At 34.8% G+C, this 127109-nt stretch overlaps 8 protein-coding genes and 3 long non-coding RNA genes across 16 annotated transcripts in view; 7 read left to right on the top strand and 4 right to left on the bottom strand.

The window, feature by feature from the left end:
* Nucleotides 1–5914: 5914 nt before the first annotated feature.
* On the bottom strand, nt 5915–15584 carry LOC123682310 (ankyrin repeat family A protein 2-like). Its single transcript, XM_045620868.1, has 3 exons — nt 14838–15584; nt 6170–6317; nt 5915–6116 (listed from the first exon to the last, which is right to left on the bottom strand). The coding sequence occupies exons 1-3, from the start codon at nt 15387–15389 to the stop codon at nt 6070–6072; spliced, it is 747 nt and encodes a 248-aa protein (XP_045476824.1). The 5' UTR covers nt 15390–15584; the 3' UTR covers nt 5915–6069.
* A 1766-nt stretch (nt 15585–17350) lies between these two features.
* LOC123682431 (mitoguardin) lies at nt 17351–23718 on the top strand. Its single transcript, XM_045621035.1, has 5 exons — nt 17351–18124; nt 18654–18893; nt 19366–19635; nt 19953–20139; nt 23239–23718. Exons 1-5 carry the CDS (start codon nt 17620–17622, stop codon nt 23576–23578), a joined length of 1542 nt encoding a protein of 513 aa, XP_045476991.1. The 5' UTR covers nt 17351–17619; the 3' UTR covers nt 23579–23718.
* A 1161-nt stretch (nt 23719–24879) lies between these two features.
* On the top strand, nt 24880–26539 carry LOC123681784. Its single transcript, XR_006747718.1, has 5 exons — nt 24880–25260; nt 25365–25555; nt 25663–25874; nt 25982–26199; nt 26249–26539. It is a non-coding gene; the product is annotated as an uncharacterized LOC123681784 (long non-coding RNA).
* A 3133-nt stretch (nt 26540–29672) lies between these two features.
* LOC123681782 (evolutionarily conserved signaling intermediate in Toll pathway, mitochondrial) lies at nt 29673–36999 on the top strand. The gene is made up of 2 exons (XM_045620071.1): nt 29673–29780; nt 35688–36999. The coding sequence occupies exon 2, from the start codon at nt 35692–35694 to the stop codon at nt 36883–36885; it is 1194 nt and encodes a 397-aa protein (XP_045476027.1). The 5' UTR covers nt 29673–29780; nt 35688–35691; the 3' UTR covers nt 36886–36999.
* On the top strand, nt 33131–34564 carry LOC123683093 (tigger transposable element-derived protein 4-like). The gene has a single exon (XM_045621995.1). It carries the CDS (start codon nt 33131–33133, stop codon nt 34562–34564), a length of 1434 nt encoding a protein of 477 aa, XP_045477951.1.
* Nucleotides 37000–39336: 2337 nt separating the features above from the next.
* Nucleotides 39337–45052, bottom strand: LOC123681783 (probable dimethyladenosine transferase). The gene is made up of 5 exons (XM_045620073.1): nt 44857–45052; nt 44280–44770; nt 42286–42507; nt 39496–39602; nt 39337–39442 (listed from the first exon to the last, which is right to left on the bottom strand). The coding sequence occupies exons 1-5, from the start codon at nt 44912–44914 to the stop codon at nt 39400–39402; spliced, it is 921 nt and encodes a 306-aa protein (XP_045476029.1). The 5' UTR covers nt 44915–45052; the 3' UTR covers nt 39337–39399.
* Nucleotides 45053–47189: 2137 nt separating this feature from the next.
* Nucleotides 47190–47915, top strand: LOC123682665. The gene is made up of 2 exons (XR_006747844.1): nt 47190–47520; nt 47885–47915. It is a non-coding gene; the product is annotated as an uncharacterized LOC123682665 (long non-coding RNA).
* Nucleotides 47916–48205: 290 nt separating this feature from the next.
* On the bottom strand, nt 48206–49865 carry LOC123682664. Of its 2 annotated transcripts, none has more exons than XM_045621412.1 (3): nt 49126–49865; nt 48937–49076; nt 48206–48883 (listed from the first exon to the last, which is right to left on the bottom strand). In XM_045621412.1, exons 1-3 carry the CDS (start codon nt 49269–49271, stop codon nt 48816–48818), a joined length of 354 nt encoding a protein of 117 aa, XP_045477368.1. In that variant the 5' UTR covers nt 49272–49865; the 3' UTR covers nt 48206–48815. The 2 variants fall into 2 exon arrangements, with proteins under 2 accessions (XP_045477368.1, XP_045477369.1); XM_045621413.1 differs by having other exon boundaries at nt 48937–49070.
* A 1821-nt stretch (nt 49866–51686) lies between these two features.
* Nucleotides 51687–68702, top strand: LOC123681648 (arrestin domain-containing protein 4-like). Its single transcript, XM_045619872.1, has 2 exons — nt 51687–52508; nt 64261–68702. The coding sequence occupies exons 1-2, from the start codon at nt 51786–51788 to the stop codon at nt 64594–64596; spliced, it is 1059 nt and encodes a 352-aa protein (XP_045475828.1). The 5' UTR covers nt 51687–51785; the 3' UTR covers nt 64597–68702.
* A 5899-nt stretch (nt 68703–74601) lies between these two features.
* Nucleotides 74602–127109, bottom strand: part of LOC123681983 (androglobin-like) — an 81386-nt gene continuing 28878 nt past the window's right edge. For 2 of the 5 annotated variants that reach the window (XM_045620359.1, XM_045620360.1), the window contains 8 exons: nt 108454–108663; nt 96245–97706; nt 89974–90619; nt 83331–83545; nt 76417–76611; nt 76102–76365; nt 74891–75048; nt 74602–74839 (listed from right to left, as the gene is read on the bottom strand). In XM_045620359.1, coding sequence (XP_045476315.1) covers nt 74703–74839; nt 74891–75048; nt 76102–76365; nt 76417–76611; nt 83331–83545; nt 89974–90619; nt 96245–97706; nt 108454–108663 — 3287 coding nt within the window. In that variant the 3' untranslated portion in view covers nt 74602–74702. Of the gene's footprint in view, nt 74840–74890; nt 75049–76101; nt 76366–76415; nt 76612–83330; nt 83546–89973; nt 90620–96244; nt 97707–108453; nt 108664–127109 lie in introns of those variants that run through there. The other 3 variants (XM_045620362.1, XR_006747747.1, XM_045620361.1) reach the window with 3 other exon arrangements.
* LOC123681985 lies at nt 125683–127041 on the top strand. Its single transcript, XR_006747748.1, has 3 exons — nt 125683–125744; nt 125799–125888; nt 125939–127041. It is a non-coding gene; the product is annotated as an uncharacterized LOC123681985 (long non-coding RNA).

The raw sequence follows: 127109 nt of genomic DNA, 5'->3' as shown, positions 1-127109 counted from the left end.
AAAAAACTTGAAATTCATTCAACTGTCTATCATCTACTAAATTTATTACTCTGATATTGAAAAGGAATTGTTTTGCTCTAAGTCCGGTTTCGCGACCGACGTTCTAATTCTCAACCTTTCTCAATAAGAGACCCTAAGCGATACTCTAACTCTTTCGACCTCCACAAAAAAAATCCTAACATCATACTTCTCCAAGACCGCCCTAACTACTCCTCATGATACCATGTCAATTAGATCATTGGTTAGAACATTTTTCATCTTTTTTCAATAAGAGTCCTTACCTCTACTTCAAACTAAATTTTTCTGTCGATCTCAGCAAGAAACATACTTCAACTCCGCCTAAGACCTTTTTGCTGCGTCATCTGGGAAAGACCCTGACGGTTTTTTCGCATGTATCGAACTCAGATAAGTCAAGATTATTATTATTTTTCTTATCCGTAAAAAATATATCGATTTCACCAACGCCGTGAGACGGTTACTAAGAAAAGCATTGATTGGAAAATAAAACATCCTTATGCTAAGATAAGATCAGTCTAAACAAGTCGCGATCACTCTTTTGAATCTAACGTATATTCTCTCTGCATAATAATTTCTAATAATTTCGATAATTTTCAAATATCCGCTTTACTACAATTATAGAACTTGCTCTGTTGGCATTACATGAAAGAAAAGAATGTAAGACCTGTATATCATCAGCATATCGAAATACTTTACCGCACTGTATACCACACGTGATGTAAAATGTATATATACAGAAAAGCAGAGGGCCCAGTACTGAACCCTGCGGTACACCACCTCCCACAACTCCAATATCCGAATCACCCTCTTCCGTTTCCACATATTGTGGAATTAGATATTTATAATACAAGTGCAGAAGTTATTGATATTCTTCCAAGAGTTTAAAATGAACGAGTGGTAGAATGAGCCTTCTGTACGAGTTTTAAACATTATTTTCCCGAAATCACTGCTTTTTTATTGAAATTAACGGAAATTTCCATAAATATCTATTAGTGATTTTTGCATTGGAAAATGTTGGTTGGCAAAAGAGTTTTTTGTATCACAAATTTGACAGATAATAGATAAATCCGTTCCAGTCTATTTTGTTCCACAAGAAGTGCCGGAATGAACTGATTTGCCACATAATTAGAGAAAAGTATATCCAGAATTTTATTTGAATATCGGAGATTCAATTCGTGAAATCAAATTAGTGTAACTTTGATAATGAAAACACCTGTCACATGTAAAGTAATTAGATGTTTAAATTTCTATGCTCATAGAGTATTATTGCTAGTCCGTCTGGAAACAGATCGAATGAAATTGACCCTACGTATAACATAAATTCATAAAATCTGGAATAACTCTTGAATTATTAAATTTTGGAGCATAATCATGTTTGGACACTACCCTTATTTTTTACCGTAGAATCCAACGAAATCACACAAAAATAGGGTTCTAATTTGAAAATCGAAAGTTATGATCAAATTTTGTTCACAATTTTTGGCACAATATTTGAAACACCCTGTGAGGATATTTCTCAAGTTCAAGATATGCACGATATTCAAACATCATTCTAGTTTGAGAAAGTGAATTGAGTATACGCATAGGATATTCACAGTAAAAATAATTCACGTAATAGTGACTATGGAAATTCTCTTTTTTAAGGTTTTTCCTTAATATTTTGAAAAATTTGGGAACTAGAGTAATAATTTTAAAGAAGAGTAATTGAAAATAGAAATCTTGATAATATCTAAGACATAAAATGAAAACAAAATTTTTTTTTGGAAAATTTTTTTTTAATTCTTGTATAACCGGAAGTGCCGGAACTTTTTAGCTGAATAGAGCATCATGAACAATGTCATATTCCGAATTTTTAGATTTCAAATTGGCCCCGTTCTCCAGAAACGTCTAATAGGCCGTCGAACTTGAAACACCCTGTATACTACAGTGACGACAACTGCGGCCATCCGCCATTAAAGGTCGAAGGAAAAAAATTGGTTCGGTGCTTCAAGTTTTAGATTATCGACTGCGCCTGCGCAAAGGTTGGTCGACCGCTCGTTTCTCTTGATGATATTTTCACATTTTGGGGGGTCTAAAGCCCCTAAACCAGTCACAATAGAATGCTTCAAAGTAGGGCTGGGACTTTTTCGCCTTTTTGTATTCGAATATTCATCCATAAATTTATTCGATTATTCGAATAATTCATTCAAACAAATATTCATGCTTGATTATTCTTGAGTAGTCATGAATATTCAACTATTCGTTGATTATTTAATGATTATTCAGTGATTATTCAATGATTATTCAGTGAGTATTCAATGATCATTCAGTGATTATTCAATGAATATTCAGTCAATACTCAATGATTAAACTCATGTCTTAATGAACCAATAAAATCTGAGCGTTTTGATGAGTGACTATACCCTTTGCGACGTGGTATAATCGTTTTGGTGTTTTGCCTCTCGCCATATACGCTCTATTAGTGTGACGTTACACACCGCCATTTTTGGTTCTCCTGTCAGTGTTCGGAATCCAAACAAATAAATTGTCATTCAAATTAGTATGGTCTCGTTGAAAGAATTGGCTTATTTTCATAAATAAGAGTATTTGAGGAACGATTTCAGTATTAATTGATAGACAGAAGGAACGAGGTTAATACAGTAACTTTGAATCCTGTATCATTCCCCAGATTTTGTAAAAAGCCGTGTTTATTAGTTGAACTTCAAGTTCGAACTTACGGCATTAATTTCGTTCCTTCTGTCTATCAATTAATAGTATAATCGTTCGTTAAATAATCTCATTTATCAAAATAAGCCAATTTCTTCAACGACAACGTACTAATTTGAATGACAATTTGTTTGTTTGGATTCCGAACACTGACAGAAGAACTAAAATGGCAGTGTGTGACGTCATCGCTAATAGGGCGTATTGCGATCATTTCCACAGTAACGTAATTGGACGTTCGCCAAAAAAATAAAAGTAAAGCTCAGTGAAATGTCATTGAATTTTGCAAAAGGCATGTTAGAATCTTATATTCCATTTCTATATTTTTTCATTGATGAAATCCAAATTTTATTGATTTTTCTTTGGCTGAATACCTTTTTCTACTACTATTAAATGAATAATTTTAATTCAATTGTATCTATGAATTTCAATATTATGTAATTTCCAGTAATTTTAATATTAATAAAACGATTTGTCCGTAGTGAATCACAAAACCTTGTTTTAATCATTCCTGAATAGTGAGTCAAGTGATCATTCAAACTTTCATTCGTAACTTCATAAATATCCAACTACTCACTGAATAGAAAACTATTCACTGTATAATCAGTGAATACTCAACTATTCACTGATTATTCATGAATAGAAAAGTAGTCATTGATTATTCAACTACTCAGTGAATACTCGACTATTCACTGATTATTCATGAATAGAAAAGTAGTCATTGATTATTCAACTATTCAGTGAATACTCGACTATTCACTGATTATTCATGAATAGAAAAGTAGTCATTGATTATTCAACTATTCAGTGAATATTCATGATTATTCGAATAATGCAAAATGCAATTATTCGAATAATTATTCAATGATTATTCGAATATTCAAATCATTCATTCATGATTCCTAGCCCTACTTCAAAGCATGTGAAACAGCCCACCACTCGAATGTAAATAGTGAAAATCAGAGGTCTCTGGTAAAAGTTCCACCTTTAATGGCGGACAGGGCTCCAACCAATCAAAACGTTGACGAGCCCTGTCGTCACTGTAGGTTTTGAACCCCCTAAACCAGTCACAATCACTTATAAGTTAAACAAGATTGCTTCAAGCATGTGAAACAGCCCGGCACTCGAATGTAAATAGTGAAAATCAGATGTGTGGTGAAAGTTCGACCTTTAATGGCGGACAGGGCTTCAACCAATCAAAACGCTGTCGAATCGTGTCGTCACTGTAGTATATACAGTCACTGTAGATTTTGTTGATGTTGAGCGCCATCTAGTTGTACTCATATTGTACTTATGTTTTTCAAGTTTTACTCGAAAAAAATTGGTCCGTGAATTGCAGCCCTTTGCAAAAATCGGTGTTATTTTGAAGAACTAAAATATTTTAAATAGAGTGGTCAAATTATATATTTCGACATTTCTTCTGCTCTGTAATATGAATTTATCAACCATTTACGCCAGTGGCGTGTTGTCATATTCAAGTACAATGCTACAAGTTATCATAAAATCACTAATCACGTCCAGTAGTCATGAAATGGTACCTCTGAGTTATTTCAGGATTTATGAATGGAATAAACTCCATTTTCCGCAATATCATTATTGCTATTGAATATATTTGAAGAATATTCAATTGATATTGTTTTGTTATTGATTGAGTGAGAATGTGAAGTTTCCAATTTACATTAATTTCCTAATGTTGTAATAATAATAATAAGTTCCAATGAAATTTTTCAAAAGCTAATATAAGCTTATGACAATTGGTTTAGATCATTTGTACCCAACCTTTTACGATCCAACAACTCCTTTTAATAAATTTTTGAATGATATATTTGAGTTATGTATTTCATTATTCGAGTGTAATGGCCAGTTGCACCATTTGCCTAAACATTGATTACAAATTTAAACATTGATTACTTTGTGATTTCTTAAGAGAAATTAGAAAATAATCAATGTTTAAATTTTAATCGATGTGTAGGCAAATGGTGCAACTGGCAATAATAATTTTTCCTGGCAGAAATATGAGCCCATTTTTACATGAATATGTAAAGAAAAGTACAATAAATAAATAAAAAATTATATTATATTATAGTATCTTCCAGAATTAGAACTAAACAATTCGATTCATGATTTTCAATATTTTTGATGTTGTTTTTTTTAATATTTTTTGATTATTTCTTTGATAACAATTGGTTGCAGCAAATGTAAATTGGTTAGTCCGAGATTACTTTCAACAATTGAACTTTATGTAAGCTCAATTGAATCAATCGGAAATGCAAAGATACTTAAAAATTCTCTGTGAAATAGCGGTAAACAAAAAAACGATTCAAGATATTATATGAAATGAGTATATAGCAATCTGTAATATTCAGTCAATTTGCCAATGGAATTCCAGATACATATAGATATGATTTCTTTCACGTAATAGAATACCTGATGATGGTATATTTCCACTGGAGTTTACACCATCAGTTTTAAATGAGGTGGCCTTCAGAGATTCCAATCTTTGTTGTTATTCTGAGCCACCAAAGAAATTTAATGGTTTTATGATTTTGTTATGCTTGCGTACGTTCTTCTAGAATTAGGTAGAAACTCAATGAACAATGAATTATCATTCAACAGAACAGTCCACAAATAGTCTAGATATCCCAACGGTCTCGTTTCCTTCGTTCCTCTGTCGCTGGTACTCAACTCAGTCGCAATCGCCTACGATTTCGTTACCTGTAACCACAGTTACAAAATCGCGGTATGTTGGAGCGGTATTGTTCTGGAGCGGTCGCAAATGTAACGCGACTGGTGAGTAACCGGTATTACCATCTCTAGATTTTACTGTCTTCCAAGTCGAAGGAACCATCGTACCGGTCTAAATTCAGAAGTTTAAACTTCTAAAAACAATATGTATGAATTTCAATTTTCTTAAAATACTTTTGAAAAAAGAATTTCCACCACTTCATCGTCTGCTGTTTGGTTTTTGAATAGCTATAAAAGTGTATTTTGACATATTAAATCGGCAGTTTCCCTAAAATACATTTTTAGTTCATAAAATTTTCACATCTGTCGCTCCTGATGGTAGCTGAGGCCACCACAACCGCGCTTAGCTAGTCATAGTCGGTAGGTACAACACTCACTGAGGAAATTTTAGGCTTTCCTAAAATATGTGTGGGCTGCCATCCACTGGCTCTTAGACTATAAGATCAAGTATTATTAATTGTAGTTGTTGAATTGTTATTCTATTAATTCAATAAAATGAGTGAACAATAAATACTATTATATCAAAATTTGTTTGTTATTTTTGACAATGTGAATTAGATCACTATTATTATTCAAAAACAAAGGTTATAGAGCAAGAGGTCTTCAAAGATCGAACTTTGGAAGAATATGTTTCTGGATGACAGACTGGGCTGAAAAGAAGAAATAATTTAATTAAATTTAAAATTCCTCTCAAATGACTTACCTAAATTACAATTATTTTTGAGGGCTATAGTAAATGCTGTCTCATCGTTTATATTGCTCATACTTAAATCAGCACCGCCTACCAAGAGTTCATTACAAGAATGTGGGTGATTTCCTTTAGCTGCATAAAGAAGGGCTGTATTTAACATCTGAAAAAATAAAATATAATTATACTACAACCTCTGATATACTTTTAACTGTATTATGGGAATATTTTCAACAAAAGTATCACATTATTTATGAAGCACTGAATTGTTATGATCGTGAAAACACTATCAATTTCAGACTGCGATATATTATTTCCTTTTTTAATGTAAAAGAACTTGATACGACATGGGATTCAAATCTGGGGTCATTTATTCCAAATAATTCATGAACCTACACTGTACAGTGCATCCCATTTTGGGCGAGACAGCCAGGTTTCTCACTTGTTATTTGAGATAGAGCTTTGCGGTTTTCACGTTCCTGTCCTACTTTTTCGTGAAACTCAAGTTGGTCTAATCAGATTTTGCATAACTCTTTCCGTTCAAGAGATACAGGGTGATTTTGGAAATTGATACTTTTCGGACCCCTCCTTTATCTCCGAAGTTATTAGAAATAATGCTGAGGTAAAAACTATGTCTGAATCAGAATTCTGCGTAGAATCCAGTGGCGTACTTAAATTTTTTTTTCGGGGTATGGTTTTTAAGATTCAACACAAACCTATATTTTTTTAAATGGAACACCATGTATATCATTACTTCTATGAATTCGTTATTTTTTTCACTTCAAAATGATGTATGATACTATGTAGGTAGGATGTTCAAAAATGTTAAAAAAAAAACTAAAACATCGAATAATGATGATTTTTTGTTAATGGGCCATGAATTTCCTATGTTTCAATAAGAGAATTATTACTTTTGATTTTTAAAAGTAGTAGGTCATTGATGATACAAACATCTTCTTCTTCTTCATCGTAAGTTAGGACTAATCCTGTGTTTTCATCAATGGTTTTCTAGCTGCTGCTGGGATGACGAAGACCAGCTTTCATACCACCTTGTAGGTGGTCGTCCTGGTGGTCGGGATGTATTTGGTTTTTCCTCCTTTGCGATTTTTGCCAAGCGGTCATCCGACATTCTGTCGACATGGTCTCTCCATGCTCTTCGCCGTTTTCTTGCCCATCTCACCACATCCTGGATGTCACATATATCTCGAATTTCTTCGTTTCTTTTGCGGTCAAGTAATGTGTATCCCGCTATAGATCTCAGCGCTCGCATCTCAGTTGTTCTTAGAAGACGCTTAGTTACGGTGTTCTCTGCTCTGGTCTCTATCGCGTATGTCATCACCGGTCTCACACAGGTCTTGTATATTCTGACTTTGCTCCTGGTGCTCATATATTTATTCCGCCAGAATACATCTCGCAAGTACCCCGATATTAATGATGCCTTCGTTGTTTGAGCTTTCACTTCGTTCTTCAAATTCCTATTACTTGTAATATTCGCGCCTAGATATTTGAACGACATCACTTGTTCTACACTATGATCGTATATCGCGAGTTTACATCTTCTTGGTTCTTTAGATACTGTAAAAGATTTTGTTTTCTCCACAGATATCTGCATGTTGAAAGCTTCGGCTATTTGTTGGAACTTATACAGGAGCCTTTGTAAGTTATCTTCATCTTCTGATATGATCACTGCGTCATCGGCATAACATACGATTTTTATTTCTTTGTTTCCCATTCGGTATCCCCTTCCAGCCTTTTTCACTTCGTTTATTATCTCATCCATTATGATGCTGAACAAGATTGGGCTGAGGCTGTCTCCCTGTCTGATACCGGCTGTCACAGGAATTCTATTGCTCAATTTATTTTCAATTCTCACATATGTATGATTATCGGTGTTCAGGTTCTCGATGACTTCTATTATGTTAGGGTGAATCTTTCTTTTCTTCAGTACCTTTTTTACATCTCGTAATCTTACCCTATCAAATGCCTGGGTGAGATCAATGAAGCACATAAAGGCTGTCTTATTGAACTCTATAGCCTTTTCCGTAATTTGGCGAATCACAAATATAGCATCTATAGCAGACCTGTTTGCTCTGAACCCCTGCTGCTCCTCAGAAATACCAGACGACATCACCTCTTGAGCTAGAATTTTAGTGAAGAGTTTTTGCACTGCACTCATCAAGCTGATACCTCGATAATTTTGTGGATCACAATGATACAAACATCCTTGTTGTTATTATGGCTACTCTGCATTTGGGAGCATAATAATGATTAACCTCGAATCAAACAACAGGTGTTTCGCGAGCTCCCGATAAATTTCAATATTCTTGGTTTCATAATTGAAATTCAATTCAAAACTTTATATCTACTCATTATAGAAAAACCCGTGGTACCAAAAGTGTTAAAATTCTTCCATTTACACACTTGAAAAACTGTAAAAATTTAACTTTTCCGTTCGCAAATTTGTGGATAGACGGAAAAGAAGTTTGTTATCATCGACATCATCAACATCTGCAAAGGCTGATAACGTGGTTCATCTGCTCGTCATATCAACATATTCCAGTGGCGGCGTACAAAACGTGACACTAATAAATAGTTGAGAGAAAAATTATTCCAACTAGAAGGATCTGAGTTCTAAGCTAAGTGGAGATTGAGGGAAGGCCTACCAATATGTCATTCGCGTGTCATCGTAAACAAGACGTGCCAGTGCTTGTTTGCATTAACTGCTGCTCGGTTTTTCATCCAAGCTGTTTTAAACGTGACTGTAAATATGTCAACAAACAACAAGTTGACAGTTACAAAGTGATATGCTGTGAGGCAGATTCAGAGGCTGAGAAAACGAATTTAACTGTCATCCGAAACAAACAAAGGGAAGAAAACAACTGCCTCAGGGAGACCAACGATAGTTTGAAATGTGAACTTGAAAACGTCAACTTGGAGAATGAAAATTTGAAAGGGGAACTGGACCAATTGAAAGAAATAAACCGGGACCTGAGCAAGAGTAGTGGAATTCTCCAAGAGTTGGTCGAGAGGACAGTAGATGAAGAATATAATGAGTTACTAAATGAAAACCGGAGTCTGAAAGAACAGAAAAGTAATCTGAAACAGGAAATTGTAGATTTGACCACACAACTTAGTAAAAGTGGAAAACACTTGGAAAAGTATCGGGCACAACTTGCTGAGATGGAGGAGTCACTTACTAAAGCATTGCTTGTTAGTGAAGAAGACAATTTAAAGTTGTTGCAACAATCAGAGGCTATGAACGTTCTGAAGAACAGGGTAGATGAAGAGAGAGAGAGGAATTTACAACTATCAGATGATGTCAACAAACAGGATGTTTACTTGAGAACATTGAAGGTCAAACATGAGGAGGAAAAGCAGGACCTGATATGTAGGGTAGATTCTATGCAGGACATTATAGATGAGACGAAACAGGAAAATAACGAAATACAAAGACTGTTTAATCAAAAACTAACTGAAAGTTTAAGACGGAATGTTGAACTGATGAAGGAAATAGGCAACTTAAAAGAGACACTGGACAGCTCAGATAGAAACTCATCATCCGAAAACTCCAATAAAATAAAGGATGTGAGTAGGCTTCAGACCGAATTGACAGAAGCAAACGCAAGGATAACTAATGTGCAGGATGTGGTTGTTAATCTGCAAGAACAAAACGACAAATTAATTTCTGAAAATAAGGAAATGGACAGAATAAATAAGGAAATGCTGACCACAATTGAGGTACTAACTATTGAGAGTTCACTATATAAGAGTGAACTGGATAAAATGACAGCCCAGGTTGGCACTAGTAATGAAAGCATCTAGACTACTTCCCAATGTACGATTGGGAAAAAGGAAATGACTTCAAGACATGAACAACTAGGAGAAAATATAGAAGAGAAACTATATCGGAGAATATACTATCGGCTCAAAATGGACCTACTGGAGGAATTGAGTCAACAAAGGCCTATCTCGGGAACTGATAATGATAACAAAGAGCAATTCCTTGGAGACACGGCCAGAAATTCACGAATGAAACCTGATCTGGAAAACACAAAAGATACAAGAACACAGAAGACGTACTTACAAGCAGCAGCGGGAAGTAAAGAAATGACAAAACGTGATAAAATGCGACAGAAAACTATTGTCGATAACCAACAACAAATGCTCAATGACATGAAGAAAGTTCAGAATATTAGCAAAGATGAGAGGGGTAGGTCAAATTTCCATCATGGAAACACACCAAAACAAAGACAGGAAAGTGTTGGACAAAAAACCAAAGACAACACAGGAAATGAAAATGATACTATAACTATAAATGTCAATAAAAAGGAAATAAGAAAGAACCGGTTAGAACCATCTAATCAACTCAACAACTCTAAAAGAGGGGAATTTAAATCGCCTAAGGAATCAAGCTCACGAATAAGAGATCAGAATGATATAAATGTCAGTACACTCAAACAGAATAAGAAGACATCATCAATTTATGGTTCCATGACAGAATCAAGCAGACTTAAGGCCTATATGCCATTATCACACATTCACATATCTAAAGTCAGACTAGAAAACGATGCACAGGACATCATTGAATATGTGAAGAATAAAATTCCAAACACTGATGTTGAGTGTGAGGAGGTAAAAGTGAAATCAGGAATGTATAAAAGTTTCAAACTATCCTTACCAGCAAATTGTAGCTCAAAACTATTACAGAGCTCGTTCTGGCCAGAGTCTGTGGCTGTGAGAAAATTTAGAAACTTTGAAAAAAATTTTCAAATGAAACAGAACGCAGTACAAAAAACATAGAAACCCTGACAATTGCTAACAAGTCATCAGCAAAGAACATAATGAATGCTGACTTGAAATATGGAATTTTGAGTATATTACATCAGAATATTCAATCTTTAAGAAATAAAATATCAGACCTGGAGGTCTTTATACACAACCTCAAGCAATTACCACAAGTAATATGCCTCACGGAGCATTGGTTCCCAGGGGATACCATCCTCTCAGCAAACCTCCCTAACTACAGAGTTGCCTCATACTCTTCAAGACAAACACCATATGGGGGATCCTGCATCTATGTCTCTGCAGAGACAGACTTCATTGACATGGACGAGCTAAAGAAATTCACTGCGGAGGGCCACTGTGAGCTATGTGCAAGCATCAGTAAGAAACTAAAGATAATAGTCATTTCAGTATATAGACCCCCATCTGGAGACTTACATAAATTTCTTGAACTCTTAGCATTGACTCTGGACCACATACGAAAATATAAAAATTTCAAAACAGTATTAAGTGGCGATTTTAATATCGATTTAGCTACACCCTCCAAAAATAGAAAAATTTTTCAAGATCTTTTACTAACCTATAACCTTGAACCACAAATACATGAGTTCACGCACTACATTGGGGATCATCACAGTCTAATTGACAATATCTTTGTGGACGGTAACCAATTGTGTAAAGGCGAGGTAGTGAAAAGCTATTTCTCCCATCATGAAGCCCAGATAATTACATTAAAAGGCTTTGTGCAGGTGCAATGCAGCTCAACAACACCACCAAAACGGTTTTTCTCAGAGTCTAAGATAGAAGATCTAAAGAACGACCTGAAGAATATTGATTGGGCCCACCTTTTAAGATTCCCAAACCCAAATGATGCGTATGAAGCGTTCTCCAAAACTGTCCAGGGCCTCATTGAAAGAATATTCACCATCAAAACTACACAATCAAAAAAACGCAAACCTTGGATAACAACTGGAATAAAAACTTCTTCAAAAAGGAAAATCCTTCTCTACCACCTAAAAATAAGAATGAAATTTCTCCAGAATATTATACAAAGTACTCAAAAATACTGAAAGAAGTAGTTAGAAAAGCCAAAAAACTATCGAACGAAGAATATATTAAAAAGTCTAAGGATAAGACAAGGGCTACCTGGACGTTGATAAGGGAGCTTACAACTCAGTCACAGAAAAAGGACTCCATCATTACCGATCTAGACGGTCAAAATCATCCAAAGGAAACTCTGGATCAGGTTAATGAGTTCTTTGTTAACCAGGGATCGAATCAGACAACAACCGGGAACATACAAACTCTCGTGAGCACACCAGCAGATAAAAATATCGTTAACAGCATAGTCCTCCAATCCACAGATCCGACAGAAATAAAAAACATTATCCTGAAGTTGAAGAATACCAACTCAACCGGACATGATGGAATACCGGTGAGGATACTGAAACATGTGGCTGATGAGATATCGGGACCACTATCCTCCATCATAAACTTCACCTTTGAAACAGGTGTATTCCCAGATCAACTCAAGAAAGCTCAAATAAGACCGGTGCATAAAAAAGGAAAAAGGGACGATATGAACAACTACAGACCAATTGCGATACTACCTAACATCAGCAAAATCTTTGAGAGAGCACTCTACAATCGCATAATAAATTTCCTTGAGTACTTTAACCTAATATATCAACATCAATATGGCTTCCGAAAAGGAAAAACAACGGTGCAAGCACTCTACCGAGTAATCTCCAAGATAATAGATTCGCTAAATAAAGGAAAATATACCCTGCTTTTGTGTGCTGACCTTACGAAGGCTTTTGATAATGTGAACCATGCTATTCTTTTGGAGAAGCTGAATGGACTGGGAATCCGGGGACTCCCGCTCAACTTAATAGAGTCCTACCTGTCAAATAGGAAACAAACTGTTGTAGAGTTTGACAAAACCACAGGAAAACTGGTCGAATCTGAGGAATTACATATTAAGAAGGGAGTGCCACAGGGGACAATTCTTGGGCCGCTTTTGTACATTGTATACACAAATGATCTTGCTCAAGTAGTGCACCAACTAACACTCTTCGCGGATGATACATCCTTGGTGCTATCGGAGGATCCCAGTGACATACCAGTCAAAATATTCGACGCATTAGATAATATAAATAACTGGTTCAGCAGAAATAACCTAATGCTAAACCCTGAGAAGACTCAATTAATAAAATTTGAATTTACTACAGAATTTCACCAGCGATCCTATGATGGTGCCGATGGATCACTGACCACCACAAACTCCGTACGTTTCCTGGGTGTTGAAGTAGACTACCGTCTAGATTGGACATCTCATATAGACAGCCTGTGTAAGAATCTGGCTAGGTTTGGATACGCACTGGGAAATCTATCTCGTCTGGTGAGCCCAGAAACAGCAATGACAGCATACCATGCATATGTACATAGCAGGATCAGATATGGGATTGTGATCTGGGGCAACTCAAGCGAAATCGACAGAATTCTGTTGCTGCAGAAGAGATGTCTAAGAAGTACCCTGAGTCTCGATAGGCTCGAGAGCTGCCGAAAACACTTTGTGGATCATGGTATTTTGACAGTGGTCTCATTATATATATATGAAGGAGCCCTTTTTGTTGCCAACAATCCTCCATTCTTTCGTGAAATGGAAAAAAAGCACAAATACGCCACTAGAGCCAAAGAACATCTGAACGTGCCCTCATTGAGATTCTCATACCTTCAGAGAAACTCTTTACATACCCTCGTGAAGATTTATAATAAAATACCTGATGAGATCAAACAGCTGCCTCAGAAAAGGATGGAGAGAGTACTTTTCAACTACATGAAGGACAGACCATACTATTCATTAAATGAATTTTTAAACACTTGATTTTTGAATGTTTTTAACATAGATTGTTTAGGGACACTTGTTTGTGATTGTACATGTGTATACCCTTTGTTTATATTTTACATTTTTTATATTGACTAGCTCTACACCCTAACAGGGTAATTTGTATTGGAGTATTTAAATAAATGATGATGATGATTGTTTTATCAAGTAGGCATTAGAGGGAAAAAATCAATCTGATCTAGCTGTCATCGCTATGAATTATTGTTATTATTATTGATTCTTCTTTTATTTGAGAAATCCATTTGTCCATTACCAAAAAATTATCATTATTTGATGTTTTAGTGTTTTTTGTACATTTTTGAACATCCTACCTACATAGTATCATACATCATTTTGAAGGGAAAAAAATAACGAATTCAACGAAATAATGATATACATGGTGTTCCATTGAAAAAAATTTTGGTTTGTGTTGAATCTTCAAAACCATACCCCGAAAAAAAAAATTGAGTACGCCACTGGATTCTACGCAGAATTATGATTCAGACGTAGTTTTTACCTCAGCATTATTTCTAATATCTTCGGAGATAAAGGAGGGGTCCGAAAAGTATCAATTTCCAAAATCACCCTGTATCTCTTGAACGGAAACAGTTATATGCAAAATCTGATTAGACCAACTTGAGTTTCACGAAAAAGTAGGACAGGAACGTGAAAACCGCAAGGCTCTATCTTAAATAACAAGTGAGAAACCTGGCTGTCTCACCCAAAATGGGATGCACTGTACAATCTAGGACTTTGCAGTAAAAAGCAATGTATTAAGTATAAGTAGCAGTATAAGAGCGTTTACTTGCAGTGCAACTTTTTTTTTGATAGTCAATAGTCTATTCCTTCCGATTCTCTCTACACATGTCACATTTTTATTAATTTTATCAAATTCTGAATAATTCCAATCATTCAATATGATTGAAACATACACTAAATATTAAATATCTGAGTTTTCATAGAAATTGAGGGATTAATGGGCAGTATTAGGAATTAGAATTTGTATGCACATACATGATCAACATGATTCACGTGGACGCCATAACTGATCAAAAGTCTTATTACTTCATGATGTCCTCCATTAGCTGCCATATGTAATGCAGTCTCCTCATTAGGCCCTAATTTATTAATATCTGCTCCATTCTGCAGAAGTAACTGTACTGCATTATACTGTCCAAATGAAGATGCCCAGTGCAAAGGAGTATAACCATCTTTATCTAAAACATTCAAATCTCTCTCATTACTCACATCTTCTTCAGTTATTTCTCCACATCCTGCTAAAGTGTGTATATTTATGTCAGTTGGTAAAATAGATGGAGTTTCTGCTTGTGTATTTCCTCTTTGTAAGTTAGTTAAAGGTGTGCAAGTTGCCGACTGACGATAAGGTTGAAAGGCACTTTTTCTATTTCCATTCTGTAAAAAATTGCATGTTGCTAAAGGAAATAAGGGTACTTGTTTGTTACTCATTTCCTGCATTTGAGGAATAACCGTGAGTGATTCTGTAGTATTGACTAGATCTCCTAATTCATTTTGAGCCGTTTTTACATCTTCTATCCTTTTGGTCATACTTAATGATGAATTGAAGACTAGTACTTTTTATTATAATCACATACTACCCTCGTATTAAAATTCGGGAGATACCTGAAGTAAACTCGAATCGTTGCAATTTAATTTCATTAATATATTTTCAAATTTTCGTATTTTTTTTCCAATTCACAACATTCAAAAATTAAAGCAAGGTTAACCATAGATAAACCTTTAATGAACACAAAAGATATTGCTATGATAGAATATAGAATAATTTTATATTCTATGGTTACAAATCAGTGATAAAATAAATAAGTGCGATTGTAGCGCCTTTATGGGTAGTATATGGAACTATCGATGTTGATTCGACGCATTTGGCGCCTCAAAGGTATGAAGAGACCGACGCGGGACTACGGGAGCGGGAAAGAAACTTTTGCGGGATTAAAATCAACGGAGTTGAACAGTAAAACTTCTTCTTCCGAAAAACTGCTCAACGCCGTTGATTTCCATCCCGCAAAAGTTTCTCTCCCAGTCCCGCGTCGGTCTTTTCATACCTTAAATCATAATATTGATAATTTCAATTTCACAATTTGAATGAAACCTGCACTGAAAATAGTGAAAAAAACTGTAATATCAATTACAGTTTGTTCAATATTTCATTGAGGTTTTGTATCCAAATTAATTGTTTACCGCAGTAATAATATTCAACGAACATTGAAATACTTTTTATTGCACATAATTATACAAAGTGATATTTGTGAACAGAAATTAATGAAATGATTGAATCATAATATTAGATATATCGTATTGTATGACTTAACTATTGAAAAAGGAAACATTTCATTTGAAGATTGACAATAAAATAATAATTTCTCTGATTACTGACAACAAACCAGGAAATTGAAAGGTTGATTGAGAATTGGAATCTTTAATTATTTGGCATCATAAGCTGTTCAAAACCTGGAACAAAGTAAAAAATTAATGGTGGTCCTGAAGAGATTTTTATTGAAAGTCTGTAAGCTGATAACAATAGAATAATTTAAAGTGAAAATATAGCTCTGTTTGTTTCACACTTTTTTCTATTTTTCTTTTTGCCCTGAGGAATGAAGAAGCTCCAACAGGCATTCCTAGCAGCCCATGTTTCTTTAACTTTGAATTTCTGAACTGAGAAGATATAAATGGAATCCCATTATTGCTAATTGACTGTTTCAGTTGTGAGATTATTTTACAATGACTTGTCTTCAGAGCTAATTTTATGTTTAGCCTTTTCAATGGTTTTTTCAATCTAGACAACTGCTCTCTTTGACATTACAAATATCATAAAAAAAATTCTCTCTATATGTTAAACTCTTTCGCTTGATATTAATTTGATTTAAAATGCCTGATCTTTTCTTCACGAAAGGGAAAACAGTACTCGGTTGGTTATTTCTGATATCTTAACTCGAATCTGTTAAACTAGTACCCGACACATTCAAATTTGGAAAATCTAATTTTCTCTATGAACCCTAGATGTTTTCAAACCACCAATTTCGAAATCAATTTAATTAATTAAATTATTAACGTATTAGTTCCTGTTTCAATGCAAATCGATATTAATAATAAAGTATTCAAGTTGCGCTTTTCATTTTCCTACACCTTGTGCCGCACCTCAATGAATCATTTTTTGCTTTTTGCATGAACGTAGAAAAAATGTTGTATGCAACTCGTGCAAAAATTGTTTATTAAACATTCACTTTTTGCACTTGTTGCATAAATAACTATTTACTCTCTCCTAATTGGTTCTCTGATTGATTATGCATGTGGATTTGCCGAACTAGACGATGCGAAAGGTTGAGCACCGGTGTATCCGGTTAACATTTACCGAACGCAGAATATTGGAGACAGTGCGAACACTGCGAACAGCGTGGAATAAATCGAGCTCAGTAAATATTCAAAGTTTTGTAATATTTTGTGATAAAAAGAAAAATCAGATAGTGCTTTGGTCCTATTCATAATTTCTATGTTATCATGACATAACCTCAATAAAGTGTTATTTTCCTAACCCGATATTTACCCGAATGTAACTTCATTATATTTTAAATGGATAAAAAATTTTCATTACAATTTCCTTCACGGATTTCTTATCACATTTGTGTCATTTTAATTTAGCATCAATATATTCAAAATGTTTTGTTGACCAGCCCTATTCCCAAAGAAAAACACACCAGCCTTTGAAAAATTATCATATACTGTAATTTTTAAGTGTTGTGTAAGGTGAAAAAAGTTCATAATGAATTCATGGATAAAAATCACAACTGATCACATTTATCATGTGGCAAAATACATACCTGTGCGAAATATAACATTGTCAACAAAGCAAAAAGTCGTAGTGATTTCATTAACAGCTAGTGTGGCAGTTGTTGGAATGTTGGCTAGATATTTAAGGAGACCAATAGTAACCATTAACCGTAAAACTACAAAATATAACACACTTGGAAAACGTTCTAGAATGTCAGGACTGAGAAGTCCAAATGGTGATGGAGCTAGTTTTGCCAGTAGTGGACGTCGAAGTGCAGTTTTGAGTAATTCATATGTTAAACAAGGTTCAGTTATAGCTTGTGATAAAACCTCTATAGCCTCAGGAAGTAATATAAATGGAAGTGTAACGTTACAAGAAGGTGTTAATACAGCATTGACTCCACAACAGTTGGGTGTTATGGGCATGGAAGCTTTAGAAACATGTATTACTTATTGGGAAGATGCTTTATCTGCATATAGATCAAAAGATGCTTCTGGTACGTAAACAAAATTTCAGCACATCTACAAAGTTGTTATTTGTTTTTTTATTTCTTTGATATTCTAATTGAATATGTGATAATATGATCAGTATGAAATTTCGTGTAAATGTTTCGTGAAATTGTTATATACATCGGCATGTAAAAATTCCAAACGGTGAGAGTTGATCAACTTGAAATTTCATACTAAGCTTGAATTGAAATATCTAAATGGAACATTTCATTTCGGTTGAAGTGCTATATTTAACGTCATATTCACAGACCCTTTAATCAGAATTTGTTCATTACTTTACTTACTTACTTTACTGCTGCATTCTAGAACTGAACACATCCTAAAAATTTCGAGTTTCTAGATTTTTCGTTCGAGACTTATCGGATAGAGAACTTACTTATCGTTTGAAACCATTTCCGGCTTAAAACTCGAAAATAAATAGTGATGAAATGCCATATCTCTCTGTTCGGGGAACTTGCACGCAGAAACATCTATTAAACTAACCTGAAATAAAAAAAAAATTGTTAAATTTTTCAGGTCCACTCACTGTATTAGGCCCTGAAGAAGCTAGTTTTTGTAGAGATTTGCATCAACTCTTGGAATCAGCAATTGATTTACAAAATACATCAGAAATGCTCTTTTTAGATGAAAGATCAGTTCTTTTCAGAGGAGAATCTACACCTGTACCAGGGCAAGAGGCTGATATTTCTGGTGGTGAAAGTTTTGCATCTGCTCAAGATATGGTTGCAGATCTGAGAGAATTTGAAGATTTTTCAGGTAAGGTTTATCTTAAAGATGAAATTTGACAGAGGCGGATTAGTCCCCTTGAATATCACAGTGGCAACCATTGTTGGGGCCCCTGATTTATCAATAAATGCCTAGTCCTGTTTGCCAGAGCCTTTATCTATGTTGTTGCAGCGGTCGGAAGTGAAAAACGCCCAAATAATACCTTAAATATACTTCTACATATTAATTCCAAAAGAATAATGCTCTAACAAATTGTAACTGTGAACAAATGAAAATATCCAAATGGCAGAAATTGACATTGGCTTAGTTGGTTGGGTTATGAGATTTTGATGAGCTCTAAAAAGAGCGAAACAGGTCTATCACTACTCATCTCTGATGACAGCATGTTTTCTTGTTGGTTAATGCTTGACCAAAATTTCTGCCAGTCCGATATTCTGAATGTCTTAGTCGCTGTATTGTATTTAAACTTGATCTGCATATTTCCAACTAAATTTTGTTTCAGAGTTCTTTCCTGATTTAGAAGCATTTCCTTTGTATCAACAAGCTTTAAAACAATTAGAAAATAGTGAGATACCATGTAGGTCTTTAAGGACAGAACTAGTCAAGTGTGGGAGTGATGTGGAATACTTAGCGAAACTTCACTGTTTGCGGCTAGCTTTTCAACATATTTTGCATGATCAGAGAAATTATGTATGGTTTGTGGATGCTGGAAGACAAATATTAGTTGACATGCTGCTTTATGGAGACAAAGATCCCAAAGAGTTTTTAATAGGTATGATGAAATTTTCATTTGAATATTATGTACAATGACCAAATATATTTCTATACAGCTCTTGATGTACTGCATCAGAAAGCATCTAATGAGATTATATGATATACCTATGTTTACAAAACTAAACTCTAAAAATTCGGTTTTTCGGTTTCCCTGCATTCTGTAGCTATAATTTCGATTGATTTAGAACTTTGATTGTTAATACTGAGAGACCATGATTTCATCTGAAATATTTTCAAATGGTGATCAGGCTTATATAAAATTTCGAATTGGGGTCCTTCTGCTTATTACGATATTCAAATCTTTTACTTTTTCAGGTTATGAAGATTTGCTGAAATATATTCAAGATCATAGGAACTGGAATCAAGTAGAGGACGAATTGAGAAATAAAGGTGTGAAAGCTTTAACCTTTTATGATATTGTTTTAGACTATATTTTAATGGACGCCTTCGAGGATTTGGATAGTCCACCTTCATCTGTTACTGCTGTGGTTCATAATCGATGGTAGGTAATATTCAAAACCATATGCGTTAATACCGTCAAGTAAGAAACTTGCTGATAAATTTTTGACAGGATTAGGTATAAAATAAAATATACATTTAGTTAAGAAAGTGTCGGGTACTCAACATTTAATAAGGGGCTGTTCAAGTATTACGTAAGAAGATTTATTACAATTATTTACCTCTCATCCTCCTTGTCATCAAAAGTAAGCAAAGCCTTTACACCCCCTGCTCACGTAGTAATAAATAATAACTCTCAAGAAATCAATGGGTATCATCCTCAACAATTACATCAAATCAGAACAATTCAAAATTACTCACCAAATGCGAGTTTGAGTTAAATTTTTAACAATTTTAGAACAATAAATACGCATAAATTCATAAATAATTCGTCATCAACAATAAAAATTAAAAATTCAGGAATCAGGGAGTTACGTCAAATGTTTATGTTCAACCTAAGATACATAGAAAACCTGGTGTGGCTACTTATACCTGTAAAACTTTAAAGACAAAACGGGAGATTTTGCGCATACAGCTTTCATATTTGACATTTCTTCCGATTCTCGACTCTCGTGACCTCTGAGTATAGACTAATAGTATTTTATCTACTTCTATTGAAATATATGTTCATTATTCAACTGCTTTTGAGCAACTAATAGTATCTATTAACAAATAACGTGAGTTATGATAACTCACTGCTATAACTCACTATAATGTATCAGAAAAGTAGATTCTGTGCTTCTATTTTCTATTCGGTTGGCCGAAATGCTACATTCCATTATTGTTATTGAGGAGAGGAATGTCACTTTGATAAGTTTGCCGTTTATAGGTAACTTTAAGGGTTTGTCAATAGATTTCTTTCTCTATTCTTGTATTTTAGTATTTATTTTTATAGTCGTAGATAAAGTATAGTATTCAACTTGCGGTAATGGTCATAACTCACTTGATGAATTACAACTTCATGACTGCAAACTTCATCTGCGTGAGTTATGACTAAGATGTGTAAAAACATGGTGTATGCACTCATCAATTTTTAAATGCAATGACATTCGACTAAATTGAGAATATTAGTTTTATTTCGTGGCGGCGCCGCAATGTCATACTTGTCATGTCGACCTTTTTTTCCATTTATTTTTTTATTTGAATTTGATTGATGTATAAAGTATCAAATCAACAGATGAACTCCAAGAATCTGTTTTCTGTGTATAATAAACGTTTTTAATATGTATTTCCTTAGCTTCTCGTTATAATAAAAATGTGCAGAATGTCATTGTGGCGAAAGAAAATATAAAATCCACTAATGACAGCAAAAATACTATAGAAAACAAAGGTAAGTGAATTTCAATGAGCTAGTTGTTTTTATATTGTATCTTGTATAATTTAATGTGCATCGTGTCCAAGAAAATGTGCAAGGAATGATCATCTTACTAATATTTGTATTTACTAGAAATTTCAAGAAGAAAACAGTGAAAAGTCATCTTCATCTGGTACATCTGCAGTGAAATATTCACTACTATTTACTAGAATAAATTCAAATATTTGAAAATACATAACAAGAATTTGTCCTAATTTGTTAACAGCGCTACCTACAGCTGAATTAATGAAGCTTAACTAATATTCTCAAAATTGGCAAAACAAAATCTAATCAGTGCATTCACCAGGTTTTTAGACATCAGTTATGACCTACATTTACTGCGTTCGGCAAATCCACACCGGTGCAGAGCGTGCGGTGTAAGGTGCGAACGCTTGATATATCACGTGACAACGGAACAAGAGGTGCTTGCGTGTTTTGCCGAACGATGGCGGAGTTGATATCGAAGAATTTTTGAATGTCGAACTTTCACCACACATCTGATTTTCACTATTTACATTCGAGTGCTGGGCTGTTTCACATTCTTGTTTAACTTGTTAGGGATTGTGACTGGTTTAGGGGGTTCAAACAATCCAAAATGTGAAGATGTTATCAAAAGAAACGAGCTGTCGACCAATCTTCGCGCATGCGCAGTCGATCATCTTAATCTTGAAACACCGGTTAACGTTTGAATCTATCATTTCCCGCCGACATTCAATGGCGGATGGACGAAGTTGTCGTCACTGTAGTATATACAGTCACTGTACCTAAGAACTAACACTAACTCTAGAAATTTGACCAACTTTTAACTAGGAACTAAGGGCTCAGGTTAAATATAAAAGTGCGCGTGCACCGCATAGAATTTCAATTTTAATGAGTACCAGTTTCTATCATTTTATGTTCCGTTAGGCTGGTTTTAGAGTCACGCTGACCATCAGCGCTGAAGCCTACGCGCGTAGCAACTCGTTTCAGAGTCACGGTGAACGTCGTGAGGTACAGTCATGCCCAACCACAACTTCAATCACACGACCAGTATCAATATCGCGATTCATTGTTGCGTTGACTGTCCCCGTCAGCGCGTGCGTTTTACGTAACACAGTAACGATAACTGAGCTCGGTAGCGCGTCGGCGCGGCGTGGTCAGCGGCGCCGACGCGTTGCGCGTACGCGCTCGATGCCTCAGCGCTGAGCCGTCGGCGTTATTCTGAAACGCTTCATAAGTAATCATACATATTGGCCTGTCAGCGCCGACGGTCAGCGTGACTCTAAAACCAGCCTTTTTCGTGTTTATCGATGAAAATTATTAGGTGTATCTGAAAAAATTTAATTTCATTTTTTCACAATCAATATCAATGTCAAACATCAAAGAACAAATAGAAAGTAGTTCGAGCACGTGCGCATGCCTTAACTAAGAACTAACAAGAGAGTGCATAAACTACTGAAAACTGAATTCTTAGGTTTAGTTCTTAGGAACGGTGCATAAACCCACCATTACCGAACGCAGAACAGTGGAGACGGTGCGAACGCTGTGATTTGCCGAACGCTTAGGGAGCTTACGGTGGGAATGATGCGAACGGTGTGGCATAAAACGAACGCAGGAATTGAATATCGCTGACAAAATAATCTATTGTACTTAAATACCAAGAATATTTTTGAATTCATAAATCGGTATCTGGAATTCCCTCTCACTAAAATCTTTGTTTTGAAATTACAGCTTTTTATTGACAATTGATCACATAATGAATTATTTCAGGTTATCTAACAGTTTCAAAGAAACTGCATTGACAACAGCTGTTTGGTCTGTATTGAAAGCAAAGAGGCGAATGCTCAAATACCCTACTGGGTTTATGGCACACTTTTATACAATTTCTGAACAACTAAGTCCCTTACTGGCGTGGGGTTTCCTGGGACCTGATGAATTACTCAAGGATACTTGCCTCTATTTTAAACAACAAGTAATGGAATTCCTCATAGATATTTTCAATTTTCAAAAATGTAAATATATTACTGTTGAGAGTCTAGCAGATGATGTGATTCAGAATATCAAGATTAGGGTAAATAATATTTGCGAAAGATTGAGTGTTCAATTGTGAGCTTTCTATCAGTATGTGTATTTTGTGATCTTTTTCATAATTAATAATATTAATGCGTAATTTTAATATTCTACATCATAAAAAACAATGAAGTACCTGTTTTTATTTTTATTCCGTTATTAAACGAATAGAAGTGATAATGTTTTTTACTTTTTATTCAAAGTTGACCATGTTTCACTGAGCAAATTAATTCCTTGATTCAAATGATTTATAACCTAACTTATCTATTCCAATTATATTTCAAAAGACTAATAAATCTATTTAGATTTAAGGTTTAACGACTCTTTTTATTGGGACAATTTAAGTGAAACCCTTTATTATTTGCCAAGCTTTCGAATTTATTTCAATTCTTCCTCGGGACTTTGAAAGTGAGGTTATATGAGGAATTTCGATCAGCTCTAAACATCGTCTTGAATTTTAAACCAAATTTTGTATATGGGACGTAACGATTTTTATCTTCAACGAACTACTCAAAAACATACATAATAAATGAATTGTTAGTTAAATGACCGAAATTTATAACTGTGTCAAGTTGTTGGATAGTTAAATCCATATTTTATATATACATATATTTGTTTGGGGTTGGCAGCACTGGCGAGGCGATTGGATGTCAGCAGCGAGAGATCCTGGGGTGGTCTGCGCGGTGGAGGCTGCGCAGAAACCGATTGTATTCAAAGCACTGAAAGTACGTTGAAAGATCACTTGTCGAGAATACGCTCTATTAGTGATGATGTCACAAACCTCCATTTTAGTTCTCCTGTCAGTGTTCGGAATCCAAATAAACAAATTGTCATTCAAATTAATACGTTGTCGTTGAAGAAATTGGCTTATTTTGATAAATAAGGTTATTTGAGAAACAATTTTACTATTATTTGATAGACAGAAGGCACGAGATTAATGCCAGTAAGTTCGAACTTGAAGTTCAACTAATAAACATGGCTTTTTACAAAATCTGGGGAATTATACAGGATTTAAACTTACTGGTATTAACCTGGTTCCTTCTATCTATCAATTAATACTGAAATCGTTCCTCAAATACTCTTATTTATGAAAATAAGCCAATTCCTTCAACGACACCGTACTAATTTGAATGACAATTTATTTGTTTGGATTCCGAACACTGACAGGAGAACCAAAAATGGCGGTCACACTAATAAAACGTATACGGTAAGAGATGAGCGATACCGTGATTTCTAGATCACGTTGTGAAACGTTCCTGTTCCTTTATGATATCAGTGAAATTAAAGCGTGACGTGATCACTGTTTAGGAATCGGGGTTCGTGCTGCACCTTAGAATATAGATAGGAGGAACGGAAAATAAACATTCGATCCCGATCCCGAATACAAGAGAGATGAAAGCTTAGACGCGCCAATCACAATTGAGCTAGCCGAATTGAAAACGTTGCCAGCTCTATTTTCAGTACGAAGGAATGAACGAAGGAGAAGATCAAAATTTTTCCGACAATTCGGATAAATTGTGGATGTGGCAACGTGCATTCGGGAATTTTGTCATTTTGTTCTGGCTTTAGACCACCTCAATTGGCTAAATCTTCATTATTCCTTGTTTTAATTATTTTGTATTTTCATTTATAACCATTTGAAGTGATATTAGATATTTGTAGCAAGTGTTTTTTGTGTAGTTTCACTTATTATATTGTGGAAGGTGAGATTAGTCTTCACAGGTGAGTTCCATCCATAGGCGTGCAGAATCCTGATATTTTTCCTTAAAGTTATAATCAAAAACAATCCAAAACTAATTTATACGACTAATAAATGTTTTTTCAAGACTTCCATCGAATCAATTTGAACGAGAAAAATGGTTGCAGAGAATATCTTGGAACCGAACGATGTTGGAAAAAAAATTTTTCTTTGCTCAAATCACTTTCCTGAAGATTGCTTCCGACTAATGAACCTAAAAAAGAAGTTTATTCCAGGAAGTTTGCCTTCTCCTTCTGAAATCAAATTGGAAATACCTCTGTAAGTTGTAACGAGAACTTATTTTCATAATTTGTCGTATTTATTATAATTCCATGCAATGAAAATCTTCCTCAGAATATCATCATATAACATAAAAACATTTGTAGGATCTACGCAGAAGGGAATGGAAGTATTGAATCACAGGACTTCACAGAATCTGATTCTAAAACACAATCACCACCAAAAAAAGATTGATATTTGAGACTTCAGCTACTTTTAACTCTCTTTCAAAATGTGCATCTTCTAGCTCTAGTGGCACTAAGAACCTAAGGCTTATCCAAGGAGGTTTGCCTTCTGAAATCAAATTGGAAATACCTCTGTAAGTTGTAACGAAAACTTTTTTTCATAATTTATCATATTTATTATAATTCCTTGCAATGAAAATCTTCCTCAGAATATAACTATATAACATAAAGCAATTTGCAGGACTTACTCAGAAGGGAATGGAAGTATTGAACAACAGAACTCTACGGAATCTCTATATGATTCTAAAATACATTCTCCATCAAAAAAACGATTGAGATTTGACACTCCAACTACCAATGATTCAGAAGAAACACTGACTTAACCTCTCCTTCAAAATGTGCATCATTTAGCTCTAGTGCCACTTGTTTCTCTGGGAAACGAAGAATATCCAAAATGAAGTAAGATATATCAAAAAAGAAAACTCCATTTTAAATTCTACTTTACTAGGTCGAGACGGTTTTTCGAAATAAATCAAAATATGTTACGCCACTGCTATAGACGCCGGTCAGACAAGGAGCTACGAATGTTGGCATCAAAACAAATCCTTCAGTTACAAGGCGATTTCCATTCCCCTTGTTAATGTTCTAAGTGCTGCACGGACCCTAACCGAATCCGATACCTAAACAGTGATCACGTCACGCTTTTATTTCACTGATATCATAAAGGAAAAGGAACGTTCACGTTTCACAACTCTAAGCACGGACCGTGCTTGTTATTATTATTTGTATGAATCACCCAAACCTTAGCTCTTTTGTCTTTCTGTTAATTCTTTAGAGGTAACAGATTTGTGGAATATGAATATGAATAATTTTGGACATCGAAAAATAAATAATACCCACACATACAATAATTCACATGTGAATATATATTGATAATATTAAGTGGCTGATACTGCATCAAATGAAATAAGAGAAAAACAGAAAAAGTAACAATCAGAAATATATACAAAAATATAGTAAAACCAGTTATTGAATAATTAAATTTCCTAAATATATTTGATATTTTCTATTAATTTCCGAGCTAATCAAAGAATTGTGAAATCTCTAAATGAAAAGGTATGATTTTTAGGACATCGAATAATAAATAATAAGCCATATGCATATATTCAGACGTTTATTTATTTATTTAATAATAATGATGAGTAATCAACCTCCAAACAAAATACACTCATTTTATAATTGTATATATCAAAATAGTTAAGGGGCTAATACTGTAACAAAAAAATAAGAGAAAAATTAAAAATTTTACAACAAAAAACTCAGAAATGGGTAGTTAAAACAGTCCCTAAATAATCGAATTTCCTAACTATATTTGATAAATTTTTCCAGAGAAAAAAAAACAATTATTCCTATTCATTCTCCACTAACGACATATTACAATTGAGGAAGAGAATCATTTGAGTTTTTTTATTAGTTAGCCTGCTTCGACGCGTTCTGTTAATATTTGTCCGGCTTTCGAAAACAATTGTTCGCACGGAACTTATGTGGCTAGAGTGCATCAGTAAGTGCCGACAAAGGTTCCGAAGCAATAAAAACATCAGGCTGGCTTCATAATTTACGATTGCACGGACGTTGATATGCCCTGAAAATATCTGTGAAATGTTCAAACAGTGATCCCGTCACGCTCTGTATTCGTTTTTCGGAACCGTGACTACCTGTGACAGTCTGATATCAGTGATTAAATCACAGTTCGTGAAATATCGCTCATCTCTTTATACGGTCCCAGGCTCCCAGTTGGTACCAGATCGATGACTCAAAGTCACTTGACAACAACACAACCGGTTTCTGCGCAGCCTCGTAGCAGACCCCCAGTTACTACCCGATCCAGCGTTGCCAACCGTACGGTAATTACCGTATTTGTACGGTAAATTGATGCCAAATACGGTATACGGTCCGAATGGGCTACCGTACGCCGAAATACGGTAATTTCGTAATTTCAATTGCGATTTTTTTTTTTTGAGCTCATTGTAATAGTGGCTTTTGAAATTGTAATGTATCGATAAAAAGAAGTTTTATTTCTGTGTAATAGCACAACATTCTATGTTCTTGTAAAATAACAACCTGTAAAAATCATCTGTTAACCTCTCTCTTCATTCTTAAGTCTTCGAAATATCTCAAGATTGATATGTGAATCAAAACGATACCTTTCCAAAGATGCTCATATTATTTTTGCTAATGAGTTGAAAGCAAACTTTGTTAATAAATTCAACAGAAGATATGATGATGACTTGAAAGAAATGTGCTTGTTAAGCTTGTTAAGTGAATACAAAAAATCAAAAACTAAGAAATCTATGCAATGAATTGACCATATTCACCGTCGCCATATTGTTATGCGACAATACCAACTACCCAGTGTTCCCAACGAAGAAATATTGAGTTCACATTTAAGATTACTTATATATTACTTATTTTCATGTATATATTCTTCTGTACATTTTATTATGTTTATTCAATTGAATTAAAAATTCCACTAATTTGACAAAGCATTTTTTCTTTCTCTCCCTAATCTTTGATTTAGGGCTTAGTTAAATTTTGACAAGTTTAAATTACAATTTGTAGGTTAGGTATGGCCATAGAATAGAAAGAATTGTTTATCTCTTTCTCTATGTACTTTTGTGGTTCTGTGTACGGTAAAAGTGTCCCAAATACGGTAATTTCTCGTCCCTGATACGGTAATCTCAAGATTTTGGGTTGGCAACGCTGACCCGATCATTAAAAGATGACTCAGTCACTTGATAACAACACAACCGGTTTCTGCGCATCAATTCAAATAATTCTAATATTTGCAAAATTTTCAGTTGAAACCTGACTGTGATCTAATGATACAAAATCAAGAAGAGAATGAACTTCATGCTCAGGTAAAGTATTGAGATATTGTAGTTGAATCAAATGATGATATTTAAATTTTAGGAAACGATTCACAGGTCTGCCGAATCGCTTTAGCAGAAGTGAAGTACTAGGATGTTTCCATACAGATCAGAACATTATCAATAAGGACAATTTGTGATAATATTAAAACATCAAAAACTTATTAAGGTTGAATTCTTTTGAAATGTTGAAAACAATTGAAATGTTAGTTTAAGAATCAAAATAGAGTGATGATTCGCTCACTATTTATGAGAAACGGAAAACAGATTTCTCTTCAAAAGGTTGACCAAAATATATTCATAGTCAGAGCAAGGGTCCATATTGAATGTGTGAACCAGGGAATAAAAATTTTCATTTTTAAAAATAAAAAAGTGAAAATAAAATAACTGTTATTCAACTTCATGAAATAAATACATTATTCAATCATTCAGAAGTACAAATATGATGCAACATATTATCGATATATGTTCTTTCAAAGAAAATAACATATGTTTGTTTTCTTGATCAAAGGGCACCTTGATTTCTAAAAATGAATTATTGTTGAAAAAACAATGAAATGGCAAACATTTAAATTTGGAATTGCCATTCCCAGCTGTATCTGGGCAAAGTATTATTGTTTTCCTTTCAATTCATAATCATCATTCTTCTTAATTCAATATTTACAATTCACCACGTTAGAGGCTTGTTCTGCTAAAATATAGAGATATTTTTTAACCTACTATTACATTCCTATATTGTTTCTAGTTACTTCTAAATAGCGGATATATTCGGTTAAACTGAGAAAAAAACTAATTTCATTCTTCGTATTTTTTTCCTGAAAAAATAAATATCACAATAAATAACCACGAAATCCTTTCGTTTATATATACAATATATGTACAATGTATGTATACAACGATCCTACCTACACTTGAAAACGAATGCTGGAGCGGACGCAGTCTACCCTTGAATCGAGAATATATCATATGCATAGACCTTATATCATATATATGTGATATTAGGTCTATGATCATATGTCATTTTTGCTCTATGCTATATGTTTTAAAGAAATAGGTTAAGTTTATAATGACAATTAACAGGCCCTAATATGATAACAAAAATTCTTGCGAATGGTAAGTTCAAATTTTACCTAATACTTGATGTTTTGAGTGTAAAGTGTTTCTAAATAGGTGTGTTATGGGTTAAGCTTAACGATATATACCGAAAGCTCCCGTCTGAAATTTTGGTGTATTATATCTGTACTTTCAATAAAGACCATGGTTATTCTGAAACTCAACATAAAGAACACATAGAAGATTTAAAAAGGAATTCGGACGCTGAAGAAAAGACTGGTAACGAAAATGTTGGCATGTGTAGTAATGATACCATTCAGTTACCTGAAGAACCAACCACCTGCTGTATGTCTGGTTGTGCGAATTGTGTTTGGCTTGAATATGCAGATAAAATGAGTGAATACTTCAAAGATAGTGGAGAAAGTGCCATTAAGGAAATAAATGAAAAAGTTAATGATCCTAATATAAAAGCATTTTTGATTCAGGAGTTGAAAACAAGGAAATTCTAACAGAAAAAATATAATAGTATATCTATATTTCATACTCCTTCAAATTAAATGTTACCATATCATAATCCATAAAATATTATAATTATAATATTAGGTATAGAATGGATTAAAGTTGTTGATTTGAAAGTTGCTATTTCAATTTAAGTTGGATGAATATAACAGAAATTTAATATACGAAATCATACTTTATAGATATATGCAACTTAGAGAATTCACAAATTTGGTTCCAGTGAAGGACTTACTTGAATCATTTCAGACAAACTCAATTTTTGTCCGTGAAGCGGTTCCAAATATTCATTATTGTAATAAATCAACTAAAACTAACATTTTATCTGATAAGACTTTCATGGCCTCTTTATTATATAATCTGGTACCTTGTAGTGTAATAATTTTTCATTGCACAATGAAGGAATGAGGTTTTTTATTTTAAAACCTGTTGATCGTCATATATGTGATAATTCTCGGGTAGAATGTCGACTTGAAATTTTCAGGGTTCAAGTACACCCCGAGGCAAAAGCAGTGGTCAAGCAAAAAATGGTATATTTATGATTTTCATTATGGATATGAATTGTAATTTATTATTTGAATCCAGCATATAGACTTGATTTTTTTCTTTTCTTGAACATTTTTGAGCCATTCAGAGGGTTGTTAAAGGGGCCATTTCTAGATAAAAATTCATAGCTTTTTGTTTACCACGAAACTGAATCAAATGACATGGTCCATATAGCTTGTCAGGCCTCAGGCAGAGGGGTAAATGCGATTATGGGGGTATTTTCTAGTAAAAAATCCATAACTTTTTTGAATGAAGGAGTACTGTTTTCTGCTTTTAGTATGTGGTCAATAGAGAAAAACCGAACCGAATGACATACTCGATATAGTTTGTCAGTCCTCAAGGAGGGGGTAAATGCGTAATTTTTAGTAACAAATCCATAACTTTTTGAATGAAAGAGTACCGTTTTCTGCTTTTAGTATGTGGTCCATAGAGGAGAACTGAAATAAATGACATATTCAATATAGATTGTCAGCCATCGGGGAGGGGGGTAAATGCGATTTTGGGGTAATTTTTAGTAAAAAATCTATACCTTTTTTGAATAAAGGAGTTTTCTGCTTTTAGTAAGTGGTAAACGGAGGAAAACAATCAAATGACATACTCCATATAGTTTGTCAGCCATCGTGGAGGGGGGTAAATGCGATTTGGGGGTATTATCTAGTGAAAAATTCATATCTTTGAATGAAGGATTACCGATTAGTTGAAAAAACTCAATAGGAGAAAATGACATACTCCATATAGTTTGTCAGCTATCGTAGAGGGGTTTAATTCGATTTTGAGGGTATTTTCTAGTAAAAAATACATGACGTTTTTGGAATGAAGGGGTACCCTTTTCTGCATGTGGTAAACGGAGGAAAACCGAATCCAATGACATACCCCATATAGTGTGTCAGCCCTCGCGGAGGGGGTAAATGCGATTTTGGAGGTATAATCTAGTAAAAAATTCATAACTTCTCTGAATGAAGGGTTACCGATTAGTTGATAAAACTCAATCGCAGAAAATAATATATTCTTTTATATTGCAGAAATGGCATTTACCCCCTCCGCGAGGGATGACACACTATATGGGGTATGTCATTGGATTCGGTTTTCCTCCGTTTACCACATACTGAAAGCAGAAAAGGGTACTTCTTCTTTCCAAAAAAGTCATGTAATTTTTACTAGAAAATACCCCCAAAATCGCATTACCCCCCCTCTACGATGGCTGACAAACTATATGGAGTATATCATTTTCTCCAATTGAGTTTTTTCAACTAATCGGTAATCCTTCATTCGAAGAATTTATGAATTTTTCACTAGATAATACTATCAAAAATCGCATTTACCTCCCTCCACGATGGCTGACAAACTATATGGAGTGTCATTTGATTCAGTTTTCCTCCGTTTACCACTTACTAAAAGCAGAAAACTCCTTTATTCAAAAAAGGTATAGATCCCCGATGGCTGACAATCTATATTGAGTATGTCATTTGTTTCAGTACTCCTCTATGGACCACATACTAAAAGCAGAAATCGGTACTCCTTCATTCAAAAAGTTATGGATTTTTTTACTAGAAAATACCCCAAAAATCGCATTTACCCCCCTCCCCGAAGACCGACAAACTATGTCATTTGATTCAGGTTTCCTCCGTTTACTACATACTGAAAGCAAAAGGCGGAACTCCTTTATTCAAAAAAGCTATGAATTTTTATCTAGAAACGGCCCCTTCAACACCCTACGCAATGGCTCAAAAATGTTCAAGAAAAGAAAATAAATTTCAAAAGTCTGTATTGCTCGATTTTTACTAGATAATACTCCCAAAAATCGCATTTACCTCCCTCCACGATGGCTGACAAACTATATGGAGTGTCATTTGATTCAGTTTTCCTCCGTTTACCACTTACTAAAAGCAGAAAACTCCTTTATTCAAAAAAGGTATAGATTTTTCACTAAAAATTACCCCAAAATCGCATTTACCCCCCTCCCCGATGGCTGACAATCTATATTGAATATGTCATTTATTTCAGTTCTCCTCTATGGACCACATACAGTAGAATCCGTTTATTATGACGCCGGCTATAGTGACCAACCGCTTAATATGACGCAATTGCAGTGTTAAGTTTAGTTTTCATATAAAACTCCTTGTAACATTGTTCGGATATAATGACTTCGCCTATAATGACATGTCGGTTTTTATGACCTAATTCGAAGAATTTTTTTCGGTTATAGTGACGGCTCGATCGTTTTCGCTAACCAATCCATCCCTTTCCATAGGACGTTGAATACGTGATATAGGTACGCGTACCGACATGTTCGTTTTTAATTTTCAGTCTAGTCGATACCGTTGAGAGGTAGCGTTGATAGTGCCGAAATGACATCGCAACGTCGTAAAGCATTCAGTATTGAGGAGAAAGGTGCAATTTTAGCCAGACTAGAAAATGGAGAATCCAATTCAGCTCTCGCAAAAGAATTTGGTGTCGGTCATTCGACAATTTCAATGATTTTGAAAAACAAGGACCGAATCAAGGAATCATTCAATTCAAATGTTTTAAAACCAAAAAAGCTTCGGAAATCACAATATGATAACATTGATCAAGCGTTATTGCAATGGTTCAAAATCACAAGAAATAAAGGAATACCTATCAGCGGCCCTATGCTACAAGAAAAGGCCAATGTTTTCGCCTCTGGTTTTGGCAACCCAAACTTTAATTGCTCTGCTAGCTGGATAAGTCGATTCAAAGTAAGACATAACATTGTGTCGGGCAAAATTGTCGGTGAATCCTCGTCCGTTGATCAGAGTTCCACATATAATTGGCTGACGATTGTATGGCCAAATCTGCGAAGACAGTTCTCTAATGAAGAGATTTTTAATGCAGATGAAACAGGCTTTTTCTATAAATTATTGCCAGACAGAACTTTAAAATTTAAAGGAGAAAATTGTTGTGGAGGAAAGTTATCCAAAGAGAGATTAACCGTCATGGTAGCAGCAAATCTCAGCGGCACAGTGAAAAAAAAATTATTTGTTATTGGCCGATCTCAAAAACCAAGATGTTTCAGTAGTGTTAAGTCGCTTCCAGTTGATTATGCAAACAACCGTAAAGCGTGGATGACGTCTGAACTTTTCGAGAGATGGCTTCGAGATTGGGATCGCAACCTAGTGAAGAAGAAGAAAAAGATTCTATTGCTGGTTGATAATTGCCCGGCGCATCCTAATGTTACAGATTTGAAATCTATAACACTTGCTTTCCTACCACCCAACACAACATCAGTCTTGCAGCCAATGGATCAAGGAATAATAAGGTCTCTTAAATGCAATTTCAGAAAAAATCTTGTGCTTAAAATGATTAATGGCCTTGATTGTAATCAAAACAGTCCTATGAAAATAACAATTCTTGATGCAATTGTTATGATTAATGATGCCTGGAATAAGATCTCACAAAGTACGATTTACAACTGTTTCAAACATGCAGGACTCATTGAAACCTATGACGATTTACCAGTCCGAGAAATAGAAGAAAACGAATTTGATGATGAAGATGATTTACCCTTATCTTTGTGGGTACGAAATCTAAATTCAGATTTGTTACCAACACCGGAAGTATGGAAGGATTATGTTGACATTGACAGCAGCCTTATGACATACGAAGAACCCACAGATGAAAATATTGTCAAAAATATAACAGAAAATGAGCAGTATGAAAGTGATGGAGAAGAAGAAATCGAAGAAGATCGAACGCCTACAGCAGAAGAAGCTCTGAAAGCTGCAGACTTACTATCGAAATTTGTTCAGTCAGATGGAAAGTGATAATTTGAACTGGACCATGTCTACCTTGCATAATGGTATTAGGAGCTTCTATTATAATTGCAAGAAAAAACAGATGCAAACTAAAATTACAGATTTCTTTAGTAAAAAATAAAAAAAAATTACATATTGTACATATTTAGTATTTTTGTAATAGACGATGTTTTTTTATTATTTTTTTTTATTAAAAGAATCGTACAATTAAGGGCCTTTTTTTCAAACCCCCTAGAAAAAATACCATCTATTTTTCCGAAATTCTTCTTTATATGACGTCCGGTTAATATGACGTCTTTTTAATTTCCCTTCAATGTCATTATAAACGGATTTTACTGTACTAAAAGCAGAAAACGGTACTCTTTCATTCAAAAAGTTATGGATTTTTTTACTAGAAAATACCCCAAAAATCGCATTTACCCCCCTCCCCGAAGACCGACAAACTATGTCATTTGATTCAGGTTTCCTCCGTTTACTACATACTGAAAGCAAAAGGCGGAACTCCTTTATTCAAAAAAGCTATGAATTTTTATCTAGAAACGGCCCCTTCAACACCCTACGCAATGGCTCAAAAATGTTCAAGAAAAGAAAATAAATTTCAAAAGTCTGTATTGCTTGATTTAAATAATAAATTACAATCCATATCCATATTGAAAATCATAAATATACCATTTTTTGCTAGGACCCTACTTTTGCCTCGGAGTGTAGTTGCGAATAACTTTACTCCGGTTAATACTATGGTATTTGTACCAATTGGGATCTCTTCTATCTCCTTTTATTTGAAAATCGACACTAAGTCGGCTTGTTTCCATTCTTTGGTGGTTTTTGCCATGTCACAGCATCTATTCATTAAGGTCGTCAGTCTTTCGATTATTTCTACACCTGCATATTTGCCAACTCTATTGATATATTACCAGGGCCAGTTGATCTTCTATTTTTCATTCTCTTCAATTGTTGTTTAACCTCTTCCATAATTAATGTTATATGGTTATCCTGCTCATCCCTATATATTTCTTCTGCTTCATTCCCCGTGTGGTTTCTGTTCTTTTGAAATTTGCAGAGTTTTTTTACTCTGTTTTTCGACAGAATCTTGCTCTTTGCTCTTAGCTTGATTCTTATATTTCTGTTCCAGCAAAATGGCTATGAGAAGATTATTTTTGAGGAATTCCAAAATATTCGTGACAAATTTTGGAAATAACATCAATATAACGAAAAGTGCACTGAGAATAACATCAATAGAAAAACACAAATACATTCATACCACAACGGTTAGTTTTCAGAATGAAGAGTCGAGAGCAGTGGTCCAGGCAAACTATTTTGAGAGAATAGAAAATAAAAACAAGAACACCTATTTAGATATGGTAAAAATATTCATCAATAGAGACCAGATATATCGGCGAGGTCATGTAGAGTTTGTTCACTCTGCATTGAAGCACATGGAGGAATTTGGTGTACATAAGGATTTAGAAGTGTATCGCGCTCTGATAGACGTCTTACCTAAAGGAAAATTTATTTCAACTAGTATGATACAAGCAGAATTTATGCATTATCCCAAACAGCAGAAATGCATTTTGGATCTTCTTCAGCAAATGGAGGACAATGGGGTCATTCCAGACAGGGAAATGCAAGATCTACTTATCAATATTTTTGGCAAAAGAGCATTTCCCTTAAGAAAGTACTGGAGAATGATGTATTGGATGCCAAAGTTCAAGCATGCTAATCCCTTTCCGATTCCTGAAGATTTAACGAACGACGTGTTGGAACTTGCCAGGATGGCAATAGCTAGAATAAGCGGTGTAGATCCTACAGCCACAATTACAGAATACCATTCTAAGGATATAGAAGAATCCATAGATGATACTTGGATTGTGAGCGCACAGAGTCCCACTCAACAGTCACTACTATGGAGACACAATCCAAAAGAACCTGTGTATGTAGAGGGAGCATACAAAGTGTGGTTGAGAGAAAAGCAAGTAAACTATTTCATTCTTAGGGCAAACGCTACACCTCCACCAGCCGACATCGACTCCTATGATGAAGATGATGTGACAAATATAAAAATTAATTTATTTAACCTTAAACCGCCCATACAGAAACATATAGTCGACAGAAAGACTGTACATGAACAAGACGATGGTACCATTTTCGCCATATGCGCCACTGGGACATCAAGTAAAGATTCATTGTTATCTTGGATAAGACATCTTGAGAAAAATGGGAATGAAGTCTTGAGCAAAATACCAGTTGTTTTCACCCTCAGATCTGCACCAAGTGAACTAATGACGCAATCACAAGAAGGTAAAGATGGGACAATTGAAGTTTCACATTGAAACTTGTTCTGATATTGCTGACATTAACTATGGCTGAAATATTTTAGTGTAGAATAAAATAATTCAAATTGTTGATTTTGACAAGCTGAACATTAAACACTTTGAATCTGAAAAGTACTTAGTTTTTACTAGCAAGCACATTTATCAAAATACTGCAAAGTTTGACGGAATTCGAATGAAAATTTCAAAAATTTATAATTATATCAGCTATAAGTGATACTACCTTGTGTTAAAAAATATTGTACGAGTTGGATAACTTTCTGAAAAATGATATTTTATACTTGAAAATTAAAGGTAAGTATACTGAAGCTAGGAGATACACCAACCTTTTTTTGTACCAAAATAAATGCAAATATAATAACTCTCACAGTTTCCGAGAAAATATCTGGAACTGGACCACGTAAATCTAAACTGCTCGATATTTTTAAGGTTATCACAAATTCACTTTTTTTTTTCTGGGATATTTGTGTTTTCAAAATGGATCACTTTTTGAGGGATATTGATGTTGTACTACATAAGTCTGGGTATGTAGATAAGATGAATGATCATAATTTGGAATTTAGGTTCAAGGTGGATCATAATTACATCAGAAATATAAAAAAAACTTTGATGAATTAGTACTACTCTCAAAAACGTATTCTGAAGAGTTTTAAATGATAGTTTTTACTGAAACTTCTACTGTCTTAGACAGAAATTACTTTGATACTTCAATAAATCCAGTATGAGATATGAGAAATTCCTATCTACACCTGTTATTAGGGAAATTATTATCACTGTATCTTATCGCTCTTAGCTTATGTATAAGGTAGAAAAATATATGTTTATTTAGATTCAAATGAACATGTGTAATGGATAACTGTTTTTCAGTAGTTTCAGAAGATTTTTTGTTTATTTTCTTTTTTTGCTACTTACTGATGATTTATTTATTAAAAATGGCTACTGTAAAATTTCAGGAGTAATAGAATAAATCATGTACAGGCCACGCCTCCGTGATAAATGTTTATACCTGTAGCTAGACAGAAATAAACTATATTATGAATTCGGCTAAAAGAAAATTCATCGCGTTTTCATTGACTATCAGTGGTCAACCAAGTTTTTCGAAAGTGACTATTCACTCCTTCAAATGCGTTAATATCTGCGATTGTAGTTGTCCTACCATTTCTATGGAAAACTCTATTAAATATTTGGGAGTCATTGTTGATCGTTTTTTACGATGGGACATGCAGGTGGTATTTTTGACTAAACGATTAAAGCAATTTTATTATGTATTTTACAATTTGAGAAACATCATGTCTGATAAATTGCTTTATCGTGTCTATGATGCTGTGGTTGGATCGGTGCTAAGATATGGTATTACACCGTGGGGTGGTATGTTTCGTACTCATTTAAAACACTTGGAAATTGTCCAACATACTATATTGAAGATCATTCATAAAGTTGGAAGACTGTTCAATACTGATAGATTATACGAGACGAAACAACTTAATATCAACAAATATTTATTCATGAAACTTTAATAAACCAATTGAAAAAAAAAACAAAGTATCGTTGAACATGGTCAAAATACAAGAACTGTACAAAATAAAAATGTAATAGTCCCAAGATTTCATAGAACACATTTACAGCACAGTTTATCTTATTATGGACCAAAACTATATTGCCTCCTTCCAGTTGAGATGAAATTTAATATTAATGTAAAGAACAAAAAAGATAAAAGAAAACTTACATTGTGGAAAACTCTGGTATATTTTACTCTGTATTCGAGAATATGTGTTAGTTTATATTGGCAGCCTCTAGAGAGCTTATTTTCTTATTTATAAATTATAGGACAGTTATTTTGGATTTGGTTGATTTTTAATGTAGCGAATATTTTTGTATTCATCTTTGTTGGTCGGAGTGTATGAAATACAAGCTTTGCTTAGGTCATACATTTCTGATCATACTTATGTATTTTAGAATGTTGTATGCTATATGTTGTGATGAATAAATTTGAATTTTATTATCATATGTACTTAACGCCGGACCAAATCATTAATAAAGGGTCATTACCTGAGAGTTATGAAGCGTTTAAGACATGCTATATGTAGCAAACCACCGAATTTTGCATCATGATAATGAACTTCACAATAAAGCGCGAATGGTGCTAGATAATTTGATAAAACATGGCGTCCACACACCCTCAAACAAGCACTGTATGCGCCAGTTTGAGCAGCATGTGACTTTTTTGTTCTCCTGGCTTAGGTTGTCCCTTCTTGTATGGTAATTTGAGTCTTTGGAAGCCATTGGTTGAAATACAAGGAAGGAACTAAAGGCCATTCCATCGGATGATTATTAGAATAATATAAATGATGGATCAAGCATTGGCATCAACCATAGAATAATCTATGTTTATTACTTGGAGGCATCAAAGTATCTTTTAAAATGGAAGTTATTTTGGAGGAAAATAAATTCTATGAATACAATTTTATTTTATTTACAATTTCCCCATTTTTTTTATCATAATGTACATAGTATTTATGCAAAATAAATATCATTCTTGTTGAATGCCAGCAACAACCTGAAAAACACTGAAATAAGTTTTTTTATTCACATTAGGGTAGAAAAACTTACGACATGAAATCGTCTTTGTCCATAGAAGCAGCCCTCCATTTATCTGCATTTGAACTCTCCAATATTTCTTCAATTTTATTTTTAATGTTGAAATCTTCTGGGATATCCTACAACAAATATTATTTTTGTAGCAAGTATTAATTGAGTATTTAGTAAAAGTATGTAAAAAAAAAACCGAATCCGAATACATTAGGGAGTATCAAAGACCACAGAAAAAATGACAGCAAGGACGAAATGTTGAATGAATCGTAGACTTCCGTAGGGAAACATTGCCTTGAGCGGAAGTATGGTTTAAGTGATTCGAGGAATTGATTGATTTGATTTTTTTGTTTTGGTCAAGAATGGATTTGCTGGCATAAAATTTGTATCAAAGGTTTTTTCAAAATCCGAGTCAGCTACTTCAGTGGAACATTGTTGTCGATCCGCCTGTTTGTGAAGGTCGTCATTTTTGGAAAAAGGAGAAGTATAATATTTTCTTTATATCTAAATATGATGCAGCTATTGCTAATATCTTTTATTATTCACTGGTATGACAACCACTTTTTTCCATAGCACCCAAAAATCTTTAGTACCAATGATGTTATTCATAAGCCTGCAAAAGGCTTATCGAGCAGATTTGAGATGTAGACGCCAAGTATGAAATAATTCAAGTTCCCTGTAGATTTGGAACTGAAACTGAGAGCTGAAATAATCACACTCTTCTCTACAGGATTCTTAGATCAGAAACAACAGGCTACTAACTGAATTAGAAAAACATCAAAATGATCGCCGGTAATTCCAATCAAATATATTATAGGCTATAACTATTGTCTGTTTCACCTATACATCTTCAATTGAGCTGAGTGAGTTATGGATTATTAATAGGGGATAAGTTTTACTAGAAAATTGCAAAATTTTGAATGGATTTTCCAATATAATTTGTCCAGTTGTTAAAGCCCGATTAGCAAAGGCGGATTCATCTACTTTCTAGTTTCTTTTGTACAGGGTGGGCAAATAAGCGAGGTAAGCGGCTATATCTCAGGATCCACTCATCGTAGAGACTTGCTGTAAAAATTTTTACCACTAAAGAAAACCACCAGAAAACACACTGGAAATTGTTTTGAAGTTCATACCTCTACCGCTAGGTGGCGTAATAGCTATCGTCGAGTAGAAAAATGAATTTTACTCGGAAATGTTTCATATAAAGTTGAAGAAAAAATATCATCACTGTAATCCTTTGAAAATTCTCTATCTTTTTGAATTATTACTTTCGAATTTACGACATCAAATAAGGGTAGGGGAAAGGGAGAAATCTAACTGATTGAAATGCCTGTAACTTCAGTTTGGCTCAACATTTTTGAGCAAATTAGATCTTGTTGATTGAGGACAAAATATACTTATGATAAATTTGTTTTTGCTGCTTTCGATGGGGGCGTTAAGTCAGAAATTCATTGTTTTGTTCATTTTACTCCGAAGTTTCAAATGTAATGATAGGATTTTCTTAACAAAAACAGAAGTTACATCAAATTTGCACGAAAAAACCTGAAGGTCGCAAAGCGATAGTCCTCATAGTTCTCAAAATATTAAGAAAAAACCGAAAAAAAGAGAGAAATTCCATAGTCACTATTATGTGAATTATTTTTACTGTGAATATCCTATGCGTATACTTGATTTACTGTCTCAAACTAGAATGATGTAGGAATATCGTGCATATCTTGAACTAGAGAAATATCATCACAGGGTATATCAAATATTGTGAACAGAATTTGATCATAACTTTCGATTTTCAAATTAGAACCCTATTTTTCAATGATTGCGTTGGATTCTACGGAGAAAAATACGGGTAAAATAGGCCCTATTCTTCAGAAACGTCGAACTTGAAACAAACTGTATATGATATATATATAATGATAATTTATAATTTATGTTGACTTTGGCACAAAAGCACAGAACATTATACTGTAATACTGAAATTCTTGATTTCTTTATGATTACCATCGAAATTATGCAATGTTTCCAAACATATCTTTCGCTTAACTAAACACTGGTAATTAGCAAACGGTGCAATCGGTGGAAATTATAAACATCGGTTAGTGCTAAACATCGATTACGTAAACAGTGTTTATATTTTTAATGGTGCAACTGTACCTTGAATACCTGATTTTAATTCACTGGAATTTTATGGAAAGTATTATCTATATATTGTTTAACTTCATTTGTTATCCTAAAAGCTTATTCTGTAGTATTCACGTACATGTTTGAAATTGAACAATTTATCACAGGAATTTGGACAGAATAAATGAATAATCAACTATGATTTTGCCAATGTTTGGAACGTCTTGTTCCTTTTTCAGGGCTCATCATACAATTGATAAAACATATATTTAAAATAGTTAGGCAAAGTGAAGAATAAACGGTTTCGACGTATGTCAGTCAATAGATCTATTGACTGACATACACTTTGGCTAACTATTTTAAATATATGTTTCATTAATAGTATGATTAGCCTTGAAAAAGGAACAAGACGTTCAGAAACATTTATAATTCACCTAATCTGTTTACTAATTGAATTCCAAGTGACATATTCAATGCTTCATTATAGGCATGAATGAGGCTCCATCAATAATAAACGGAGTCTATTAAATATAAATAGAAAAGAAAAAGTATTGATTTTTGATAAAAACTAAACTGGTTTGGTCTGTATTCTAATATTTCAGAATTTTTGTTTTGACAATTGCACCTTGATTTTATTACAAATCTTGTTGATATCAACTTTCTAATCAAGATTTTATGAAATTTTTCGAAAATTACCTTATTATGTAAACTGCAATGAGTTCTATAATTCTTTTCAAGAGTTGTGAGTACAGATGTTTGTCGAAATGCACTTCCCAAAGTTTTATTCTTCCTTGTGAATGCTATTCTTGTCAGGCCATCCCATTCGATATATGATATAGGTGGAGGTGGATTTCTTGGTTCCAATCGAACCACTGCTGAATCTACTTTAGGAGGAGGTCGAAAATTATTCTTTCCAACCTGAAATAAAATGATAAGTTGCTCATTTTTATTTCTTTTAATAAATTTTTTCTACCAATTTTATAGCAAATGGGATTAGTGCTGGAAATGATAAGCAGGTGAAAGCAAATGTGCATGTATGCACATTTGCATGTAACAATTGTCACTTGACAATTAACTACTTCTAGTTTAGGGCCATATTTCAATAAATGTATTTATGCAGCCAAATCAATTAACAAATAGAAGTTGTTCAACCTTCAACTTGAAAGCTTTATAAAGTACCATTTGAAAGATATGAAACTTACTGAGTACATGCATTATGTACTTCTAAGGCCGCTCTTCTATGGAGTAGCTGGTTTCTGATGAAACTGAAATAATAACATAGTAACAAACCAGCTGGAGACTCATTTCTCATACACGTAGCGACGCAAATGTTATAAGTAAAATATCAGTACTCAAAGGTTTATTAAAGGTGAAGTGTGTGTTGTGATAAATTATGGACGATTTGCATGAGATGGCTATTTTGTATTAAATCAGAGATATAGACGTAGAAGTGAGCGATTCTGGGTTCATCCCTACTTAGAGCGAAATTTAGATTATTTGTAGCCGCCTCAGAATTGCAACTACATTATGCAAATTTTCATATGTTCTACAAAAAGATAAAAGGAACCTACATACTCCTTTTGAATAGAATAGAATAGTTAAAAGGAAGACAAATATGAAAGAATGCGTTAGTCCTGAAGAAAGGATGATTAATCCTTCATATTCATTTGTTTTCCTATTTTATTCCATGCCACTTCTGTTATATCTTTCCTGAAGTATTGCGAATATTTATTATTATACGAACAAGGATATTTTTCCACTCTCTGGACAAATTTCATGTTTAAACTTCGTGTTCATTCATATTTATGTGTGAAATATACAAACAATATATCACTCGTGACTGACTGTGCGAGTCTCTTGCCGAATTATCACTTGCAAGTACGGTCCTAATCCATGACTGGTACGATATACAATGTGAATCAAAGCGCAAGGACGCATAAGAAACTGGCAAGTAACAAAAGTATTATTACAACAGTGCTCCATGGACGAGCGGCCTTATTGTTATTTAGCTTGTTTTAATGACTACATTTTGGCTTCTTATCACTTGCTATTTATTATTTGATGTTGTGTAAATGCACTTAGAAGTAAAAGAGAAACATTCAGGTTTTATATTAGTGGGAGGTGAAATGTTCAATACGAGCTAAAGGAATTATTTAATTAGGATAAATATATCAATTAATCTCAAATATTTCAAAAAGTAATATGAAGCGATTCTAAATTAACCCGAAACATTTAAATGGATATAATTGCTTTCTTGTTTGCATAGCATACAATTATCTTAAACCTTAGGCATAATGTGCTAAAATCTCAGCGGATTCTATTGATATTTAGGAATTCTATTCCTCTTGTGTTTCTACTCCTTCAATTTTCCTGAATTATATCACATACCTATGACGAATATTAAAAAAACCGCTGTTTTGTCACTGAATAGAAAGGCATTCAACTTGAAGTGGAAAAGCATCTGAGTGATTAATTACCTGAAAGACGCTTGTTTTGTTGTACTGAACATTCACATAAAACTATTGGCATTTAATTAGAAACACCTATATGGGTTATGAATACAACCTTATTTCAACCAGAAAATTAAGTAGAAGCATAAAGCAAATTTTAAATATGGAAAGATAGAAGAAGACAATCTCATTCAAATAATTAGAACACTAAAAACTGTTAGCGTACAATAATATACTCACATTCAAAATCATATCCACTCTAGCCAATAACTGTGTATTCACTGATAACCTACTGTACATTTTATCATTTTTTTTAGCCACTAATCTTTGTGCAAATTCTTTTTGAAACATAAGAATTGCACATCGATAAAATGGTCGATGCAGTAATAATTTGAAAACAAGAGGTGAGGATATCTGATAGGGAATATTGGCCACGCACAAATTGAAAAATGGTAAATCTGCTTTCAAAACATCTCCAACTAAAATTTCAAGTTTTGGTTTCAAAGGAGTACCTTGCACACGTTTTTGCAGTTCTGCAACTAATCTTGTGTCAATTTCACAGGCAATAACTTTCTTTGCCGATTCCAACAAAGCCACCGTCATATTTCCTGTACCAGGACCTATTTCCAGTACTGTATCTGTTGATCTGACTGCTGCTTTCTCCACCATCGATTTGATAACCATGGGATTTTTCAATATGTGCTGACCGAAATCCTTATTGAAAAGTATACCTAAAATATATTTATTAATTGAATATTCATATTTCACATATTCACTGAACATGATAAAGAGATCAATATAAAATTTAACGACATACCTTGTTTTGCAATAGTCTCATGGACCCTTGTTTTCTTTTCAGCTTTTATCTTCGGCATTGTGATTATTTAATGTGAAATATTGTTTTGTTTTTATTTAAAAAACTTGTTTAGTAAAGTGGTTAAGTCCCCTTCTTAATAATAATAGGTTATGTTTCTATCACCGAATATTAATAATTCCAAGAGCATAGAGATAAAAAAAAATGTTCTTATTGGCCTCTATAGGCGAATCAACATAAGCGCTACGCCACCTGGTGACAATCAGAGTAACTAGAAATGTTGACATGGTTTGCTATGGTTCTTATCTGAGAGGTAGTCAGTCCTTTTCATTCCTCTGAGGTTCTTGTATTCTGCTGTGTTTTTGTGTGATATTCTACAAATATTTATATTTTTCTTAAATTATTTTAACAGTTATGAGTCGTTCGAATCGCTATTGTTCAGTTCCTCAGTGTCCTTCCTGGAAAAAAAAGTACAAATATCAAGTTCCATGCTTTCCCTCAAACTGGTAATAAATATCGTGTTTGGGTGGAAGGGAAATTGGGGAGTAAAGTGCTGATGGATCGACAAAAAGCTTGGCAACTGAAACTAAAAATCAATAAACCAGTGACAAGAAATATGAAGTCCCTGCATTTTATCGATGATGATTATTTTTATCGAGGTGAGCACTGACAGCACATGAAATTTTAGATTATATTTATGGGGATAATAACAATAATAATAATAATCGTTTACAAATTCCAGTTCTACACAGAAAAAATGTTTGAAAAAGACTGCTGTGCCTTCCAGAAATCTTCCTGTTGGATCAACTACCACAAAGGAAGAACTTGAATATTCTAGTAGTAGATCTGAAAGATTGAAACAAAGAAATATCATCAAAGAAAAACTTGTTGCTGAAGAATGCTCTTGTGAAGAACTCGAACCTGCTCTACAATCTACTTCCCAAGATGAAATCGAAACTGCACAAGGTCTATTACAGCATCTTCATGGTCAGCCTGATTATAATGGGCCTAAAACTTTCAAGGATTTCGAAGTGCAAGTGAATACCCCTAAAGTATCTTCTTTGTGTGACCTGATAACAACAGATAGTGCTCTAAACAGTTTTACTGGTCTCAATAATATGAAACTATTAGGTACAATAGTAGAAGCAGTACAATCTATTTACAGTGATCAAAGATCACATCGTTTAACAATCAAGCAGCGTATTGTTTTAGTTTTAACAAAATTGAAATGTGATCTTTCATATGTGACATTATCTGTTTTATTTGGCATTTCACAAGAATTGTGCCGAAGATACATTGTCTTCAAATCTAAGGTACCTTTACACAATATTGAAAAAATTCCTCAGAAATATTTGGACATGTACTCTGAAATTCTATATATTTTTTTTTCAGGGCACACTGATGATACTTCTCTATCACATTTTAATTATTTTAAAGTAGTCGTATAATATGCCGAATATATTTTCGAAATAAATACATTTCATAAGTGAAATATTTTCAATTGAATTCTCATTATTTTTGATGATTCATTAGTCAAGCAATAATTTAATTCGATAAATAGGTATCGATATGAGTTGTTTTAAGTAACCTAGTTATATAAATTTATTTTTAGAAACATATTATGTAAATTGAGTTATCTCTTAATAAATAAATAAAAATAGATATGAGACTTTCTGTAGTATTCCCAAAAATATTCAATACATTAGCATTTGTAATATTTTGTTGGGACTGTATAATTGAAGGGTAATGTGAAATGATCAATTCGGATAAGTTAAAAAACCTTTCAACTAAAGTTTATTACTCATGCAAATAACATGTAACATTTTTATTATGTGACCAGCATTTAAAACTTCTTCACCTTCATAAACATTTCTTGAAGTGTTTGTACCTTTAAGATACCCCAAGTATTCTACTAAACTCAGTCTTGCCGTTTGGACCTAAAAAAGGTACTATTAGAATCCTGTAGTATAATAATGTTGATTGAACCGTTCACATATTATATGCACACGGTTGTTATTCGTCATTTTTCGAAGTCTTCCATCCTTGCATAACTTTCAATATCAATAGACTGAACTGAAACAAATGATGATACCTACCGCCTTTACCTAAAATGAAAATATTATACACACAGTAATACACTTGTTAACTATAGAAGTCTGAAAAGTTTTTATATTTATTGAAAAATCAAATTTAAATGGAGCAAATACACACACAACTAATACAACAAAACACTCCAATGTCAACATTTATTGTTCTACGTCTGCTCACCTTGGCGCTGCATTCTTATTTTCAGATGCCTATACAATAGTAGAAGAAGTACAATCTGTTTACAGTAAGCGCGTTCGGCAATAGCATCCGAGAGCGGACGGATATTTTATCCACGTGACCACAGATATGTCGGATTTTACAGATTTATCTGTAATAAACGAACGGTACAGAGCTTCCTGAGCTTCAGCTGTTATGTCAGTTCTTTGATATACGCATGTGGCGCCCTTCGTGGCTAAATGAAATGAAATCATTAGTAAAACATAATCAATATTCATAATATACACTTTTACTGTCTTGCCTGCTGAAGAGGCGTTAGAAATTTATGCTTTTTTTAACTATACTAAGAAGTTTTGAGTTGATGTTGTTTTCAATATTGAAAAATAGGGAAAAATTCTGAAGGTATGGACTTTAATATTATCAATTATTTACTGCAAGAAATTCACAAATTCATTGCTATGTAGTTGGTTGCCACAATTCATATTACAATAAGAAAAAGTAGCTCGAAAAAGAAGGAAAGATATGGTGATATGGATTATTAGTGTGAGAAGAGTTTGATAAGAATATTTTAGAAATGATAGCAAATGTCTCTCATCTAAAACTTATTGTAGTGCTGATCATATTTTGAGAGAAATGGCAACCTGAAGTATTCCATAAAATATGAATATGAATTATTCAGGAATTTGGACCAAATTCCTGAATAAATTCGTTTTATTATTAGTTTAAATTATGTTACGTTTATCTAATTTCATTCTACTTATTTCAGAAGTATAAAAAAACGGATACCTAATTCCTCTTAAAAAATTAAAAGATATAAAAAGAAAAATGGTCTGATCTAGTAGAAAGTATATTTCCAAGGAGGAATCACTTCTAAAATCTCCATTCGTTTTATGAAGACAAAAATGTTTCAATGGAAGTTTAAGAAGGAAAACAGGAATTTTCATGTCAAATTCATCCAAGTGATTTGGAAGATGATATCTTTTTATTTTCATCAGTAATTTAATGGACTATGGTGCCAAGGGAATGTATGATGGGATAACTTATACTGCCATAGGATAAATAAATGATATGTAAAATCAATGCAGTATTTGATAATAATAATAATTTATTTGCACACAAGAAATTCATAAAAACATACGCCATCAAAAGTTTACATGGCTTGTCAATCAAAAAATCTTAAACTATAAATGAGTAGTATTGAAAGTCATTGTAATGAAAACATGAATATGTTTGTAGTTACAAATTATCAAATAATATTTACAAAAATGATTCCTAAATAAATCACTCAACCTGTATATTTTATGATCCAATAGCAAATCCTTTACTCTCTTACTAATAACAACTGGACTCAAATTTTTCAATAGTCTGGAAGTTATAACATGTATAACTTCAGACATGTATGATTCGGAACTTTTCTTATTCTGGATGGTCTTATTACAGCATAATTAAGGCTAGGAAAAATATCTTTCTAATTAAAAAATTTAAACTTTCATGCTACATAATGTGTAAAGCATATTTTTAAAATAAATCATTTGAAGTTTTAAGAATTATTTTTTTGTGAATTCTTCATCAAATGGCTCACTATCAGTTTTGGATATCTTATCACCAGATGAGAACACTATAGAGTCGCAATTTTTCAAATTCATAATTGCCATACTTAATCAGACTCTAGCATAATGTTTATTTATTCTTTCAAATTAGCTGGCTTTTCCTCTTCTCAAATATTGGCAATGGTGCTCAGTATTTTCAGCAGAAATAATTCGACCTGAAATTATAAACAATTATAAAAATAATCTCTTTAACTTACTAGAAACTTACCAATGAATAGACATTTGATTTCCAATAATTTCACTGACTCCCCATTCTTGAAAATAACACCATTCAGAAAAGCAACAAGCCTCGGGTCCAACTGACAAACTTCAAGTCCTTTTCCTGAATATGGTATTTTTTCTCTGAAACTTTCGTATGATAATAAACTATTAGCTGACACAAATATAGATATAGTACCTTGAATACACTGATCTGGCTTTATATTCCCAATTGATTCCATGCTGGGTATATTTATTGCTGAACAGGACATTTATAAATACTTCTGGGACACTGATGTCCCAGTCGATACCCTTGAACGAGTTAATTTCTTCTGCTTCATCCATTACATAATTTCGATATAATAAGGTGGAAAATTCACTGAAGTCTGTCTCATTTATTTAGAAGTAATGAAACCAGTCCACTTCATATATTGTAAACATAGTCAGCTTTTTTAAAAGCTTGGCCTTTTTCTTCATATCCCTAGCTTGAATGTCCATCGCTCTTCTGAATAAACTGAACATGCACAACGCTTTATACAATAACACGAAAAAATTATCTGTCCCCAAAGTCTTACTAATGATATTGTCCAAAGTCACCACCAGATATCTCATTCCAAAAATATACACACTGCCTATTCATTTGTTATCTGCATTCCATAACCATAATTTTATTTAAAATCCAATTATAGAATTATAACAAGTTAGGTATTGAAATTTTTCAATACAAACTACGACGAAATGTTAATTTTTATAAATAAACAAACATCAAAGACAGATAAAATCCAATAATCCATAGACAAAGGTAAACTCTGTGGATAAAATCCCTTTGCTAGCTCGAAAACGTCCGACGAAAAAGATCGACATCCGATTGCTCAGATATATTTGCCGAACGCTCCAGATGTGTATTCCCCTCAATCTGGATGTAATAAACGAACGGTTCCGACAAGTCCGAACGGTCCGAGGTAATAACCGAACGTGCTTAGTGATCAAAGATCACATCCATCAATAATCAGCGTATTGTTTTAGTACTAACCAAATTGAAATGTGATCTTACATATGTGAAATTATTTATTTTTTGGCATTTCACAAAAATTGTGATGAAGATACATTTATGAAATACTATCCATTTTAAGTAGAGTTCTAAGTTATGTTATAACATTTCCAGATTTTCCTGAAATACAGAAAAACATGCCAAAATGTTTTCAAAATATTAGAATTATCCTAAATTGCAAGGAATTTTTTTTTAAGAAACCAAGATGTCTTTGCTGCAGAATTAGATCTTACTCTCAGTATAAATCGAATAACACAAATAAATTTATGATGGCTGTTTCCCCTGGAGGTTTAATTACTTTTATTAGTAAACCATATGGCGGAAGAGCATTTGATAAAACTATTTTTCAACAAATGTGACCTGATTTTGAAGTTAGGAAGTTCACAGGATGCTATTATGGTTGACAAAGGCTTTTTAATAGTAATATCTGTCATCAGTTTAAAATAGAGTTGATCAGGTCACCCTTAAAAAAAAAAAAAACAGTTGAGTACCGAGGAAGCATTGTTAAGTGCTAAAATAGCAGCTGCTCGAGTACATATTGAAAGAGTCAATCAGCGTATTAAGATATTCGAAATTTTAGGATGTAAATTGCAGTGGTCTCTTGTGAAGAAAGTTAAGGATATATTTACAATTGCTTGTGCTATAACCAATTCAATATTTGCAGAACATAGATTTCTAAGGAATTAGATTATTTAAAAATAATGAAATACAGCATTTCCTAATTAGTATGCAGCAAATGTTCATGAATTGATTTTTCAAAAAATTATTTATAATAGACAATCAAAAAATCATACTGAATTTTTTATTTTGAAGTCTTCAAAACTTAGGTACCTTTACCTAATATGTGAATTCCTTAGAAATATTTGGACATGTACTATGAAATTCAATATATATTTTTTTCAGGGCATACTGATGATACTTCTTTATCACATTGTAGTGACTCGGTTTGCTCAAAGATGGCGCCATGGTTGTAATGCGCCACACAACATCGGCCTCGGCGTATTTAAAGGGGTCGACGCGAAACAACCGATTCACTTCTCACCCTATAGTGTAGGAAGATGTGTCTTAGGCAGAGATCGCTGGATAGCCTAACTGAAGAGTTCACCAGCGATCTCGCGACGAAACACAATACCCCCGGGAGAGGGCGCACTTAAAACTTGGCTCGAGAAAGACTCGCTAAAACATTTTATAAATTTATTCAATTGAAATTTCATTAGTCCATAATTGGATAAATAGGTTTCAATATGATTAGTTTTAAGTAGCATAGTTATATAAATTTATTTTCAGAAACATCTTATGTAAATTGAGTTATCTCTTAATGAATAATTGAAAAATGGACATGTGTCTTTCTGTAGTATTCCTAAAAATATTCAATACATTAGCATTTGTAATACTTTTTTGGGATGAATAATTGAAGGGTAACGCGGAATGATCAATTCGGACAATGTCAATATTTATAGTTCTACGTTTGCCCACCTTGGCGCTGCATTCTTATTTTCAGATGCCTATTGAACACAAATAAGTTTTGTATTCAGGACAATACAAATGAAAATTGGAGGCGTCTCAATAAGAAATAAATTTATTTTTATAGAGAATACTAAGCGTTTCAAATAACTAGTTATGAGGATAATTCATAGACCATACCCAATTGGTCGGTTTTCTATGGGTCTATTGCATAGACCTAATATTAATATTAGGTCTATGGTCTATGGGGTCATGGGATAATTAACCTATTTAGGGCGTAAACGAGGAAAATCAATAGACGACGTTTAAGTTGAAAAGAAAATTTAACTCTCAATCGAAGTATTATGAAGGTGAAAGTGATAGTGGATAACGCACCACCTCTATACCCTGGTACCCTGTTACGAGGAAGATTTACATGCACTGTAGATTCAAGTACTCAAATAAGAGCAATAAAAATAAGATGTTACGGAAAAGAATATACAGAGTGGAGAGGTTCAGGAAAAAACGCACCTACATTCGTTGGTACTCATTATTTCTTTCAAATGGAAACCAAATTGTTCGAACCAGAGGATGGTGTTATTAATCCTGGATTTTACACTTATCCTTTTACATTTTTATTACCTCCTAGTTTACCCTCTACGTTTGAATTTCCGTATGGTTATATTAGATACAGTATAAAAGGATTTGTTGACATACCTTTAGCTTTTGATCCAAAAGACAGAGTGGATCTTGCAGTGATTTCTGTACTAGATATAAATACATTACCTGAAAGTCTTCGTCTACCTTGTCAAGCCAAAGATGAGAGTATGATGGGCTGCTGCTGGGTGTATAATACGGAGCCAGTAACTATGGAAGCTCAAATAAATAAAAGAGTTTTTGTAATTGGGGAAACCATTAGGATAAACATGGAAATTAATAATACTAGTAACGATAATGTCGAGCAGTTGGTTGTTAAACTTGTTAGATGTTTTGTTGCACATTCAGAGAATCCTAGGCATGATATGAGATATATAAATGAGGATTTAACAAGCAAAACAATCACTGGTGTAGGGGCACATGGTCAGCAGGTGAGATATCCGAAAAACCCTTTTGCATAAGTTTCAAAATCATGATTTGTTTCAAAGATTTTAAATGTAATTTTTTCATTAAGATTAATCGTAATGGTAACTTTTTCATATTATTTTAAAGAAATAATTCAATCAATAAATGTTTTGCAATGTTGGATTTGAAGTTGCACCCAATGCAATACATATCACATTATTGAAATCTGAAAAGTAAATCTTTTTTTACTAGATGATATATACATAAATTAATTTGCACTTATGTTCAAGTGCAAAGTCAATTGAAATTGATTCCTCGCTTATCACTATGTGAAACATAATTTCAATATTGATATTTGAAAAGAAATTAGACACTTGCCTATACGTTTCACAATTTTTAATAAATATATTTTTATTAAAAATTGATAAACGTATAGTCAAGCTTCTTATTTTTCTTTTATTAATAGTAAAGACAAGTCGCCTCAAAAGAATAGCTGATTTTCATCAACCTTTAATGAATGTTGCATTTGCATTTTTCAAATAAATTTATTTAAAATCTATTCTTGTGATTAAAATCAATGACACTCATAAAAGGAACGAATAACACTTACGTATTACATATTTCGGTTAATTAAATCGGTACTTTCACTCAACTAATTTATTTCAGATACACAACCATATACAACTATTCACAGATACTACTACATTAATTTATTTCCACAACTTATATCTACTTGAGTGTACGGCACTGACCGCCGCTTACGGCTTACGTCGACACTGCCCTCCTCTGCGGCTTCCATTGGTTATATACTGCTGACATCTCTGTCTAGAATAAACTTGATCTTTCTATCGAGCTTTCGGTGCGTCCGGTACCTTCTAGAAAGAGGCAGTGGCGTAGGGCTTGCGAATTCGTTCACTGCCCCCTTCTTAGGCTGTTTAGTCTCTGAACATATCCGGCCCAGTGTCTAAATCTACAGGATTCTCCGTTTCTGCAATTTCCTTGTTCACAGAAATAGCACCCAACGGTCTTCTCTTGAACTTTGATCCTCTCCTCAAAGTCGCAATGCGAACCCAGTTTCTCGTTCTTGAGAGCGTCCTCTCTCATTATCAACCAATTCATGAATGGACGCCTCCTACCGGCGTGAACTTGGCAGCCACTTTTCAGCAGCCGAATTCATTCCAGCAGCCAAACGACCAGTGGCGTCGGTTGAATTTAAAACTAACGAATCGATCTGTTTTTGGGGTGCAACGCAAGAATTTGCTTTTTGAGTTCACTTGAACGACTTCAGTCAAGTTTTTATGACATTTCAATGCACAAAATAATATTATAGATGAACTTGAATTATGCTGATCAATGAAACGACAAGGTATATACAAGTATTTTCACGAATGAAACCTTGAAAAATGTTAAGCCAAGTTGATATTTGGAATACTTACTCTTCAATAGAAACAGAAAAACATATCCGAAGCACATTGATTTGCAGGCCGTCTAAGGGGTAGTTTACACTTGTGAATTTTTCGAAATTTTTAAGAATGACCCTGTCAAAAATGTTTAGCCAAGTTGATATTTGTATTATTACTCTCAAATAGCTAGAGAATAACATATCCGAAGCACATTGATTTGCAGGCGGTCTAAGGGGTTGTTTGCACTTGTTAATTTTTCGAAATTTCCACGAAGGACCGTGTGAAAAATGTTTAGCCAAGTTGATATTTGGCATAATTGATCTTCAATAGCTACAGAATAACATATCCGAAGGACATTTATTTGCAGGCCGTCTAAGGGGTAGTTTGCACTTGTGAATTTTTCGAAATTTTTAAGAATAACCCTGTAAAAAATGTTCAGCCAAGTTGATATTTGTTATTATCAATTGCAAATCAATGTGCTTCGAATATGTTATTCTGTAGTTATCGAAGATCAATTATACCAAATGTCAACTCGGCTAAACATTTTTTACAGGGTCATTCGAGGGAATTTCGGAAATTTCACAAGTGCAAACTAGCCCTTAGACGATCTGCAAATCAATGTGCTTCGGATATGTTATTCTCTACCTATTTAAGAGTAATGATACCGAATATAAACTTGGCTTAACATTTTTGACAGGGTCATTCTGTAAAATTTCGAAAAATTCACAAGTGTAAACTACCCCTTAGACGGCCTGCAAATCACTGTGCTTCGGATATGTTTTTCTGTTTCTATTGAAGAGTAAATATTCCAAATATCAACTTGGCTAAACATTTTTCAAGGTTTCATTCGTGAAAATACTTGTATATACCTCGTCGTTTCATTGATCAGCATAATTCAAGTTCATCTATAATATTATTTTGTGCATGCATTGAAATGTCATAAAAACTTGACTGAAGTCGTTCAAGTGAACTCAAAAAGCAAATTCTTGCGTTGCACCCCAAAAACAGATCGATTCGTTAGTTTTAAATTCTACCGACGCCACTGGTCATTTGGCTGCTGGAATGAATTCGGCTGCTGAAAAGTGGCTGCCAAGTCCACGCCGGTATGCCTCCTTCTCGAACAACTGAGCGTTCAGGTTCTGGTCATAGATATCCTTTCGATTCTCCCAAGTCCCTAATCCAAGCTTCAGGATTTCGATCTTCTCGGCAATGTCTCGGAATGGTTTCAATTGCTGTAAGTAATATTTCCTCCTCTCTGCGCCCACAACAAGATATTTGTAAGCTTCCGCCGTATCTTCCCTCTTGCTGTCAATGTGCTCATTGGTATCTAGGAATTCCTCGACACGTTTCTTGGCCTCTTGCTCTATTAAGTCCACCTTGTCCTTGACCACTTTCAACTCGCCTTCGAAAGCCTGAGGTATTCTGAGCAAATCTTGGTTACTTTCCGAGTCTTGACTATTGGTTTCGTAGCACAAGTCAACCTCTTTCTCGATTATCCAAGAGATTATTTCTTCAGCTCTTCTATCTTACCAAGAGTTCATTCGGAACGTTAACCAGCTCAAAAAGATCCTTCCATTGGGTCTGGACCTCAATCATCTTCTCCTGGATATTGGCGCTATATCTGCATTCAGCTTCGAACAGAGCATTTTCGCTAGCTAAACATGATTGGAGCCTTGCCTCGCTATTCATTATACTAGCGTAAAAAGTGTCGAAGGCATGAATTAGGAGTTCCACATGCTCGACATCAACTCTATGCTTTTCAATTTTGGACTTGGTCATTCTTGGAGCTTGGTGCACTCCTGGAGGAACACGAAATACTGGAAAGCTTTAGAGAGGGAAATTTCTTGATGTTATTTGCATCGTAGTGCTCTATTTTCACAAGATTGCTTCACCTCTGAGATAATTTATCGATCGTTTCCTGGTAAGTTTTAACTTCAGCAGTTATTATTTCCAGCTCTCCCTGCAACATCTGAACGGAAATCTCATCTCTACCAACCTCACTTGTTGCCAGAGCCGACAACTTGTCATAAATCCTAGCCTCATCTTCGCAACTCTCCTCGTAAAACTTTTCCGATTCAAGGGCATCTTGCAACTTCAACATCTTCAGACTGGCCATATCCCTCACCATCACAAATCGATTCTACAATTCCTTCTCTTTCTCACGGATCTCATCATGTTGACCGCCCTATCCATCAAACTTTTTACGATGTGTTCCCTCGTGTTCAGTTCGACCTCCAGCGCCCGATACCTTTTCTGTAAGCTCTGAACCGCGGCAAGATTGATACCTAGGTCCAAAGACGCTGCCAGCGATTTCCTGTCGTTCAACGACTGTACCTCCCCATCTATCTCGTTGATGCTCTCGTAGTTCTCTAGGTGCTGTTAGTACCAATTTTTCAAAGCTGGGTGGCATCTTAAGATGTTGTTGTCTGAAGCCAAGTCGTTTCCGAAATCGTTACTAACTTGAATCTCGACTTCACCTAGCCAAACATCGAACTCTTCGACGGACCTGCTGAAAAGCAGTGCTTGATATGCCTCGGTCGGCTTTTCCCGTTTGATCTGCTTGAGTTCCAATAGTCTCTTCCAATCCTCTTTGATTTCTTCCAGCCTTATGACCATCTCATCTTCGGCATAGTGATTCGAATGTAGCAACTTTCGTCCCTCGTTTATTACGCTTTGCACTCTTCCATCGCTGTCCATAACCTCTGCCTCGAATGTAGAATGCTTCTGGATTTCACTTTTCAGGTCATGAGATTCTCTATAGCTCTCATCTGCCGCTATCTGAAGCTTTTGGTTCAACCAGATATCCACGCTGCAAACATTCTTTAGGAATTTCTGAAGGGCCCTGTATCTTTCAGTTTGTCTCCTGGCTTTCGTCATTTGCGAACGTTCTATTTTCCTATCTGGTAAAGCTTCCATTCTTTTTTAAGCTTTTTGATTATTCTGGTTCCTCTTTTGATCTTCCAATTTCTTCGATACGGCCTCATTCCAAGTATTCTCTAACCTTTTCGTGTTATCCACCATTTTTATACTGTTATCCTCCATGTCATTTTGTAAGAATTTAATGTTATCCTTCATTTCCATAATGTTTTCCTTCAGTTGCTCAAAAGCATTTTAAAAGAATTCCAAGCTTATCTGATTCATTTTCCTAGGCTGCGATCTCGTAACGCATTCAATATGTGGCCACAAAAAAAAATGTTCAAAATACTGTCCACATAACTTTCCACAAGAATATCCATAAAAATTTCCACGATAATGTCCATAAAACTATCTACAGAAATGTCCACGATTTAATTAACTCTCTGTTCGAAAACACGCGAATCTCACAACTGACGCCAATTGTTACGTTTTTCGGTTAATTAAATCGGTACTTTTTACTAAACTAATTCATTTATTATTTATTCATTTATTTCAGATATACTACCATATACAACTATTTACAGATACTGCTACATTAATTTATTTCCACATCTTATATCTACTTGAGTGTACGGCACTGACCGCCGCTTACGTCGACACTGCCCTCCTCTGCGGCTTCCATTGGTTATATACCGCTGACATCTGTGTCTAGAATAGACTTGATCTTTCTATCTAGCTCTCGGTTACTTCTAGAAAGAGGCAGTGGCGTAGGGCTTGCCACTTCGTTACAGTATTGTCCAGCTATATTAAGTTATAGGTTACATCTACTCGGTACAGTTCTTAAAGAAAATCTCTAATCTATTTAAAAAAAAATAATAAAGCTAAAAACGAAAATAGTCAAATTCTTAGAAGCTAAACGAGAGAAATTTTTTGGATTTTGAAAGTTTTGGGGCAAGATGTGTGGCTCATCATCACTATGAATATCCAACAATATCATAGAAGTAACTGCTGAAATATATAAGTACAGAAAAAATAATGGAAATAATATTTTCATTGGATCAAAACTGTAAGGTATATGACGATATTGGTGTCAGACCATGTTATAACCTCTTCCACAGCAGCGCTTGAAGTTATATGTCTCCCTTATTCTTACATGTGAGGAAATGTAGCTTGTTGGAAGCAATACGAATATCCCACAATGGGAATCTCCGTCCGGGAAGCTGGATTGGACATATGGGGATATTGAATCAATTATATTCAATCCTCTTGGCAAAAACCTTGGATTTGATGCCAACTATATTCGATTTCCAAGTGCCCTTTGAAATGGTCATTGAGTACTTCTAGATCCCTGGGAAGGGAGCCCTTTATCTTGCAAACTGAGACACTAGCTGCCTATACTTACACCCAAGAGTGTCTCAAAAGAAACCTCAAAAGTTCTCATCACTACGGACAGCCAGGCCACGCTGAGATCCCTGGAATCGTATAGCCAAGGGTCTCTACTGACATGGGAGTACCATAATATCATAAAGTTGTTGTCTCGTTCTTTTTTCCTTAGAAAAAAAAATTTTGGGCTCGCTGAAGCATGCACCCAAATTATGGTGTTCTTTGTTTATATATTTGTAATTTACTTTTCTCTTCTTTCTCTTGCACCTGGATTTTACCCTACTCCCTCCCTAGGAAATAAGAAAAAGGTTTTATAAGGGGAAATACAAATGAAACATATACTTTGGAGTAATGTTAGTTAACAGATAGCAAAAAGAGGAAAAAAAAAACAATTTTACCCCTGATTTATTCAGAAATTCAATCAACAATTCAATTACTTCTCTTTCAAAAAAATTACCTCATATTAATTTATAGGTAGGGGATAATTTAGTTTTTTTGTCTAGAATATAAAATTTACAGTTATGCCTGTTTTGTTTACAGTCTAGTAGAATATGGGATAGAGATCCCCTTTCGCCACAGTTACAATTAGTACAAGTAGTTGTGACCACTATTAAATATCCATATGAATATACATGGATTAGTATCTCTAGATGGACAAATACATGAATAGATACAATAATCAAAGTTCAGTACAGGTACATCGGAATATTCAGGAACACAAAGTTGAAAATATCATACATACACATTTACTGAGTAGAGATCCTCAGCATCAAAGAATTCTCGGATATTGTAGGCATTAAGTGCAAGAAGAATTTTTTTAATAATTTCTATTTCAAATTTTGCTGGTGGAAGATCTTTCATTTGCTTGGGAGGTTTATTGAAAAGTTTGATAGAGATGTTGATAAAGCTTTTGTGAGTTAAGGTGAGTCTATGTTGTGGGATTATTAGATCATTTCTGTTTCTTGTGTCATATAAGTGAAGAGTATTTTGTTTAGAGAAGTTTTGCTCATTAGTTTTGATATAATATAGACAGTGATATATAAACAACGATGGGAGAGTTAGAATGTTTAAATTTTTGAAAATATGTCTGCATGTTTCAGTATAGGGAGTTAGTGTTATTGCTCTGATGGCTCTTTTCTGCATGCGAAATATTTTTATCCAGTCTGTAGCATTACTCCACAGAAGTATTCCATATGATATTTGGCTTTGAAACTGTCCCATATAGGCTACCCTACAGATTTCCATGGTAGCTGTTTGTGATAGTTTTCTCAATAGGACTTCAAGTTCACTTGTGAGAGCTTGGATATGATGTTTCAATGACAGTTTTGTGTCAAGATGGAGTCCTAAGAATTTCATGTTTTCGATTTCTCCATTAATTTCTCCGAGAGAGAAATTTAGAGGTACTGTTTCGTTTAAATTAAGACTCAACTGGTTTGAGGTGAACCAAGGCTTTATCTGTTCAATTTCTGTTTATTATTTCCGTGTGCGCCTGATAAATAGTGGTGTCGTCAGCATATAAGATGGACTTTGCATTATTCACATTGTCTGAGAAGTCATTCACTCACAGGATGAACAATAATGGTCCTATGATTGAGCCTTGGGGGGCCCCTGTTGATATATTTTGAACTGTGGATCTGACATTATTATATTATACAAGCACCGTTCTGTTTGTTAGGTAGGCCTCAGTGAAATCAAAAGATTTTCCCCTAATGTCATATACAGTCGCCGCCAAATATGTTGGCAAGAACTTGGTTGCGCACAAAACTGAAGGAGGAGCTAATGACTGACTAAGGGTACCTAATAAACCGAAGCGTTCCATTCAGTAGCGTATATATAAAGCATAACGAATTCAATGTCATACTATCGTACTACCTGTATATCTTATTCTGTCAAATAAAAGTACCTGTTATAAATGTAAACTTTTTCTATATTATTCTTATAATAAATGGTTCTACTCTCAATGTCAAATATTATCCTCTGATATTTTTTTTCGTTATCTCGAATAATTCATTGCCGATTCGATTTATTTACCACGCCACTGAGTTAAGCAGTCTCGAAATCAGCAACACCCCAGAACCAATGCCGTAATAGTGCGAAGGAGATAGCATTATCTCTCTCTGCGCCTTAGCTTTGCCATCTTATTTGGCGGCGACTGTAGTTCTAGTTTCCCTAGGAGGATGTTGTGATTGACACAGTCAAAGGCCTTCGAGAGGCTATTTCGCCCCTCTCAAAGGCCTCAACTATCGCAGTGACAAGTTGAGCAATCGCCTGAACAGCAGACATTTTTTTTTCTGAATCCAAATTGCGAAGATGAAAATAGGTTATTTTTATCCATGTATGATGGAAGTCTATTATTGTAAGCTATTTCTATTGGTTTAGACAAAATTGGTACTATTGAAATTGCCTATGGCTGTCTGGGCTATTCTTATCTCCCTTTTTTTGAAAACAGGTATAACCTTTGATTGTTTTAGTTTTTCTGGGAAGTCACCAAGTTCGAAAAATTTATTTATTATAATAACAAGAGGATCTATAATGCCTTCGCCAATGGTTTTCATGAGTTTGTTACTCATGTCATGTCTAGTGCCTTGCTATTAGAGAGATCTCCGAGGATGTCTTTAACTTCTTGTGGAGTGGTAGGGGAAGAAATATTGATTCCCTGCATCTGAACTTCTGTGGTACTAATTCAATGGGATTTATGTTTTTTGGTGGTAACAAGTCGAGAAGAACTGTGGAGATATTCACAAAAAAATTATTAAATTCATCAGGATATATTTTGGAGTCAGTCTTAGTCTTGTTCTTCACATTTCTAGGTTCGTTAATCACTTGCCAGATTGCTTTAGAGTTGTTTGAGGCTTCAACTACCCTTTTTGATATGAATTTTCTTTTTTGTTCTTGAATTTAGTTCCTATAGACTTTTCGTGTTTTCTTTTTCCTCCTCTATGTTTGCCACATTGCCATTTTTGGCTTAATCATTCAGAGAAGCTAGATTCTCTCTGAGTGATCTCAGTGTCTCCCGACGGTGATCTATATATGCAGAGCACTACGATGTTGATTGTTTTCACTTCAATAGCTGATATCTCACAGTGAACGTCCATTGAGAGACAGTCAATGTTCTGAAGTTTTTTTGTTTTATTTTGGGATTTCTCATAAATCATCACACCTTCGTGATTACTTCTTATTCTGCAGTAGCTGTTCGCAAGGGAGAAGTTTTCTATTTGGTAGTATTCAATGATACCCCGATGAAGCCAATGTTCACATACACAAATTATATCTAGATTTTCATTTTCGATGAAGAGTTCAAATTCCTCTAGTTTATTCTGTAGACTTCTTATATTTATGAAAAGAGTGTTTAGTTCATTGTTTGTTGCTCTGTTGTGTGTTACATTCCTCAAAAATCCTCGCCGTTATAAGACTGCTGTTTTCTGAAGTCGTATCTTTTGACTCCAACACCTCGGGACCAGAAGTTGGGATTATACATCTGCCTTCTTTTTTGGAGAAAGGTGCTACTACTCTGAAACATTTGTTTTTTCTGCATTTGTTGGGAGTTCATGAATTGTTAATTCCACATTCTCAAAATGTTGTTTATTATTTATGTAGGCCCTTATTTTTTCCTGAGTGACGTGTCTCATGCATCTGTATAGCTATAACCATAGTTTCTTTTCTACACCTGAGAAACCCTCATCTTCTTCTTGTGCTTCATTAGTACCCAACATTTTTGGTGATACTCTCTTCTTTCTCCTGTTCATGGAAGTTTTCTGTATCTCCTTGTGTTCCAGAGATCGGATGCTCAGTTTCAGGTTTCTTTGGTTTTGTTGAATTTTGTTGCGGTTTGTGTCGGTGTCGGTATATCTTGTCGATATGTTGCAACACTCAATCTATTAGCAGAAGGATCAGCACTATTTTATTTAGTTTTCTGGCTGTATAGGGGCTTTCTATGTTCACTGACTGGTCCGCCGTTCTGTTGTTCTTGATAGAGAACGTTTAGTTTATAGGTTAGGTCTGCGATCTTTTCCACAAGTAGAGCGTTGTTTTCTCGTAGAATGACATTTTTTCTCATGATTGCCAGTACAGGCCTCGTAGTAGCACGTTTTCTCGTTTAGTAGCTGTTAATTGGAAACTTTTGTCGTCATTTGTGTTCTTAACCTCACAACTCTTTATTCTCGTTTCATCCACAGATGTAAACTTCACTCTTTCTGACCAACTTTTGTGAAAAGCTGCACAACAGTTTACACAGATAATTGTTGAACTCTGTTTTGTTTTGCAACACGTGTAGTTAGCTTTATTATTTAATGAGTTTGCAGGAGCAATTTTTGGATCGCCCGCGGCGCCTGCCATCTTTGATCTTCTGTCTGTATATCATCAGTTAGAGAGTATATGCTTATACCTACTGAATGGGTGGAGTTTTCTATTTTAATGCAGATGTCTGTAAAGATCTTATGATAACTCTCAAATTTCTCATCGCAAAAATAATTGAATTTCAAATTGACACATATGTCCTCTTTTTATGATGGGGGAAAGAGGGTGTTACATGGGAAAGCATGTTGGTCATATTCTAAGGAACAAAATGGTATTGATGTTCCAGAATGAATTTTCGAACTATGCGACAGAATATTTTCATAGGCTTTCAAATATATTGGTTTCTGATCATGACGGAAAAGCGTTTGTTTGGTATGTAGTTTATTGACACTTTGGATTATGGAACTGAAATTTATTGGTAATATATTTGAATGCTAGGATGATGAATCTTCTCTTTTCTAGAGGGAGCTCTCCGCATTCGGATAAAATTACATTAATGGGTGTAGATTTCATATATCCTATCATAACACGAAGAGCCTGATATTGTGTACAGTCCAATTTTTTACAGATTTTGTTTGGGGCATTTTCCCAAAATAATTGGGCCATACTCCAAATGAGGTCTTATTCAAGCTGATTAAAGTAATAATTGGTTTTTTTGGTTGAGATACCCACCTAAGGGGTCACGACCAAAAAACTTTCATGCAATAATAATATTATATACACTGGGGAAATAAATGAAAGGATGAAAATAAAATTTGAAATAAAAAATTTCGATAAAAATGGTCCAATCGGAATATTCATCTTCGAATCATATGGAAAACCTAGGCGTCAAATCTGCAAAGTACATGTTATGCTTTATTATATCCCTTGTCGTTCAACACTTCTATTTTTTTCCGTTTTCTTGTGTACCTATTTAAGTCATAGCTGCAATTTATCTCACTACAAGGTCACAAGGATAATTGTATACATTACGGTCTAGTGCCGCCTCCAGGACCGGCATACCGGACCATAAAACACCATCTGGTATCAATTTTGCTCATTCTCAACATCAAGTGAGAGGTAGTTTTTCTATATAATTTAACATGTAATTCTGTAAATAATGCTATTTTCTCATTTCTTGTTTTAAGAATCAGGGTGAAACTAGAAACAATAGTTTGGCTGTTTTTGCGCATTTGGTTTTGTCGCTAATGAAATTAGTGATGAGCTTTTCTTTTAAATACATTTTAAAAACAGATACTGGTAAAGAAATGCAAATATGTGTTGTGTACAGATTTCACAACCTTCTCAAACTCGAGTTAATAATAATATAGATAACTTCTTGATTAAAATAGGGATAATCTAGGGGATAATAGGAAAATAAGGAATTCTAGTGGTAAATAATCCCGAACATACTCTTTCATTTTGAATGCAGCATGCAATTTTTATCTAATTTTTTGATTCTTCAGGAAATCCTAGGCTAGCCAGATTTGAAAATAATACAATAATTCAATAATAATTAGGTTTTGCATTCAGAATAAGAGAGTTGGTGTCTATTTCTCATAGACATATCTGTGTGAAGAGTATTTATTGAAAAAATGCGTGACAAATAACAAAAATCCACGTGTCCTAACGTTTTTATGACACGCCGTAATCAATTTTTTACCTAATTTATTCCATTTCACCACATTTCACCGAGGATTAACCAATTGATCCAAAGCAATGGTTTTCAATTACAATTTTATAAGATGAGAATATTATATTCTATGACTGTTTTTGAGATACTTTCCATTTTGTCTGAGTCCTTCTTTTCATTAATCATAATTAATGCTGGGAATTCAATCACATAAATAAATTATTTCAGACATATGATGTGAATCTTCAGATACCTCATGATCTAGCTGTTCCTAACATGGTAGAATGTCAACTTATAGAATCAATTTATCGTTTAGAAGTTACTGCCAGCACTTCAGGGTTGAATAGAGATTTGAATTTTGTGATCGCAGAAATAAAGGTAGGACATATAGAAGGACCTCTTGAGTCTGTTGCTTCATCCAGTTCTTATCCAAATCAATCTTCATACACTTCTACATACATCCCACAAACGTCAGGATACCCTTATCCTCCAAACGAAAAGAGTAAGAATGCTATAGGTTTTGAGGCAAGAGATCCTAGTGCACCCCCAGCCTACAATGAATGAATGAAACTGAAATGATGTATGAAATTTGCACAAAAATGATCTTTGCTCCTTACACTAGACCATAACTGTCCAAAATCGAAAATCCAAAATTTTCATCAAAATCATTTAGTGCCAAGAGATCAATTGCAATTTCTGAACAAAAATATTTTGCAACTTTATACGCCTTAGCAATACATAGTAGAACCAGTTGAGAAATGATTGTTGATCTATCTCACTATTCAAAAATTTGAAAAAAAGATTGTGTTTTGTGAAGTACTTCATCGACGACAAAATATACATACCTATATAAAAATACATTTAATTTCACAAAAATTAAGAACCGAAAATAAGCTAATTTTGATATATTTGTTAGCAAAATTGCTTAGACACATTGAATAATAAAATACAATTTTTTTATGTTAATGCCTCTTGTATTAGTAGAATTGGTATTAACAGAAATTGATGTGGCAGATATATCGTGTTTATAAAAATTCGTTTTTCACATCAGTACTTAAATGGACAATAATTGATTGTGTCTCTACGCTCCTCCAAACAATTTTTTTGATGAGTAAAACATTCTTATTGCTTTTGATACTATTGTTGTATGGTCTGATGTGGTCAGCAAAGATATCCGTTGCATTATATATATTGCATGACTGTAATGGAATTCCAGTAACTTCTTTCATGTGTTTGCTAATATATTCTTCGCTATTCTTGTAGAAATGGGTATCTAGTATTTAGTTATTATTTTTTATTTGATGGTTACCAACTAGTTAAGTTGTAGAACGAGTTGATAATTTCAAATGTTGTTCCAGCATCTATTTAGATGTCGAAGTCAAATTCCTTTTATTGTATATTCTAAATTCAACAGTAGTCAGTTAGGTCTGGGATTTTGGTAGATCTCATAGAGGCATAGAAAAGTCAGGTTAAAAAATACATGATATTCATAATATTCTTATCTTTTGATTTTATATGGATTTATTAAATACAAAATTAATTTCATAACGCTAGAATTTTAGCTTTCTTAAATATAGATAACTAATCTACTTACTATGGTTGCAGTACTGAATGGAATGCAAATTATTTGCAAAATATTTTTGCATCTTGAAGATATTGGAATATTATAATAATTACTGACAGTTATTGTTATGAATTGTATTGATATGTGTGGATGAATATATTAGTACACATATGTAGGGCCGTCGCCAGTCATTTTGGCCCTCCAGCAAAATAAAATTTCGCCGCCCTGTTTTTCCGCATTCGAATATTCGATTTCATTAATATTGGCGCTAGGAAGTTTATTTTATTTCACTACAAAGTGTAATATTTTCACTAAGAAAAATTTTTGGTGCCAAAAAGTTTGTCATGTTTTATTAAGCGACTTTGCGCCTCTACAAGTTGCCGCCCCGGCAAAATGTCTGGTATGCCGGTCCTGGCGGCGGATCTACATATATGTTCTTTTGTACATTGTAGAATTAGGTTTTTGTTACCCTATGCAGCCAGAACAGACCTTGATTAATGTTTGTTTATTGTTTTCATGTGGGAATTGAAATATTTGTTTTTTTTTTAATTTTTAATGACCATTTGCTTCACTTTCAAACTGGGCAGAATTTTTTTTTTGTCAACCAATATTTAGTATACAAGGCGATTTATCAGCTCACCGACCAATTCTGCCATATGGAAGGTCATGTAATTCTAACAAAAAAAAAAAAAGATTATGGCATCATATTTCTGCTTTCAATTAAAGGAAATAAATGACTTCAAAAGTATAATTCATGTCTATTGATATGATTTATTAATAACAAAAGAATATGCTTCGAAACAAGCGTAAATACACTTGATAGTTTATTGTCAGTAGGTATTCTAATTATTGTCGTGTTCTGTTACACTAAAATTGCAGTATGAATTTAAGACTTGGTATAGTGTATCCAAAGTCACTTGGACGAAGCCAGAACATTTCAATTCTGCTAGGGTTGTTCAAGTTTCCAGAAATTCTTTTGTGTCAGTGAATTTATTTATTAATTATATCAAGTATACATATGTACGCTTGGTTCTAAGCATCCATTTTTGTTATTAATAAATCATATCAATATCAATGAATGAAACTTTTGAGGCCATTTATTTTCTTGAATAATTAAAATCGTACATATGCTCCCATAATGTTATTCTGTTAAAATTACAGGATATTTCATACGGTGAAGTTTGTCGGTGAGCTAATGAATCACCCTGTATATTGTTTCTATATTTTTTTTTCAGAAAGTATTAGATACATCTATATTTTGACTTTGATCCCAGTAACTAAACCATTATTTTATTTAGACTACACACTACTCTTTAAACTTTTCTCTATCCAACAGAAATATCGGATTCAAGGATAATTCAAGTAAGGCAACAACAAATAACATGAGTTATTTGAGTTGTTCTATGTGTTGCCATTGAATGTTGAATTATTCAGTATTGCCGCATGCGATGTTTGTCCTTCAACTACGTGTACTTTATGCATGTAAGAATGTGTAGCATACTTCTCTAACCCATTCCATTCAGATAACTTCTCTTCCTAAACTATAAAGGCAGTTGCTTTTTTGTGCTTGAACAGAAAAAAAGCAATTTTGGCGGATAAATACGTGTATTATTGTAGATTGATGATCATTTTATTCATTGTTGATAATACTACTGACGCCTTAGACATGAGAGCTATTGGATATTGGTGGTATTAACTACCCTTCTATGACGGTCAGCATGCCAAATAGTAATTATTTTTTTGGAGACTGTAAGATAAATGTCGAATTTTGTTTAAAAAATATCTTAATAATTTGAGACAGTCATTTACTGGTTTAAAGTGTCTGCTATTGATAGTTTGGAATATTCTGTTAAACATTTTCAGAGGTTAGCGTCTATTATTCAGCTGTGTTTGAAGGGCTAAGCAACAAAGCTTAACCAGAATACCAGAATAGGTGTTCCTAACTTATTATATGTCTTTAATCATCCTAAAAGTACTTACCTGTTTGTGCTAGCAGGAAATCTTCTTTCTAATATCTAAATACAAAAATCTGGGCGTATCTTCTAATAACCAGAATTTTTACTTGAAATGCTATATGTTTTAAGGCGATAGCTGAGAAATTATTTTGTTGGTTGTGTCCTTATAATCCCCAAAGGTACTTTTCGAGAGGTTAGTGTACCAAACTACTTCCCAATTTGCACTTAGTCAAATTTATGATCTGAAGATAATACTGTTCAATGTTTTCACGACTTTTGCTAGCTTACTCACTTTGTGATTTTATTATATTGTTGTTACATTCGTTTATACACTGTTTTACTTCTGATAGATTTTATACAATTTCTTTTGTTGAAAAAGTTAAAGTTGTAAAAGACTCCTGGCATCTTCTTTTGAATACCCGAACTACCTGAATTTCAGCTATAAGCTCTCAAAGCTCTGTGGGATTGTTCAGAAATTCTTATGTCCATGGTATTTTAAACATCAGTATACTCATACTGGTAATAGGCGATCATAGTTTTTCATTCATGTTGAAACGGTGGAGGAAACCCCTTTTTTTATCAGATTATTCAATTGTAGGAATCCTTTGAAATGGTTAATAACATTTATTTACAAATAAGATTTGAAGTTTCAACTTCCTTATGACTGTATTTAACTGACCATCATCTGTAGTTCTCTGAAACGTACTAGAAACTAAAGGCTATATAAATATAAACCGATTGTAAAATGGTTTTTGTGACGTTGTTTATCTATTATTACTCGCTTTTGCTCCCTTTTGGCTTAGTTACTTTGTTTAATTTTCATAACTTCGGAAATCCTAACTACTGATTAATCCTTATTAAAAAACTGGACCGATGTTGTTGGTTAAAACAGAATTAAAAAAAAAAAAACGGTTCGAAAGTTTTTATTATGTAGCAATATAAAAAAAATGTCCTATAATGTAATAAAGTCCAGTACAAATTTCCATTGTGTTGTTCGCAAGGGCAGTGGATAATCGATTTATTAACTGTTTTTTTATTACGATGGCAATTTGCTCTGCCTCCAAAACGCGACAGCTGGGCCCCCTGCACCCTCTATGGGGACTCGTCTGTCCTCAACATCATGCATTACAAGCTAGTCCGCGCTTACAAGGTACTGCGACAAAAATATGAGGCAACCAATGGTGCATTCCTAAATTGATTCTTTTCTTATGAATTCCTTCATTTGAATTTGTATATATGGTCTTTAGTTGTGTCTAACTTCTATCGTTTTAAATCAATATTTTTCACACAATTTTGTTAAAAATATAAGGTTATTGCTCTCGAGTCGGGGGCTCGTAAAATTTTTCCTTACCACCCTTTAGTTCAGAAAAACTGGAGATAAATAATCTACCTCCAATCTCTGTCCGTACTAAAAAAACCAGTTCAGAAAAATCCAGTGTCGAGTTATAATCTATGACCAAGAAACTTCTGAAGATACCTACGGCAGTTGTAGGCAAAACATTATCTGATAAACCTATACGACCACGGCTAGAAAGCCCGGACTTATCTAACTGTATCGATTTATTATTCTAATGTCAGTAAATTCTCTTATTTTGTTCAATCTAGTCTATAATATGGATCAAGAGGAATATTCTATGAAATACGGGTTTTTCATTAATCCATACTAACATTTATTTAGTGCCTCATTGAAATTGCGCATCCATTCACGATTTTTTAGAGGGTTACTATTTATTTCGATTTGAAAATTGGTTGGAACATTTATTTCATATGGGCATTTTATTTTTCATTGTTACTTGTTTAGTGAAAATAGAAGTAAATATTTATATTGTAGCTGACTTGAAACAATGAGAAGCTGAATTGAGTAATTTTAAAACTGCATTTTTGGAAAGATTACAAGTTTTAAATAATTTTCTATTCTGTGATAGATTCTGCCAATATAACTCATAAATAGCTCCTGAAATTGAAATGCCTTATCAATAAGTATTTTTATATCATGGATTATATTGTAATATTCATTCGATATCTATATATTCTTCGATATCGATAATAATTATATATTGTGTTATTGTATGTGTCATTTTTCATAAATAATAAAATACATTTATTATTGAAGTTAATTATTTTTATTTAAGCCCATTCTGTTTTTAATTAGAGGATTAGTAAAAGTTATAACTTTATACTATTTTCGAGTTTTTAATGAATTGTGATAAATCAGAAATTCACAAATCAGAAAGTTAGAATGAAAAACATTGTACTCAGAAGAGCTGGCGCGACATGTGTAATCCGATCTTATCTTGGAAACAGGATACTCATTATCGGTTATTTTTCTCATTTATAACTTCTAGACGTCTCGCCACTATGTTGGTAAAATTCGATACAAATTTCAGAGTAGTGATGAAATAAAATGAATTAGTACCGTTAATTTTGACTTATCTGAGTCAGTAAGCAAATTGTACAGTTTTCTGCTCCCAGTTGAGACAGCAAAAATCCGGCTGAACGATGTTGAAAGCGGAAACTCTGAAAATGAAGAGTGATAAAAAGTAACGAATGATCAAACTGGAGTGGTATTCTGGTCAATTTTTGGGCGGACTTGAGATAAGCTGAAGTTACGTGTTTGAAAGGAACGAAAAAGAAGTGTGAACTATCGCTTAGGGTCTCATATTAAGCAGGTTTAAACTTGTACGTCGGGCGAAACCGGATTTAACTCGACTTAAACCGAAACAATTTTTTGAGTATTGGAGTAGATTAAGGTAGGTATATATAATAATAAAAATAATGATAATAATAATAATATGGTCTTTATTATACGGTTTCCATTAGATCACAAGAGGGCGAAGTCGAGCAGAGTTTTTCAACGTAATCCCACCGATGTTCTGATCACAATTACATAAAATTCACAAGTTGAGCAAGCAAAAAAAAAGAAAAAGTAACATACCAAAGACAACTTCAATTTAGAACCTTTGAAGAAAAAAACAAAATTTACAATTCATGATTAACTGCGACACGTGCACGTATCCCCGGAGGCATGTGTTGAGTCTTACAGTTAGTGCAGCACCAAAAACATGAGTGGATTATTCCAGTGCGAAAGCCATGAATAAGTTGTTTTTCTACCGATTTGAACGATGCAAATAGCAATTGATTTCTATTTGAAAAATATACATATTCGAATATTTATCTCAACACATTCCCCCGGGGATATGTGCCGCACACAACTAATGTTTTATTAGTTTGATGCGGCACATACCTCCTGGGGCATATTAAACGTATCGATTCTTGTTCATACTGAGAAGTTCGTTGGGATTTATTTTCGTTCGGATTGTCCAGGGCAACCTGGATAATTGTTTTAATAGAGCACATTCATAAGAAGTGCCTAGAAGTTGAACTAATACCAAATAAAAAAGTGAACTGAATTTCCATCTAGTCCTGCGCGGCACCAGGACACCGGAGGCAAGTGCAGCTAAGTCCTTAGGTATTTGATCACCCCTTCGTTAGATGGATCTCGAAGAAAATTTCTCTATTTCAGTATCGTAATTAGTTAATTACAATGCTAAAAACAGTGCTGTAATGAACTCATTACAGTATTGTTTTCGCTTATATTTTTCGTTTTGTGGTTGTCAACATAGACTACCTATCAAATATAATATAATTTGGATATAGTGAAATGATTTTCAACATTATTTTCAATTTCTCCTGATTTTGTTGGTGGTAAATCGATTTCGTCAGGCATAATTCACGAATTTAATGCGTAATTATAAATTATTTCAAAATTCGAAACGTACGATTAAAATTTATATTTTGGTATCTGTCTATTTTCGTAACAGTCACACCAACTGCCAAGATAAAATACAAATGTCACTAGGATCTATTATCTCAAATTTTCGTTGAATCTACAATATTTCATAAAACTCGACTGAAATAGAGAAAATATCGTCTAATACTCGTTGCAGAAGGCAATTCCAACACTGATGCGTTCGAATTTCGCATTCGTGTCTGAATTTTGTCCCATTCTGCAACTTGTTTTAGAATATGCTATTACATACGTATCCCCGGGGGCATGTGCCGCACATAGATTGAAATGGGCTATAGTAATAATAATTTATTTCCACTGACTGAAATAGTACAGTATGGGAAAATGTCATAATATTAAAAACATACTTATATACAACATTAACACAGTAACATCAAACATCAGCATACATTATAAATTCAATTTCACGGGAAAATTGCAATCAAAATACTCATGCAGAGAATGAAATATATTCTACCGCTGCAGTTTTTTTACAGATTTTTTAAACAATGTTAATCCTTCAATATTCCGGCACTAGGTAAGTGATTGAATATTTTAGAGCTTCTTATTTGAAAGCTTTTTTGCACCTGGGTCAGGCGCATGAAAGGAATATTCACTTTTTTGTCGACCATACCCCTAGTATTATAGATAGGTATTATTTACCCCTTTTGGGAATCAAAAATAAGAATTTTTTCAATATAAACCACAAATTTTCCCTAAAATATTCACGGCAGTCCGTCTAGTGAAGCAAGCCATACATAGATCGAACTATGCGTTTCTGCATCCTGAAAACCATGTCCACATCCGTGCTATTACCCAACATAGAATTTCAGCAATCGAGGAGTTATAGTACATTTTGAGCACATTTAGATCGCATGTATGCGTATCGGAAAATTCCTCGAGGCAAGCTTTCCACACAGGGTCGCCACATGTTGCTTCCAGCAAATTGTCTGTCAAAAATGACGCCCAAAAATCTTAACTTCATTGGACAGCTGCATGCTCGCACCATTAGACCAGATTAGAGGGGTCTAATTATGTAGCGTTCCATTGGGAGAGAAGATTATTGCTGCAGTCTTGCTCTCTTTAAGTACAATTCCATTTACAGAGCAATATGCCCTCATTCTTGCGAGACAACTCCGCACTTTACAACCAGCTCTCCAACGCTCCCACCCGTCAGAAGAACCGATGTATCGTCAAGGTACTGTGTGACAAACCCATATTCTCCCATATAGTCAACCATGTCATCCGCATCCAGATCAAACAATGCAAGAGTACCACCCTGAGCCACACCAGACCAGACAACAGCATCCTCAAGTCGGACAAAACAATCACACCATTTTCGCTAAGTCTTACCATCTGAGACCTATCCGTGAGATATGACCGGACCCACTCCAATACCACACCCCAAAGTCCCATGCGCTCCAGCTTGGGTAATAGCATCGATAAATCCAATGTATCAAAAGCACAAATCAGACAAAAAAACCACCATACAACATTCTTTCTTCTCGAAGCTATCCGGAAAACGACTGTATATCGACAACATGGAATCCTGCGTACTCCTACCCTTCCGAAATCCGTACTGTCTATCGGACAGCAATCTGAACCGATCAGTGAACTGAAAAAATCGCACCAAAAATAATTTCTAAGTGCTTTCGAAAAAATCGACAGTAGTGCAATTATAGTGCTTAACTGCAATCTATAGTTCTTAACGGATTTATGGTCACCCTTTTTGTGAGCAGGTGGAAAAATAGCAGTCCTGGGTACCGAGGGAAAGTATCCGCAGTCGAATGAAAGGTTGGAAAGGTACGTCAATGGCAGCAGAATAAAATCAATGACATGGCGAATGATACCGCATGGAATTTCGTCTACGCCACAAGATGATTTATTCGATATGGATACTAAAGTATCTCGCATTTACGCCAACGAAACGGGGCACAGGAACATTGAATCCTGATTCACCTTTAAAGGGATCTTCGGCAGTGTGTGAACACCTTTGGAAAAGCGTATCAAATCTGCCACAGAATCCACAAAAAAGTAGTTTGCTTTATTGCAATTATCACGTATTGAAATTCCGGATGAGTCGAATATAACATGAGGTGCGTTTCGATTTCCTACAGAAGACGTATTCGTTTTTATGTGGAAATGTCATCACTCGCTAAGATAATCACTCCACCACCAGCCATGGAACTCCGGTAGTAGGAATTAACCACCTATAGCCATTCAACTTGATAGCAGCTAACTCAACATCCTTTAACCACGTCTTCGTCAAAGGACCTCCGGATAACCAAGAGTATGAAGAAAAACTTCAAGTTGCTCAAGTTTTCCTCTCAACAGTTACAAAGAAAAGAACAGGAAGAGCTCTACAGCAAACAGAAGTTTTCGATATCTGCCTTTCTACAGCCAGCTATATCTACCTCCACATCGGGACAGGAAGATAAAAATCCAGCCACAAGTACAACCACATTACATTTACATGATCAAGTAGAAGAAAACGAAATGTCTGAAATGATAACCTCTAAAAATGCTGTTATCGACAGTAATAGGAGTACAGAAAGTACCGAATCGAATAATAATGCTGCAAATAATTCTGGTAGCCTAACATACTCCCATGACATGACATTGCTTTATGGCCAACAGTAGTTAACGATAAAATGATTGAATATTATATTGTAAATAAACCCTGTAATGTTGGGGATATTTCGAAGCTTCAAATTGAATACACCGAAAGAAACCGAATTTATCAACGTCATTTACAAGAATCTTAACTTTTATATCATTAAAGCAAATGGTTTCAAGGAAAGAAGAGAATGGATGATATTGTTAGAGACTACAAAAAACCGTTTACTGTTGTTTTTGAATTATTTTCGAAAACCGCCAGATTAGCATCTGGCTTCAGACTTGAGAAATTTCACGAAAATGCTAAAAGAACATGAATGTTCAAGTGATCATAAGTCTGCGATGTTAGCATTAAAAAAAAGATCTATGGTTCGTGGACGCATTGACAAAGAATTAGTGGATCAGCTAAACGCAGAAACAAGTTATTGGCGTGAAATTTTAAAAGGGAGGAATCTCTTACTCAATCGGACATTCTAAAGCCATATGTGTCTATTGCTTCGGAATCTTTCTGAGTAGAATGATTTTGGGGTTTGGTTGGATGTTAGAACTGCAACCCCCACCAGCCTCAAAAGTGCCCTCCCTCCTAGGTGCGCTAGTGCTCATTTTCAAATGGATTTGAGTTTAAGGAGTTGAATAATTGGCATTCATAATTGTAACGATAATTATATTTAAGAAACCTCAATAATAAAATGGTTTACCAGAGAACGTAATTGAAGTAAAGTCAGAAAAATAGTTTCATTGCTTTTTCTCATTTCTTGTCTGTTTTAGAAGGTCCTTTTTTATCCTGTTTCGCTGGCCCTGATAATTCCGCCGTCCATTTGTCAATGAAATTCTGCCTCATAACATGATCTTCCTGGAAAATCCTTTCGGAAGCCTTACGGCAATCTAAAAGTGCTCTTTTATATATTTCGGTTAGCTCGAATGTGAGTAATTTACCTGCGTACCATAAGAATACCAATGTCCTTCTTTCATTGCTCTCATTGATCCATAATTCCATATCATATCTTTTCTTCGCCAATAATGTATTGTACTCTTCTATCATTTGCAATCTTTCTTCTCGAGCTACTATGTGATCTTCTTCGGTTTTTATGATTCTGAACAAAGGAAATATAATTTTACCTAATACAATCATCAGATGAAACATTACCAAATATTTAAAAATATTTATAAATCATATTTTATTTATTATATTATATTATTAATTTATCGGGTTCGTCCTATTCCGAGGCAAATATATGCTTTTGTGAGCAATATTAAATTTTTACAGATAGGTAGGTTGAGGTAGGTGTGTAACCAAGTCTCTGAAAATGGTCATTTCTGTATCCAAAACAAAAAGCTTGATGACATCTAAAATACCAATCAGGTGCAAACTTGTTGTATATGATCAGATAACACAGCAAGAGATGAAGTTTACATACTTGGGATAGAACTCTCTGGATATGGTGATGTTGAGTCGAAAGCGAGACAACAAACAAAAAAAGCACTAAGGGCGGCTGGTTCCTTGAATCACAAGATATGAAGAAATAAATATCTGCATATTGATGCTAAGGCACCAATATATAAAACTGTTGTGAGACCTACAATGACATACACAGCAGAAACCAGATATAGCAACAACCAGAAGGGACTTGGAGGTTGGATAAATGGTAATCTGGAATAACTTCCATAAACAAAGAACGAAGTGACAACATAAGACGAACATGTAAAGTGGATAACATCAACGATTGGGTATTAGGCTTAAAGAAGGAGTGAAATGACCATAGCACACCAGCTTTCGAATGCATTTTATTTATATACATATTACTTCTCAAGACTAAAGGTACCGACACACAGCGGTTTAGACCAAGTCGGCCGAATTGGCCTGTACTTTGGCTCTATGAAGCTTCACGTGAATCTCTTATTGGAAGAGGAAGTATAAGAGATGGAGCGATAATCTCACCGTTAATCAAGACTAGGCAGATTATGAAGACTAAGCAGTCACTTATGCAGTAACAAAGTAAGTATCTTGGTCACTTACTGTGCAATTTTATGAAATTCTGTCTGAAAATTAAAATCTGTTTGTCTTTTTATTCGAAGTTATTCAACTATAAAAGTCAAGTTTAATAGCTATTTTATAAAAATTAGGAAACTCATACTGAGAAACTCACTTCCTCCTCAAATCCAAGGGACAAGGACACTGTGGTCTATAATACGGTGTCAGATCAAAGGGAGGCACGTCGGCTTCAGTCCACTTGGGGCAGGTTATACTTCTCGACTCATTCTCATCGTCCTCTTCTCTCAGTGGACCAGAGTTAGTGGTGGTTTCGAATGACATATCGGTCATTCTGCCAATAGAGGCAGTCGGGGTGGGGTTAAGATATTCTTCGGGACATTCACATCCAGGATCGGTGTATTTTCTCAGGTATTTTTGCCTGGAAACTGAAATATTTCAGTTGATTCCTAGCGTCTTTACAGATTACCACCTCAACTCAAAGGATCTGCTATATCTGTCGGCGTCCATCTGGTACCAACTTTTTTTAAGGTTGTATAACTTGTCTTCTTCCGATTTGTCCTTCACCAGGGCCACCTGCGCATTAGACTTTAACGAGTACTGAAGCAAGTACCATGGTTTCTCGATCGATTGAACCTTTTTCAACATGCTCTTCCGAGTATCTTTGCTGAAATAAAAATAACGAGAATTGAAGAAAAAATGATTGACAAATGATTGCCTCCCAAAAAAAAAAGATTTCTTCAACTTTATTTTCAGGCAATATATGTACACTTGGCCAAATCATTAACGCACCAACTTTTGCCTAATTTTTATTAATCAGAAGTTTGAGATATATTTTCGTTACAACTACTTGTCCGATTTCGACGTTCTTTTAATGATAGGTAATTTTCTTCTGAACGTTAGTGTGTAAACCGTATTTGCATAAAAAACCTCTATTTCACAAATACCGGGTGTCGGAATTATAGGCTGTTTTTTCATAAAATTTATAACACTCTGTAGAGAGTAACAGTTACATTATCAAGTTGGAATTAACCTCATCTTTTTTCAACATATCCATTCCTGATTTACTTCATTATCTTTGTTAATATTCGAGAAACGTTATTTGGTCCAGGTATTCCCAAATTGCAATTGGTCTCTGCCTACGCCTTCCAAAGTATTCAAGTTATGTTCCTCTTGTTATCTTCTTTCGAGAATATCCCAGAGATTGTCTATGGGATTTAAATCCGGGCTCCGAGTTGGCCATACCCTGTTAAAGATACCCATAAAAATTTCTCACTCGATCGGAGTGTGGCCTGGCATCATCTTGTATCAACAAAAATCCTTACTCTGTATATGGCTCAAATAGTATTACATGTGGTTTTGAAATCTCCAATATGTACCTTTCAGTTGTACGTTTTCCATTAATGATCACAAGTTTCGTGCGACCAGTCGAAGAAATCAAACAGTCATGTGTCTAACATGAAATATTTCACCAATGCTTCGGTAACTCCAACCTTCCTCAAACAATATTACTATTTGAGAACATTCTTCATGTGCCAGATTTATTGTTTCCCGATCAATATTCGTTAATGAAAGAACCTGCAAAAAATTCAGCACTAGCACTAAGCATTTGAATTTGACAATTACTGGTACCCTTTGTTTTTCCATATCCTGCTACTGAGTTTAGATGTCAAGATACACCCTGCTACTTCTGTGCTGATAATGTAAATTCAATTAAATCATGTCATGCCATGAAATGGTGTTTCTCTTGTAATAAGAAAGATGATTAAAACAAGTTTTTATTACTATTGAGTTTCATTACCAATTAAATTGAAATATTTTAAGGATTTCATTGTGTAACCGTAGTTTCGAACTCATTCTAGTTCATCTTCAGACACTGTGAAGATTTTACAAATTGTACAGAGCATTTATGTAAAACAGGTACAAAAAAGTAGTACTGGGGAAAACCTAGGGAAGAGGATATAAAATTTGATAGATAGCGAACATTTTTGACCGTTATCTTCCAAATTCATTAAATAATCTAGTCTTCCATAACTACATCTATAAATTTATATGGATTAAACTAGATATCAAAATATTTTTAACTAGATTTTGGTCTTTCCAAAATAGTTTCAATAACATATATTCAAAATTGAAAATCCTTAACCTCTATCGGAATTTATTGTTCACCTAAGTATTTTCTGAGTGAAATCATATTAAAAAATTTCAGATGGTTTCCAGTTCAAAAAACAAACGTCCCAATCGTACAAGAAGTTTTGACGAACATGTTTCTTGAACTCTTGCCTAATTTTTGATTATGCGTTAATGTATTGGCGGAGTGTAGTTTATAAACATTTTTTTTATAAGAGTTTATTTATCAGCAAGCAGAATACATCTATGAGCTAATTTTAAGAAAACTATTTCAACATGTCGTGAAGATATTCTCCCCATTAGGAGAATCTCTTAGTAGTCCATCAGGTCAGTTGGCCATTTCCTTTGCAGTCTTCTTGTTTCGTTGACTTGTGTTAAAGGTTGTAAAAGGATATTTGTGTGTACTTCCAGTTTAGACTGATATTTATTGTTTTTATGACATCCTGAACAGAGGGTATTTTCAGATCTTCATGAAGTGTTAGTAACATACCATGGTGTGTTGGCTATCATACGCAGTATCTTAGACTGGCACCTTTGGATGATAGTTATATTTGACTTGCTTGCGCATCCCCAAATTTCAATTCCGTACGTCCAAATTGGAGTTATAATTGTTTTATAAAAAGAATTTCATTTTCTAGAGACAGTTTTGACTTTCTCCCCATAAGCCAATAGATTTCCTTGATTTTAAGTTCAACTTGTTTTCTTTTCTTCTGGTATCTAAGTGGAAACCTAAATACTTGGCTGTTTCTGCTTCTGCTATTGCTTTGCCATTCAGGGCATCGTTCTTTCCTCAAAGTGAAGTCTACCTCTTTTGATTTTATTTCATTCGTTTTTATTTTCCATTTGCTGGCCCAAGATTCTACCATATTAAGATGTTCTTGTACAAGTTTTATTGCTGTTGTGGGATCTTCATGGCATGCCATTATGGTTGTATCGTCTGCAAAAGTTCCAGTTGTTGTGTTGTTAGTTGTTGGCAGATCAGAAGATATAGATTCGAATTTTGTAGAAATTAGTGAAAAGCATAGAAATAATCAGATTACCGAAAGGACACTGCTCTTGTTATAGAAAGCTCAATTTTTCTGTGCTCATCAACAGTTGAAACCATAAAAATATTGGGACTCTTAGATAAAAAAGGTTTTTGACCATTTTCTGTAATTTATTTTAATACAAACCATACAATGTTATATATTTTTGAAATCAGAAAAAATTAAGCTTTCAAAAAATGGCACAGAAATCTAGTGTTCCCATTTGAAAAAACATAACTTTGGGTCATAGTTTCGTAATTAAAGACCTTTTTGAAAAGACGAGCACGCCACTGGATTCTACGTAAAAAAGTGCCTGTATAATGTTTTAATTTCAGAGCTTTATCATCAGTATTAGCGGATATAAATATTTTTCGCTATCGCTATTTTTCCAATTTCCGCTTATAACTCGAAAACAAAAGAAGGTGGCCAAAAATGAATATTACCCTCGTTAGTTTCTCAGAAAAAGAGATCGAGAGCGGGGTATCAGATTTTGTCTATCTCCTCTGGTTTAAAAATTGTAGTGCTAAAACATCGAAATTTGCCCACCCTGTACAGAAGATAGAGGATTGGACCCAATACACTTCCCTGAGGAACCCCGGCTTTAATTGGGTAATTTTGAGATGTTTCCTCGCCTATTTTTGTCCTGAATTCTCGATCCGTAAGATAGGATTTCAAAATACTGAAATACTTTAGAGGAAAAGTAGTTTTGATTTTGGCTGAGTTCAGATGGTCGCGCGTAAACGCGCGATCCACAACCGGGCGACTGAAAATACAAAGGAGTCATACGCACGATGTCGCGCGACCATATGAACATTTGTATATGACTCCTCTGTATCTTATTCGCGCGGTTTGTGGATCGCGCATTTACGCGCGACCATCTGAACTGACCCTTATACAGTAACCAGCATGCCAGACTTTCTGAAAAGCTTGACTTATATCTAAAAATACTGAGGTGCAGTACTGTTTATCTTCGAACGCTTGATTGATGACATTGGTCATTCGGTGAGTTTGTTCAACCGTTGAATGTGCTTGCCTGAATCCAAATTGGTGAGAGGGAATCCATTGGTCATTGGGAATGTCTGTCTCAATCCTGCGCAGTATAATTCTTTCAAGCAATTTTGAGATCGTTGATAATAGGCTTATTGGTCTGTATGATGACACTTCATTTGGCGGCTTACCTGGTTTTAACACCATTATTATTTCAGCTAACTTTAGCAACATATTTCATTCTTATAATTGCATTAAAGATGTAAGTTAATAGTTTCACTGCTATTTCCGGAAGTTCTTTGATCATCTATACCTGGAGCTTTTCGGACGTTCAAATAAGCTATTTCTTGTTTTACTTCATTTAGTGTGAATGCTTCTATTTTGGGTACATTGGGAGGAAAACTGAGAATATATTCTTCGATATCTACGTCAGTTCCTTGGTCATGTGGTGTGAACACCTTGGCAAAGTGCTCTGCAAAAAGATCTGCCTTCTCTTTTTCGCTTCTGGCCCAATTACAGTTTGTGTTTGTTACATTTTTGAGTGGTGCGACTTGTTCAGTTGGTTTTCTTTTTGACTTGATTGGTTTCCATGAAGAGCTGTCATACCTATTCAAGCCAGCTACATATTCGGCAAATGAGTTTTCTTGTAGGTCCCTCAGTTTGTTTTTAAGATCTCTGCTAATCTGGTTGAATATTCTTTTGTCATTTGGGGCATGTGTTATTTGCCATCTTGATCTTGCTCTTCTCTTAAGAGAAATCAATCTTTTAATTTCTATAGGTATTGATTTTGTTGACCCACTCTCTTTCATGGTTGGAGTGCTGTATACAGCTGACTCTTTTAGGATGTTCGTCAACATTTCTAGCGCTTCGTCAACTTCAGATGGAAAGTTGAGCCTCACTGATAGATTAACTTGTTGCTCCAATTTGCTTCGGTAGGTTCCCCAGTTGGTTTTGGAGTTGTGAAGTTTTGATCTGGCCTTCCTGACCAGGGCAAACGTTCCCAATGATGCTATTATTGGGGAGTGATCGGATGACAGATCATAGGACGATTCCACCTCCTTATATGTTGATGATATACCATTAACAATGAAGAAGTCTAGGAGGTCCGGTATTTTGTTTGGGTCACTGGGCCAATATGTTGGTTTTCCGATTGACGAGAAGGCGTAATTTTTGTCCTGTTTTAATTTGGCCAGCTCTCTGCCTTTGGGCGTTATTAGACGGGAGCCCCAAAGAGTATGTTTACTATTGAAGTCTCCACCTACTATGAATTTTGATTCCAGTGTATCGAAGAATTCCTTGAATTGATCGATTTTGATGTTATTTATGTCTAGGTGGACAATATACTGACGAAACTGTTAGATCATAAGTGGCCATTTTAACCTTCACTAATGTGGCTTGAAGATACGTATTTCGGCAATTCATAATGAGTAATCGTCTCTTTTATTATCAATGCAGTTCCGGCGTGGGCTGTGTTATCTGGATGATTGGTGCTGTATGTTTTATAGTGGGGAATTTGGAAGAAGGACCTTTCTGTAAAGTGTGTTTCGCTCACTAAGAGGATATCTCTAGAGTTTAGTTGTAAGAATGTTTGAACTTCATTCTTGTGCTGTATCTGATAAGTCTAGCGAATTTTTTGTGATAAGCGTTGAAAGCATGTTTAGTATCATGCTGTTTTGTTGAACTAAATGTTGAAACATATTTTTGAACTTTGCCAGAAAGGAAGTCAATATGGTAGAATCGTTATCACAGCTTTGTCTCTTGTTAATTCCTTTTAGAGTGTCTGCATAGCTTGGTTTTTGTTGTTCTGTTGTTTGATTCCTAGGCTCTGAATAATGGTTATTTGTTGTTGTTGCTGTCATTATTGGCTGTTGTACGTTTAGTCTGTTGTTCTGGTTATTGGCTCTTGTCAGTATTGCATGATAAAATTCGCATCCCTTATATTTCGCTGGATGGGGTCCATCACATGGGGCACATTTTCCCGGTGTATTGTTACTTTTCTTGCAGTTTTGGGTGCTATGTGCTCCTCCACATTTCACACACACAAATGATCTGTTGCAATAGGTCTTGGTGTGCCCATATTGCTGGCATCTCATACATTGTGGTAAGCTTTCGAAATTTTTTTGGCGGTTCGATCTGCACTACTCTGTTCTGGATTCCACGTACCTTGTATATTTCCTTAATGTTATCTGACGGTTCCAAGTCTACAAAGAATAGGTTCAATGGCTCCTTTGTCACAGCTCTTTCCATTGTGGATGTTCCTCACTTTGTGACCCTGTTTAGATAGTTCATCTTTTATTTCCTCTATATTTGTTGAGAAATGGAGATTTTTAATTACTACTCTGAATGCTCTATATTCTTTCGGTTGATAGGTGTGATGCACTATGTTGTTCTCCTTCATGTGGTGTACCATTTTGCGGTAGTCATCTGGGGTTTGGCAATTTACTTTTATGGTGTTGTCGGCTAGGGTTTGTCTTGTAAAATTCTTCAGCTGCAGTATTTGATTTAAGTTTTTCATCATTTCACTATAGTTTGCCACTCCGTATACGAAGATTGAAGGGGTTTTTTGTATTTTGGTCGTCTGTTCTTTTGATTGGCTTGTACTTCCTTCAAGTTCCTCGATTCATTGACTGAACCTGTTTCTTGTAGGTACTCCCTCATTGTTTGCCGTACTAATCTTTCTTCTCTTGGTTGTTCGCTTCGTAACTTGCCAAGTTATTTTAGTGTTTGAGGCAGGAAATCCATGAAATTCCTCATCACTTGTAGATGACAATCGAAAGTAGCTGCTGTTTTGTGAGGCGGGAGTTTCCCCTGCTTCTTCGTCTTGATTACATTTCAATATCTTTGGAATTCCCAGCTGGTAACATGTTTCGATCTTATCTCCTTTTTTAGTTGTTATCGCCAATCGGCATATGTGGATGTATTTTCAGTTGAAATTTGTTTATTTTCAACCAGATTTTCCGCGGATTGCGGAAATAATTGAAGAAAAACACCTCCCTTGCTTTTGATTAGTTTACAGTGTTTTAAGAACTGTAAGTTTTTCTTCACCAATTTTTTTAAATTCACTTTTGGCACTTTAATCAGCAATTAAACTCCGAAATATCTTCTAACATGTGTACTCACACACACTCCGTGAGCAACTTATAAACATTTAATCGAAAAAATTTGATGAGTTTGGCAACACCGTGAACTCCATTACCTATCAATTTAGGTATCTAAAAATTAAGAATATTGTTTGGGCACTTACGCTGATTTTACTATACTCTTCGAAGAAGACTCTTTTATCACTAACTCCGTTTCTTTATTCGCGTTAATGAAGTACATATCCTCCCTAAGTTTTCTCACTACTTCCCATTCCATTTTAGTCAGAGGCCAAGAGTTGTCCAACACATAGAACTCCAAGCTATACACATGAGGCTCGAACTCTGTGACAGATGACATCTCCATGTTGGTGTCTTTCACCTCGAGTTGGAATTATTTATTCGTTATAAATTTTTGTCATTCATAAGTAAGCAAGTAGAGGAAATTTGTGCAACATAAAAGTGCAGAATAATTTCTGTGAGAACAATGAGAGAAGGAAATGTTGAATCAATAAAATTACTTTCGTACTTGATTGCACCAAATACTGGGTGTTCCTTGATTAAAGGTACAAACAAAAATGAGAGATTCTTTGAATAATTGAAAAAAAGTCCCATAAAAATGGACCAGCAAACGCTTAGTTTTCGAAACTTTGTTTAGAAGACTGAGGAAACATAATTATCGAAAATAATAAAATTGAATGTAAAAAAGAAAACCAAACAACTAGGAGTGATCCAAGATGAAAAACTGAGTTTCACACAGACTTTACAAGAAAATACAAAGCGATTGCTCGGGTGCCTATACTCGTTGTGAAACTAGACGAACAGATTGACTTTAGCGAACAAAGTTAAACGTATCAAGATAAAAGTAATACTGATCATCACATATTCAGAAAACACATGGTATAATGTGGAAAACCCTAAGAAGAAGACCTAACAAGTTGCACTCACAATTTAAAGAGACATGCTATAGAAGCTTCATGTTACGTGAGCAACAGATAAGAGAAGACCTGAGGTTACAAATCTTAGAAAATATTAAGAAAGAGACAGGAAGCACAATCGAAAAGATAGTCGAACAGTGAAGTAAGGAGAATATTGGAAATCCCGCTGAGGAAACCTAATAAAAGGGCACCTTCATTCAAAATTTAAAGAAAACTGCAGGGGTCAGTAAAAAATGAGACAAGAAGCATAAGGAAGAAATTTTAGTTCTTCATAAAAAAAGAGGATCTATGATGACGAATTTGAATATTGCGAGCTTTTTAGTCATGATCTAGTCGGTTTTTCCTACTACTGCGGTAGGTATCTTCAGAGGTTTATGGCTGTAGATTGTAATTCAAATCTGGATATCAAAAGATTCCCCATAATTCAAGAATTTTATTATTATTATTACATTAGATACAGAGTTGAGTATATAACTATAAAACTATTGATAAACAAAAACTTCAATAAAACCCTAACGAGAGAAATAACATCAATGCAATTTGAGAAAAACAAAAAATACTGAAATATCCAACATATGAAAATATAATTAACTTTATTCAAGAACTCTTGACCTCCAGATGTCGAACCTATTCTTGAACACGTTCACCGACGGAGTCATCATGTGTAAGTTGATTCCAACAGGCGAAAACTCGGTTGCTCAGAAAATTTTCACGGCTCTCGTATGGAATCTTTCCCCCGCCAATTTCAGGTTATACCCTCTTAGATGATTGGTGTTCCACTCAAAGAGATGCGATAGATCGGAGCCGAAGAAACCATTCCATGCTCTAAACGTCACAATCATGTCTCTACGGTGCTTATGATCCGCAAATGTGTCGAGACCCATGATACTCAAGCGATCTTGATGAGTAGGTCTCTGCACCCCCGTATGGCAACCGTGTGACACGTCGCTGCAGAAACTCATGGACGCCACACTGGACCAGCAAACTTTCAGGATTGGGCGAATATATGCCTTGTAAAGTGCAGCAACGATATTCGGATGGCCGCCACTAAAAGACTGATGGATTATATAAAGCCGTTGTTTCGCTTTGTTACAAACATGAAGAATGTGAGGACTCCAAAGATGGTCACTACTCACAACAACACCCAGATCGACGTGGCTTAGACACCCATCCAGGGCAACACCATCAATGAATTAAGGTTGTCTCGGATTATTGTTGCCTAAATATAGGACACGACACTTGGGTATATTCAATGGAAGCAACCAGTCAAGACATTACTCAACCAGAAAATCTAGCTCACTCTGCAGAGATCGAGGACACTCTGACCTATTGTACAGTTTTATATCATCTGCGTAAGATGCGGAAGGGGGCTTAACAAAGGCTGTAGATCGGACACATATAAAATGAACAGGAGGAGCCCAAGAACTGATCCCTGTGGTACACCGCTCAGCACTCTTCAAGGAGGATGACATATTACCGACCCTAACAGAAAATGAACGATCTGTTAAGAATGAATCAATGAACTTGAGCAGAGAACCTCGAATACCAAAATGCTCCAATTTATGAAATAGTCTTCTCCATGGTACTCGATCAAATGCTTTTGCGAAGTAAAAATACACCACATCCATCGGAATCCCTGCATCTAACGACTCCAGTCATTCAGGCAAGTCAAAATATTGGTGATAATTGATCTTCCTGGAACGAAGCCATGCTGTTGGGGATGGACTCCCGCAATGCGAACTGAAGCACCTGTTTGGATATTATCCTCTCAAGAACCTTGACCACAACAGAAGTGGACTTATGGGTCTGTGGTTTTCGGCCTTAAGTTTATCGCCCTTTTTGAAATTTGTCGTTACCGTCGATTGTCTCCATGCTGAAGGTAAATAACCCATAGACAGTACACGATTCATAATCGTACACAATGGTTCACTGAGAGCGGTTGAACACGCCCTGAGAAAAGCTGGCGAAAATCCATCAGGACCAGGGGCAGAAGAAACATCCAATCCATGAAGATACTCCTCCAACATGAAATCAGTAACTGTTATGCTCTCCAATGATTCCACTTTTCTGGGACAGTTGATAACTGACATTGAACCATCTGGTTCGGTCATAATGAGGAGAAAAAAGAGTTGGTAAGAATCTCAGCTGACTCAGAACAATTACTCGCTACGGTACCATGCTCATCAACAACTATAGGAATCGAGACTTCACTGTTGAACTTAGATTGTATATACTTGAAAAACTTTGCTTTGTTTTCAAGCCTGGTCAAATTCTGCTCGTTAGTTGTTCTGGATTGTTTAATTACGGCTGAGAGGTATTCGGAAAACTCTCTATGGCGCAAAAATCCTGTGTCGAACGACTCCTACGAAACCTTTGCCAGAGACTCTTCTTTCTGCGAATGTCATCATACAAACTACCAGTGATCCAAGGTTTAGTCTGTTTATCTATTCTCGTTCTAGTTTTTACTTGAAGAATCTGCGTCAAAGTGCGAGAAAACCGATTGCACACCTCCTCAATATCAAGCACCAAATTCCAACCAACGTCAAAAAGCGCAGCATCCACCTTCTCATAATCCACAGATTTTATCACCCTCTTCACATTTTTTGGAAGCCTGGATGCATGTATCTGAATGCTTGTGCCCAACACTACATGATCTGACTTTCCCAAAGGGGGAAGATACTCACTATCTGATATAAGATCCTCGTCATTGGTGAAGAGGAGGTCCGGTGTTGTTGGCTGCTGATTCAGTCTGGATCAAGTAGGCTTATCCACGACCTGAGTCAAACTGGACAACTATAACATCTCCGCGGAAGGGAAGGAAGGGGAACCACCCGATGGCAGCTGAGTTATAGGCCAGTAACGAAAATCTCCAAAGTTAAAGTCGCCAATGATTAACAAGTTCTTTCTTGAATTCGATAGATGATTAAATAGATCTTGATCGTGAACACAACTTCTGGGACGATATATACAGCCCAGAGACAGCTCCAAGTCGTCTGATTTCACAGGTTGTCGATACCAGGGGTAGCAATTGAGTAGTGAGAAATCGTGGATGAGTGTATTACATCGTCACGAACATAAAGGCAAACACCAGCGTGACCAGGCGTTGTAACACTATCGCAACGATATAAGTTATAACCTGGTACCGCAAATTGATGATCAGATATCCTGGGGGGAAGCCATGTTTCCGCAAAAAAAACAAACACAGTGTGATGTACCCAGCTAGGGTAGGTTCGGTCAATCGTAATACAGTTGAAGGAATGGTCAATTAACACTCTGCAGACTCATCAAAGGGTATATTCGCGATAACGGTGAAATTGAGCGAATTTCTTTGAAATGTCGATCTTTCCTCCTGTTTTGCGCCCAGAATCGTCCACACCAGTTACTTTGTTTTTTGTGTTTTTTTGCTTTCTGTTCAGGTAGGTTTGGTGCTTAATTTCGTCGGGGAGCGGGGACTACATAATACAAGCGCATTGCGCTTAGATGAGTTTCCGATCGTCGATGTTGATATCCAGTGTAATGTTATAATTTAGTTGTACATAGGCACCATGTAATTGGAATCAGAATAAATTTGAATTTGAATTTATTTCTTACTCCACACTGAACTGATCACAGATGATATCTCATATGATGTGATTTAGGAGTGTAAGCATCGAAATGAATGAATTACAGAATACTACTGAATAAGATCATTATTACTACTTTATGTATCTAGTGACATGATATATATTTAGTATTTATATTGTATATTCACAACAACCTTGCGAGTTGATAAATACAACACGATCGACAAGGGTGAACATAGTAAATATATTTATATTTTAAGATGGTGTTTGGTTATACGGACCTTGTCGCCTCAAGTATGAAAATATACAGGTTCTTCATACTGATACATACTACAACAGGTTCACGATCACAAACGAGGACAGATAGTTCATCGATCAGATCATCCATCTTGTAACGATGTCTGATAATTCCAATAGGAATGATCAAACTCCGTCTAAAGAATCTTTCATTGTTTTTCGTTGAAATTAATCATTCTTGTATTTTCCGAACATATTGGAATCAATTCATTAATTATTTATCTCCCTAATGAAAAAGTTCACGCCTCATGTTTTCAACCCACAAATATCTCGAATCGCAGGATTGAAATAATATATGAAATTATTGATTTCGGAGTTCTTGCCACCGATCTATTTCCAAATGTAAATTTGGTTCCGCCGAGAGGATTTTCTCGAAAACGAGGGTTTTGAGGATATGAAGAGTCACGTAGATTGGATTCTTTCACCATCCCTCACCCTGAGGTTATAAAAGGGTTAACTGGCCGAAATTGGATTAATTCAGATTGATTGCAAAGTGTAAAAGATTAGGATTCAGATTTTATACCAAAATTCATTCTGGTTTGATTCCGTAGTTTTTTAGTAGTAGTCATTCAGGTTTCAGACATTAGATGGAGTCAGATTTTGCTAGATATTATGATTATTAAGTATTAATTTTTTGGATAAAAAGATCTTAATTTTCAACTTAGCAATTTTGTCCTACTGTAATTGGTAATTGAGCGTTGATAGCTTTAGATTTTATTCTGGGGTCGGTAAACGGTTCTAGCTGACATTTAATTGGTGGGGTAAGAAAACGGTAGTTGTAGACAGTACAATGATCTCAGTAACCGAATAAGTACATATTGATATAGTCTGTGCTTTTCGGATGTACCGTTTTGTTTTATTGTAAATTTGAATCAGTAAATTTATTAATTCTTTTACGTTGTCTGTTACCTGGTTACCGCTAACACCCTAGGTGACACAGGATCCTGCTTTCACGGAGTTACACTGGTTAAGGTTTGCAAATTTCTTCCTAAAATTGGCGCCGTAACGGCCCAGAAGGCAGCGTTACAATCTTCAATATCATCATGCTTAAAAGGAATAATTGGAGTTTAAAAACGAAAAAGTAAACTCGTTGTCATTGTCAGTTGTCTCCAATAGTCCAGTAGACAAAGCAAAAAAGTGGGATCTGCTGGAAAAAATTCCGAACTTAATGAAACTTCTACAGGTTGTTCAAGGGTGTTGTGGGATGACTCTGTCAAGTTATCCAACACGAGGACTCCTAACTTGAGGAGGGCCGAAGAACCACAACATTTTCGGACTTTTCTCGGATTTTGCTCATAACTCCTCTACTAATTAATTTTCGACCAAATCGTTTATCATCAAAGTTGTAGTTGATGAAATTCTTTATAATCTGGTATTCGTTAACTATTTTCCAAACTCAGAACCTAGATACAGCCGATCAATATTAGAAGGATTTTCTCAAGGTCAAAAATTGGCAAAAAACAAAGGTTTTGGCCCTTTAACTATCAATTATCATCGGTTCTATGATAATTATTGTAATTACTCATCAATATCGACATATTGAAAGGGAGGTGGAGGGGAGCTGTAGCTTTTACTGAGAGCCTATGTTTTTGTATAGATATTTCAGTGTTATCGTGGCATGTTACCTTACCTTACTGTAAATTCCTATCAACCCATAATTATTTTGAACCTTAATTATCAAACCAACTAGATAAAATCAAGAAATAAAAACCAAGAATCAATTAAAAATAAGAATAAGAATCACGGTAGTACATACAATAATACAACCAAAGGTATACAATTTATGTACAAAAACGTGTTGGAGCCACCAACAATTTGTTTTCGTAGGTGTCAGGCTGAGGGCTGCTCGAATAGAAGCAGAGAAGTATAGAAGCACAGATCCATATTTTCCGATTTATTATAGTGAGTTATTATAACTCACGCTGTTCGTTAATAGAAACTATTAATTGCTCAAAAGCATTTGAATAATGAATATAATTCAATAAGAGTAGATAAATGAATAAAATTCTTACCTTGCGAGCTGAAATCGATTCCTTTTTGCTAGACGGTCTTTCCATGCTCTTTCTGCTATCGCCTCGAATGTACCTACCCGACGACCTAGGAACCAGCAAAGATTTACTGCTTCTTGTTTTAACCATGTGCGGCGCCATTTCCGACGACGCACTGTACTTCAATAGGATAGATGGTATGATGAACTTCTCGGTGCCGACTATGTCGACGATCGGATTCTGGGTTGTATCCAGAAGCCTGATGTTAAACTTCACATCCTTGAAGGAGCAGGAGAACCTAAACGTGAAAATCACATTCTCCCTCACGAAGATCGAGTGTTTTCCAATCAGTCCCTTGCAGATGGGCACGTAGTGGTCGAAGGCCATTGTGGTGGTCGTCTTGACCTCCTCTATCTCGAAAGCATTTGCAGTGGTCCTTGACGATATTACGGCCAGTTTCCAATTGATCAGCATGACATCCTTGTACCAGGCGAATCCGATTATCGTGTATCCGTAGGTGTTGGGTTTGTAGATGCCAGGAAAAACGCGGTTGCTAAAACGGTAGATTTCCACGCCGGTGTCGTTATCGATTATCCTTAGAGCATAATTTGTTAAGCTGCTGAAGAGCTCGATGGATAAGACGACATCCGTGTGACACCTCAGAATATACCTGATAAAAGAGTATAAGAAGTTATTTTTGGTATAATGTGTTGAAATTATGAATATGAATAACAAAGGCTCAACAAAACCGTTAATAAAGACAATATTCTAGCCATTTTAGGAAAATTACATGCATATAGAAGCTGAAAGTATAATGATGATCTAAGGGACAACTGTCAAATTTCTACATTGGACAAGTAAAAACTACGCAATTAATAAAAATAGAATGATATGCGTTCCAAAAAAGCATTGAAATTGGTGAAATTTATTAAAAAAATTTGCAGTCACAGTTCGCAAAACTAAAAAATTTTGAGTCATCATGAAGCACCTCCTCGTCCGGAGGAATAGTGGAACTGGTGAAAAAAATTGAGCTTTTGGGATGAGTAAGTGATGTGAAGAATCGGAACTGGGTGCGTTGCTCAACAATATTGTTTATGTAGCAGTCTTGGCAAAAACACAGATTTACCGATTCCTCATCGATCTTGCAAATTAGGCATTCCAGAAACGATAACACCGGATTTGGAAGACATTGTTGTGAACGACGTTTATTTTCAACAAGACGGCAATACGTGCCGCCCAAGCAACGTACCAATTTTCAGTGTTCTTTCTTGTAGAGGTGATCACAATTCGCAAGTTAGATCTTTTTACCTTTAGACGCTTCAACAACGTATTGAAATTGTTAACAATCTTTGCTTTTGATTTTGATAACAATGATTCTTCGAGGGTGAAATTGTATGGCACAGGTTTTCATCCAGGCTGTAATGACTTGCCTTTTTTTTCAAAAGTACTGGGAGAAATACTGAAATTGACTAATCAATCAACTTCTTAGTTTCACAATGACTACTATTGAAACCAATAACATCAGCAAACTGAATTAAATCTAAATTTCCGTCAATGACATTTTCAATACCAATCCAAAATCTGCAATTCAAAATATTACTGAATGAGCCATTACCAGCTTAATTTCGATTTTCCATAGCCGCCCGAGATGTCAATAACTCCTGAACGCACTATACAGGGTGTTCTGATTTGTTTCCGACAAACTGAAACGGGTGATAGATCACATCATTTTAAGCAAAAAAGTTTCTATGAACATGGGTCCGGAAATGCTTCGTTTCCGAGATACAGGGTGTTAAAGTTGAAAAAATAATTCGCGTTTTCAATATCTTTCGACTGATTCCAAATAATTGCATGAAAGTTGGTACATAGGGTTTTTTGAGGTGAGAAATTCAAATTTGTGGTCGATTTGGTTGTATTTTCTAGAGGGCGCCACTGGCAATCATTTCGTCCCCTTCAAACCGTAGCAACTTTTCTGTGCTACCCTGTACGTCATTCTGGACTAAAAAAATCGATTCCCCTGACTTTTCTAGTTAAAAAAGGTATAACTCATTTAAGTTGCTAGGGGCAACCGTTTCAGAGAAAAACGCATTTAAAGCTAAATCCATATTTTTGTAATCTTTAAAACATGTAAAAACAAATTTGTAATAATTTTAAATTAAATATTTTTTAGAAGTAACAATTTAGAACAAAACAAAATAACATAATAATTTTTAAAGAAGGTGTTCGAAATGTCCACCGTTCTGTTGAATGCACAAATGACATCTTCGAATGATTGATTGTTTTACATTCAGCAATTCAACAATTGTTGCGGCAATAGATTTAAAATGGCTATACACAATGACAGATTTAAAGTGTGTCATTAATTATAATTATAGTTAACTAAGTCAATAGCTTATCAACAAATACAGGAAAATGGTATTGATTACCAAAGGCCCGAACGAAGCATTCAAAGAAGAAATCATCTACAGAGAAATAGGACTTTACAGACCTTCGAAGAAAATAAAAACTCAGTATTCGTAAAGCATCCCAACAACGCAATATTTCAGCAAACAGAATATTCAGAACACTTAAAAACAACAATTACATAGCATACCACTTCTACTTATTAGTGGGCAATAGAAAATCCGCATGCATTTCGCCTTAGAAATTTTCAAAATGAATTTAAATTTAATATTTGAATAGGAATAATTTCATGAAAGGATTTCGAAGCAGTCAAAACATATTAAAGAAAAGGCGAATTATTTTTTCAACTTTAACACCCTGTATCTCGGAAACGAAGCATTTCCGGACCCATGTTCATAGGAACTTTTTTGCCTAAAATGATGTGATCTATCACCCATTTCAGTTTGTCGGAAACAAATCAGAACACCCTGTATATATGTGTGTGTGTGTGTGTGTGTGAAGGATAACGAGGGGATTATTCAAAATACAAAGAAAATGATAACGTACATCCCTCAAGTAAAATTGCTATCTGAGAAACGTGTTTCGGGCTTTCGGCCCTCACCAGTACTAGTATAGGATCCCGATATAGAACGACCTTCACCGAGATGCTTATTTGATAAAACGTATTTTATATTGAATTTAACATGTCATATGGGTTGCCTAACAAATTTTAGTCCAGAGAAGGTTTAATTAATAATTAAAAAAATTTTTTTTTCGAACATTTCACCGGTTTGCTTATTAGATAAATTCTATATCAATCGAAAGTATGAAGCCCATAGAATGTGCAAACGTTAGGTTGCCTATTTTTTTCCGGTCACAACTCTCGGTTGCCAGGTATAGACAGGTCAATCTATACTAGCATTTTGCAACGGTCTGACTATTTAATCAAAATCAATATGATTAAAGATTATATTATTATGAACACGGTGGTATAGGGTTGCCTGCGAAAAATCAGTCCAGAATCCCGGTTGTCGAATTTTAAAAAGTTAAATATTGCTGCGAGTAAGGACACAGCATAGCAGCTGTTTGAAGTCCGTCCAGTGAAAGAAAGAGAGTGCGCATGCTATTTGTTCTTGGAAATGAAGAGGATATATGCGTGCATTATTTTGGAGCAGATAATTATCAAAATAGATGAATAGTTATTTAATTTTTTTTTTAATCAATTAATTATTTATGTGTGTATATTTTTTTTGTGACACTAAATGAAAAGGATAGCGATAGACTCGTGTATGCGTGCATCATTTTGGAGTAGATAATTTTTGAAATAGAGGAATAGTCAATTAAATATTTATGTGTGTATATTTTTTATGTGACACTAAAGAATCTTTACTAAAAAAGAAGGTTATAGTAATACATATATAATACTAATCTTGCAAATTTCATCTTTATTATTAGACGACAAAATGAAAAACAACAATTAAAAAAATACTTCTGTTTTTCATGAAAAATTATAAATACAAAAATTTTTTGAAATTATTCAGGTTCCGAGTCATCGGACATATAACTATGATCTCCAACTTCTGAATCTTCTTCGTCATCATCACTCTCCGTTTCAGTTCTTTCGACAATGTCTTCTATCTTCAAAGGTGTATGATCCCCAATGAATCCTACTGGTTTAAAATATTCATCTAAGAACCAAGCGCAGTTCTCAGGCTGAAGTTTCATGCATATTGGATCCGTTGCATTAAGCCACATGGAATTTACAAAAATAGTTCGTGAAATTTTTTGAATTAATGATATCCAGCATGGTGGTATGGAGTTGGAGTCGAAGCCTTTCATTTTTTCTAAGAAGTGCTCACTGTCTTCTTTGGCAGAATAATTTTCCATAAAAATGCGATATCTCATGCGAAAATAAAACAAGATTTTATTTCAAAATTCGAACGACAAAAAAAAAGGAGAAAAAAAACCGAACAGAAACAAATAGGATCAAAATAGCAAATATAAACAAACTAATTTATATATTCAAATAAACAAAAGGATATAAATAGAAATAAAAACTAAAATCTTTCAGATAAAAATAACATTAAATAAAGAAATGAATTACTACAGTTGAACATAAAAAAAATTATTGGAAAATCAGTATCAATCTGCAGTCAAATCATCGTCTTTAACATCCATACATAAATTTTCACTATCCATCGAATCGAGCATATTTTTTGTAGGTTGAAAACGACAACAATCACCTATCTCTTTAAGTCCTTCTTTAGCATGTTATAATAATGCTATATTTTTATTTAGAAATCTGTTTCTATTTTTTGTTTTGATGCGGTTAACAGCCGAAAATATTCTCTTGCATTTGGCATTCGAAATCTGAAATATGCAGCCACCCAAATTTGTCGATGAAATTCCAGTTAGACATATTTTTTTCCACTGAATAGAATACCAAATGTGAGATAATGGTATATTTTCAACGGAAGTTTACACACCACCTGTTTTCAATGAGGCACCCTTCGGATATTCCATCATTCTTCGTATTTATTCTCAGCCGACAGAAGTTTTATGATTTTATTATGTTTAAGTAGGTACGTTCTTCTAGAAACACGTAGAACGTAGAACCTCAATGAGAATGAACAATGAATTGATTCATAGAAACAGTCTAGACATCCGAATTTCCATATTCCCAATCGCCTCGGTTATATTTTTTAAAACTACCAAAATCTACTAAAATCTACCAAAGGATTTCTTCCTACTAAAAACTCCATGAAAATGCGAAAAATCTACTAAAAAAGTAGATTTCTACTAAATCTGGTCACACTGTATACGAGTCTATCGCTATCCTTTTCATTTCCAAGAACAAATAGCATGCGCACTCTCTTTCTTTCACTGGACGGACTTCAAACAGCTGCTATGCTGTGTCCTCACTCGCAGCAATATTTAACTTTTTAAAATTCGACAACCGGGATTCTGGACTGATTTTTCGCAGGCAACCCTATACCACCGTGTTCATAATAAAATAATCTTTAATCATATTGATTTTGATTAAATAGTCAGACCGTTGCAAAATGCTAGTATAGATTGACCTGTCTATACCTGGCAACAGAGAGTTGTGACCGGAAAAAAATAGGCAACCTAACGATTGCACATTCTATGGGCTTCATACTTTCGATTGATATAGAATTTATCTAATAAGCAAACCGGTGAAATGTTCGAAAAAAAATTTTTTTTTTATTATTAATTAAACCTTCTCTGGACTAAAATTTGTTAGGCAACCCATATGTGATATATTCATTGACATGTTGAATTAAATATAAAATACGTTTTATCAAATAAGCATCTCGGTGAAGGTCGTTCTATATCGGGATCTTAGACTATACGGTGAAAAAGTGTAAGGATGAATAACTGTTAGAATATTACTTCATCCGAACAAATTACGAGAGAGACAACCAACCCTACACTTGAAGTAATACTTCATGTCGTCACGGTGGCGCTGCGAGTCTACGCGTGGCGAGGCCATCGAGGTCCATCGAGAGAGAAAACAAGAATAGATCTTCGATGATCGAGAGCAAACGACATGGACATAACCTTAGAGATTCAGCCCTTCTGAACTGTGTTTGCTTAGAGTGAGACTTACTAGAGAGTTTGATAATAAACGATTAAAATCATCATTTGTGTATTAGTGAATACTCTGTGTTTAACACCTAAATCCAACAATAACATTTGGAGGAAAACAACGCAGGTAGCTGTCTACGTTTTCAAGTTGGTTGTTGCCCAAAAACCCATTAGGCCTGTCTACGGAAAACACGAATGGGTGGCTGGTTCCTATTGTTGACTCCGTTTGTTTGTTGTTTTCCTCCAAGTGCTGTCTGACACTATCCGAGCTATGAAGGGTCACCTTCTCGTGAAAAATGCATACCTGCAAAGGATTACATAATCCCTGGTCAACTCGGAGCTTCCTGTATAAGTCTGCACCATCAAGTCCCACTTGAAATCCCTGGAGATCTCATAGAAGCATAGAAGGTCAGAAATTTTACTATTCTTGAAAAAATTCCTTATAATACTTCCTAAGCATTCATCTCTTCTCTCCAAGGAAAAATGTTCCCGGTACATATTTCTTAACGTTTCGCATATCTCTGGGAAATAATCATTACCCGGTGAATGCCTCTTTAAGAGAATCCTTATTTGTACTCCTTTGAAAAAGGACTGAAGTTTCGTGGCCGCTCTCTCACAAATGATCTTCTCCTGCAACGACTGAAATTGAAGAGGTTCTTGGTAAACCGGACTGACCTGTTTGCCGATTCGGATATTCCTATCTATGAACAAAGTGCGTAAAGCTTCTATCATCTTCTGCACCGAGAAGAAATCTTGCGAAAACTGAAGAAACTGCAGAAGCGATGTCATGAAATTGCTATGAATGATCGCCCTTTGGTGTTTAGTCAGTTCTTTGTTTGCGTTCTGAGGTAAATAGCTACTGTAGAAATCATGGAGATAGTCCGGAAAGAAATCAGTTCCGAAACCCTGAACCAACCGACCGAAGGAATCTGCTATGTTGAGGTTGAACTGTGTCATTCTCATGGTCTCTTCTGACATTTCTTCCAGTATATGTTCGAAACAACCGACGGTGAAGCCCGTATCAGCAAGAATTGTTATGCAGTACGAAAATGTACTCTTGATCCACATCCTGAAGATATGTCTACCTGGTTTCAATTCTAACTGGGAGGTTGCGCTGCCATAAGTGTTTAAAAAAAATTTCACTTTTCCGGTCCCGGCCGAGTCCCATTTGTACCTTTCGAAAATTACATTAGAGGCGTTGAGGCTAGCGTGGATCTTAGCACGGTTGAGTTTCAACTTCTTCGGTGGAATGAAAGATTCGTCTAGATTCTTAGATCTGTCACCGAAAAGTCTTTCGTACTCTACGAAGAAGTTATGCTCACTGAGTTCATCTTCCAGGGGTACCAATCTTTCGAGATCCCCAGCTTGGGCGAAGTTCATCAATATCATTTTGGGCTGCAGCGAATCTATGAAAAAATACAAAGGCATATTTCCTCTTTCTTCGAGGACTTTCGCCCATGTCATGTCACGACAAGAGTCCTCGTTATCTTTCATGCTAGTGGCTGATTTGACCCTTGAACTGCTCATTAACTCATTCAATTCCATATCAGATATTCTGGCCTTGTGGCAGAAAGCGGAGGGTTTGTAAAAAATGTTGAAACTGATCAACTGACTGCATATTTCGTCAAAACGTACCCATATGTTTGGATTCGGAGGCGGTTCTTGAATAGACTTCCTTTCTTTCGATTTGTCGATTCTATACAAATCAGGTCCAGTTCGAATATCGTTATCAGCTCCCTTAGTTTCTTTCTCGGGATTAAGTTGCACTGAAACATTATCGGTTTTTACTTATGGTTCAACCACAGTCTTCTATAAGTCATGACAACAGTGAATGTGAAAAGATATAAACTTTGAATATTTTCTTTCCTTTGTATTATGCTATGTTGTAACTAAGATGCATAGAATCCCCGGTGTGTTTACTGATTCGATTTTGTTTCAGACTTTTTGAGAGACCTACCTGTTGCTTTGGTGTTCTGCTCCACCAGAGTTCTGTAAGGTGGCGCTCTTCAGAAATTTTCTAATTCCCGCTGTCTGCCCGGCGCAGTTTAACAATGAAATACTGATTTTAGACTTTACAAACTTTCACAATAAATTAACATTTAGTTACTATTGATTTTTTAATGAAATGAATGGAATATAATGACAAAATTCAGAAGATTCTTACGAGCATAGAATATAAATTATTATTGTTCTATACTCAAAGGTCACGAGAGCCGAAAATCGAGATAAATGTCAAATATAATCCCTCGAAATCAAGTAGGTATAAATCTGAAAAATCTCCCGTTTTGTCTGATATTACAGGTAGAAGGAGACACACCAGGTTTTCTATGCATCTTAGTTGTAGCTGTCAAGTTTTGGGAAATGAAATTCATGTTTCCGCTATATAGCGAAATGTTTTATTTTTATAAATCTTTTAGTAATCCGAAAACGAATTAAGATACTTTATTATTCCAAAAAAAGTACTTGGGCATTTTTGATCTAGATCGAATATTTTTCGAGATTCAATCAGTGAGCATCAAACTTGGACAGCCTGTATCCGGTGTCCCAAATTCTTTATCTATTGAAGGGATCTCAGAACCCCTTTGAGCTTGGAAAAAATGAATGGCACGTGAAAACCGCAATTTTTCCTTTCACGCCATTTTCCGATTTTCTCGTATAACTTGAAAAAAGGTGAATTTATGAGGTTGCGGTTGTGCACAATCTGACCGGTTCAATTAAAATCTGTTGAAAGGAAAAATAAAACTGAAAATCCCTCGAAAATGAAGGTAAAGTAAATGAAGGAAAGGACTGACCGTGGATCTTCTCCTGGTTAGATGCGAGGGCTCTCGTTATGTGGGCTGATTCCTTCAGGATCACTTTCAATCCAATTTCGGTGAAGAAAAATCATCTCAAACAAAAAATAATCGCTGCACGATGTTGAAAAACCCGGTTTTCTCTCGAAAAGTTCTTCGTTCTGTTTCGGTTTTAATTCTGATATCCCCAGTCACATATGGTCAAAGGAAAGGAAAACATGGATAACTCTCAAGAAGTGGGTGTTGCCAAGAACGAGGGATTTCCAAAAACAATGAACCGAACAGCAACGTAACATAACGGTTTTCACCGAAATAATTGTCTCAAAAATGTTGTGAGCCGAGGGGTTCTGAGGTCCCCTCTTTAGACAACGAATTTGGGACACCCGATACATGCCAAGAAAAATATTCAGAAGAGCTAGTTCAAATAAAAAATTAGATAGAATTTTTCGTTCGTTCAGATTTCTTAATCAATCATACACAAATAATTTAATATACTAAATGTGTAAAGGGAATTACAATAAGAGGTTTCATTTTGATATTGAAAAGAAACGAGTATATTTTGAAAGAAACCAATGGATGTTTATTTCATTGTAAAGAGAAAAGTATGCCATTAACGATGGATAACGCTATCACCCAGACGGCCGCCACGGCTACGGTTGCAGCACCGTATCCGTTTCATTTAATTTACCATGATCAATTGGCACATTTGGGGCTGTAGGGCCTCAATAACTTTCCTTCAGGCTCTTGAATCGATGGCCGAGTTTTCGCCCAGACCTTGTCTTACACGTGGCCTGAAAGAAAAAGACTGAAGGTGTTAAATCACAAGATCTCGGTGGCCAATTGCCATCATTTCTCCGATAAATAACACGGCCAGGATACTTTTCCTGCGAAATTGCTATTATTTAGTTGCTTGCGTAGCACGTAGCGACGTCTTGTTGAAAATAAAAGTCGTCCACACCAATATCTTCCAATTCCGGCCTTAAAAATCATTAATCATAGCTTGGTTCAGTTGCATCAACCTCATTTTCAAATAAGGGCTACAGCAACAATATTCTAAGTTGTTCTCGAGCGATGCACTCGTTTTAGATTCTTCACTTCATAAATTTGTCCCAACAGCTAAAATTTTTCTACCTGTTTCACTATTGCCGGCCGAAAATGTGCTTTACGACGACTAACTTCAGTTATTCGAACTGTGAATGTGCCATTTTTGTAGCGAATTTCGATAATTTCAATGAGTAGTTGAAGCGTACAACGTTCCATTTTTGGTAATGGCGTGGTTTTCATTTATAAATTGTCAAAAGAAGACAGTTGTGATAGAACTATTCAAAATTTTCATAGGATCAGGACCAGACTCTATGAAATATGGTTACTGGTTAATGTCAAATATTTGTATTATTTTTTAGTAGGTAGTTCTTATAATGCCCCAATAACAAAATATGATCAGAAGACTCTGGTCAACGCTGCTTTCCAAATTATAGGGTGTTCAAAGTAGTAAAAGCGATAAATGCTACAAATGTAATATTATCACATTTTTCGAACCAGAACTATATCTGAATATTATTTTCGTAGCTTTGCAGCTGAAATATATTCTATATTGATCGCTAAGGTTTTTCAATTTCTTAGTGTTATTTATTGTCTTTACATATGATTTATATGAATATAGGCGAAAAACCTATCTGCTTAGCTGTTTTGCTCAAAACTTTAAATTTTATCATTCGTTTATTATTTCGCAATTTTCATTGGAATATTAAAGTCAAAATAATATAATAACGGCATTCTTGGGTGACAAGTCTGCTCAGTGGTGGGATTCTGTAACGGCAAAGCGAAGCGAAAACGTGACGAAACGACAGTTTTGCTCGGTTCGGTATTCTGTAAAGGGATTCGGCAATAGTCGTGTTTGCCGAAGCAAAGAACGACCTCATGACGATAACGAAACATTTTAGGGTTCGTTGTCATTACGAAAAGTCCGACGACGTTTTTGATTGGTTTACTTTTACCACGTGACCAAGTCTTAAGCGTCATATTATGACACTTGAATGATTTCGATTTCGAGGTTATAATTTTGAATGTTTTGCTTCACAATATATATTAGAATTGCAAATCAACTGCACATTAATTGAGTGATATCCTTTTCTGTTCAAAAAGGAATGCTCTTCTTCTGATGGCTTCAAGATTTTTATGTGTGTAAAGTCGATTGCTCCGAATATTCCTGGTATTTCACATTTTTCAAAAAATTTCCTTTTATTTTGGGTCTTCTCAGAATCATTAGGGAATTTAATTCTTCCTTGGAATACATGGTTAATCAATTTAGTCACTTCACTAACACAACGACTGACCATGGGTTGACTTACTGCTAGCAAATATTCTTGTCCAATACCGCATTGGTAATTTCCACTGGCAAAAAATCTCAGAGTTATCAATATTCGCTGTTCAAATGGCGTTCTCGTGTTTCTCCAATGATTATCCATAAATGGTTTCAATTCATCGAATAGAACGTGAACTAAATGTTTCGACAAACGGAAAACGTCTATGAATCTCTCATCCGTTAAGTTAAATGGATCACTTCTATCTCGAAGAAATCTATTCTCCTCTCTTGTAAGAGTTAGACGAACTCTTCTCGAGTTTTCCTCGTCGATGATCAGAATCATTGAAAACATGATGAATATTTCTTTATACCTATTAGTTGACTCCCCGAACTTATTTTGTAGTATGGGTAGGTTTTGTAACTGGAATAAGAATGAAGGTTTTAAATTATAATCCATTGAACGAGGTTCCATTTCGAATTTCTTCCAGTGCTCAAATAAGACTTTTTGTAATACTCAATATTTGCATTCAGGTGCTGTATTCAATTAGCTAATTAATTCTTAATGATAAACTAAACAGTTTAAAATGGTATGAAACCCTTTGTTAAGTAACTTCCAATGAGAGTCATAAATCAAAATATAATTTCTGACAATACTCAAGTTAAATACTGTGGATTATTCAAAGGACATTACAGCTAGAGTCCATAAAAGGGACTCTTATCTCATTGCTCTTATTAGAGATTATCTCAGGTACCTCATATGTCAAAACCTGCAGAATCCTAAAGTAGCTCAAATATCTACTTATTTGCAACGTTGCCAATGTTCCTTCGTGTAAAGTCGGTAAGCTCCGACAACGAAACTAAAAGCGTAAAGATAACGAAACGATAAAGAAAAAGACGCTTACAGAATACCGCATTCGCTCCGCTTAGCTTCGCTTCGTAACGTTATCGCTTTCGTTTGCTATGATAACGAAAGTTACAGAATCCTACCCCTGAAGCGGTATTCAGCCAGTACTTTGTCCCTATGTGATTATTCATTATTGCCAATTTATAGGTCTTACAATTGTTATAAATTAAACGCACTGTTTAATAATTAAAAGTCTTTAATAAAATATAGGAAATAACTGTGTAGTAAACACACTGACAAATATACAATAATACTCTTCAACAACGGCCAACGAGAGAAAGGAGCGAGCATAGCTTGCACATGGCCTATCTAACAATTACACAGAATAAATATACAACTGCGCATGCCGCGCATAGAAATACTACAAGACAACTTATATTACTTATGTACTGGGTAAATATTTCAACACCCCCACTTACACAGTACAAATAAAAACAAAATCACATGATGAAACTTAAGAACTACTGCATATCATGAATGCCCAACATTTTTGAAAAATAATTATGTTTAACAGCAGGTAAACTTTTCGTTAAAATATCAGCTGGCATTTCATGTGTCGGTAAATGTTTCAATACAATTTGCTTTTCTGCAATAACTTGTCGAACAAAATGATGTCTGATGTCAATATGCTTTGACCTTTTATGATAGGTATCATTCGCAGATAATTTAATTGCACCTTGATTATCACTGAACAAATTCACACAAAGAGCTGTTCCCATTAGCTCGTACAATAAACCTTTTAAATAAATAGCCTCCTTTACCGCTTCAGAGATAGCCATGTACTCTGCTTCGGTACTAGAAAGCGCAACTGTTTTTTGTTTGCAACTTTGCCAGGAAACCACGGAACCACAAAATTTGAAAGCATACCCTGTGTAAGATTTCCTATCAATAGAATTGTTGCCCCAATCGGCATCTACAAAGCCTACTAGTTCCATGTTTTCCTTTGAAAATCGCAAGCAATAGTGTTTAGTACCCTTTAAATATTTTAATATGCGTTTAGCATGCTTCCAATGTAGTTGACTATATGACCGATTGAATTGGCTCAAGTAGCTTACACTAAATGCAATGTCTGGCCTAGCTATAACTGCCAAATACATAAGACTCCCTATTAAATTCTGATAAGGGTACATGGAAAGTTGATCTTGATCACCATTTTCTAGACTAATATTGCATTCCATAGGTGTTTTTATAATATTACATTCTGACATATTAAATTCATTCAAAATTTGGTCAATGTAAGATTCCTGATTCAATGTTAAAATACCCTGTTCCTTATCATAATTAACATTCATACCAAGACATTCTCTGACAACACCCAAATCTTTTACTTTGAATATTTTGCTTAATTCGTCCTTTAAATTATTAGTTTCCATTACATCATTGGAAAAAATGAAAAAATCATCCACATATAAAGTTATGACTATAAAGCTATTTTCAACCTTTTTGGAAAAAAGACAAGGTTCATATTGAGATTTAGTATATCCCAATTCTAATAATACTGAATTAATTCTATCATTCCAACACTTAGCTGACTGCTTAAGACCATAAATTGCCTTATTAAGCTTTAAAACTTTACATTTATCAGATTCTGAGCATATAAAACCTTCAGGTATTTTCATAAAAACTTTTTCTGACAAATTTCCATTTAGAAAGGCTGTTTTTATGTCTAAATGCCTTATGTCTAAATTCAACTTGACTGTTAATGCAAATAAAATTCTAAGAGTGGAATATCTGACTACAGGAGAGAAAGTCTCATTGTAATCAATTCCATACTTTTGTGTAAATCCCTTTGCGACTAACCTTGCTCGATATTTCACTTCTCCATCAGCACTGGAAATCCTCTTGAAAACCCATCTTGAATCGACAACAGTGACATCTCTCTCCGTTTCAACTAATTCCCATACCTGATTCTCTTCAAAAGACTGTAGTTCCTCTTCGATGGCACTTTTCCAAAAAATACTATCAGGACTGGATAAAGCCTCTGAAACAGATTTCGGATTACCTATTGCACTGTTATGTCCACCACATGCATATGTTACGAAGTCTGGATCCACCTTCTTTTTTCTCTGTCTTTGAGATCTTCTAGGTTGATCGTTTGATATACCTGAAGTAGTTTCAGGTTCACTGTCGTCCAGTTCATCTGTTGGTTGACCATTTTCTTTGAAATCTTCCATTTTTGATGCGGAGACCCCCACTGAATCTGTCACCTCTTGAACTGGTTCTTCGATGTTTAGAGCAACACTCTTCTTTATGTTCTCCATTATTGTGACATCTCGACTGATGAAAACTTTTCGGCTGTTTGGGTTATAAAGTCGGTATCCTTTGGTGTGATCATCAAATCCTACAAGGATGCATTTGACGGCCTTTTTATCCCATTTCTGCCTATTCTCTTTTGGGACATGAGACATTGCGGTACTTCCAAATACTCGTATGCTACTAATGTCTGGCCTTTTGTTGTGCCACATTTCATATGGAGTTTTTGAAATACTAGAGGTAACTGAACGATTGATTAGGTGGCAAGCAGTTTTACTCGCTTCAGCCCAAAATTGCTTACCTAGGTTTTGGTCGAAGAGTAAACATCTTGCTCTTTCTACAATCGTCCTATTGAACCTCTCTGCCATACCATTCTGCTCTGGAGTATAACTGTTTGTCCTTTGATGAACAATACCATTGTTTTTGAGATAATTTTGGAAATCTCTACCAATGTACTCCCCTCCATTGTCTGTTCTCAGAATTTTTATTCGTTTATTCCTCTGTTTTTCTACTAGGCATCTGAACTGGTGAAACTTCTCTGGAACTTCATCCTTCGATTTTAAAAAATAGATGAAACACATTCTTGAGTAATCATCTATGAATGTGAGAAAATACCTTGAGCCTCCTATAGATAATTTTTCATGAGGTCCACAGACATCACTATGAATAATCTCCAATACGTCACTGGCTCTACTTCCTTTTGCTGGGAACGGTAATCTATTTTGTTTTGCCTCGCAACATACCTCACAATTAGATTTCTGTATTTTTTCTCCAAGTTTGAACTGTGGCATACCTTCAACTACTTCTGGCATTTTTATTAAGAAATCCGAGTTGATGTGCCCTAGTCTCCTGTGCCATAGATCTGGTGTAACCATTGGAGCGGCCAACAATGCTGTTGAATTCTTGTTATTCAATCTCAGCTTGTATACATTGTTCTTCAAATCAGCTACTCCAACAAGAACGTTATTTTTATTAAAAATTTCACATCCTGTGTCATGGAAATTTACTCTGGCTCCGTTTCTAATTAATTGACTAACAGAGACCAGATTCGTGGTTAGTCCTGGAATGAAGTGTACGTTTTGTAAAAGTACATTAACACTTTTTCCTCTCACCATAGTTTCCATTCTGACATCACCTGCACTTTTGACTGCAAGTTTGGCCTCATTCGCACATAATATTTCTCTTAATTCTGGCTTCCGTTTGTCAATGAGATCGTTATCACTTGCTGTAAGGTGAAAACTGGCACCGCTATCAATATACCAGTCAGTGTTGCTAAAAGAACCATTAGCAAACACGGCACTCAAAGCGTAAGTTACCTTTTTGTTTAGACACTGCGACACATAATGTCCTTTTTCCTTACATTTGAAGCATGTGATATTATTACGATCCTTTTTGTTTACGTTATTCTCAAATCTTTGGTTATTCTCATTGACGTACGACCTACTGTTCGAATCGCTGCTTCTTCCGCCATCTCTGGACCATCTCTGGAACTGTTTCCTTTTTCGTGCGTTACTTTTAGCAGAAAACGCTTCTCCATGCCCCTGGCTACCACCATCTGCGTGCATATCGAGCAATTTCGATTTAATGGCATCTGTTGTTATTTTAATACCAGAGTGTTCAACAGCCATAATCATCGGTGAATATTTCGGGGGTAAGCCTGCCAAGAGTAATGATCCGACCCATTCATCATCAATGTTGAAGCCCGTTCTTTTCAACTTTTGCGATGTTTCGACGACTTGAGTTATGTAACTCTCCATAGAATCATGGTTCTCCAATCTGGCTGATATTAAAGTCCTTAAAAGCCCGATCTTTCTGGTAAAACCGCTATCGTCGTACAGATTTTTAAGTTTCGTCCATACTTCTTTAGGAGTTTTTGCATCTCTCACGTGGGTGTAAAGCGATGGTTCCATTGTCAATATTAATTTTGCCTTTGCTTTGGCTAATAGAACGGAGTCCAATTCACTGCCATCAACGCACTTATCCAGCCCTTCGAGTACTAGCACGTTTTCAATGGCGAATACCCATTCCTGGTAATTTTCGCGTCCGTTTAGCTTTGGCACACTGGCGAAATAATTAACTGCTGCCATCTTGAATTATTGTTCGTCTGTTTCACAACACTATTTCACAATATATATACAGGGTGTTTCCTAAACATGCGGCAAAAATTCAGGGGGTTGTTCCTTGGACTATTTTAAGCATGTTTTGTCCTTGGATGATTTTTGAAAAACCTCTTTGTTTCGAAGATACAGGGCGAACAACATTTTTCATATTTTTAAAATTAATAATAGTTTAAATAAAAATGCGTACCGCACTGTGTTTACTAAGTAGGTACAATTTATTTTTAAATTTGTTGAACAACATTCCAATTACTAAAAACCCTTAGATTATTTCCTATGGGGCCATCTAAAATCATTAGTTTATACCACTCCAGTAGAAAATGTGGAAGACTTGCGAAATCGGATCATTGCTGGGTGTAACTTAATAAGAAATGATCCTGGTGTTTTTGAAAGGGTTCGGCAGTCAATGAGGAGAAGATTGGATGCTTGTATGCTGGCTAGAGGTGGTCATTTTCAACAGTTTTTGTAGGTTGAGTTGAATTTTCATGTAATTTTTCATAATAAAATATTATTATCTGAAATTTTGTTTCCCCTATATCTTCGAAACAAATAGGTTTTTCAAAAATCATCAAAGGACAAAATATTCTTAGAATAGTCCAAGGAACAACCCCCTGAATTTTTGCCGCATGTTTAGGAAACACCCTGTATAAATGTACTTACGTAGTGGAACGTTCCCGACCGATAAACTATTATAAAAAGTCTAGATTGCACGCGATGAGAACGCACGTGGGCACATAACCTGTTATAAATTAAACGCACTGTTTAATAATTAAAAGTCTTTAATAAAATATAGGAAATAACTGTGTAGTAAACACACTGACAAATATACAATAATACTCTTCAACAACGGCCAACGAGAGAAAGGAGCGAGCATAGCTTGCACATGGCCTATCTAACAATTACACAGAATAAATATACAACTGCGCATGCCGCGCATAGAAATACTACAAGACAACTTATATTACTTATGTACTGGGTAAATATTTCAACAACAATCTGTTTCGTGAAGCCGCATCTCATCATTTTCTTCCGGCAAGGCTCTGCTAGCGAACTTCGTGTTTCAGTTCCAATACCTTTTTGTTGATGGCAATAATAAATGTTAACAATTCATATTTTCTGTAAACCTCCAGTTTATAATACTTAGCCCATATGCCCCATATAATACTGAGACCGTAAAATACTAAGTCCAGTATTAAAGTATTTCAGTTTATTTGTGTAGTATATTATGTATGTTGTGTTGCCTACCCTAATAATGTATGATAGTTTATTGTTCTATGTATTGACATAAGAGACAGATTAGATTAGACATGAGAAACTAGTACGCGCCGCAGATCTACTTGTAGGTAGATCTACATTGCCCATAGATCCTCTTTGCCCGTAGATACACCTTGTAGGTAGATCTACATTGCCCGTATTGTCCATAGATCTGCATTGGCCGCAGATCTATTATCTTTGTTCTTTTTTCTTATAGAAGAACCGAAATATAAATAGAGTGTGTGTGGACCAATCTAAAAAGCATAATCGATATCGGACTAATATAAAGCGAGATACTAATGTATCAGTAATTCCATAAATACGCATGACAAACGCACAACCTGTTTATAATAATGAAATGAAAACTGTGCTATCCCACCATTTATTCGTTGTTCAGACTTGTGTGAACTGATCTGCATCTAGATAATTCCTAACAATTAATACTTAATATGAACTCTGGTTTTATTCATATAATACAAATTGTTTTAGTTGTAATAAACTCTGCATCCTAGACAATATTTTCATTTCTTACATTAGAAGTTTGAATAATTCAACATAAATGATAAAAAGGAATGAGGAATAGTATCAACTATTTAGAGGATCAAACTGGCTGAATCCCTCTTCAAAGCATAGAGACTTGCTGCCATTCAAGAATATTCGAAAAAAAAATCAAACCTCTTCACTCTGTATTTCGAGAATAAAATGTTTGTGGACCTATCTTTACGGGATTTTTTTATTAAAATCGTCCGAGAAATTAGTAATTTTCGTTTGTAGCTCCAAAATAGGAACACCCTGTAAAACTTTGGACCTAGGTAGAAGATGAAAATGAAACCTCTCATTGGATTACCCTTCAAAATATTGTAGTTTCTCCAAATATTTTCAACTTACTCCTCTGGGCTGCGGCAAGGCTTTTTCGAAGCGGAAACTGCATTATCTTCTCATCCTGAGAGGGTTCTTTGTTGACGACTAATTCAGTGTACTTTTTAAATGGCGATACACATCTTACATATCTGGTGGTATCCATCGCAACAGGATCTTCGATCAATCTTTTCGATCTAGCCCATTCCATCCAGCGGAATTTCTTCCAAAGTGGATATTCTGGTAGAAAATCAACATTTATTATTATATGTTTTCGATGTACTGAATTTGACCAAAATTAGGTATTTATTCGTTTGATACAAATTCCACTCACAGTTTCAGTGAAGATTATTCGAGAGTTTTATGTTTCCTTCCCGACGATCCTAGGCCTTTGTGAGCTTGTACAGGTTAAGAAAATCGGTTATGTTTTAGGTAGGATTTATTAATATGACCCATCACCACTTAAAGAATAGTAAAATCAATATTTTACCTTATAGCGCATGTAGAAAAATGGTTAGACGGTTTCCCGAAAATAACAATACGATTCATTGTTTCCACTATTTCAAATATTTTCATTCAAATTATGAATTCAATGAAAAAATCTGAATCTTTTTCCCGATTTTTGTAGAGTAATCGATCAATTCTTCTTCGTCTCGTAACGTTAAATCATGAAAGAAAATTAAATTCTTTAACTAGTTATTCAATATTACATAGATACGCCTTTGGGCAGTTGTGCAGTGCAGAGCATTGACATTAAAGATAGAAAGTAAGCCTCATGTCACGTGACCACGAGCAGTACCGTATCTAGGGCGTGGCAAAGGTGGCACTTGCCACGGGCGCAAGGCCCACAGGGGCGCCCAAAAATATCAAAAGAAAAAAATATTGGAGCTCCAGGCGAAATAATTCGAAAGATCACAATTTGGTTTTCATGTTATACCTATATACGCCTCGCAAAGAGCGATGCCGAGAAATCTGGAAACATTTAAAATATTGCTAGCCTTCCATAGAATTTGCCCAAAATGATCTCAAGATCAACAAAACTTTAGTTTAAGGGAAGAAATAATATAAATGTGGCTATGTTCAAGCGTGCCGTAATCTAGTCATAAATATATCTGTTGAGCGTCGGTATGTTCAAAGGTGCCGCATTCAGATCATAAATATTAGGGTTGAGCTTCGACATGTGTTATTACCCCTATTTTAACGAGTTTTTTGCGCTTTATCAAACTTGTCGGTATTTCTTCGACAAACGGTACCATCTATTTTTGAAGTGCGGCGGTTTCTTTTTCTCTCCCGCTTAGTGGAAAAAGTAGTTTTTAATTTGTGGAAAGTTGATAAATGTTTTTTGTTACATTCATTTTATATTTGTAACAGTTCTCAAAAAAATATCGTTTTGACATCATTTTTCTCTTGAAAACCAAAAAATTCACAAAAATAAAGTTGAGCTGACATTTCATGCGAGCGAGAAGGCATTCGAAAAAATTGTTGGTGGTGTTTCTCTATGATTCCAAGGGGTAGAAAAAGCCACCCTCCAAACTTGTTTCGCGATAAGTTTTTCTTTATTCATATTTTACAATGAGAAATTAATTTTGAATAGATTAATCTATTCTTAACTGAGGTCTCTTGTAATTTTTTGCTTTTATTAACAGTTTTCGAAAAAAAAAAACATCAAAAAATAATACGTCTGAGTTGTGGAGGTTGGAATTATTTTCGACCTCAAATTTATCCAATAGGCGGATGTCAAAACGAAGATTTTATCGAGAAATGGTACAAATATAAAATGAATGAAACAAAAAAAAAACAACAGTTATAAACTTTTCACAAATTGAAAACTACTTTTCGGGAGCCATCTTTAGGGGGCTACAGCTAAGGAGATGGAGGCGCAAAAAAAAATGTTTATATGAAAAACCCACCCTATTTTTCGACAAGTAATTTCTCCCCGAATTTTTTCGCAACTATATCATATACACCCTGTATAATATTGGTTATTATTTTAAAACTTCAACGAAAGCATATGACTCAAATTATGAATAAAAAAATATTATAAGAAAATATAATGGGTGAAAAAAAAATCATCGAAAATGGGAGGCGCTGTCTAACATATTGCCACAGGCGCAATTGTACCTAGATACGGCTCTGACCACGAGGGACAAGTTAAATATATTTTAAGTAATACTAAACATATATAAGCCAGAAATCCCAGAGTTACAAGTTTCTAGGAATTTGGAAAACCCCGTTGTTCTGTAACTTTCCGGTAATGAAGGCCCACGACCCTTGTTAATCTTAATTCATCTAAATCGAGCAAGATATGTTCATCTTATCTCTTCTCTATGCATCTTATTATGAAAAATAATTAAATTTTCGGTAAAAGATTCAATTTCGACATCATATCTATGAAATTGAAAAGACGGTATATATTTATCACCTTTCGGTATATCGGGAGAGTAGTTGTCAAAGCGGTACCTATAAATACCAATAAATCGGTGTTTTCGGCAACACTGACGGCGGGTAGTGTGCATGCTCCCATTTGATTCTTTGTACCACAGGTCGCAAGTACGACACAGCAACGGTGTCGTGACTGCAAAAGTCGTATGTGTGCACCGGGGCTAAAGAAGTCAGACAACAGGTTATGAAGGAAACACGCATATCTGGATATCTGAGAGACGTAACATGGAAAAATAAATACCTCAAGACAGAGAGTAAAGTTAAGATCTATGAAACGATGTTAAGGCCCGTATTGACTTACGCTGCGGAGACACGAGCTGACACGAGTACGACTAAACAACTATTACGTACGGCCGAAATGAGTACACTGAGGAATATAGTTGGAAAAACCAGAAGAGATCGCATAAGGAACTCGGCGATAAGGGAAGAATGTGGAGTGGTAGACATCGGGAAATTCGTCAGGAAGAGACGCAGAGAATGGAATGATCATCATGGCTATGAAAGACTTATAAAGATAGCACGAGATCGAAAACCCACTGGAAGGAGACACGTAGGAAGACCAAGAAAAAGGTGGCTGGAGAGCTGGGTATCCACCTGGGTAGAGACACCGTGAAGAAGAACAGGTTACGACCTAAATAAAAGAGGAAGAAGAAGAAGATTTATTATGACAAAGGAATGCATCCGCCATTTTAACATCTCATCATTTTATGTGAAATGAAATTTTTTTATTCGTTATTATATAATTTATTACAACCAAACGATTTTAAATACTTATTATTGCTGTTTAAATGTACCGGGTTTTTCACCATAATTTAACCCCCCCCTTTACTTTGTTACTAAAAGAGGAACAAAAAAATGTTTTCAACGAAAAGTTTCATGAAATCGACTAGTGTTTTCTGAACTGATTTCAAAAAATTAAATATATACAGAGTGGGCAACATATTGCATGCAACTTCATTTTTTCAAATGGAACACCTGTATATTTTTCTATATTTGACTAGCTCTTTTTCCCCTGATTTCGAATATATAACATGTTTGGTCTATCTTTCTCATTCTGAGTACTACAGAGTTTCAAATTTTAAGAACCACCTAGTATGCTCAGTAATCAGTTTTCAAGTAGTAGGCTGCGATAACTCAAAATGCCCTTTTAAGAGTTCCAATTTATAGTGAAAAACGTATGTCATATATCGTTAACAACGAGATAACTCAAAAAAGGGCATTTTGAGTTATCGCAGCCTACCACGTGAAAACTGATTACTGGAGCATGCTAGGTGATTCTTAAAATTTGAAACTCTGTGGTACTCAGAATAAGAGAGATAGACCAAACATATGTTATATATTCAAAATCAGGGGAAAAAGAGCTAGTCAAATATGGAAAAATATACAGGATGTTCCATTTGAAAAAATGAAGTTGCATTCAATATGTTGCCCACTCTGTATCTATTTAATTTTTTGAAATCATTTTAGAAAACACTAGTCGATTTCGTGAAACTTTCGTTGAAAACATTTTTTTGTACCTCTATTAGTAATAAAGTTAAAGGGGGGGTCAAATTATGGTGAAAAACCCGGTACCTTCGTTTTTACTATTGGGAATTTCTGTCATAAATGAAGTAATGATTTATTACTCAATTATGAATATTTTCACAAAACTTTTATGTAGAGAATATTTTTCCTATTATTCTTTTATATATTTCGTTCGTTATATTTTGAAAGAGATCTTTTCTGAAATAATCTACATCTAAATAAGTACATAAGTATTGATATATTCTATGTAAATTCTGGTTGTTTCAGAAACAGAAAAGTCATCAGCTCAATTTGGATTATTATTAATTTCTGTACTCTGATTTTCAATTTTTTTTGTTGCTATTTTTTGTTTACTAAATTCCTGATTGGTGTTCCTGATAAACGCTGAACTTTTGATTATTACATTGAGAGTCCTTCGTCAGAAGACAGCCCAAGGTCATTGTCAATTATCAGCTTACAATTATAAAATACGACTTAAAACAAACGACTGTGCTCGGGCATTTTGTGTTGTTACAAAGGGGTTACAGGACTCTGAGCACGAGTTGTAAACATTGTTCATTGCTCACTTTTCTGTTCGAGTCGATTTCTCATTCTCTATGCGCTATCTACTCATTATTAAGTCATTATCTTTAGCATATTTCAGTAAATTCTCAGTTTATACGTTGAAGCTACAGTTCAAAAGTCACTAACGAAAATAAAAGAAAAAAATCATCAGTTTTAATTTAATTTCACCAAAATCGAAAAAATGATGTCTAATACTCATACAGAAAGCCCATTCAACTTCGGACTCCTATATTACCATCTGCATTTTATAAGAAAAAACACAAATAAATCTATTAAAATTTTTTTATTTTATTATTTGAACTGGGGTCGTTGTGGCTCGGTAAGCCTTCCGGGAACAGCGACCATGATGATCTTTTGTTCTCTACCCTACATGGAAACCTAAGGAGGTCGTCAATGGCGTTGATTAAACTGACAATCTCCTTAGGGACCTTGGCCGTTACCTCACGGGTATCCAGGACCGACTTCCCCATATGAATGGTTCTTAGGCCAGCCAGCTCTGGACACTTGCATACTATGTGTTCAGTTGTTTCTGCTTCTGATCCACAGAGCCTGGAAATCTCATCTGCTGACTTTCTCATACGGTACAAATGATGTTTGCATCGACAGTGCCCCGTCAGCAGGCCCACCATCACCCGAAGCTCGGCTCGTGACAGGTGCAATCATCACGAATTTATTGGCTTGAGTAAGTCCAGGAGTTTTAGTCCAGTGGGTTATCCTGTTATTCAACTCCCATTTCTATACCGCTGCCTTATATTGGTCTTTTCCTAGAACACAGAAAGGCTCAGGTCCAGCAGGTGTTAACATTGATGCACTTTTTGCAAGTTCATCAGCTTTTTCGTTTCCTTCAACACCACAGTGCCCTGGTACCCATAGTAGAGTCACTTTATTGCCTCTAGCCAGTTGCCTTATGATGTTACGGCTCTCCCAGGTCAACAGAGACCCCTGGTAGTACGATTCCAGGGATCTCAGCGTGGTCTGGCTGTCGGTGGTGATGTAGACATGATGCACCCCCTTGAGTTTCATTTTAAGACATTCCTGAGTGAAAATGTAAACAGTCAGTATCTCGGTCTGTAAAATAGAGGGCTCACTTCACAGGGCTTTAGGAGATCCTCACTTTAGGTCCATATACCCCAATGCCAGTACCTCTCTCTGATTTTGATCCATCGGTGAACCATGTGAATGACTTTTTGTACAAACGATTTACGAAACTTGTACTAGGACGGACAGTAATAACCGTTTAAAAGGGCATTTCAAAATCGAAGATGGTTGGCATAAATAAATAAATAAATGACGTCTTTATTTCACAAAAAAAAATAGAGAAATACATGAACCCATCATCTAGCAGCGGAAGGCGAAGTCTAGCAGACTGCTATTCAAACTCAGCCCTCTCCAAACCGGCAATGAGCTGGCATCTAACATAATAATTAACAAGTCAGCAATATATATCTAGATATAAAACAAAATATGAAATGTATACCCAATGAGCACCCGAATCCCACAGCATGAAGACACAACAAATACTTTTTAACTTTATACTTGAACTTATTGATATTCAACAATTTGAACTCATTCGGTAGGGAGTTGTAAAATGTTATTGACTGAAAGATGAAACTTCTCTGAAATAAAGCTGTTTTATGTCTCGGCACTACAAATTTATCCTGAAATCTTGTAACTCTCGAATAGGGCTGGGACTTTTTCGCCTTTTTGTATTCGAATATTCATCCTTAAATTTATTCGATTATTCGAATAATTCATTCAAACAAATATTCATGCTTGATTATTCATGAGTAGTCATGATTATTCAACTATTCGTTGATTATTCAGTGATTATTCAATGATTATTCAGTGATTATTCAATGATTATTCAGTGATTATTCAATGTTTATTCAGTGATTATTCAATGAATATTCAGTCAATATTCAGTGATTAAACTCATGTTTTAATGAACCAATAAAATCCGAGCGTTTTGATGAGTGAATATACCCTTTGCGACGTGGTATAATCGTTTTGGTGTTTTGCCTCTCGCCATATACGCTCTCTTAGTGTGACGTCACACACCGCCATTTTTGGTTCTCCTGTCAGTGTTCGGAATCCAAACAAATAAATTGTCATTCAAATTAGTACAGTGTCGTTGGAAGGAATTGGCTTATTTTCATAAATAAGAGTATTTGAGGAACGATTTCAGTATTAATTGATAGAAGAGGAACGAGGTTAATACCAGTAACTTTGAATCCTGTATCATTCCCCAGATTTTGTAAAAAGCCGTTGAATGTTGAACCTCAAGTTCGAACTTACGGCATTAATCTCGTTCCTTCTGTCTATCAATTGATAGAAAAATCGTTCCTTGATTAATCTTATTCATCAAAATAAGCCAATTTCTTCAACGACAACGTACTAATTTGAACGACAATTTATTTGTTTGGATTCCGAACACTGACAGGAGAACTAAAATGGCGGTGTGTGACGTCATCAATAATAGAGCGTATTGCGATCATTTCCACAGTAACGTAATTGGACGTTCGCCAAAAAAATAAAAGTCAAACTCAGTGAAATGTCATTGAATTTTGCAAAAGGCAGCGCTACGATTATAGTTCAATTAATAAATAAGAAATTAAAAATTTAATTTATATTTTGATTATACGAACTCTTCACTCGACGTATTTCGCGAACGACCAGTCTAGTTGCGCTCTCGTGGATAATCGAATATTTTCTGTGCTCTTATGATATAAATGTTTATTCAATGAATATTAAAATCTTCTTTGAGATCTAGCAAAAATATGCATAAATATTTAACAGATCTATTTAACGAACAGGTAATATTGAACAAAGTTTACTATAATCTGATGCATAAATGTAAAAACGTTCGTTATTCCTGGAAAAGTCGGGAGTCTTCTGATTTTACCGAAAAAATTGTTCTTTTTTTATGATCAAATTGTCGTTTGGTAAATACAGAGATTTTTTTATCACATGACAACGTACAAAATACAATAGATGCTTAAATAGGCGCAGTAAAACCTTCGCTGGGACAATACAATCTACATAGACCCTTTACAGGTCTAGATGTACAAAAAGAATGATCAAGCGGATTCTGAGAACATTAAATTCTTCAAGAATACACTTCGTGATCAATTATAGGTACGGAATTCTCAAAAAACTTTTTTTTTCTGATTCAGTTTTGTTAGGGAAGGATGTTATTTCAGTCGATGTGTGTACATTTTAAGCCATAGATTTAAAAGAATATAAAGATTCGTCGGTTCGCTATTCAGAATACATAAAACAATATTTGACCACTGAAATAGAGCAATGTCTAGAAATAGCAATGCATACGGAATAGGAAGGCAAGCTTACATTTTCGAATGTAGAATCTTATATTATTATTATTAGAACTCTTTGTTGCTAAATTCATATGTTAGAATCTTATATTCCATTTTTATATTTTTTCATTTATGAAATCCGAATTTTATTAATTTTTCTTTGACTGAATACCTTTTTCTACTACTATTAAATGAATAATTTCAATTCAATTGTATCTATCAATTTCAATATTATGTAATTTCCAGTTATTTAAATATTAATAAAACGATTTGTCCGTAGTGAATCACAAAACCTTGTTTTAATCATTCCTGAATAGTGAGTCAAGTGATCATTCAAAATTTCATTCGTAACATAAATATCCAACTACTCACTGAATAAAAAACTATTCACTGAATAATCAGTGAATACTCAACTATTCACTGATTATTCATGAATAGAAAAGTAGTCATTGATTATTCAACTATTCAGTGAATACTCGACTATTCACTAATTACTCATGAATAGAAAAGTAGTCATTGATTATTCAACTATTCAGTGAATATTCATGATTATTCGAATAATGCAAAATGCAATTATTCGAATAATGCAAAATGCAATTATTCGAATAATCATTCAATGATTATTCGAATATTCAAATCATTCATTCATGATTCCCAGCCCTACTCTCGAATGAACGTTATTATGACGAACGAATCTCTTCCAGAGGAAAGGTGGAGCCTCGGCATGACAAAGAAGCTTATGAGTGAAAGTACCTAGGTGATAATTTCTCCTCGATTCCATAAAAAGACTCTCATCCTCCCTGATTTTATAACTAATAGGATCATACTTCTTTACACCATGTATCAACCTGAAACACGATTTCTGCACTCTTTGTATTCTATCGCGATTAATCTTAGTCAAACACTCCCATAGATAAAATCACAATATGTGATTTGGAATAAGACAAGAGATTCACAAAGAGTTCTCTTGGTCTTTATATCAAGTATATGCCGGTTGGGGTATATAAGTCTCCAGTTTGAATATGCCCTCATGAGTGAACTTTTTAGATGTTCTGAAAAGCGTAAATCGGTATCCATTATTAAACCCAAATTTTTAGCGACATCAGTGAACTCCAAGCGATGATTATTCAATTCAATACACATATTTGATTTAAGGAAACTACAGTATATTTGTTGACAAAACACATTACTTTTGACTTCTCTGGATTGAGGACTGAATTATGTACGGTAGGTACTTACGGTAGATAGTTCCTGCACAAGATGTAAAATATTGTTGATTATACGAGAAGCCTCTTCATATGATTCTTTAGGAAAATGATAATATTGTTGGAAGTCATCTGCGTAAGCTAGTAATTTGCAATGGGTTATAGATCTCATTATGTCAGCAGTATAAGTTATGAATAGCAATGGTCCAAGCACTGAACCTTGGGGTACACCAGCAAGAATTTTAGTCGGAGATGACAAAGTATTATTGCTGGATATATACTGAGTTCTGTTACCTAAGTAAGATCTGATCAATGGCAACGACGTAAGATCAAAGCCGTAATATTTCATTTTAGCAATCAAAAATTCATGGTTGATTGTGTCAAAAGCCTTTGAGTAGTCTAGCAGCACGAGGATACTGGACAACCCCTCATCATAGGCCTCCATGATATCACCGGTCACAGCAGCAAGTGCAGTAGCAGTGCTATAGTTTTTTATAAAACCACATTGTGAGTCTGGTAATATATTGCTTGATCTCAGATAATGTATCATTTGATTATGAAGTACTGTCTCAAAAATCTTCGACAAGAATGGCAGTATACTGATAGTTCTTAGATCAGAAAAAGACGAGGGGTTCCTTACCTTCGGAATGGGTTTACCCAGGGAACCTTCCACAAATAAGGTAAATAGCAAGATTCAATGCACACATTTATGATATGAACAATATATGATTATTAGCATTTGAAAAAGATGAAAAATGGTTTCCTATAGCATCCGGATCAGAAAAAGATGTTGGTAAATTAGTGATATTCAATGAACAAAATTTGAGATCACGTAAAGCTTTCCAAGATTTTGAGGGACTGTGCTGAGCGCTTATCAATTCAAAATATTTTTTTCTCATTTCTAATCATATAAACTGTGCAATTACGAATTTGTTTGTATAGTTCCCAATCACCTGACGAACGTGGTTTTTTGAACTTTTGAAGCGCTGTGTCTTTCTGCTTCATTAATAATTTGAGATTATATGTCGGCCATGGTGCCGAAGGTTTAGTCACTCTTCCCTCAATAAGTGGTGCATGTTTATCAAAAATATCTAGAATTTTTAATTGCTTAAGCAATTAAAAATGTCTACCATCAATATCATCCTCAGCTATCAAACGATGCCAAGGAAGATTTTCCAGATTTATATGAAAATCTATCAGGTCAAAACCACGAAAGTCATGGTATTTTATGAATTTAGGCTTCATTTTTAGACATTTTAAATTCAATTTAACGTAAACCAACCGGTGATCAGAAATATCAGATGTATCCACTGTACCAACCTCTGTGAGCAAATCCTCTCTAGTAAGAAATATCGAATCAATTAAGCTTGAAGTAGACCGAGTTATTCTTGTTGGTTCATTCAAAAACTACCTCAAGCCATAAGAACCCAGGCACGTCGTCAAAGGACCTTCGGGTCCCAAAATATCAACATTCCTATCACCGAGACACAATATCTCGTCCGCAGCTGGTGATTTACTATCAAATATGATGTCAACGTCATTCACAAAACTATTCAAATTAAAATGAGGAGGGCGATAAAAGGTAGCAATAACTATCTTGCGAGAACCAACTTTTAACTCTATAATTAGATACTCAGTATCTCCACTCACCTGCTGTCCAATAGAATTTATTTGATGTTTAAAAGTTTGCCTTATAGAAGTGCAACTCCACCTCCCCTTCCCTCTCTATCCCTTCTCACGAAGACATAACCTGGTATTTGCAGAATATCACTATTGAGGCCAGAAGAGAGCCAAGTTTCAGTCAAAGTTAAGACATAAGTTATGAGTCAAAATGAGCGTTGATATCTCAATTAAACTAGTTAAAACATATCTAGCATTTAGATTGCAAATTTCATTTCTACAGAAATAATAAAATTGAAAAATAGTTAAAAGTAAATAAATAAATATAGAAAAAAAAATGCGAGCAGTGAAAAAAAAATATATATATTAGTTACTACATGCTGCGAGAAAAAATAGAGGTACTATTCTCTTTATGGGACATAACATAAGTGTATTAGTTCCTTCCACCCGGCCGTCTGTCAAGCCCCTTCTGTCAGGGCTTCTGCCCGGCCTTGTGAACTGTACTTGTTAGAGATAGAGTTAGACTTACTAGAGTGTCTTGAGAATAAACGATTAATATCATCATCTGTGTATTAGTGAATACTCTGTATTTAATATAACCCAAATATATATTCCAATAGGTAATGGGCTCCAGTGCACGCTTCCACTGCGCAACAAGGTAAACACTTATTCTGAAAATATGTTGTGTAAACAACGAGAAAAACATTGAGGTAAGTTGAATTTCAACTTAATTATGAGGCTAGAGATATTTTAGTTAGTTCGGTGAATGGAAATGATTTATTTCATATTCATTCCTGAAATAGAGAATTCCTGTTATACAGTATATACTATATTTGGTTAATGTGTTTACCTATCTATTAGACAAGGAATCAACTTTGATTCTTAACGGTTATTGACAGTTGATGTTTAGAGAAACGAGATATTTTGCTATACACAAGTTTTATAGATTTAAATGATAGATTCAGATTAGAGAAATGAGATATTTTGCTATACACATGTTTTATAGATTTAGATGATTAAGATTCAGATTAGAGAAATGAGATATTTTGCTATACACATGTTTTATAGATTTAGATGATTAAGATTCAGATTAGAGAAATGAGATATTTTGCTATACACATGTTTTATAGATTCAGATGATAGAGATTCAGATTAGAGAAATGAGATATTTTAATATACACATGTTTTATAGATTTAGATTATGCAGATGTAGATTCTGCATACTCATTGTATCAAATTGATTTAGATGTTTGTAAATTTAGAGATTTCACATTCATCATTTGAGAAAGTTATATTATGTGAATTTAGAGTATTTTTCAGAGTCATAATTTGAGAGATGTACATACATCATTCGAGAGGTTTACATGAGGAAATTTTAGAGTGTTTATTTGAACCTTTCAGAGCCTGAGATTATGTAAACTTTAGAAATTGTGCTAACATACTTTCTGTTTTAGATTGAATAATTTTATAGAATTTACAAACCACACCTAGAGAATTGGAGCATGTAGATTTGAAGATTCTACATACATTGCTTGGAGCATGTAAAATTGGATGTTTCACATTCCATAAACATAATCCAGAGATTGAGATGTTTTGAGACTATATATATTGATGAAAAAATTTGGGGAATTATTTATTTCACTAAACTACAAAAACTGCAGTATGGTAAGATTAGTGATAACTATTATTTCAGGGCTTCTTTCATACAATGCTTGCTGTGCTGTGTTGTTTGTTTGTAAGCTAGGGATATTATAGGATTCAAGTATTCATCCCGTACTTGTAAAATGGCCATACCTAACTCAACAGGTTTTCATTGCAATGCGTGATACCGCTTTTGTAGTAAGGTTTACATGTACGAGGTGGTGAAGCTTGAAAACTTAAATAGTCCTGTTTCGGATTGTATCAGATTGCTGTGCGTCTGAGGAAATACAGAAGCACGAAACAAAATTTTATATCTTATACCTGGTAGTAGATGTACTAAGAGAGCATATAATGCACAAAAATCTTAGAATACATAATATAAATATTTTGTTTCATAAATCCTGAAATAGATGGCAGCCAAAGGAAATCAAGGAAAACCATTGGTGGATTATCATAGCGATTCCACCATTTCCGTAAGTGCAGAAGATATAAGTTTCATGCATTACGAGGAAAGAGAGAATTGTCAGAACCAATGTAAGTTTTTCATGCAATTAATAATTGCAAATTTCCTTGATTTTAGCTGACTAGAGCAGTATCAACGAGTGATACGTAAGAGACTAGATGAGAGATGCTAGAGAAATTTTAGAGTCATTACACAAAACCCCCTTTTGAGATATTAGAGATTTGAGAGAGTAGAAATTGTCGACAATAGAGTAGAGTAGAGAAGAGAATATTAGAGATTAGAGTGTGAGAAAACCCAGGTATATAAAAATTTATTCATGTTACAGAGGTAATTAGAGTTATAAGAAAATTTTGAGGTTGAATTTTAGAGATTTAAGAGTTTGAGAAAACCCAGCTGTATTTAATAAAAATTAATTCATTTTACAGAGGTGATTAGAGTTAAGAGAATAATTTTTGGGGTTAAAATTCTGGAGTACTAGAAAACCCAGGTATTTAAAATTAATCCATGTTACAGAGCAGAATTCAAATTTTAAGATCTGGATGGACAGTCTATGATCAGAGCTTTTTGACAAACGATTTGTTGGACGTCATAGAGCCAAGTACGACTAACCAAACTTTTTCAAAGGCCAACAAATCCAAGAGAAGTAATTGAGTATGAGACATTATCATAAACAGAATTGAGGAGAATTATTAAAAGAAAACTTTCAATATCCTAAGACCATGTTGAAGTAAGTAGAGGTTTGAGGTTCTCCAGGAAGTGCGAATCAAATGTGACGCACACTTCAGTAAGATCTCGCATTTCCATTTTCAAAATGGAGAGACACGAAACAGTAGATGATTTCTGCGAAAGATTCGACTCAATAGTAAGAGAATATGAAGCGTGTGAGGTGTGATTGAGCTAACTGCTCAAAAAGATAAGATCTGCACTTTATCAGGCTGTATTACCAGTCATATCCGAGTTAAGAGATGCAGATCTGACCAGGAGACAGACCCCAAACCAAGAAGGTAATTTAGACGAGATCAGAGAGATTAGAGGTTAAGAAGAGGTCTGAAATTGAAGAGGAGATTCCAAAAGTTCAACGGGTACATAAATTAAAATGCTTCCGTTGTAACAAAGAGAGACACTGGTCAACTGATTCCAAATTTGAGGCAACAGAGTAAGTAAGTGATTCTGCTTCGGTTGTGGCACGAACGAAACGTTCAATTTAGAGGATCGAGTAGAGGTAGGATGAACAAGCCACGTCTCAACACTAAGAGACGGAGTCATGTAAACCAGAGGAGAATGAGAGAGAGTAAGAGATTCAACAAAGAGGGTCGCTCCAAGGCAAGAAGGGTTGGAAGTATAGAGCATAGAGAAACTAAAACAGGTAAACTTGATCCAATCATTAACTTCTTTGCAGATTCTGTAGCAACAGACCATATCGTAAAGGATTGTCTGACTTGAGAAACTTTGAGAGATGTCAAAATATGAGTATAGAGAGCGAATAAAACGAGATAGCAGTCATTGTAATCGATAGTAAGGGTGAGTTAATCTTATATTTAGATTCTAGAAATGAGAATACTAAGAAATTGCAAAACGTATTTGCAGAGAAAGAGATTTCTGAGAATTTACTTCCCTTACGTAAACTCGCAGACTCTGGGTTCAATATTTACTTAGATGTCCAAGTCCTAAAAGTTTACAATAAGGTTAATAATGAATCTGTTTTAGATAACAGGTCCTAAGAGTTTACAATAAGGTTAACAATGAATTTGTTTTAGAGAACAAGTCCTAAGAGTTTACAATGAGATTAATAATGAAATTGTTTCAGAGGACAATTCAAAATCCTAAGATTTTACAATAAGGTTAATAATGAGATTGTTTTAGAGAGTCAAGCAACGATAAGCAAGAAGATGAGATGAGCTTGCAATCGCAGACACATTCCAATAACGAGTTATTAGGTTCGGAGGGAGAACCGGAATCTGCGATTGGGAGGGAGAAGTAATATAATCTCATCTTTTCAACTAAAGAAAAAGTTCTACAAGTTTCAACTGACAAAACACATGAAACACAATCTGAGCAACAAGGAAAAATTGGGATTGCAGTCATATCAGTAGAGAGGTAATTTAGATCGATAACTTGGAATCACTCCAAAACTTAGAACGTGAAGTATGTATCATATCGACAATGGAGAAATTACACTTTGAAGAGACAGAATGAAAGCTGAGAAACAACCAGTTGACACACACTGACACGATGGGACTTATTAAACCACCATCTCATCCAGGTCAGTAAAGATTCATTAATGTCTACATAGAAGACTATTGGAGACTTGCTAAAGCATATTCATTAAAACAGAAGATGAGTTGGCTGAAGCATTAAAGAAATACTTAATATCAACAAGAAACTTGTTGGAGAAAAATGAGAAGGTATATTATATCAGGTCAGATCAAGGTACAGATTTACCGAAAGGAAATTCCCAGAAGTACTGAGTAGAGAAAATATAGAGAACGAGAGAGCGGAGAGGTTTAACTTGATGATCCAAAAGAAGGTTCATACATACATGTTTGATTCCAGACTACCTAAGAATATGTGGGAGATTGGTGTTGATGCATCCATAGATGTGTACAACAGAACACACAAGTCTATCAGATATCAAACACCATTGACAAAGTTTGCACCAAATGCAAAATGCCACTTTGATCAAATTGAGAGATTTGGATGTATTGGAAGTATTTGTAAGTATTATTATGTATTGTGATGTTCGCATACATCAAGATTCCAAAACCCAGCTTGGAATTTGGAAAATGTGTCCTGAAAGCTGTCCTAGTGGGTTATACCGCTACAGGATACTTGACGTGGCATTCAAGCTCGAGCTACATGTGAGATTTAACAAGAAACTTGCCTACAAAGATGTATATAGAAATAAATAACTTGATGACACTAAAGAAAAATTACAGACCCAGGAAAATATAATCGACTGGGATTGGATGAAAAATTCGAAAGAGCCAAAATAAGGGAACTGCCGATAAAAAGGCCAATACCCTGCTACACTTGAAGAAAATCGTAGAGGACGTAAGCTATGCAAGGTTTCTTAAATTACTCAGAGAATAGTATTTTAGTATTTTAGAAAGTGGGCTAAACGACCTTGGTCGATTGCCCTTTGGATAACTAGTTATCAATAAAGATCAGCTATTAATATTATTATTTTAGGTAAATATGAGAAAACCGATAAAAAAAAAAGATGTGAGGCTTTGTCTTATTTCTTCATTAAATAGAGAACTAAAAATTTCGAGGAAGCTATAAAAGAAGAAATTGATTCCATGATACAAAATAAGGTTTGGATTTTGGTAGATAAAAGGAATCTTCAAATATCTGTAAAACAGGCAAACATTATAGACTCGAAATGGTATTCGAGAGAAAATTAGAGGCAACTGGTCTTATACGATACAAAGTAAGATTAGTCATACGAGGCTTTAAGGTCAAAAATATCTATGACATCAGACTTCCTCTAATTAAAGCTACAATAATTAATAAGTATGATTTACATGTTTGTCAATCAGAAGTAAAAACCTGCCTTTTTAAATGGCACTATAGAGGAGATCTATATGGAGATTCTTGATGAAGTAGACATTGACAATGAGATCAAACGATCTTATGTATATAAACTCCGGAAAGTCCTATATGGACTGAAGATAAGTCCAAAGAGATGTAATAAGAGATTCACTGAAGAGATCTAGAAACTTGGTTCAGAGAATGATATACATGGACCTTGTTTATATACTTGGAGGAGAAATGATATAAATATAAAGAGAAACCGAGAAGAGAGGTATATAAATCAATCAATCAAATTATACCATAAATATATTAGATAGATTAAATATGAATGACTGCAATGCTCAAAATACTCCTATGGTAACCAGACAGATTGAAAATAGGATTAAGAGAAATCAATCAGAGAATTTACAAGATGACTCAGATAAACTAGAGATGAAAAGAGTTCCTTATAGAGATGAAAAGAGTTCCTTATAGAGATGAGAAGAGTTCCTTATAGAGAAGCTGTAACGGTTCGATTTACACCATTCTATATTTCGGTTGGTAGTACGCCCTCTAGAGGTTGATTGTGAATTCAACTCGGAATATTCCGTATTTATTTGGATTTCAATTTATTATGGAACAGTTATTTCCGGATAAGTGAGGTCGAATATCATTACCGTTGGGAAATATTTTATAGTTTCTGGATTTCTTATATTACTCTTCTTCTGTGTGGGAAGTTTCGTTTGACAACTGGTAGATTCTATGGTTGCGAATGGATTGTCAAAAGAAATAGAGGTTATCGGCGATTTGTGAGAATTTCGAGAAAAGGCTTTTGGAAAAAATTGACCAAATTTGGAGAATATATGATCTTGAATCATCCTTGTTATAGGCGATTATTTCTCCAATTTGAATAATTCCCTGTATGGTTTATGGTATTGTGAATATTTCTGGGAAATACGTTTTATACGTGATTATAAGAATTTTCTTCCACAAGGCCCATCTCTGGTATTGAATTTTACTCTGAAGATCTGAGAGGTATGATATAATTTCTATATCTTGAACTGTTGTCTGAAATTTCTGTTTTATTAGGATTCGCTTCCCGCCGATTGGTTCGAATAACTGTTGAACTTATACGAAGAATATCAAGAAGATTCTTTTCCCTCGAACAACAACTGAGAGGTATATTTTTCTTTTCATTTTGTGAACAATATCTTATTGTATTTTATTAGGGTCCTAGTGCCTGGGTAACGTTGAGAATCCTAGTGCCTGGATATTTATGGGAATCCTAGTGCCTGGTTGGATTTGAAATCCTAGTGCCTGGATAATTGTTTGGAATCCTAGTGCCTGGGTAACGTTGAGAATCCTAGTGCCTGGTTACGTTCTGGAGTCTGGTATATGGTATGGTTTGAGGTTATGGTACTTATTTTCTGGTGTATGGTGGTGAATTTCTGGTGCAGTTCTGATATATGGTACAGTTCGAGTACATAGTATATTGCTGGCATATGGTGTACCTCGAGTAGATGGTATATTCTACATATATAGATCTCACCGTTAGATTTGCTGTCAAGTCAACCTTCAATATTGATTTTGTATCAGGTAACCGGTGCTTGTACTGGCTTTAAGAGTATTGTATTGAGATTTAGTTTCGGAAGTAACGATTTATTGTACTGATAGTAAATCAGTCATTTGAATAGGAGTTAACGGTTATATTATTAAGTTTCTATCCATTGATAGTTATATTGAAATATATTGAACAAAGGTTGTTTCATGCTTATTATAGACTGTGGAAATTGTAAACAGTTGCGGTGAGGTGCACTTCACTAACTGGCCATTTATTTTAACAACTATAATACTTGTGTATCCCTTCAGGATTTGTAACTGGAATTTATTATCACTTTATTCAACCTGCTATTTTATACCAGCCAGTTATTACAACCACTGTATTTGTATATTCCTTCTGGATCTGTGGTTTAGGTCAATCTTCTTGTTAACTTGGTTATTTGTCTGGTTTCTTGTCTGGTATATTTGGAGATTGTTGAACTTCGTTTAGGTTTAGGTTTGGTATTGAAGTTTTAGGTTTAACCTGAGCCGAGTGTAGGCTGATTAAGGATTCTGTTGTCAGGATTAGGTTAGGTATTATAGGTTATAGAAAGCCCTTCTGGCATTCGTTGTTGATTATAGTTTATAGGAAGCCCTTCTGGCATTTGTTAGTATTAGGTAGAGTTTTTGGGAAGCCCCTCTGGCTCTTGGTAATTTAGAGAATTCTTTTTCATTATTTTTTTTTATTATCAACCACTGCATAAATTTTAATTTTATTAAACGTTTGACTTGAGTGATTTGTTTTACTGCTACTCTGGTAGAGGAGTACGCAATTTATTCTTAAGACAGGCATATCTCTAC

The sequence above is a fragment of the Harmonia axyridis genome, chromosome 6 (assembly GCF_914767665.1).
Source record: "Harmonia axyridis chromosome 6, icHarAxyr1.1, whole genome shotgun sequence".
Classification (NCBI taxonomy): domain Eukaryota; kingdom Metazoa; phylum Arthropoda; class Insecta; order Coleoptera; family Coccinellidae; genus Harmonia; species Harmonia axyridis.
This window is presented reverse-complemented; position numbering and strand designations above follow the sequence as displayed.

Excerpts from the sequence above, each read along its gene's own strand:
- LOC123682310 (XM_045620868.1), bottom strand. The coding sequence starts at position 15,389 with ATGACCAAAAGGATAGAAGATGTAAAAACGGCTCAAAATGAATTAGGA. Across the intron at positions 6,318-14,837 it reads ACGTGAATCATGTTGATCAT|ATGTTAAATACAGCCCTTCT; the intron begins GTATGTGCATAC and ends TTATTTTTTCAG. Across the intron at positions 6,117-6,169 it reads CAAAAATAATTGTAATTTAG|CCCAGTCTGTCATCCAGAAA; the intron begins GTAAGTCATTTG and ends TCTTCTTTTCAG.
- LOC123682431 (XM_045621035.1), top strand. The coding sequence starts at position 17,620 with ATGAATTCATGGATAAAAATCACAACTGATCACATTTATCATGTGGCA. Across the intron at positions 18,894-19,365 it reads AGAATTTGAAGATTTTTCAG|AGTTCTTTCCTGATTTAGAA; the intron begins GTAAGGTTTATC and ends ATTTTGTTTCAG. Across the intron at positions 19,636-19,952 it reads TCCCAAAGAGTTTTTAATAG|GTTATGAAGATTTGCTGAAA; the intron begins GTATGATGAAAT and ends TTACTTTTTCAG.
- LOC123683093 (XM_045621995.1), top strand. The coding sequence starts at position 33,131 with ATGACATCGCAACGTCGTAAAGCATTCAGTATTGAGGAGAAAGGTGCA.
- LOC123681782 (XM_045620071.1), top strand. The coding sequence starts at position 35,692 with ATGGCTATGAGAAGATTATTTTTGAGGAATTCCAAAATATTCGTGACA.
- LOC123681783 (XM_045620073.1), bottom strand. The coding sequence starts at position 44,914 with ATGCCGAAGATAAAAGCTGAAAAGAAAACAAGGGTCCATGAGACTATT. Across the intron at positions 42,508-44,279 it reads GAGTGGATATGATTTTGAAT|GTTGGAAAGAATAATTTTCG; the intron begins GTGAGTATATTA and ends ATTTTATTTCAG. Across the intron at positions 39,603-42,285 it reads ATTGCAGTTTACATAATAAG|GATATCCCAGAAGATTTCAA; the intron begins GTAATTTTCGAA and ends TATTTGTTGTAG.
- LOC123682664 (XM_045621412.1), bottom strand. The coding sequence starts at position 49,271 with ATGGATGAAGCAGAAGAAATTAACTCGTTCAAGGGTATCGACTGGGAC. Across the intron at positions 49,077-49,125 it reads GCCAGATCAGTGTATTCAAG|TTTCAGAGAAAAAATACCAT; the intron begins GTACTATATCTA and ends ATCATACGAAAG. Across the intron at positions 48,884-48,936 it reads AATCAAATGTCTATTCATTG|GTCGAATTATTTCTGCTGAA; the intron begins GTAAGTTTCTAG and ends TTATAATTTCAG.
- LOC123681648 (XM_045619872.1), top strand. The coding sequence starts at position 51,786 with ATGAAGGTGAAAGTGATAGTGGATAACGCACCACCTCTATACCCTGGT. Across the intron at positions 52,509-64,260 it reads TAGGGGCACATGGTCAGCAG|ACATATGATGTGAATCTTCA; the intron begins GTGAGATATCCG and ends AAATTATTTCAG.